The 121,896-nt window shown below is 44.0% G+C and overlaps 1 protein-coding gene across 1 annotated transcript; it reads left to right on the forward strand.

The window, feature by feature from the left end:
* Positions 1 to 55,810: 55,810 nt before the first annotated feature.
* On the forward strand, positions 55,811 to 121,215 carry F13A1 (coagulation factor XIII A chain). Its single transcript, XM_009897154.2, has 15 exons — positions 55,811 to 55,835; positions 56,727 to 56,869; positions 65,113 to 65,301; positions 77,805 to 78,056; positions 87,323 to 87,441; positions 93,225 to 93,332; positions 96,587 to 96,761; positions 101,150 to 101,288; positions 108,634 to 108,737; positions 109,442 to 109,530; positions 111,496 to 111,649; positions 112,200 to 112,487; positions 114,508 to 114,668; positions 117,306 to 117,442; positions 121,032 to 121,215. Exons 2-15 carry the CDS (start codon positions 56,728 to 56,730, stop codon positions 121,174 to 121,176), a joined length of 2,202 nt encoding a protein of 733 aa, XP_009895456.2. The 5' UTR covers positions 55,811 to 55,835; position 56,727; the 3' UTR covers positions 121,177 to 121,215.
* Positions 121,216 to 121,896: the final 681 nt, after the last annotated feature.

The raw sequence follows: 121,896 nt of genomic DNA on the forward strand, positions 1-121,896 counted from the left end.
TTGACCCCCACCTCATCACAATCTCCTTTCAGGTATTCAAGGAGAGCAACAAGGTCTCCCCTGAGCCTTCTTTTCTTCAGGCTAAACACCCCCAATTCCCTCAGCTATTCAGTTTGGGTACACTGAGACCTTATTTTCTTATTGAAAGGCAGGGAGGAGAGATGATGCTGTCAAAGGAGTTTATATTTGAGTTTAGTTGGAGCAAAGAGCAGCCTGAAGACCATAGAAGAGTTATACAAGAAACTAGTGAACCATTGGAGATGTGGAGAACATTATGCAGTGCCCTGCTCTGGGAGAGATCAGAAGAAACTTGTGCTGACGGAAGAAGTGGGAGCACTGCTGTCCTGTGAGGAGCAAAGAGAGTAAGAACAGTATTAGGCAGACAGGTGACTGCATTTGTGTTTTCTAGAGATGCTAAGCAGTTTGCTACAGGACCGCCTGACTTGATTTTATCCAGGTAAAGAAGCTGGTATCTTGGTGGTATCAGGGCTGAGCCTCTTTATGTTGTAGCCTTGCTATTACTATGCAACAGGGTTCATGGCATTTTCTTACATCTGGATACATAGCAAAACAAGTGTGAAACCTGTGTGTGGAAGATCTAGGGCTTTTTAGAAGCCCTGCCATACATCTGCAGTTTCAGTCCCTTCATCATCTTCACAGCCTGCTGCTAGACTCTCTCCAGTAGCTCCTTGTCTCTCTTGAAGTGGGGAGTGCAGAGCTGGGTGCAGTACTACAGGTGTACTCCACATTCCTGATTTTCATTCAGTTTATCTCAGTGTGCAGCCACTATAATTTGGCTCATGATCCCTGCCTGAAGTCCTTTGCAATCCAGTATTGACTCAATGGTTGCCTACTGTGACTAATAATTCAAGGAAAACACCCTGGGCCTTAATCCATCCTCTGTCCCACACTCTTATGGGTTTGCTCTAAGTTTAGGTTGTCCTGAATGTAAATGGTAGTTGATCATGAGGATTCTGAACAATCCTCCGTAATGGGAGGGAGTGAGAGTTGGTTGCTTCATGCTTCTCCTGATTCATATAGGGAAGTCCTGGAATTGAAATTCTGTCTTCCTGCAAATGAATAGCACAGCCTCTGGCATCACAGGTTTCTCAGTGGCTTATAGATCAGTTGGATGAAGAGTTCCCTCATTTCCTGTGGTCCTTGCAGAAGCAGTTTGCAAAAAGTCACAGTAATCTGGGGCTCTTTAGCCTGGAAAAGAGAATACCCAGAGGAGATCTTGTCAATACTGATCAATACCTAAAGGGTGGAGGCCATGAAGATGGGGCTGGGGTCTCTTAATGGTAGCCAGCGATAGGACAAGGGGCAACAGGTACAATCTAGAACACAGGAGGTTTCACTTGAACCTAAGTAGAAACTTCTTTATTTTGAGGGTGCTGGAACACACGACCAGGCAGCCCAGAGATGTTGTGCAGTCTCCTCCTCTGGAGAGATTCCTAACCTGCCTGGGCATTGTTATCCTGGGCAAGCCGCTCTAGGTAAACCTGCATTATGAGGGGGTTGGACTAGATGGTCTCCAGAGATCCCTCCCAACCCCTACTGTTCTGTGATTCTGACTGTAATGGACTGAATGTCTGCTGTGGAAAGGGCTGACTGAAACTGGCTTTTAAAGGTCTAACTTGCTCTGATCTGACCTTCCTAGGTATTTGCAAGCACAGTTTGACATTTGGATAATTAAGCATATAATTTATGGATGAAAAGGGAGTGCAAGGGTTTTTTTCCTGGGATCTGACCTAAGACGTGGATAGGTCACGCTAATGAAAGTCCTTATATTTCTTCCCTGACTTCACTAAACTCAGCCTGAAAAGGGCTAATATTGGTAAGTCTTGGCTCAGAGAGAACAGATAGATACTGAAGTGAGCTGGTGTTTGTAGTCAGTGTACTTCAGGATAGTCTCAAAGTGGTCCCGGCTATCCTTTCTTCTACATGAAAATAATGCTTCTATCAAATATTTATATGGGCAGAAATATTTCCTATGTGGTTGGCACTGTGGTTCTGCTACAGCAAGATAACCCAGGCAGTTCCTGTGAAACCACTGCTCTATCAAACCAACACAACATCCCCTGTGGTGGAAAATAAGGATGGTCTGAATCCCAAATGGCTTGACAGGCCCTATCAGTCATGCACAAACACCCAGCTGGGGTGGTCATCTGAGCATGTAATGTGAGCACAAGTGCAAATAGGGACCTTTGTTGTAATGAGAAGTCAGGTTTCTAGTCAGAGCTTTCCTCTGACAGAAAGCTACCTTTTTGGAATCCTGGAATCATTTTGGTTGGAAAAGTCCTTTAAGATTGTCCAACCATGTGAAGTATGATGCTAACCTGTGTCCCTCAGTACGACATCCCTGTGGCTTTGAAACACCTCTGGGGAGGGGAATCCTTCCTGGGGATCCTGTTTCAGTGTTTGAGAACTCTTCCAGCGAAGAAGTTACTTCTAATACACAATCTTTTGTTCTATGATTTCTACATTTCCTGAAATGTAGAACATTCCAACAAATATATGCATGAAAGACAAAAATCAGTCCCTGCTGTAGCTTTATGGGTGCAGAGGAAGCTTTCATAAACGATGATCTCCTTGTACACAGCCCCAGAATCTTTCACCACTCATTCCAAGGCCCTGTAGTCTCTTTTAATTGCTATTGGACTAACAGTCATTACTTCCTCTCCACCTTCATTGAAGTTCAGTAATGGGTGATAGTCTGAGGACCTCACCATGCTAAGAAGTTTCCTAGTGATGTCCCTAACCTGGGATCCAGAGAGCATACCTCTCTATGAGAAGAGTCTGCCTAATATACTGGACCCTCTGTTCCCGTAAGACAGGACTCACCTGTGATTAAAACCTTTATGCTTTTCCTTCTCTTGTGGGGGATATTGTGATAGGGGTGGTAGGCTTTTCTGAGTGTGGACAAACATCTGGTGTAGGTTGCCCACCATACATGCCTTTATTTGGCTGGTCTTTCCCTACCAGAGCCTCATACCTGTTTTTTAGCTGCACCTGGCAGGGTTAGATAGGCAAGGAAGTGGGTCATCTGCTGCCTTGACCATGAACTGGCCTCCATTTGTTCCCCTCATCCAGGCTACTGCCTCTGGTCTGACAGATGCAGGATACAGGGGCCCTTTGATTCTGAGTACGACCAGATGACTGCCCCCATGGATTTAGGAAGGACCAACCTGATCTCCTTCTATGGCCAGGTGACTTGCCTGCTGGGTGTGGGGAAGGCTGTGGATGTAGTCTACCTGGACTTCAGCCAGGCATTTGATACTGTCCCCCACAGCCAGTCACTAGTGGTGTCCCCCAGGGATCAGTGCTGGGCCCCATCCTGTTCAATATCTTTATTGATGACCTGGATGAGGAGATTGAGTGCATCATCCCTGTGTTCCTGGGGCATTTAAGTAGCCCACTGCAGCTGCGGCTCTGCCCACGCTTCATCTGCCACTCTCACGAGATCAGCCGGCTCGGTGAGGCGGGGTTGCTCCGCTCACCTCCTGTAACCCTGCTGCAGGGAAAAAAAAGCCCCCATCCACTGATCTCTGGTGCTCTGCTGAACTGCCATAGGGATGGGCCATCTCTGGAGGCTGATCCCAGAGACTGGTCTCTGCAATCTGACATTATAATCATAGAATCTGACCATATCATCATAGAATCATTTTGGTCGGAAGAGACCTTTAGGACCATTGAGCCAGACCATTAAGCCAGCACTGCCAGATCACCACTAAACCATGTCCCTCTGCACCACAGCTCTTCCTTTTTGTAAAAGTATTTTTCATTTCTTGGATTTTTTTGTCACCCAAGAACGTGCAACGAGCTGAATGCCATTGCATGTGTTTTAGCCTCTGGAACTGAAAACGCTCTCTGTAATTGATGGTTTGTTTTAAGACCACAGGAAACAACTTGTCACTATCCAGTAATGAGCAGCTTGCCACCTTAAAAAAAAAGATGATGAAGCAGAAAACTCCATCATTCACAGCCTCCTGTTTCTTCCTTCAGTCAAACTAATACTGAACTAACTCTCTGCACAAACCACCATTTTCATTACCTGTGCTTGCTATTTTTTCCTCAGCCTCATTAAAACCTGCCAGGATAAGAAAAAATGAGCTAAATGCAGAGCGAGCTCATTCTGTCTTGAGAGCAAGGAGGGTGTTACTCCTCTTGATGATGTCCAAGTCCAGGTTGGACCCTATTCAGGGAATTCTGGATGGGGAATAATTGCCCTGGCATCTGTTGTGCAGGATGGGCAGTTCATCCTAGCTTGTATGGGGAAAAAGTGGTGGAGGAGACAGCGGGATCAAGACCCACGTTCACAACATGAGTGCATAGGCAGTGTTGGCACCAATCCCACCCCACCCAACAGGCACATTTAGCTGCTGCAGGGATGTAAATAATTTAACAGTGAGATTCATGGGCTTCTTCCACTCTGGTGTCTTCGATTGTATTTAGTCCCACCAAGATAATTGCCCTGAACTCATGCCCTAATGGCACGTGATTGTCTAAAAGTGGAGCTGGCACCTTCAGCTCACTGATTAGGTAGGAAAACCTTCAATCTCTTATTGGAAAAGAGTATGAAAGAATTCTTATCTTTTTTTTCTTCTTATTTTTTTGGGCAAGTTTTCAAAGGCACAGTATGTCTCCACAGGTTGAATTGGCATCTGCTCATATTCAAGGGTCTTTGTAAGACCTCATTGTTTTTCTTATTCTCACAGTAATCAAACCAGTTCTTCAGGCTTGATGTGTATAATCCATACAGAGGAGGATATGGCATTTGCTTTGCCAGGGAGGGATAAATGGAGCCATTGCTTTCAGACAACTGATTTCCTCTTAAAACTTGGAAAAAAATCCCTTTTTGTTTATTTGCTGCTCTGAATAATTGATGTTTCTCTGTTTTCCACAGCTATTTTCTGACACGTGTGCTTCCCACTCTGTGACATGGGGGTTGGAAAGAAATAAACCTTTTTTTTTCTCCATGAAAATACTAATGACTGAATTAAAGCATGACTCAAGTGGGCACTGTTCTAGGCAATAATATCAAAGTTGTCACAATTGTGTGGGAGCTTTAATGTTCCTGGATAGTGAGTGCAATTAGTCTGCAGATCCATGAGTCAAGGTGACTGTTAAATATCTCTCCAAACCTTAGGTGGGGCCCAAATGGCTGATTTCAAGATGCTGAAATAGAACCATTTGAAGACATAACAGAGGGATGACTTCAGAACAGGGTCAGCTGGGACCATAGGTGATGTAGGCTGTTGCCTTGGGCAGCAGCAACCCACCAAGGGCACGGCGAAGTGGTTATGTCTTCATTGCCTCTGCCAGCACCCCAGGAAATCAGTTCTGCTGCTGCTGCCAGAGAAGGGAACTGGATGTGTGAAACTGGGGCCAGCTGCTTTCAGTGGTCACTGCTCCTGCCTGACAATTTACCTTCTGACAGCAGGAGCTGCCTGAGAGGAGATGCATGGCGTTATGATTTAAGTGGATGCTTTTTCCCAGTGAAAAAGCACAAGGGGCAGGGGGTTCTGTGCCAGGGAAGGTTTAGGTTGGATATTAGGAAAAAAAATTATTCCCTGAAAGGGTTGTCAAGCCCTGGAACAGGCTGTCCAGGGAAGTGTTGGAGACCTCATGCCTGCAGGGTTTTAAAAGCTGTGTAGATGTGATGCTGAGGGACAGGATTTAGTGGTGCCTTGGGTTAATGTTTGGACTTGAAAGTCTGCAAGGTCTCTTCAACCAAAACGATTATGTGAATGTATACATAATCCTTACCAACGCTGGTGGCTTGTTCAAAACTTGCATGATTTGTAGCCTGTGTGAGCATGGGCAGAATGATCTCTCACCAGCTTGGTTGCCCTTCTCTGGACATACTCCAGCACCTTGATGGCCTTCTTGGAGTGAGGGACCCAAAACAGAACCCAATAGGCTGGATGTTAGGAAGAAGTTCTTCATAGAAAGAGAGATTGGCCATTAGAATGTGTTGCCCAGGGAGGTGGTGGAGTCACCATCACTGGAGGCGTTTAGGAAGAGACTGGATGGGGCGCTTGGTGCCATGGTTTAGTTGATTAGATAGCGATGGATGATAGGTTGGACTTGATGATATCAAAGGTATTTTCCAACCTGGTTAATTCTATTTTATTCTAGTCTAGTCTAGTCTAGTCTATTTAATATTCAAGGTGCAGCCTTACCAGAATTGAGGACATGGGAGAAATCTCTGACCTAGTCCTGCTGGCAACATTATTTCTGATTCAAGCCAGGATGCTGTTGCCCTTCTTGTCCACCTGAACACACTGCTGGCTTATGTTCTGCAGGCTGTTAACCAACACCCCCAGGTCCTTTTCTGCTGGAACCTTTAATGTACTACTGTTTTATGGTATGTGGGGAATATCTAGTTCAAGGTGGTTCCTCCAGAAAGGGGATGCCTCCTTTGAAGAAATCTCTACAGCTCTGATGGACCTACCCAGTGAGAGCAAACCCTTTGGAGTGCTACAGACAGATGCTTGACCCATCCTAGCAGTAAACTACTTGCCTGTATGATTAAAGAGGCTTCAGTACTTGATTGTGAAATTTAGGTCAAAGCACTACTTAATCCAAAAATCGAGGGATTTAAAAAGTATATATACTCCTGGAAAATTATTTGCAATTTATGGCTTTACTGCAGAGAAAAGGACTGTCAGTAATTCTAAGGCAGTTGTCGCTGTTATCTAAGCACTGGCACTGCCACTGCATCGCCTTATGGCAGCAGGAGCAAACCTCTGAATGATGAATATTTAATGAAAAGGTTGACGTATATCTACAGTGAATCATTTGCTACAGCATTGTAAATAAACCACTATTTTTAATCCAGTGCCTGGGGCTATTTAAGTATACCATGTATGAGTTATGTTCACAGGGGAGAAAAGCTAAGGTTAGAGTAGCCTGGGCTGCAAATTTTGTAGCATGTATTTTTATCTGGTGGCAGTAGGAGTTGTCTGGCTTGATTTTCAGTGTAAGTATGGGTGTGTTTGTGCACCAAAAGATAAATGTTTAGATGTGCCTGATTTAAATTCATCCCGGCAATCCCCTGGTTTGTTCCCCTACCCTTTCCTCTGCTATGTGTGTTTGCATTAAGACAGTCTTCAAGCAGGTGGTTGCAGTGTATTTTCTCACTTTGGTCTTCTCACCTCAGTCAAGACAAACAGTGTTTTTCCATTTCCTTTCATTCTCCTTTACATTACTTCACACACACCCTCTGAACCCCACACTGAATACAGACATTCCCCAGGGACTACAGGCACTCTGATCATGGTTCCTAAGCTAGTCATGAACACAAATGGATTTCTTCCTGCTGCTAGCACTCTGCTGAGGTGAGGTGGTGGTAGCCCCAACTCACATGTGAAGCCTCTGAGGTGCCAATAGAATCACGGAATAATTTTGTTTGGAAGAGACCTTTAAGATCTTCAAGTCCAGCCACGAACACTGTACTGCCAGGTTACTACAATGTTAAAGTTATTACTGCTTGATGTGCTTCACTCATTTTGGGTTATCTGTCTGGTATATGTGGGACCAGGGTACTTAACCTTTTGTTCTTCTGTGTTTGCATTCAGAACACAGCTCCCATTAACCTTCAGGGGGACTTAGGACTTCTTACGCAGTATCCATTTACCAAATGTCCCAAAGTGGACACTTGGAAAAAGACATGTGTGTACATTTAGGTGCCTTAGGGAACTCTGTGATATAGGAAAGCTGTGCCTAGAGAAGGGTAAGTACCTTGTTTTCCAGAGTGGCACAGAATTGGCAGTACTCCAAACTCACCCTTTCAAGACAACTTTGGAAACAGCTCAATCTTTCTGTCAAACCTGCTGTTGGAATTACAGCTCATCTCTGTTTTGGCTGTGCCACTCTCCAGTGTCGACCATGTGGGCACTTCTTACTGCCTGCCCCTCTTTCTGCTGCTCAGTTTGAGGGTGAGGACTTCTGGACCTGAACAAGAGAAGCTTCTCTGAAAAGCAAAAGCATTTCTGTATCTTCCTTGTGGACTTCCCTCACTCACAGCTTCAGAGGTTCTCATTCATGGGACTTAGCACACAGGTGCTTTTCCCTTCCTTCTCTGTCACACTCTCCTAATGACTTGGGAAAAGGGATTTAGGGCAAGAAGAGGAACTTTCACTCTATAATATGAAGGCTCTGTCTCCTCTATTAGTATGTAGGAAAGCAATCTCTGATATCTTTCATTTGTAAAACCACATTGTCTCCAGGTTTGTCATCAAAGGGAAGCAGCACACATCTCCCAACTTGTGCAATTGTGAGACTATCAGACCAGAGTCCACTTTATTATGTCCTCTTTGTCCTGTACTCTGAAGGAGGCTGCAAACTGTGAGAAAATACTGTATAAACAATTAATGAGAAAGAATTAGGGTTTGCACAGGCATCTTCTGACTTTTGGAGACTAAACTTTTCAACATTTTATTTCTTTGAACTGAAGGATGTGGGCTGTGTTCCTGGTCTTTTTGAAAGGGATATGATAAGATTCTGCAGACTACTTGAAAATGGGACTTTGGTTCAGGTTTCTTGCTCTCTGTGGTTGTGTGATGCCTTAAGACTGAACTTGAGCACCTTCATTGGCAAGTAGTCTCACAAGTTCAAAGGAATGTGCTACAAAACAGCACTGGTATGGAGATCAGTATCTGGCAAGACTGCCAGGAGAATGTCCAGAAAAGAAGCATATGTGAGACCAGAAGGGCATTTATCCTACTAGCAAGTCTCGTATGTGCTCACTTGAGCTCACTGTGACTTACCATGGGGACTCAGCCTAATGGCTAAAACATTAAACCTTGGCATGAAGGGAATGGACTGTGTTGGTTGGAACGACACCCAAGAGGTTTTGTTATTTTTGCCAATGGTATTTATGGTGGAGCAGCTTCTAGAAATGTGCCTAATTTCGTTTTCTTCTGATACTTCTCTGTTATGAGAAGTGTTGATTTAAAGTGAGCAAACAGTGAATGTCTCAAAAATAGTTCCATTCTGTTTTCCCAAATGTTGTAGGCATCTAAAAATCTCACATTGTTCTGTGAGACAGGATGAAAACAGTTGAAGAAGAGTGTGGGATTTTGGAAGACAATATATATTCATGGAGGGGACTGCTTTAAGTATGAGAAGAGGAAGCAGAAAAGGTTCGAAAGCCAGAACTTCAGAATGGCTTAGCAGATGGGAAATTCTCCTGAGGAGATCAAATCCATCTTCTCTTTCATTAAAAAGGAGAACACTTGGTCATCAGTGTTCCAAATGAATACTTTGATCACTGGAACTAGTACAAAACACTTTCAAACACCTTCCCCACCAACAACTTGATGTGAAGCATGCATGTGAAAAGTTCCCCTTCTTCATTCCCTTTCTGCTTGTATTCAAACATGAAATCAGATCCCAGATTGTGATTCTACTTTCCTTTCTCCTGAATTCCAAGTCTTTCTGAGGGAGTCCCTTCCCAAAGTAATTGTCTGTCACTTCTTCAAGATGCTGACACAAACCATTGCAGAGTGTATCATTCAGGGCATGCTGAACTCAGGGGAGGTGGCACTGAGGGAGTCATCCAGAGCTGCCTTGGACAATGCTGCCTTTAGGCTATCACTGCTTCAGCACTCAGCCTGACAGAGAAACAAAATAGAAATTCATTGAGAGCATGAACCAAGGTGGAGGTGCTCTGAGTACTGGTGAAAGAGGCAACCAAGAGGCCTTTGGCAGAGGATTATAGATGTCAGCTCATGTGTTTCCCTGTGTGTCACTGTGGCTTTGTGCCTTCCCTTTCTGAGCATTCATAACAGCAGTTTTTACCTGTTCATCTGACTACTTCCAAATACTAACTTCAGACACATCTATGTGAGCTTTTGCAAAGCTGGATGAACATTCTCTGCTTTGCTGGAGGGAAGCCAACTTTGACCCAGAAGCATTTTGCCTTGTTAACATGGTTCTGACCTTGGTCTGAGCTCTCTGGCAGGGTTTACAAGCACAAGCTCAAATTTTTCTGTCCAGCTTTCCATTATAAGTTTGGTTTCCTGTGCAGATGAACCAAAATAAATTAAGCTTTCAGATGCTTGCAAAGTAAGGGTGGCTTTATCCTTTGAATTTCTAGTATGAAAACCTAGATAACATGTCAGCTTCTGACTCCATTTTTCATTGCTTCTCCTGTTTTGGGGGAGCTGCTACCTTGCCAAAATAGAGTATGTACAGGAGAAAATACCAAAAAGCTAATCAAGCCATGTATGGAACATCCCCTCACCATGCTGAATTTTGTGGTGGAAGATGGGACTGTTCCCTGCAATGCCATGGACTAGAGATCACACTGTGGTGGTATTAATTTTAGCTTGATCTTTGCCACTGACCATTTTGTTGTGTCTATGTTTGAGTACTCTGCTGAGTTGGCATCGCCGGATGCAGGTTGTTCCTTGTCAAGTGCTGGCAGGAAATGTTGCACCAGCAGGGTGGATGCAGAGACCCTGGCTGCTGGGCACTTGCAACAGGAGATAATTTCCCAAGTGGCATGAGACAGCATAGTTTGTTCATCATGTACAAAGCCAGCTCTCGTGACAATTTCTTCTGATTGCTAAGACCACTACAGAAGAGTAAAAACATATGACACTTAAAAATAGGATATATCCTGAACCATTGCAAGCACCATCTGTTCTCAAAGAAACAACTGGGAGGAAAAAAAAACAGCAACTTGGGTTGAAAGTTTGCATGGTGTTGCCATTTAAGATAAGCAGGGTTGGGTTGGGAAGAAAAGAATAACGTGGAACTGCAGTGTATGTGCCATAGACATGTGGAGAATTCATAGCATAAAGACCTGTTCAGTATCAAACTCTGGGATCTGAAATCATAGTGGTCCTGCAAGGGACCTATAGACCAAAGCCCAGCTAGAACTCAATGTAGCCACTGCAGTAGAAGATAATAAAAAATGCTTCTATAAATCCAATGCCAATAAAAGGAGGGCTAGGGAGACTTCTCATCCTATATTGGATGCAGGGGGAAACATTGTGACTAGGGATGTGGAAAAGGCTGGGGTTCATGTCTTGTAAGGAGTGGCTGAAAGAACTGAGATCGTTTAGTCTGGAGGAGAGAAGGCTAAGGGGAGCTCTTCCTACTCTCTACAGCTACCTGAAAGGAGGCTGTAGTGAGGCCAATATTTGTCTCTTCTCCCTAGTAACTAGAGATAGGACAAGAGGAAACGGGCTTAAGTTGTGCCAGAGGAGGTTTACATTGGGTATTAGGAAAAACTTCTATATGAAAAGAGTGGTGAGGTGTTGGAACAGGCTGCCCAGGGAGGTGGTGGAGTCATCAACCCTGGAGATGTTGAAGAAGCATGTAGATGTGGTGCTTCAGAACACAGTTTAGTGGTCATGGTAGTTGGGTTATGGTTGGACTCAATGGTATTAAAGGTCTTTTCCAACCTTAATGATGCTATGATTCTACAGGGGTGCTTTTCTCACTTATTCCCAGTTATGCTTACTTCAGCCTCCAATACAGTCAGTTCTTGAGATCTTCCCCTACCAAATTTGGATCTGATGCCCATGTACTAGGACCAGAGAACTGCTCATGGTAGACTAGTGCTGCTCTCCTCCTGGAAGAACTCTCTTTTCTCTTCTCTTTTCTCTTTACTTTTCCGTGTAACTCATGCACTTGTGCCTGTAGAATGAAGGGTCACCATCTTGTATTCACATTGTCTCCATACTCACACAGGAGAGACCACAGTGTTCATTGTGGCATGTACTGTTTGTGTTTAGCTGTATGAGAGTTCAATTCTGGTAGCTAAACCCATTCTCTCATCTTCAGCATAGCAGTGTCCTGGCTTCACACAGCCTGCTCTCAGAAGAAAACCCTCTCCCACACACACAGATGGGTGGGAAAACAACCCCCCAAAAACCCCCTCCGGGTTGAGATAAAGAGTTTACTGATAAGCTATACAATTACCTTAGCAGAAGGTGTGTAGGGTTTTTTGTTTATTGAAATTAATATTGGCCTATGAAAATCATGTTTGGGTTTGTCAATAAATTATCAAATACCCAAGGGTAGTGGAATATCCTGAAACTAGCCATATTAAGCATCTAGCAATCACTGAAAGTCAGGAATTTGTATTTGAATACTATTTTACTCTCCATTCTTTCTCAATAACAGTGGTTTCACAGTCTGCTCCTTCTCCCCCTTCCCCCCTCCTCCTTTATCCCCTCAAATCCCAGAGCACCTGGGCTCTATTGGAGTCTCCTCCCACCCCAGGTGTAGTCACTTTTGTCCTCCCCACCCACTCCCCTATTTAATCCCCTCCAGGAAAGGCAGAAGCCCCAAGCTGAGCCCATCTGGGCTGAGGGATCCTCCTCTCATCGCTGGTGAGTGCCCCCATGGTGCACACTGGGTGATGGTGGTGGTGACAACAAAGGCCGGGGGGCCTGGTGGCCCCCCGGTTGTTAGGAACATTATTGACATCTACTTCAATATCATCCACGGGTGCTGAGCTCCTCTGGGTGGTATCTTGGCTGGTTGAGGGTCTTGCCCCTGGCTCTGGGATGGGTGTCAAAATGGTGGTGGTGGAGCAGAAGCTGTTGAGGCAGGGTGGAGAATGGTGTAGAGGGAGCAGGGACTTCTTTGGGAAGATGAAGAGGGTCAGGGGGAAGCAGGACCTGCTTTGGGAAGGTGAAGCCTGGTGGTGAGGGAGGCAGCGGGGTTGAACTAGATAATCTTTAGAGGCCCCTTCCAACTCTGGTGATTCTGTGATTCTCTGATCTAGTACCTGCCCCCTTACTGTGGTCAGGGACACCTTCCACTAGAGCAAGTCAGCATCTTTAAGGGCATATTTTTTTTGGTTTTAGTGTACATAGAAATCAAACCCTAATATGGTAGCTATGGAGAGCTGATGGACTTTGGATTTGAAGCTACCTTATTTAGAAAATAAGGTCTTCTATATATTGACATAAGAAATGAAATGAATGCATGAAATTCAAGTGTGAATAAAAATCATTGGCATAAGAACCATTTAAAATCCCACTGAATTAATGAAAAGGGTTTGGCCATTTCAATGCTATTGCTCAGCAAAAGTTAGTCTTTGTCTGAAGTGTAGGTAGTGGCAGCACTGAAGTAAATTCATAACTCCAAGACAAATTGTCTTACCAATACATTAAATTATGTCATTCCAGAAAGAAGTTTCAACTATCCATGCCTCATTTTGCAGCCTGACTCAATCTATTGATTCAGAAAAAGGGCAGGAAGGATACTTAGGAGAGTTAGGATAGATGACCTTCAGAGGTCCTGTCCAACCCCTACCACTCCCTGATTCTGTGACAGGTATTTGTTAGTAGCTAGCTTTGCTTCCCGACACACTGAAATACATGGAAACAAATACTCTTCTGTCTACTGATTTAATTTTTTTTCCCAGAAATACGTCAATTTAAAGGTGATTATTTCAGCAACTAACCTTAGAATTTTCTGAGTCTTATATTTAAACAGATTTTCTTTACAAGCCTTCATAGTACCTCAGAAATCAAGTTTGGCTTCTGAGCTACAAAATAGTAACTGCCTTAGTAAATGAACAACTTGTTGGAATTCTGCTGTGCCTCTGTACAAAATAAAGGTAAATATGTAAAAAACAGGACAAGTACTTAATTTAGTTGCTTTTTAGCAGCTCTTCTCAGTGAGGTCAAAACATGCATTGTGATATAATCAGAAACATTTTATCACTACAAATTTGTTCCAAGCCTCTCTGCAGCTGCAGTTGAGAGTTTGTACCCATGTGGAAGGGTTGGGGGTTGCATTCTAGCATCTCTTTAAAGTGACAGCTGAAGTTTTCAGTCACAAGTCTCCTTGTAGAGCCCAAGCTGCTCTCTTTATTTCAAACATTTTTTCCACACTTCCTGCACAGCTTGGAAACTGAGTTATGGATATGAACTACGGCACAGGAAGTTCTGTCTCAATATGAGGAGGAACTTCTTTGCTGTAAGGATTATGGAGTGCTAGAATGGGCTCCCCAGAGACCTTGTGGAGTCTCCTTCTCTGGAGACTTTCAAGACTCCCCTGGATGCATTCCTGTGCCTTCCACACCCTAGCATCCTATGATGAGACAAGAAATAGTTGGGACTTGTTATTATAGAATCATATAATTGTTTCAGCTGGAAATTTGGCACCTAACTACCAAGACAGGGGTTGGAGTAGCTGGACATGGAGTCACTGGAAATTCCATACCACAAGCAAAAAATAATCATTTTTTCTATTGTAAACCTACTGGTTGTATGTCAGTATTTTTCTTTCTGTTTCCAAATAAAAATTTACTTGAAATATTACAGAATTATTGAGGCTACAGAGGACCTCTGAGATCATCAAGTCCAGCCTGTGACCTAACACTGCAACAACAGCTAAACCATGCCAACAAGTGCCACATGCAATCTTTTCTTAAAAAGACCTCCAGGGACACTGGCTCCACCACCTCCCTGGGCAGTCCATTCCAGTGCCTAATCAGTCCTTCTGTGAGGAAGTGCTTCCTAATCTAACCTTCAGCAGATTAATGCCTGGCTGCAGGATTTTGGGTTCTTTGATCATGGGCTCCTCTACAAGACCCCAGGCCTGCTGACTATAGATAGGAAATGATTGTCTCTAAGAGGAAAAAGAATCCTGGGGCAAGAACTGGCAGGGCTGATTGATAGTGTGGTACTTCTAGGCTATGTCTTTAAAAGTTTTCACAGATGTTGAACAGAAATGTAGTAAAATGTAAATAAATCACTATTGTGTGTAAAATGGAAAATGAAGGTAATTCTAAACTATTCCATTGGAGAGATAAGGAACTCAAACTGGTTGTACCAAAATAGTTCTTCTCTTCTCACTTCTTTGCTCTAGAGAGATACTAACTTGCTTCTGCTTGACCTTGGATTCGTTGTTTTAGGATGAGAGGAATATTAATACCTTCTCCTTTCTTTTGTATAGGGGATGGGGGCAGAAAAGGAGAAGCTAGTAGCTTCCCCTGGTCTTTGACCAGGGGGCTTCTTGTGCTGTTTATTAATTGTAAATATCTGGCTGCGCCAGGGGAGGTTCAGGCTGGATGTTAGAAAAAAGTTCTATACAGAAAGAGTGATTGCACATTGGAATGGGCTGCCTGGGGAGGTGGTGGAGTCGCCATCACTGGAGGTTTTTAGGAGAAGACTTGATAGGGTGCTTGGTGCTGTGGGTTAGTTGCTTGGGCGGTGTTGGATTGGTGATGGGTTGGACGCGATGATCTTGAAGGTCTCTTCCAACCTGGTTTATTCTATGTATGTGTATTCTATGTATTCTAAATGATGTATATTTTGTACATATTTGTTGCATTCCATTGTAGTTTTACCTGTAAATAAAGCTTTAATTTGCTTCCAACTGAGCTGGTCTGGCAAAGTTAATGTGGGGGGGAAATTTCAACCCACCACAGACAGACCTTTAATTTTGAAAGGGGAAGAGGGGAAAACCAGGCTCACTGAGGACATTCCTGGGACAATTGTGAGTCAGGGTATCAGCTCCACTGCTATCCCGAGGGCTGTAGGGGATGGTGGACTATGTGACATCCACAATGGTAACAGGTACTCCTTTGTGAGTGTCTGTATACCAACACAAGGAGCATGGGCAATAAACAGGAGGAACTGGAGATCTGGGTGCAGTCACACAGCTATGGTCTAGTCACAACTACAGACATGGTGGGAGAGGTCCCATGACTGCAGTGTGGTTATGGATGGCTATGTACTTTTCAGGAAGGACAGGCTGACAAGGCAGGGTGGTGGAGTTGCTCTCTAGGTGGATAAGCAACTGGGATGTGTTGCGCTTAATCCAGGGGGAGATGATAAAAGTATTAAAAGCTTACAGGTAAGAGTGAAGGGACATACAAACATGGGTGGTACGATTGTGGGTGTTTACTACAGACTACTGAACCAGGAAGAAGCTACTGATGAAGCCTTCTACAGGAAGCAGGAACTAGCCTCAAGATCAAGTGCCCTGTTGTTCATGGGTGACTTCAGCCACTTTGATATTAGCTGGAAAGGCCACACAGCCAAGCACAAACAGTCCAAAAGGTTCCTGCAGTGCACTGGTAACAACTTTCTCCTACACATAGTTGAAGAACCAACAAGGAGAAGTGCAGTGCTGGATCTGGTATTAACAAACAAAGGAGACTGGTTGTAGATGTTAAGGTTGGGGGTAATCTTGGCTGTAGTGACCATAACATGTTAGAGTTTAATAGCAACAGACAAAGAAGCAGGGTGCTAAGTAAAATTTCAACCCTGAACTTTAAGAGGGCTAAGTCTGCCCTCTTCAAGCCTCTACTTGGAAATATCCAGTGGGCTAGGGCTCTGGAAGGAAGGGGGGCCCAAGAGAGTTGGTTAATATTCAAACCTCACCTCCTGCAAGCTCAAGAAAAATGTACTCCCTTGAAAAAGAAAATCAAGGGAGTTAGAAGACCTGCATGGATAAGCAAGGAACACTTTGTAAAACTTAAAGAAAAGGAGGGATTATAGAGATGTAACCAGACAATGTAGAGATGCACATAGGAAGGCCAAGACTCTCTTAGAACTGACTCTTGCCAGAGGGTGAAAGAACAAGAAGAGTTTTTTTCAAATACATCAATGATAAAAGGAAGAGCAGGCAAAAGGTGGGCCCACTATTGAATGATAGAAGAGATGTGGTAAATGCTGATGCAGAGATGTCAGAGTTGCTGAATCAGTCTTTACTCCTAAGAGGAGCTGTCAAGAACCTCAGTCTCTAGAAGCAAGGGAGCAGAACTGGAGAGATGTGGAAATTCTGCTGGTCAGTCAGCACTGGTTTAGAGATCTCTTATACTAGTTAAAGACAAACAAGTCCATGGACCCTGATGGGGTGCATCCACAAGTGCTGAGAGAGCTGGCAGACACCGTTGCTGAACATCTCTCTGTCATTTTGGACTTGATGATCTTGAAGGTCTTTTACGTCTGCAGTGATTCTGTGAAATTCCATCTCTTTTGGTAGTGAAGATCTGTGGGCTACGTGCAGGTGTGGTAGCATATGACAATGAAGGAACTGAGGTTGTATAGACTGGAGAAAAGGAGGCTGAGGGGAGACCTTCTTGCTTCCTACAAATACCTGAAAAAAAGATTGTGACAAGGTGGGGGTCAGATTATTCTCCCAAGTAACAAGCCATAGGACAAGAAGAAATGACCTCAAGCTGTGCCAGAGGAAGTTTAGGTTGCACATCATAAAATACTTATTCCTTACAAAGGTTGTCAAATCCTGGAAAAGGCTGCCCAGGGCAGTGGTGGATTCCACATCCCTGGAGGGATTTAAAAGCCATGGAGATGTGGTGCTGAGAGACACAGTTAAGTGGTGACCTGGTAGTGCTGGGTTAATGGTTGGACTTGGTGATCTTAACAGCTGCTTACAACCAAAGCAAATCTATGATCCTATGAAATAAACATGCCACAGCAGTGACATAAAGGCTGTGCCCTGGGAGTCTTACACAGATTAGAGATCTGAAAACAGGATACCTGCACATTGATGAATTTACTCCTGTTCCACAGTAATGTGAAGAGCAGCAGACTTGTACCTAAGATGTGCCAAGAGAAACTGTGCGAGGCAAAGGGATTGAACATGGTTTGTTGTTTTCTCAAAGAGGATAGTTGTATTCCAAGGGAGCGTCCTAATCTTGTCAGCCTCACTGTTTCTTCTAATTCCAAGTGGGACAACACAGTGAGGTAAGAAAGGAAGATTTCAATGAATAGGTTTGTTAGTGATATTTCTGACTCTTTTCCTTTTTTACACCTTGCAGCCCAGAAATAGCTGCAGTGATGTAATGTTGCTGTTTAGAGTGTTTTCAAAGGGTGGTTTGAGTTGGATGCCTGTGGGATCAGTAATTTTGCTTTGGAAATGAGTGCACCTAAGGTAAAGGGCTGTGTGCACTCATCTCCAGGCTCTGTTTGAATTTGTTCTGTCATACTTCCCATCCTCTTATCTCTAGTCTGAACCTCAGAAGATTTGAGCAGTACTAGTGTGTGCTCGGCTTCTGTGACAAGCATCTGAGGGATGGGATGGGATGTGTCTACTAAACACTTTCCCTGCTGTGTGGGAGAATAAAGCAATAACCTGCTTGCCAGTTTTCGGTCCTAGTAGACCTAACTCTTGAAATTAAGACCTTTTGGTACTTGCCCCAGGGAATGAGTAATTCTTTTGTGAAATATCATTTTTGCATGAACAGTGTTTTCAGTTGTCAGAGGTAGTTTCATGTACTTGCACAGAGAGAGGTAACACCAAGGCCTATTTGAACCAAAATACACCCTTCTTGCCACACAGCTGGTATTCCTAGATTCAAGCCTTACACATGGGTCAACTCTAATTAGTATTTTCATAATCTCACAATATTTCAAACACTCTGCTTTCCTATTTCTTGGCAATGATGGTCTTGATCTCCTGTGGCAGAAGTTCAATAGCTCTCTAAAGCTGCAGTCAAATCTCTGCTCTGAAACATTAGATCAGCCTCATTTTAATTCTTTATTCAGCTTAATGCATTTTTAAAGCATCCTCCTACTTCAAGGTAAAGTTGTGAAAAGTGAATATGCAGTGATGGAGAGATATATATATATATTTACTCTGTATGTATCTGCTCAGGAGAGACCTAGACTGAAAACTAGGTTTTGCCACTCCCTAAATTGGGTGTTAATTCAGCCCTGCTCTCAGATTTAGGTTAGCTGGGAACTGTGTGGCTCTTTGCAATGGGTTCAATGAAAATTCTGGGTTTAGGCAATACTCAGTCTTGGCACAAAGTGTATCTGTTGGCTCATTCCCACTGTGGACTTCCATTGTCTGTGTCCTACCATGATGTCCTCTGTGACTTCTACCTCATGTTTGTAGTGCTGCCTAATGTTTAATGGGTTCATTAGATACTTCTGTGTTTTAAAACTATAAGCTGCATTTTCCAGGCTTATGTACCAACATGTTAAAAACCATCTGTGATATCAATTGCTCAACTTCTGCTCTCCAAAGAGCCTGCTTTACTTAAGGTGAGTGCTCTGCACTTGCAAAAAATCCAGATGGTCATTAAGTACCACAACTCACTTTTGAATATTTCAGTTGAGACAACAGTTACAGCTTTTATTCTGATACTTGTGGCCTTTCTGAAGAAGTAGCAGGGTTAACTGCTCTGTCACTCCTCCCAGTTATTTGTGAGCCCAAACATGGTGTTACGTAACTGATTGCAAACACAAAACCTTGAAAATAGGTGAGAAAAGTGGTGAGTAAAGACTAGCTAAAATTGCAAAGGCTGAGGCTGAAGCAAAATGTCCCTTTGGCTGTTCAGGTTAATGTAATTACCAGGGGAGGCTTCTTTTTCCTGAGGCATTTATTACAGATATGATTATTTATGCCATCTGCTCTGCCTGGCTGTTTGCAGCCCATCCTTAGAATCATAGAATCATTTTGGTTGGAAAAGACTTTTCAGATAATCAAGCCCAACCATTACCCCAGCACTGCCTTGCTTGGTTCTTCTGTGCCTAAAAAAAATTGAATGGTTAAGCTAATAATCCTCTTCTGCTATCAGAATAGTCTCTAGAAAGGATAAAGCTACTTCCAAGAAAAGAAAAGAAAAGAAAAACCACACACAAAACCCCAACCAAACAAAACCAAAACCAAGCAAACCAACCCACAAAAACCCCCAAACTACTTATAGGTTGGCTTTTGCAAGCCAAGTTGGTAAGGCCATGCAGTGGTTATCTAAAATCACAGCCCTGCGAAATGCAGCGAAGCTGGCATCAAAGTTAAGAGAGAAATGCAACTTGCACAAAACTTCCTTGTTACAAAGTGGCCTTCTGCACTGCAGGGATGCTTTAAAGAGGAATATTAAGGGTGATAACTCTTAGTTGTAATGCTCTTCTGAATTTTAGTTCTTTTAAACACATTTGGTGCTTTATGTCATGTGGGAACTCCTCAAAACAGCAAATGCTTCCAACTTGAGGTAAAATAATTAATGCTTTTTCATGTCTTTCTCAGTATGTGTTCTTCCCTCAGTCACTGAGGGAAGATTTAATCAGGGAAGTAGATGGATTTTCTGCAAGTAACAGGGGTTTCCTACTCTGCTGTTCAGTTCAGAGAGGAAAAAACCCTTTTCCCCATCCTTTTTAGACTAAAACTCAGATAAGATCCTCAGATAAGATAACCCTACACTCAGGTTCTTCACTCATGTCTCTTATTTTCTGCCTGGAATTTGAGAACTTCTTAAAAGATTCCAAGTGGGTTTGTATCTTGGCTGGAGCAAGAACAATTGCAGCTGCAAAAAGGGCTATAATAGTTCTAACAAGACTGTGAACTGCATAGAAATCCAGTGTGTGTTTCCTGTGGATGTGCAGACCCACTGCATGACACCAGTGCTCTTGCTTGCAGCCCTACCTGGCTGCATTTCTTCATCTTGGATGTTTTCAGCTCAAATTGCATGTCTTGTGTTGTGTATATGCATCTACTTCTGCCTGAGGAAGCTTTACTCTGCCCGAGCTTCTGAGCATGTGGCCATTAAAAATTTGTCTACAGTCACAGAATAGTGGGAGTTAAGAGATCTCTGGAGATCATCTAGTTCAACCCCCTTGCTAAAGCAGGGTCACCCACAGTGGGTTGCCCAGGACTGAAATGTCCAGGAGGGTTTGGAATCTTTCCAGAAACCACAACCTCTCTGGGCAGTCTGGTCCAGGACTCTGCCACCCTCACAGCAAAGTTTCTTATTATGTTTAGGTGGAACCTCCTGGGTTCTAATTTTCATCCATGTCCTGAATCACCCATTATAAATTTGGGGGTTTGTATTACAACTGCTACAGTGAAAAATAGTAATTCAGCATGGGTCAGGATCTAATGAACATACATTTATTAAAAGGACAGATGATCACAATGTTTACCATTTCTCTAATGGATTTTATTTCTTCATTCATAGAGTAAAATGTTGAATGAAGTGGGATGTCTGAAGGCATACTTACATAAATAAGGGCTGACAGCTTACCTGAGCAGCTATTTCTGTTACAAAGGTGGAGGTGGGAAGGGACCTCCGGAGATCATCACAGAGATCAGCCTCCAGGATCAGCTGAGATCAGATTCTGGAGCTGAAAATCCTCTGCAGCAGTTCAGCAGAGTGGCAAGAGGTTGGCAGGCAGGGTCTTTTTTCCCCCCTCATCTGGGTTACACATGGTGAGTGGAACCTCACCAAGCCAGCCACTTTCACAAAAGATGTGGACAAAGCATGTACAAAGCCACAGCCTCAGCAGGCTATTTAAACACCTCAAGAGAGCAGGGATCTTTGATCAAGGTTGAACTGAGGGGGTGTGGAGGGAGACATCTGGGAGTGCTGTGGCAGTCACATGGGCAGGAACAGGTATGGTTGCAAACCACACAAAAGCTGTTGGCAGAAGAAATGTGGCAATCTAGACAGTGGACCCACATAAACAGGTAGGTGTCCAGGCCCCTTACTGCAGGGAGTGCCAGAACCTTTTGCTTGTAGTGGCAGGCTGCAGAGACAACACCTGTGTTCACTATTAGCAGGTAAAATAATCAGCATGGTGGCTGAGCTGAAAGAGGAGGTTGAAAGGCTGAGAACTATGAGGGAGTGTTAGAGGCACATAGACTGGTAAAGACAGACTCTACCTTTCTTTAAAAAGCCCTAGCTGCTGAAGAGAGCTAAGGATGCAGAGGGCTCTCTATCCCCTCTACAGCTTGCTGCAAGGGCTGATTAGAGGAAAGGGAACAGTGGCAACAAGTTCCTACCCTGTGCTGTAGATGTGGACAGTTTAACATAGAGCCTTTGTCCTATCAATAGCCTATATTTAACTTGTGCTTTGAGAATCTTGTTGTGTCAGTTAACAGTGTTGTGGAAGCTGTAGCACATCTCTTCCAGGGTGGAGGGCTGTTAGGAGTGCCTGTGTGTGTAGGTAAGATCTGTTCTTCATGCTCAGATCTGGCACATGAACTCATTTAAAATGACACATTCATCCTGAAGGAAAAGAGAAATATTTCAGTAGCTGCTACTCCCACTTTTCCTGCTGTAGAGTAGCTGTACATCAACACTTTCTGATTCGTCTGTGTCTTTTGAAATGCCTCTGTTCAGAATATCCTGCAGGTGGAAAATCACAGACGTGCCTGCAACCCTCTGAAGGAGACAGAGTGATTCAAAGGCCCTTCTTAGACTGTGATGGAAACAGAGAATTGGGCTTCAGGTGTAAACTGGAGAGGACTTCGCTGCCAGCAAGGTGTCCTTTGAGTTATTTGCAGCTCAAAGGATTGCTGAAATGAGCAGAGCCAGAGTTTGACTAGAATCCAAGAAAAAGAGTGGCTCAGGTCAGTTTACCTACCATGCACATGCTGGGATCCATGATAAGACATTGTCCTTTCCTGCTCTGAACTAGTATAATTGAAGGGACGGAGTCTTCAGATGTACCCTTGCCTGAATGATAGCTGTGAGGGCTTATTAGACACCACTGATGTAGAACTCTGGAAATCACCCCAGACAAACCATAGAACTAGTGAAAGAAATGCTTGTGTAGGAGCTTGCAGAGCTCACAGGAAGAGTCTTTGGGGATAGGTAGGACAAGAATGGAGAGCTGTTCAAAGGTATGAGATAGATAGCTTCTGTACAAGCAGCTGCTAGAAAGAGACTGACTCTTCATCTTCTCATGGATGGAGTGCCAAGTCCTGGACTGATAACATTGTAACCCTGAGCTGTTTGGTGACTTCAACGTGACTTCTGATTTTGTTGTTATGCTATGTCAACATTTAGGCACCCCAAAACTTGAGTGAACCTCCTGTGCTTTAGACACAGCTTTCTTCACGTGTCTCCGGACAGCTGAGGATGCTTATTTTGAAGAATCTTTTTAAATGCTGTTAGGAGGGGATGCAGGAAGCACCTCACTGAGGTACTGGGGCATGTCTGAAGAAAGGCAACAAAGCTGGTCTAGAGAATAAGTCTTGGAATGAGCAGCTGAGGGAACTGGGATTGTTTAGTCTGGAGAAGAGGAGGCTGAAGGGAGAACTTCTGGGTTGCAGTTAGAGCCTGTTGCCCCTTGTCCTGCCACTGGGCACCACTGAAAAGAGTCTGGCCCCATCCTGCATCCTGTCCTTTAGCTATTGATCAACATTGAAAAGATCCCCTACAGGCTAAACAGCTCCAGGTGTCTCAGCCTTTCCTCCTCAGAGAGGTGCTCCAGGCCTCTCAACATCTTGGTAACCTCTTCTAGACTCTCTCTAATAGTTCTTTGTCTCTTGAACTGGAGAACACAGAAATGGGCACAGAACTCTGTGGCCTCAGTAGGGACACATGGTAAAAGTAATCAAGAACATTTTGGGGCAGATTTGGAAAATGTGTTGAATAGTTTTTGTCTGTTTATAAAGACAAATGCTTTAGTGAAGGTCTGGGTTTTAAAAAGTGATCATCAAATCCCAGAAAAACTTAAGTAACCTCATACCAGTAAATGGAAGCCTCAGGACTTTCCAGGGTTTCAAATAAGTCTTTTCTACTCAGTGAAAACATCTGAAATTTCCCCATATCCTTTTTCATAGATCTTTTATCTAGATGTTGGTAGGATGGGAAAAGAGGAAACTATGAGAAATGCCTGAATCTTGGGCTGTAGGATAGGCAGCTCATTTACCAGGTTGATTTATAAACTACTGCTCTTTGGAGTTACCCATAGAACCGGAATGTGTTACCCTATATGTCACAGAGAGATGGGTGACTAGCCAAAGAACAGGGGTAACCAAGGGAGAGATTCACTTATTAAAAATCTCTTCTACTTATAGTGTTGTGATCCCAGCTAACCTGGTGGACATCACCTTCACACGTGAGCAACTGTCATGTACAAACAGCTAAAAGGTACCTGCAGATCTGCCACAGATTGCTTCTGGATGTTTTCTTCTCTGCTTTACTATCGTTTGCCCAAGGAAAGGAAGGTAAAGCTCTGTTAAGAGAAGGCCTTCTGTCTGTGGCAAAATATTTTAAGGAAATACATTTGGGGCAAGTGGTGTTCTAAATCAGGAATGACTGGAGAAGGTCCAGCCAAGGTTACAAAGGTGCTGAGGGGACCAGAGCACTTCTCTGAGAAGGAAAGGCTGAGAGATCTGGGGCTGGAGAAGAGCAGACTTAGAAGGGATCTTCTCAATGTTGATCAATGGCTGAAGGATGGTAAGCAAGGGAATGAGGCCAGGCTCTTTTCAGTGGTGCCCAGTGACAAGACAATGGGCAACAGGTACAAACTGGAGCCCAGGAGATTCTATCTGAACAGTAAGAGAAAATTCCACCTAAGCTTTCCTATGAGGGTGCTGGAGCACTGGAGCAGGTTGCCCAAAGAAGTTGTGAAGTCTCCTCTGGAGAGGTTCCAAACCTGCCTGGGCATTGTGATCCTGGGCAACTTGCTCTGTGTGACCCTGCTTTAGCAGAGAGTTTGGACTAGATGATCCCTTCCAACCCCCACCATGCTGGGATTCTGTGATATTTTGTTGAATCTTTTTGAGGAGTGTTTTGGACAAGGACTGCTTAACAAACAGTAGAGATTGGCATGGGAGAGGGGGAGACCTGGAAACAATTTTCAACTCTGTCATCAGAATATATCTGAAACTGAAGGAATATCCTTTAGATAGAAATGTGAAATACAGAGAGGAGATTTGATTCTTCCCTAGACTCACTACCATTAAAGATATGCAGCCTCCAATTACTGTGTGTTCCTTAGTTTGGACTCAGAAGGAAGGGCACAAAGGAAAAATGAGTCTAGAGATGTGTGCTTCAGTAAAGTTTTCATGATTCACATTTTACATACCTGGTAAGAATAGAGGAAAACCGAGGTGAGGAGGAAAGCATATATGAGACTATTAAAGATGAATCTGTTGATTTTCAAAAGAGTCCATCTTTTCACTGAATGAAGAGAACACATATAATTTCTTTGTGCTTGCCTTGAATACTGGGATGGAGAGAATTTAGGATCAATCTAGATTTATTTATTTCTATTAATGCTGTGTTTTTGTAAGGATATCTAGAGATTTGTTTCTTTTAACAGACATTCTGCATTACCTGGGAAATGATCAAGGAAGAATTCCCTGCAGAGAAAACACTTAACTTTCCAAACTCAAGGTTCACTTGGGAAGAGGAGAGAATCAACTGGTGCTGTAATGACTTCCTGACTCTGAAAAATACTTGGAAGTGCATGGTGAATAAAGAACAAACTGTTCATAAATCCAAGGTGTCCTTGAGGAAAACAGGGCTTCTAAGGCTTAGAAGATAAAGCAGCAAACTCTGAGACTCACAGGGGCAGAAATTAATGACAAACAGGAAAAAAATCAAAAGGCTTAAATCATTAGTAGCTTCAAAGGAACCTTTTCCTTTGTTTTCCTTACCTTAAATGGAGCTGATGTGGATCCTGTAGAACTTATTTTAACCTTGATGCAGAGTCTGAAAAGAAGTTTGAAAGAAACATTTGTGGCTGTTGACCCAAATGATAACCTAGCACTCAGCATGCTGTTGCCCGGAACTGATGTCAGATGAGTGCCAAATATTTCCTTATGGTCTTCAAAACATCACCATCCTCTACCCTCACCTTAAAAGTGCTAATGGAAAGAGCAGGACATCTGGGCTACTAGAGTGAAGCTCTCGAGCAGTTCATCAGTTTTTGTCTTTCAGACCTTTATACTTTGTGCTCTATGGGTGACACTGCTGAACTGTAGCTGCCTGAAAGTTCGGTCACATCTCAGAGCTTACTGCCTGATCTTCTGCCCTTTAAAAAGTGATTAATTCTTCTTCTCTCTGATGATGATACAGTAGGATGAACAACCTTTTGTAGCTGTCTCTCTCCATTTACCATGGAGAAATGATAGTCAACTGATTTAATTTAGGCAATGCCAAGCTCCTTGTTGGCTGTGGTGAGAGAAGTATCCAATTCTAGCTCACTGGGGCTAGATGTGAGTATGGCAAAGATGAAAAGGAGTGAGGGGTATGGTGAAAGTGGGTTAGAAGAAGCTAAGTGGAAATGCAAGTGACAAATTCTTACTGCAAATTCTGTCAGGTAACATGATGTCTGGATGTGACCAGGTAGAGAGGAGATAGAGGTCTGTGCTAACAAGGAGAGTGGACAAATTGAGAGATGGCAGTGTTTAACGAAGGAAAGGAGTCCAGCCTTCCTGAAGAGGCCTACTGGGGATGTTTAGGTATGTCCAGTTAAAAAACTCTAACTTCATGAAAGAGACACATGATATCAAAGATGTTTTCAGAATGATGTGGGTCCTTGGGCTGAAGCCCAAAGGGTTGAGCAGTCCCAGGAGAAATCAAGATGTCTCTGGCTTCAAGTTATTGTTCTCTTCTTCACAAGGGTTGCAATACAAAGGGAGAATGGTACTTAAAATAATAGAATCATTTGGGTTTGAAAAAGACCTCTGTAATAATTGAATCCAACCATTAATTGAATCCAATCCATCCAACTCTACCAAGTATGCTGTTAAACCATGTCCCTCAGCACCACGCCTCCACATCTTTTAAAGACCATTAGGGGTGGGGATTCAACCAGTTCCTTGAGGAGCCTGTTCCAGGGTTTGAGAACCCTTTCAGTGAAGAAGTTTCTTCTGATATACAAACCAAACCTCTCCTAGCACAACTTTAGGCATTCCCTCTTGTCCTATCACTTGGGAGAAGAGACCAAACCCCACCTCACTCTAACCTCCTTTCAGGGAGTGGTAGACACCAGGAAGGTCTCCCCTCATCCTCCTTTTTACCAGGCTAAACAACCACAGTTCCCTCAGTCACTCCTCACAAAAACCCGTTCTCCAGACCCTTCACTAGCTTCATTGTCCTTCTACTTGCTGCTTCTCCCTGGAAGAAACAAAATTTGGCTAAGTATTTTGCTATTCTGTTGGGGTTTTTTATTTCTGCCCTGTCATGTTGGTATTTTTTCGTTGTTGGTTGGTTGGTTTTGGGGAGTGGTGGTGGTGGTTGTTGTTGTTTTTTCCTTGACCTCTTCAGACAGTTGCCACCTGGAACATGCAAAGACATTTCATTCACATTCTTTCTGTGTGGGTGGAATGGAATATGTGCAAAGACTGTTGAAGAATACACTGATTCCAAAGGCTGAGGTAACACTTTTGAGTTCCTTGATCATTTTTTAAATGTCTGGATATATCTACTTCTGAAACCATTCTACAAGCTGGGAAAAGTGTCTCTAATTCTCAAACAAGGAGGTGGGGTAGCCACAAGATTTTCACTGAGCTCACACCAGATTGAAATAGGCCGGTGGGAGGCTATGTTGGGGATGTCTAGCACTTTCCATGCTAATTTGGAAGCACCCTCTCAGTATATCTGATTGCTCTGGTCCTAGGCTATTACCTTGGATCAGAATTGAAATGGCTGATGATCCAACATCAACTCTATCTATGTGAGTGGAAAAAGTAGATGAGGCTGGTCTGAGCATAGCGATCTCTGAATGCTAATGAAAAGAGAAACATATTTGGCATTGTCAGGCACTCTGAGGATTTTGAAACTGTGTCCTGTTTTTACAACAGTAACAAATTTGTCAGTTCTGTGGAGAAACATAGTGAAAAATGTCTCTCTATTCTGCATTCAGAGCCATTGCTCCAAACCCAGCAAGGCGAAGGCTGATTAAACTTGGAGCTGAGAAAGCCGAGTTCTTCACTGCTAAAACCTTCGCTATGTGTGGGTTCAGAAAATGTCCACATGTGCCAGAGCACCTCATTGCTCTTTTGAGGGTTTATGTATTCTGTCAGTATGAATCAGGCTTGATGCCAGCTATGAAACACCATTTTAGCTCATATTGATCCTACTTGTCCACGTGTAGGTCCTTATCATCTTTGCAGGATGTCAGGTTTTATTTGTAGCCAAAACATTCTGTGCTGCATTCCCTATCAAAACTAAATTCACTTGTTTGGTTTTTTGTTTGTTTGTTTGTTTGTTTTGGTAATTGACATCTTCCAATTTTTGGGAGTGCTTAGAGGGAGTCAAGAGACAACCTACTTGGGCATCCCAAGGTAGGGAATGTGTCTTGGGTCTGATTGGTTTTTTTTATTTTATTTTTTTCCTTTCCAAAAATCAAGCTCTTTTATGAAGCTGATTTGGCTAAAGATACATGAACATCTTAATAACTTTTGGTAGTGGAGAAGGAGGGAGGGATTCCGTCAGAATTAAAGGCATTCAGTCTGGTTTTAAGCACAAGTTCCTTTTGCCTTCATGTGAAGTGGAGATGAGAGGGTGATGTCAGCAGGTCAAGGGAGGTGATTCTCCCCCTCTACTCAGCTCTGGTGAGACCCCACCTGGAGTGCTGCATCCAGTTCTGGAGCCCCTATTACAAGAGGGATATGGACATGCTGGAAGGTGTCCAGAGAAGGGCCACGAGGATGATCAGAGGGCTGGAGCACCTCTTCTATGAGGACAGACTGAAAGAGTTGGGGCTGTTCAGTCTGGAGAAGAGAAGGCTCCAAGGTGACCTTCCAGTATCTAAAGGGAACACGATGATCTTGAAGGTCTCTTCCAACCTGGTCTGGTCTGGTCTGTTCTTTTCTGTTCTATTCTGTTCTGTTCTGTTCTGTTCTGTTCTATTCTACAAGAAGGCTGGGGATGGACTTCTCAGGATATCAGGTAGTGATAGGACTAGGGGGAATGGAATGAAGCTGGAGGTGGGGAGATTCAGGGTGGACGTGAGGAGCAAGTTCTTCACCATGAGAGTGGGGAAGCCCTGGAATGGGTTGTCCACGGAGGTGGCTGGGGCGCCGTCCCTGGAGGTGTTTAAGACTAGGCTGGATGAGGCTCTGGCCAGCCTGATCTAGTGTGGGGTGTCCCTGCCCATGGCAGGGAGGTTGGAACTAGATGATCCTTGTGGTCCCTTCCAACCCTGACTGATACTATGATACCATGTGTGACTGTTTAAAGACTATCCAACTTACCTGCCTTGACTGAGGAGCTCCTAAATTCCTCTCTATGGGACTGCAAAAACTGCTGCCAAAACCCTGTTTGTCTGAGTTTGTTTACTATTAACCTGAGTTTTACCTAGTTCAGCTATCTAGCCAACTGGTTTTGTCTTTTTTTTTTTTTTTATGCTTACTATGCTCTTTTAGCATCCTTTTCTCTCCAAAATTGCTATGGGGAAAATTATCTGTGAACTGTAATCTTGACTTCATAACTGGGTCACGAGTTACTGGCTGAGAATTTGGACCTGAAAACTACACTGTCAGCAGGAATCATTGGAAATACACTGTTAAATAACTCAGCTTGTTTTTTCACCTGCACAGCTTCTTATGGGATTTGATTCCAAGTCCAGTACAGCCAAAGCAGACCACTGTTTGTACTTCAACAAGGCTGGGATTTGGACATAAGTTAGGCTTGCTTTCTAGTACAGGCTCAATTCTGTCACATACCTTCATCTCTCTATTTCACTCCAGAGTCAATGTAGCTAAGCCTACAGGGTTGTGAATGGAGGGCATCTTTCACAGATATAAATCCATTTTCTCAAATGGGGGAAAAAAAGAGAAGTGTATTGTGACTGACAGCTCAGTCTGAGCTTTGCATTGAAGTGAAACCCTGGTCTGCATGCAAGGCAGGAAACAAATCACAGAGCTTCAGAAATAGCACAGAAAACCACATTCTGCTGCCCAGTGCACCATCCACAGCTCCCACAGGGGCTGTATCTCAGTCCCCTGCAACAAAGGCAGCGACCCGACTGTGAGTGAACATGCAAAAAGCAATGTTGTGATATATACTCACAATAATATTGCCTTACAGCAGGTAAGGCAATATTGTCTTCTAATTGCCTGGAGAATGTTTTGGGAAGTTGTCTTGATGCTGAGAGTTTGCATGGAAATCATGAAATCATAGAAATTTTTTTAGTTGGAAAAGACCTTTAAGATTATAGAGCCCAGCTCTATCAAGTCTGGTGCTAAACATGTTCCTCAGCACCACATCTCTGCATCTTTGAAACACCTACAGGGATGGGGATTCAGCTAGCTTCCTGAGGAGCCTATTCCAGTGTTTGATAAGCCTGGAAATGGAGCTGCATACAACAGAGTGGGACTTTGAAGGTTCATTCTGGTCCTGTGGAGCTGTGGTTATGTCAAGTTTGGTGCATGCCAATGGGGAGTGAGCCAAAATCCATCACCTCTGTCTGAGCATGTGAAGTGAAACCTGGCATTTATGGCTAATGAGAGGCATCAAAGTAGCTCTGGGAAGGCAGCACTCCAGCCAACATAGCCTGCTATTTCTTTGGCTTTGTTTCTCTTATAACATTATAGGTTTAAATTAGAGTGAAATTTCCACAGACCCTTTGGAACTATTTGAAAATGACACAGAAAAGAAGTTCAGCTAATGTTTCATGCTTTTTCCCAGCTCCCAGGACTGCCACTTCCTTGCTTTGCAGAATTCTGTCATTTCAAAGGCATAGTATGAGCAAGAGTACCCATGTATATGGCATGTGTGAATTCATGCCCACGTATTACCCTGGTAGTTTGTTGTAGCATCACCTTATCGGACATGGCATGGAAAGGGTCAAGACAAAAGCAAGCCAGCTGCTGAATCCTGGCCTCTCCACTTTTGTGCATGTTTAAGATTGTGAGCTGGATTGTGCCATCCCCTCATTAGGCTGTTGACTATAGGAAAGAGTTGGAAGGCTAGGAGGCAGTGGTTGGTTGCTCCTCTGATGTTGCAGCTCGGTTTCTTGCACCTCTGATGTTACGTGCTGCATCAACAGGGTGCTAAATCAGCCATCATCTACCCAGGGAATGTTAAGACCATGGAGGATTTAATTGCTTTTTTGGAAGGAATGAGTTTCCAGCACTTAATGAGAGTTTGCAGATGAAATAATAAAAATTCTGAGGTTTCTAGAGAAGCAGGGAGAAACAAAGCACATGGGCACAGTCATCCTGTGGTATTCTATTGTCACACTTAATGCAGTTCATAGTAAATGTGTATAGTTATGTGAGGGGTTTGGAGCACAAGCCCTGTGAGGAGAGGCTGAGGGAGATGGGGTTGCATAGCCTGGAGAAGAGGAGGCTCAGGGCAGACCTTATTGCTGTCTACAACTATCTGAAGGGAGGTTGAAGCCAGGTGGGGGCTGGTCTCTTCTCTGAGGCAACCAGCACCAGAACAAGAGGACATCGTCTCAAGCCACACCAGGGGAGGTTTAGGCTGGATGTTAGGAAGAATTTCTTCATAGATAGAAAGATTGCCCATTGGAATGGGCTGCCCAGGGAGGTGATGGAGTCACCATCACTGGAGGTGTTTAGGAAGAGACTGGATGGGGCACTTGGTGCCATGGTTAAGTTAATTAGATAGTGTTGGATGATAGGCTGGACTCAATGATCTTCACAGTATCACAGTATCACAGTATAACCAAGGTTGGAAGAGACCCCAAGGATCATCAAGTCCAACCTGTCCCAACAGACCTCACGACTAGACCATGGCACCAAGCGCCACGTCCAATCTCCCCTTGAACACCTCCAGGGACAGTGACTCCACCACCTCCCTGGGCAGCCCATTCCAATGACGAATGACTCGCTCAGTGAAGAACTTTTTCCTCACCTCAAGTCTAAACCTCCCTTGGCACAGCTTGAGACTGTGTCCCCTGATCTTGAGGGTCTCTTCCAACCTGGTTTATTCTATTCTATTCTATTCTATTCTATTCTATTCTATTCTATTCTATTCTATTCTATTCTATTCTACTCTACTCTACTCTACTCTACTCTACTCTACTCTACTTTACTCTACTCTCTTCTAATAATGTAAACAAATATATGCACATTAAGTAGTTTACTTATGATTCTAGGAGTTTTTCATATTAAAATGAAGAAGATATATGGTTTCATTTCACCTATATTTGCAATCTGATTATAAAAGAGAAGTTTTGTGGTAGCTTCTGTCAGTGCACCTCGAAACAAGAGCTGGTTTATTCAGATGCATCAAGCACGCTCAGTTGCCTGAATAGAAAATGAACAGGCCCCCAGTTCATTCCCACCTCAAAACAAAGAATCTGGAAATTGTCCTAATTGCTGGGAAACACCCATTTCCCATAGAACATGAAGAAACAGAATTGTCAACTTTCCTGAATGATTAATCCTGAGTTCTAACAAAGTTGGTGAGGGGTTTGGAACATAAGCCCTACGAGGAGAGGCTGAGGGAGCTGGGGTTGCTTAGCCTGGAGAAGAGGAGACTCAGGGGTGACCTTATTACTCTTTACAACTACCTGAAGGGAGGTTGTAGACAGACGGATGTTGGTCTCTTCTCCCAGGCAAGCAGTACCAGAACAAGAGGACACAGTCTCAGGCTGCGCCAGGGGAGGTTCAGGCTGGATGTTAGAAAAAAGTTCTATACAGAAAGAGTGATTGCACATTGGAATGGGCTGCCTGGGGAGGTGGTGGAGTCGCCATCACTGGAGGTTTTTAGGAGAAGACTTGACGGGGTGCTTGGTGCCGTGGGTTAGTTGCTTGGGCGGTGTTGGATTGGTTGATGGGTTGGACGCGATGATCTTGAAGGTCTCTTCCAACCTGGTTTATTCTATGTATTCTAAAACAGACAAACAAAATTTTGAACAATAATGTTCAGAAAATCACAACTAAATCAGAGGACATCTTTCTGCTGGGCTAGTTGAGCTTATTTCCATCTACCCTTCATGTGTTTCTTTTCTGTGATTAATCCTATGGGAGAGCTCCTTTTGAAGGAGGTTACAGGAAAGCAATCTAAGCAAAGTAGTTTTGCAGCTTTAAAACTCAGCCACTGCCAGAATGTTTGAGTTGCTCTTCAAAGTGAAAGGAAGGAGACAAGTGTGGGAGGCTTGAGAGCTGGATCTCCAGCATCAGCACCTCCCTGTGGGCTGTGCATTGCTGCCATAGATTTGAGGCTGGGAGCAGTGCTACCACTTTTACTTTGGTAGGATCACAGAATCATAGAATTATTTTGGTTGGGAAAGATCTTTAAGATCATCAGGTCCACCTGTTAACCCAGCACTGCCAGGTCACCACTAAACCGTGTCACTCTACCACATCTAGACAGCTTTAAAAACCCTCCAGGGTTCTGGATTCCACCACTGCCCTGAGCAGCCTGTTCCAGGGCTTGATGACCCTCCTGGGGAAGAAATATTTCCTAATGTCCCACCTAAATCTTCACTGGTGCAATTTGAGGCTGTTTCCTCTTGTCCTATTTCTGTGGAAGGATAGATCTACAGCCCAGGCTACAAATGGAAACAATTTGCCATCAGCCACTTCTTCCCTTGGTAGACGTTTTGTACTTATTTTTGTACTGTACATAACAGTTTTCCCTGCCAAACATCTTCATTGATCAAGGTACAAATGAATGTAAAGAGTTGACATTTGCTGTCCTTCCCACAGACAGAGGAGTGCTGGCTCTGCAACCTCAGGAATGAAGGAGAAAAAAATGAAATGGCCTTGCTCCCCTTCTGCAGAGCAGTCATTAACCTTGCTAACAAGGAAGGAAGAAGCTTTTTTAAACCCTCTGCCTGGGGGATTGCACGTGGAGCTATTCTTAATGTCAGCATTGCTGTTTCTGAGTAAGTCTGCACCCTCCTGAAGATATAACCCAGCCAGGTGCAGGTTTCTACTGGGCAGCTTTATCCCAGAGGGGGGGATGAGAAGGGAGCTGACAAAACAAAAGCCTCAACCAGGCTTGTTTATGATAAAGGAATGCATGTTTTCATTCATCAACCTGCATATTGATAAATAATACTTAGTGTGAAAAATGAAAGGCTCTTCACTAATGTTTTAATACTGTGCTGTAATAAAATGATACTTTTCAGAGCCAGCCATGACTTTAAGCCAGATGACTGCTAAAAATATTAAGGGACGATCACCACAGCAACAATCACATTGCTCCCTTTCTGCAGGAGAAATGGAAAAACAACTTTGACAACCAGAATAAATTACACAGTTTATCAGAACTGTAAGGAAAGCTGTACATGATCATCTCTGTGTGTGTGCACATGTTAACTGGATGGCAGCCTAGTAAATACATATATCAAAGGAATAGCCTTGAAAACATGCTTAAGAGGAAAAAAAAACCATTACCATACTTCTGACTTCATTGGCCACTGATCCTTGCAGTGCTCACTGCAGTGCTGGAGAGCTCCAGTCCAGTTGCTAGGCTAGGGTCTCCTGGCTGTGGTGTCCTGGAGATGGGATGGAGGACATTGATGCTCTCTTGGTCTTGCTGCAGTGAGCAGCTGGGCCACAGCTAGTTTGTGCACACCAACTTGGGAGCACAGACTGGCTCTTATTCCAGTCTAGCACATGTTTTTATGTGCCGGGTGCCAAAGGAAGTTCTTTGCCAAAGAAACTCATTAGCCAGGGAGGGAAGAATAGGAATGGAAGGATAGGAGGCAGAAGTGATATTGCCAATGCCTGACTTTAAGCACCTTGTGCAGGAGTCTGTACTGGAAATCTTCTCTTACCAGGCCACTTGTATGGTCAGTGGAGAGAGGCTGACATTTTTAGAGGCAGCCCAAGGAAAGAACACAGCTCAGGATTGTGCTGATATTGTCAAGCCCTTTGGCCAAGTCAGGATACATCAAAGACTGCAAAATCACATTAGGGAAGCCCAAAAGCATGTTGCTTTTCGTGAGAGGAAGACAAGATTAGACTTGGAGTGTGAAGGCTGCATGTTCCCATTCCTGCTTCTCTTGCCATTAGTCTTACCATGTGTTAGTACAGTACCAAATCCTGGCCTGTTGGCTGGCCAGTGGGCTGCCATCACATTCTGACTTGAAATTCTGGCTAGAAGTATCCCTCAGCTTTACTGGGATCACACGTTTTAAATAAATGGTGTGCTAGTCTGTATCTTCAGCTTTCTATACTTTTCAGCCTCATGAATGTTTTGCAAGGGAGATGTGTAGTCCTGATGAACAAATCTAAGCCTTTTGCTATCAGACTTGCTTTTCTTTCCTGTGTTGTTTTGATTTTTTTTTTTTTTCTCTTTTATGCAGGCCTGTGCAGCCTTCCACTCAGCTGGATGAGCTAAGTAATGCCAGTGGTATCCCAGCCCCATATGGAGTATTTGCCCCTCACTACAAGAAGGACATTGAGGTGCTTGATCAGATCCAGATAAGGGCAATGAAGCTGATGAAAAGTCTGGAGGACAAGTCTCATGATGGGTGGCTGAGGGTATTGGAGATATTTATCTGGAGAAGAAGATGCTCAGGGGAGACCAGAGACCACCTCAACTCTCCTCAACTACCTGAAAGGAGGTTGGAGACAGACGGGGGTCAATCTCTTCTCCCAAACGCAAGCCATAGAAGAAAAGGCCAAGTTGTGCCAATGGAGGTTGAGACTAGACATTAGGAATAATTTCTGTCTCAAAAGGGCTGCCAAACCCTAAAACAGGCAGTCCCAGGAAGTGGTGGAGTCCCCATCCCTGGAAGGATTAAAGAGCCATGTAGATATGGTTCTGAGGGACATAATTTAAGGGTGACCTGACAGCATTGGCTTAACAGCTAGTCTTGATGACCTTAAAGGTATTTTCCAACCAAAATTACTTTATGATCTACCAAATAATGGGTCCAGTATATCCTGTAATGTTGGTGCAGATTGAATTGCAGTAATCACCCATACCTGATGTTAACATGGCTGGGAAATGGTCGGTCTGGCTGCTGTTAGAAGCATCAGGGGCTTTCTTTGTGCAGCACATGCTGTTCCAGGCTTTCAGGGGACAGCAGCAGAGGGATACATGACAAACAGGAGGTTTCAGTTTGATCACAGTGGCACAGCCTCTCTGGCATTTGCTGTTGTTACCTCCAGCTTATTGTGAAGAACAGTTCATGGCAAGAGTGGCTGTCCTGTCATATTCTGCCTTTGACTTTTTAAAGTGCAAATTTCAAAATGTGTTTGCCAATTCATTTGAAGAAACCTGTGGAGCCATCCACTCTTCACTCTGTTTTCTGTCCTTTGATATTTGCCACCTTCCTGTGCCCACTGTGGCTCCAAGGCTTGAAGCTTGCTGAGCTGCAGAGCCTTGCCACATGGCATGGTGCTTTAGAGCAGGGTTTTGTGCTGGCTGGCAGTGGCCACAAGCCGTGGCAGTAGTGGAAATCCAAATGCAACAAGTGGAGTTAAAGAATCACCCTGGAACAGGGGTAGGACGCCCAGAGCTCAGGGGGCTTCATGGAATCTGCAATATTGATGTGTGAGTGACTGGGGAGATAAAAGCACATATGGATGGGCTGAGTTGTTGCTTTATTCATCTGCCAAGGGTTAGGGCTGAGGTGGACAACAGATGAGTGACAGAGGCTCTCTATGAACTCCTTTCTCTTCCCAAACAGAAGAGAAAGGGAAAAAGGGAGCGACACTGATGGGTTGGGAAAGAAAACTAAACCAGATTGAATGGAAATAATAACAATAAAATTGAATGGATACAAAGAGATACAAACCAATATCCAACCCAATCCCTGATACAATGATGTCACAGTCACCACTGATGCTGGGAGAAGTCCCAGACTAGACTCAGCTGCAGGTGGGAACTGGACTCAGGATTCTGGAACTGGATTCAGGAACACATATATCAGGATTGAATGAAGAATGGACAGAGTCCTCCTTGGATATTGTCCATTGAAGAAGTGGCTTGACCATGGTGATTCCCTCAGCTTTATCCTGAAGATGATGTCTATGGGATGGAAACCCTTGTTGGTCAGCTTACATTCACCTGTCATAGAATCATAGAATCAACAAGGTTGGAAAAGACCTCAAAGATCATCAAGTCCAACCTGTCACCCAACATCTCATGATGGCACCTGTCCTATCTGCTCCTTTCCACAGGTGTCACATCGGACATCCTGAACTCCAATGTGGGACACAAGATTTAGCAGTGCCCTTGGTCTGCACAGGAGCAAGTCTAAGCAAGAGCCTTTCTTCAGCCTGGCCCTTGGCAGTAGCTCTAACCATCAGTATTATCACTGCTAGAATCAGTCACTGTCTGTGAAAACATGCTGTGAGCTTCAGAAAGTGCTGTCACTGAGCAGAGAAGTCAAATCACTGAACAGAATTAGTTCAGGTCTAGCTCAAACCAGGACAACTTATCTCTGTGTGAGCTTCATTTGGGGTTTTGGGTAAGGAAAGACATGAGTGGTGCCTATGGTTAGATGAATGTTATTGAGTGCTGGACCTTAGAAAATGAAGTGTTCCCCAGGCTGCAGCCTAGGAGGGATTGCTATGCATCAGCGCAAGATTGCTTTCACAGAGTTACATGCTTGTTTTATTCTCGTGCAGTTGTTATTTCTCTCCTTGCTTGTTTGATTTAATTTGAAACAAAAGCTATTCTGGTTGTAAGCAATTTTGATTTAGGGATTCTGGAAATTGGAACATGATTAGGTTTGTGGAACACATAATTGAGAAAATTCTACATGGGCAATATGTTGCTTCTCCCACCATCCTGTCAAAGTCAAGTCTGGTAAGGATGTCTTCTCTGTACCACCCCAAGCTACCTGTTAGAAGAACAGATTCTGACCTAGACGATAACCCATGCTGATTTTCTTTTGGTTTCTAACTCCCTTCCTCCAAACTAAGTTCCATATGTTATAACCAACACCTCAGTCTAGAAAGCTGAATGAATTTCTAGCCGCAAAACTCATATCTGAGTCCCTGACAAAGATATATCATCTGAGCAGCAATGTATTTCATCCTTATCTACTGGATGAAAGCCTCAAATACCAGGGTTGTGTCTAGACCAGCTGTGGGTCAGATGCTTCTATGGTGTATATATTTTTGTCACAGAGTCAGCTTGCTAGCAATATATAGTTAAGGAATAGGAGTTTCATCAGCCTCCAAGCTCAACTCAGACTCACAGAGGGCCTTCCTGGGGGCTACTTTAGTCTCTTTGTTGTAGCTTCTCATCAAATGTGATAGGAAATCAGTGATGAATAGGAGATCTCTAATCTGCATGGATACTTGTCCCCGCATGGTGTCAAAATCTGGGTTGGCTGTTTGTTTTCTCATGGTTACATACAACTCCCTTACTTCGGAAGAGGAGAGGAAACAAGGATGTTATTTGGGATGGAAGAGAAAAATGAGAGAAAGGAAATTTGGCAGCAGTTCTCAACTGGTGCTTCTGGGAGGCCTCCAGAAACCTGTCTGATACTTGCATCTCTTGAACTTGTTGTTAGCGCACACACTTTGTTCCCTCCTTGCAGCAGGATCTCGAGGGAATGCAGCTGCTTGTAGACCAAAAGGTGACCTTTTGACTAGCAGAGGAATGATGCATTATTTAGTGCATTCCTGGCTGATATGGAAATGATTTTATGAGCAGAATGATTTGTTGTCCTTTCACTTGGATGCATCCTCTTGGCACCACACAATGGTGTGGAATGCATGTTGTTCCTCATGGGTGGTTCTGGGTAAAGCTTTTGATAAGACAGGAACTGCACTTTAAAAAGCACCAAGACAAATGCAAGAAACCTCAGTTTAGAAGTACTACACTTGCAAAAAACAACTTCTATTTAAATAATGTGTAGGAATGGAAGCTTCCTGGTGAAGTGTGTGTCTCTAGACTACCAGCTAATGCTGGTGAGTATCATAAGCAGCTATTGGTACAACATGAAGTATTTACTTCTTTCAATTACTCAAGAGTCTCTTGGAAGGTACCACAGCAGAACTTTCATTACAGGAATGTTTGACAAACAGAATATTTGTATTCACATAGACAGAGACTCTGGCAACTGCCTCCTGGTGGTCCATGATAGCCAGATACTTAGGCACTCCACTTATCCATTAGATTAGACAAAGAAGAGGAGGCAGAAGGGAACCATTTTTCACCATGTCTAACTTGAAATTTCCAGTGTGGTCTTCCAGGCAGAGATTCAAAGAACCTGGGTCTGGAGTCTACCCCTCCTGCTGACTGTGAATGAGGATTGCACTGTCCTTTGCTGCGAGGCCATCTGCTTTTGAACTTTATATAAATACCTTTAAAAGTATCTATCCAGTAGTGGTTTTACTTTCAGGTTTACAACACAATTTATGAAGGCTTGAAAATGGTATTATTCACGTATTTCAGATTAAAAGAGCTGAAGTTTCAAGGTCACTACTGATCTGAGGATGGCCACTTTCCCCTGAGAGGGTACATGGAGGGACCTGGGAAAAGGTCCAGTGATTATCAAGGATTTCATGGAGCTCAACAAGCCTTTAAATGTAGGAAGGAGAGGTACTCTGCACAAAACATGTTTAAAGGACACAGAGATGTGGTACTGAAGGACATGGTGTGGGAAAACAGCCTATCTTACTGCAGAACAGGGAGCCAGGTTGATTTAGTTCTCTTCAGGACCAAGGTCATTTACAATCAGCAGGTGTTTGTGTTAAATGAAGATCTTTGAAGCTGGCATAGTAATGGCCAGAGAAGGGAGTCTTGTGAAGATAGGATGGCCCTATTTTGGCTAAAAAATGATGAAGCAGGGCTCAAATAACATAAACATCCAACTTCAAAGCAGATTTTGAGGGCGAGGGTGAGAATGAATGAAAACCTTTACCTAATTAACTGCAAGTTTAATATTAAACCTGCAAAGCTTCTTTATGGTGAGGGTGGTGGAGCACTGGAACAGGCTGCCCAGAGAGATTGTGGAGTCTCCTTCTCTGGAGACTTTCAAGAGCTGTCTGGGTATGTTCCTGTGCACTCCTGTGCAGCCTGCCCTAGGTGATCCTGCTTTGGCAGGGGCATTGGACTAGATGATCTCTAGAGGTCCCATCCAACTGTTAACATCCTCTGATTCTGTGAAAGCTGAAACCTCTCAATATGCTAATGAGCAAAATTAAGTGCACACTAAACATACATGACTATGTGACTTAACTTTTCTTCCAAATAATGCTAACATCACCTAGAAGGCAGAGACAGCCTGGACTAGGTATAAAACCCGCTAGAGGGACATCTCTCAGCACATGTGCACAGCAGGGCCCTGCACCAGCAGGAGTGCAGGGGCACTGGTGCCAGCAGTAGCAAGGAAAGGAAGACAGATATGAGGATGGTCAATGGGCTGTGCTCCTTTTCCTCCACCCAAGACAGAGACACTTTTCTGGGGGAGAATTGTGAGTTCAATATAAGGCTTAACTTTTCTGCATTTCTATTTTATATTAGAGCTATTTCAAAGATTCACATCTCCAACTGTACCAGATGTTACCCAGGATTTGTTAGCCTGAGATCAGCTTGCATTGAATGCCTTTACCACCCTCAGTCCCAACCCTGGTGTATCTGTTGCTTTGAACAATTGAGTGTTTGATTGTTTTAACTTTCTGAAGCTGTGTCAGTTTAAGTCCTTACTGCAACTCTGGAAAAGAGAGACATTAATTTTGCCAAATCGTTTCAGACACTGAGACCTTACTTGTAATGGGATACATGGTTTAGTACTAGACTTGCTCAAATTGCATAATGGACTCAATGGTCTTAAAGGTCTTTTCCAACTGAAAGGATTCTACTGAGGTGGTCCACTACAAGGCCACCTGACCAGGAAGACTAAGTGGATGAGGGCCTCTATACACAGATAAGAGCAGCTTTGAATTGACAAGCCTTGGTATTCATGAAAGATTTCAACCACCCTGATATTTGTTGGAAGGATAACACAGCAGGGCACTGGCAATCTAAGGGGTTTCTGAAGTGCATCAATGACACTCCTCCAAGTGGTAAAGGAACCCACAAGAAAAGATGCTACGATGGACTTTGTCCTCACTCACAAGGGCAGGCTGGTGAGTGACATAAAACTTAAGGGTAGCCTTGGCTGCAGCAACCATGAAATGGTAGAGTTAAAAATCCTTAGACATCAGAGGGTGCAAAGCAAGATCACTACTCTGGACTTCAAGAGAGCAGACTTCATACTCTCCAGGGATCTTCTTGGTCTGGAAGGGAAGGCTGCCTCAGAAAGCTAGTTAGTAGTAAAGGACCATCTCCTCAAAGCCCAGAAACAGTGAATCCCAAGAAAGAAGCAGACAGGCAAGAGTGCCAGGAGGCTGGCTTGCATGAAAAAGGTGCTCCTGGACTTTCTTAGGCTGAATGAAGCTGGAGGTGGGGAGATTCAGGGTGGACGTGAGGAGGAAGTTCTTCACCATGAGAGTGGTGAAGCCCTGCAATGGGCTGTCCAGGGAGGTGGTTGGGGCGCCGTCCCTGGAGGTGTTTAAGACCAGGCTGGATGAGGCTCTGGCCAGCCTGATCTAGTGTGGGGTGTCCCTGCACATGGCAGGGGGGTTGGAACTAGATGATCCTTGTGGTCCCTTCCAACCCTGACTGATTCTATGATTCTAAAAAAAATGAGGAGTCTGTAAGAAATGGAAGTGAGAATAGGCCACATGGGAGGACTACAAAGAAGTCATCTGAGCCACCAGGGATCAGGCTAGGAAAGTAAAAGCTCTTGAGAAGAAGAATTCCATCTCTTAAGATTACCTGCTCCATGACCTTCCCTGGTACTGAGGTCAGACTGACAGGTCTGTAGTTTCCTGGATTCTCCTTTCTTCCTTTCTTGTAGATGGGTGTTACATTTGCTACCCTCCAGTCCATTGGGACCTCCTCAGTTAGCCAGGACTTCAGGCAAATAATCTAAAGTGGCTTGGTGAGCACATCTGCCAACTCCCTTAGAACCCTTGGGTGTAGCCCATCCGGCCCCACAGACTTGTGTGTGTCTAAGCAGCATAGCAGATCACTGACCACTTCCTCATTTGCTGTGATGACTTCATCCTGATTCTCCTCCTGCCTCCTAGTTCATGAGGCTGGGGTTCCAGGGAACTGCTGGTTCCAGTGCTAAAGACCGAGGCAAAGTACGTATTGAGCACCTCAGCCTTCTCCTCATCCTTAGTCACAGTTTCCCTCTGCATCCAGGAAAGGAGACTCCACAACCTCCCTGGGCAGTCTGCTCCAGTGCTTCTACACCCTCACAGGAAAGAAAATTTTTCTTCTAAAGATAATCTGCTTTTAAAAAGCAAGGGATGAATCCAAGTTGCATAATTTCTAGAATCCAAATTAATTAAAATGGACATGAATGGACGGACAACAACGGAGCAGCTTTCAATGTGTTTCTCTGGCATGTTCTTCCTGCCTCTGAGATCTTATTTATAAAGCATGGTGTCTGCCCATCCTCTTGCAGCACCCTTCAAAACAGCCTCCCCTGAAGGAGGTCTGAGAAAAGAGCTGGTAAGCATTTGCTGCAGGGAGCTCCTAGTGCTGTGGGATTTAGTCAAACAGCAAAGTACAAGCTTCTACTATGACTCATCTGGTGTAAAACTAGTGCTAAGTATTGTACATAATTAAGATATTATTACAGTGAGATAGCACTTCTTTCTTTTGTGTGCCTGTGGTTAAAGCCTTCAAGAGAGGTAATGTTTTCTGCCTTTGGAGCTGTGAAGGAGATGAAGAGTTCTGGCAGGAGTTCCTTCTAAATTGTATCATGGCTACAGTGAGTTTAGGTCGTGATTTGCGTTACTCCTGCAGCTCTCCATGTGTATTTCAGACACCTTCATGAAAGGCTGTGGGGTCCCTGGGGTTTTTTTGGTGAGATTTAACACAGGCTTAAAGTAGTATTGATTAGCTAAGACTTTCCAAGACTTTGCTGATTTTTATACCCACAAATGGCATATTTTATCCTGTGCCACAACTCTTAAAGAGACACTGTAGGTATTTCTCATAACAGATACCATAAAATTTGTATTTACCACTGAATGCAATGGAAAACATTGGCAGCAGTGATGTCTGAGAGCTGGAGCCTCAACATCTGAACACTGTCAGCAGGTACAAAACAGAAGTACTAGCATTAGTCAGCCAACAGTCTTACCTGTAGGAAAAGCTAATCAAGTGGGCCATTACAATTTGCCTAATTACCCCAACCTTTTCCTTCATAAAAAGCTTTGTTTTTTATGGATGCATGTTCTTGATTACAATTTATGGTGGAGTAATGCAAATAAATTCCACTCACTGGTTGTCAAAGAGCCATTTTATTTAGGATACTTTCTTTTCATTATCCTTAACTAGTCACTGCCTTTAACTAGTCACTCTTCTTTATGGTGTCAGAGTATTGCTTCTGATCATTAATTAGCTGTTTCACAGGCAAGAAGTGGAAGATAGGCTGCAAGACAGTGACATAAAATATTTTAAGGCACAAGACTTTGCATGAACTCATTTCCATCTATGTATTCCAGTGGATGCCTTTGAATCACAGAATCACAGAATAGATCTGGTTGGAAGAGACCTCAAAGATCATCCAGTCCAACCCTTGATCCAGCACTGAAGGGTCAACACTAAACCATGTCCCTAAGCGCCAGGTCCTCACGCTGCTTAAACACCTCCAGGGATGGTGACTGCACCACTGCCCTGAGCAAACCACTCCAAAGTTTGAGAACCCTTTCAGTGAAGAAGTATTTCCTGACATCCAGCCTGAACCTCTCCTGGCACAGCTTGAAACCATTTCCTATAGTCGCTTGTCATCAAGAAGAGGCTGGGTCCCCCCTCGCTCCAACCTCCCTTCACATAGCTGTAGAGAGCCATGGGGTCTTCCCTGAGCCTCCCCTTCTCCAGACCGAACAACCTCAGCTCCCTCAGATGCTCCTCTTAGGCCATGGTCTCCAGGCCCTTCATGAGCCTCATTGCCCTTCTCTGGACACACTCAGTACCTCAACATCCTTCCTCTAGTGAGGGGCCCAGAACTGAACTAAGACCCAAGATGTGGCCTCACCAGTGCTGAATACAGAGGAAGAATCATGTTTATGGTCTCACTTGAAAATACTCTGTCTGCTTCTTCAACCTAACATTACCAGCACTTTTCTGACATGCCACTTGTACCCCATTTTCATATGCATCTCCAAGGAATTATCCAAGCTACAGGGACTAGGTTTTCAGGAGGGATCTCAGCAAACAAGGCATTTGGGTCAAGACATCTGAGCCACAGCCAGTGAGCCTTTTCTTTTTGTATGAGTTGAACAAACCATAATTTTTTGCAAGTCTGAAGATTAAGAATTCCAAGGACCTTCCTGAGAAAATGATCATTTAATATAAAAGATAGATCAATACCTGTTTTGTTTGCATTGCTGCTTTCTGGATGAGTTTCTAATCTATCATCGAAGTCATAAATGCTCCCCTAGCAGCCAGTCACTGATGTTTTGAAAGGAAATCTAGGCACTCTAAGGCACTCTAAGGTTGTGAAAGAAAATGGTTTGAAAGGAAAAAGTGAAAGATCGTATCATTCCTATGATAGCTGCAAATGTTTGTGGAGATTACAGCTGAGAAGAGAGATCTGATAGAGATCAAGAAGTCAAGGAGAAAATGCATGCCTGCAGAAGTTCATCCTTCTTGTAGTCTAAGAGCCCAAAATTTTGTAAGGGTTGATCTGTTAGGGGCACCCAGCCAGCAGGAGAGGATGGATAAGCCTCAAATGGAGAGGGCAGATGTTGACCATGGTTATTACCTTGTATTTTATACAGCTTTCTGAGGATTTACCCAGTTTCTGGACATATGAAAGCAATACTGTGCATGTCCACTCTTCATAATGCAGGATTTAACATTAGCTAAGCAGACAGGGACCTTGCTGTGGGCGCATGCTGGAGTTGCCCTCCTGACACAGTGTATCTCAGCCGATCTGACTTTTGTCTTTACTCCAAGCACAAGCTCACTATGAGCACAATGGGAAAAGTATTTGTATTCCACTGTTGCTCATGAACAGTGATTTTGTGGATGCAGCACAGCACGCAAGAAAGAGTCAGGTATATGGAGCATTTAGAAGGCATTAATTTCTTCTTACACTCTCCTTTTTTTTTTTGAACCATACTGCAAAAGGTTATAGTGGGAATAGCAAGGAAGGAACTTGCAGACTCACAAAAAAGCAAAGCCTACAGTTTGTGCCAGACAGGCGTATTTGGCACACATTTGTGATTATGAAATGGTTTTTAAATTGTGTTTGAACTTCATCTGGATAATGATTCATCCTTTCAATTTCCCTTCTCCCTCCAGAACATCCACTGTTAACAAACTAGCTAGTCATGATGTTTTACAAGCCAGATTTGAATCTACTTCTTAAAACATCACACACTTCCTTAAACAAGCATTTGTTCAGCTCATTTGCACCAAGATAAGGTCAGTCTTGGGACTGAAAGCTGGATCAACAACCCACTTTGGCAAACACCTTTGAAATGAATCAAGAAGTGGTTGCACTAGAGACTTGTTAAACTGCAACATCATGTTGCAGAGATGCAGCATCCACACACAACTGAAGTGTTTCTGTATGATTGGATATTGTAGAGCCTTGATTTGCTTGAGCTGAGCCTATCACAGGATTTAGGCATATGTCTAAAGATGGAATTACATGACTGAAGATAAGATGTGCTTGTCTTTTGTTGTGTATGAGCCTACACACTACATCTGTGTTTGTATTAAGAGGAAAGGCTGCTCCATGAGACATTCAGGCATTTTAAAATGTATTTTTGTTCTGGACTGGAACAGGAAGTTTTACTCTGAAATGAAATTTAGGAAATCTTTAGTTCCAGAAATCTTGTAATTGAGTATGTGAAATGTGATATGTTGGTAATGTTGAAATGCTTTGTGACATTAAGATTGAAACATTGCATGTCCACATATGGTACTAAATTAATTAGAACCAACTGTCAACTAAGCATGCTGGGATTGCCTGGGTTGTGTATTACCCGCTCCCTGGGTGCAGGGAGAGCTGTGCTCTGGCATCTTGGCTGAAGTGCAATGATCCATGAATACTGTTGTTCAGTGGAGCACAAAAAAAGGATGTTCTTCCTTGCGCAATGTAGAGCTGGACCTACTAAAGCCCACATATCCCAAAATGCTTTATGTAGGGACAGCTCAAGTGTCTTGTGCCAGGTCTTTGATGCAACGGATGCAGGGCACACTGTGTTTGCAGGTGGTTTGGGTCTTTCTTGCCTCTGATCTTGATGTACCCAACACCGTCTAGGAGCCATGGTAGTTTGGTACAACACAAATGGTTGACCCTCATTTGCATCTGATGTTGCATGTGACAAGCAAAGCCCTTTGGAGCAGATGGCTTCTACTTCTTAAATTCAAGCTGAGTTTCTGAAGAAACTTTAAAGTTCCCTTCCCTGAATTTCTCAAGCTTGTCCTGCTATAGAATCATAGAACTGTTTTGGTTGGAAAAGTTCTTTTATGGTCACCAACCCCAACCATTAACTCAGCACTGCCCAGTCATCACTAAATCATGTTCCTCAGCACCACATCCCTCCAGGGATGCGGAATCCACTACTTCCCTGGGCAGCCTGCTTCAGGCCTCGACAACCCTTGTTGGGGAAGAAACCTGCCCTGTTGCAACTTGAGTCCATTTCTTCCTGTCCTATCACTTGTTACTTGAAAGAAGAAACTGACCCCCACCTTGCTCCAGCCTCATTCCAGAGAGTTGCAGAGAGCAAGAAGGTCTTGCCTGAGCCTATATACATAGACACCTAAGTACCTGGGGACTGCAGTCTGGCTGCAAACTTAAAAGCTAAAATGACCAAATCAGAGCTTAGCATGTTTTGGTAACTACTTACTGGTTTGCCATAACCAGTTGTCATTTTCTTGGTGATGTTTCAGTGCTGTGGAATCAACATTCACTATAAGGAGGTTGATGCACTGGAAGAAATTCGAGCAGCTCTGTGAGTACATAGCAAGAATGATAGACAAAGTCTTACCAGACTGAGTGTCTGGTTTGTTTTTCCTATCTCTAGCTACAATGGCTGTGCAAAAGGAAGCAGATATCTGTTAGTAATCTCTGAAAGAGGATCACACAAACCATTTCTTTCCCCCACTTTCCAAGTTCCAGTCCCTCTTCTCAGTTTCATTGACTGAAGGACCAAGTAGGGTTGATCCTTAGGCCAAGAGCTCCTCTTTGGGTATGTAGGGTTAAAAAGATAAAATTGTGCTGAAGTGGTTGCTTTAGAAAAATCTCCTTCTTTGGCCTAAACCTGTGGCATGTGTAGTGAAATTTATTCAGGCAAATGTTTTCTCTAAAATGGCTTTTCTTGCTTAAGTCTCTGGGTAGTTCAAGCTCTGCTTTGATGTCCTGTCCTTTTCTTTTGGGGTTGAGATAAAAATCTGATATCCACAGCCTTTATGTCTCTACCAGTTTCTGGGTCAGCTGGCCACAACAGAGATATTTTCCAACCCCATTTGTGAGAAATGTTCTTTCATCCTTTAAGGCCTCAACTCCACCAAAACATCGATCAGTAAATGTAGATGGAGCCTGGGAATATCCTTTCATATGAAAGACCTCCTTGGCCACCTTGACTTTTCTCTTACTCTTCCTGTAAGAAACCATGGCAGCCCCTGGTACTCAACCAACTGATTGTCTTGGATTCACATGCTGGGAAGAATAGGATTAGGAATGTGGATCATATGTTTGCAACAGACAGGATGATCTATTTTTCTCTTATTTTGCTGCAATTACTTCTTGCATGAGGAAGCAACACACCTTCACAGAGTACAAAAAGATGCACATGTCCTCCTAAGCCAGCCTGAATACATGAGCCTGTATGTGCTGTGATGTGATAGTTATTACCAGAAATATATTTGACATAATTGGCAGTGGCAGCCACACACTCCGAGAGAAAAAGAAGCATACCAAGCTGTGTATCACTGATCACGATTCCCACCAGCATCTTTCAGAACAGTAAAGGATAATTTAGCACTTGAAAGCCAATCCTCAACACCAAAATAATCCCCTTTGATTTTTTTCTGTGCCTGGGCTAGTATTCATCTCTCCTCACTGCAACTATCGGCAGCGTAGATACATATGATGGGACCCATCACCCCAAGCTCCTTTTGCAGTCAATACAAGGAACAGGCACTTTTAGGCCATGATTCATCTGACCTATTTACATGTCTGCTGTAGGAGGGGATGAATCACTGCCTAGACGAGATCCGTGCGGAGGATAACAGAGCCTGAGATAGCCAGCTCAGATGTAGGTGCTTAAACAGATCTGCAGCTTGAATCCAAACTTGCAGTTTGCAACAATTTTTCAGAGAAGAGTTAAATTCCCTAAGCCACATTTTCCTAGCAGAATGTGTGTATGAATATATATCTCTATGGGTTTTTTTCCTCCTGCAACAGGAACATTTGCAACAATATAATTTGAAAACTGGCCCTATATCCCCTTCTCCAAATGTTCCACCATTTGAAGAGCTGCCATTTTCTCTCCCCTCTCCTCTGCCCCTCTTTCACACATCCAGACATGTGTACAGATGCCATGTTTCAGAGCTGGGCCTTCCGAATTTTTAGCATTAAAGGGAAATATACTCCTCTGTGGGGTATCCAGAACTGTTACACAGACAGAGATATTAACTGGGCTTGTTTTTTAAAAAGCCCAAACCAAAACCTGCAAACAAAACGACCAAATGAACATTTCTGAAATATGTTTCTGTTTCAGAATAACATTTCTTTATTCCTATTTTCTGTTAATATCTGCTCTACACTGCCTGCAGCCTTATAGAACAGAAACATCAGTTTCTGGGAACCAGTTATGGTTGCAAGGGAAGGGAAGAGAAAAGCTTGATCATTGAAGTTCTGAGAAGACAAGGGAGTGGTAATCATTTTTACAGAAGATCAGATTTGAAAGAGTCTACTTTTTGGGGACTGAGGATGAAGTCCTCACAGGGCACTCTCAGAGCATAAAAGGTTTTCCTCATGTTTAGATGGAACCTCCTGGGTTCCAGTTTGTGCCTTTTGCCCCTTGTCCTAGGCACTACTGAGAAGAGTCTGGCCCCATCCTCTTGACCCTCACCCTTTAGCTATTGATCAACATTGAGAAGAGCCCCTCTCAGCCTGCTTTTCTCCAGGCTAAACAGTCCCAGTTCTCTGTGCCTTTCCTCCTCAGTGAGATGCTCTGGTCCCTCAGCATCATTGTAGACTCTTTCCAGTGGTTCCTTGTCCCTCTTCTTTGCCCGAGGAGGTGGTGGGGTCGCCGTCGCTGGGGGTGTTCAGGGCGAGGCTTGACAGGATGCTTGGTTCCATGGTTTAGTTGATTAGGTGGTGTTGGATGATAGGTTGGACACGATGATCTTGAAGGTCTCTTCCAACCTGGTTTATTCTATTCTATTCTATTCTATTCTATTCTATTCTATTCTATTCTATTCTATTCTATTCTATTCTATTCTATTCTATTCAACTGAGGAACCCAGAGTAAGGAGCTCAGTAATCCAGATGTGGCCTAGCCAGGGCAGGGTAGAGGGGCAGGAGAACGTTGACCTGCTGGCCACACACTTCTTAATGCACCCCAGGAGCGGCACGAGGGTAATATTAAAAATATTTAAACCTCTAAAGTATCTTTTTAAATATTTAAATGTACAAAATGAAACTTTTTTTTTAAAGGAATAAAGGGAGTCACCCTGTTGCAGAACTTTATGATACTCAGCTGCTGCTGAAGACTGCTTTATGTATCTACAGCAGCAGTAGGCAAAATATATCTCTCACCCAGACATTGGCATGCAGCACAGCAACCCATTTATGTGAGCACCTGGTTGATCAGTTTGCTTGAGACAGCTCTTGGCACGCCCTCTCCTCTGGCTGTAAAGCATGACTGACTCTTGTGTTTTGTATGATTGGTTTTTTTCTTCCCATAAACTCGTCTGGCACGGGAAGACTTGGAATAGAACTCTGGTGACAACAGGAAACTGCATTTTTGATAACCCTGTACAGTGAAGGCTTTGCAGCCATTTAAGGGCTTTTCTCTGGGGTTTTGGAAGAAGGGCTGTCCATCAGTAAGAAATGTTTTATACTGAAGCTGGTGAAATGTTGGCAGAGGTTGCCTAGGAAGGTAGTAGATCTCCCATCCCTGGAAACATGCCAGGTTAGGTTGTTAGGGCTTCTGAGCAACCTGCTATAGTTGAAGATGTCCCTGCTGACTGGAGGGGGGCTGGACTAGATGACCTTTAAAGGTCCCTTCCAACCCAAACCATTCTATAATTCCATGATTCAATGATCATCCAAAATCTATTGCAGTGGGAAGTTTGCCAGTAACTACAAAGACCTATGGCAAAGGCCACAAGCATATGAAGGCTACATCTGAAAAATGAGCATGAGCTCATGGTTCCCCACAGGAAGTACCATGCAGGAGCAGCTTCCGGAAGAGAGTGCTCTTCCCTGGTCATCCCAGTGCATCATTCATTAAATATAAGGCCCTACAGGAAAATCAGGGCTTTGTGTTTTCCATGCCCACTCCTGCATCAGCCCTGACGTCAGTAGTTTGAAACCATGAAAGTTAAATTAAGGCCAGCACAGCCTAACAGGCAAGGGAGAGCAAATGCTATGAAGTCAAGGTAATGAGAAAATACCTGCCATCTGGAGCTGTCATAAGCACGAATTTACATCTCTCACCACAAAATAAATAAATTACATCCTGTGGAACATTACTCTCCCTGGATGCAACACACTACAACACAAAATTTTGGCCTCCTCACATGATGGTCAGCTTCTGCTCAAAGCCCCAGCAAGATGCTCCTGGGTGTGGGGAGACATCTGGAACCGCTGGTTGTTTAATCACAGTGACCATGGTGGGACCTGCTCGGCTGCATCCGCCCACTCCCTTCCTCACTGTGATGGAAAGTTTTCCTCCCAGCTCTGACAGCACAGCAGCCACTTGGGGAAGCACATGAGTTCCTCGAGAGACAGCAGTTCTTGTTTGTGTTGAAGGCCTCCAGTTGGCATGGCACCAAGGCAGGATTTATATCAGCTTTTTGAAATTGCAGCTGCAAATTTGGCAACTGGAGTGCTGGCTAGAGGTGGGGAGAGAAAGGCACAAAACTCACCATGCCAAGTTAAAGTCAGGGTGGAAAGACAAGAAAAAGAAAAACACATGCACACACAGACTCCCTAAAAAAAAAAAAAAAGGAAGGAAAAAGAAGAAAGAAAATCGTGCACCATCCTACTCCTCCCCCAGCAAGCTCGTGCTGTTCCTGAGTGCCAGGCGTGGTGCGAGCCCTCCGCATGATTACCGAAGGGTCCATCTGTGTGCAAGGCAGTTCCAGTTGCAGGCAATGACATGAGATGGAATAGAAAGATCCAGTCCCTAAATACCTGACCCTGAGATTGGTGCTTTAGGCAAGGCTTTGTGTTCTTTAATCATGGCTGGTTGTATAAGACACCAAGTGTGGCAGTAATGAGTAGGAAAGCTTGTATTGTAGGGTGAAAAGGGTCCTAGGACGAGAATTAGCAGGGCTCACTCAAAAAGCTTTGAATTAGATTCAAAGGGGGATGGGTTTGTAGCTGAGTTTGTGCCAGTGGGGCAGTATTCTAGCATTAATGCACCAGGGGAAGTTTAGACTCAAGGTGAGGAGGAAGTTCTTCACAGAGAGAGTTGTTAGCTGTTGGAATGTGCTGCCCAGGGAGGTCGTGGAGTCACCATCCCTGGAGGTGTTCAAGAGGGGATTGGACATGGCACTTGGTGCCATGTTTTTTTAGTAGTCATGAGGTCTTGGGTGACAGGTTGGACTTGATGATCTTTTAGGTCTTTTCCAACCTTATTGATTCTATGATTCTATGAAAACCAGGCGGCCTCCCACCCGCCTAGGGTGGAATGAGCATGCTCACCTTGCTCCCTGAAATGCCTCTACACCAATGCGTGTAGCATGAGGAATAAACAGGAATTAGAAATCTGTGTGTGGTCAAGAGATTGTGGTCTGGTGGCAGCTACAGAGACATGGTGGGACAGCTCACATGACTGGAATGTGGTTGTGGATGGTCGAGGAGCACTGCTGGATCTTAAACTCAATAAGAAGGAGGGTGTGGTTGAAGCAGTGAAAGTTAAGGGCTGCCTTGGCTGCAGCAATCATGAGATGTTGCAGTTCAGGATCTTATGTGATCGGAACAGAATGCCAAATAGGATCAAAACCCTGGGCTTCAGCAGGGCCAACTTTAGCCTTTTCAAGCAATTTCCAGGGGAAATCCCATGGGACAGGGAACTAGAAATTAAAGGGGGTCAAGATAGTTGGTAAATATTCAAGGTCCACTTCTTCCAAGCTCAAGATCAGAGCATCCCAATGGATAGGAAATCAAAAAAGTGGGCCAGGAGACCTGCTGGTCAAGTAGGGAACTGCCGAGCAAACTCAGGTGGAAGAAGAGAGTCTACAGATCGTGGAAGGAGGGGCAGGCTACTTGGGAGGAATATAAGATCATTGTCAAAGGATGTAGCGAGGCAACTAGGAAGGCTAAGGCCTCCTCAGAATTAAACCTTTCAAGAGACAACAGAAAGGGCTTCTTCAAATAGATTGCAGACAAAAATAACGCCAGAGGCAATGTAGGCCCACAGCTAAATGGGGTGGGTGCTGTGGTTGCAAAAGTTGAAAAGAAGACAGAGTTACTGAATGCCTTTTTTTGTCTCTGTCTTTACTGTCTCGCACAGCATCCTTGTGGCTAAACTGAGGCACTGTGGTCTGGATGATTGGGTGGTGAGGTGGATCATGAACTGGTTGAAAGGAAGAAGTCAGAGAGTTTTGGTCAATGGGACAGAGTCTAGTTGGAGGCCTGTATCTACTGGAGTCCCTCAGGGGTCAGTACGGGGATCAGTGCTGTTCAATATATTCATCAATGACCTGGATGAGGGCACAGAGTGCACTGTCAGGAAGTTTGTTGAAGACACCAAACTGGGTGGAGTGGCTGACACGCCAGAGGGTTGTGCTGCCATTCAGCATGTAGACTGGAGAGTTGGGCAGGGAGAAATTTAATGAAATTCAACAAGGGCAAGGGTAGAGTCTTGCACCTGGGAAAGAACATCATAGACCAGTATAGGCTGGGGGCTGATGTGTTGGACAGCAGGTCTGGGGAAAATGACCTGGGAGTCCTGGTGGACAACAGAATGATCAAGAAGGATTGGCCAAGAAGGCCAATGGCATCCTGGGATGTATTAGAAAGGGTGTGGCTAGTAGGTGGAGAGAGGTTCTCCTCCCCCTCTACTTTGCCCTGATGAGGCCACATCTGGAATATAATGTCCAGTGCAAGAAGGACAGAAAACTGCTTGGAGGAGTCCAGAGCAGAGCCACAAAGATGATTAAGGGAGTGGAACATCTTCCTTATGAGGAGAGACTAAGGGAACTGGGGCTCTTTAGCTTGGAGTGGAGGAGACTGAGGGGTGACCTCACTGATGTTTGTAAGTATGTGAAGGGTGAGCACCAGGAAGATGGAGCCAGGCTCTTCTCAGTGATGTTCAATGACAGAACAAGGGGCAACAGATGCAAGCTGGAGCATAGGAGGTTCTACATAAACATAAGGAAAAGCTTTTTCACTGTGAGGGTCACAGAACACTGGAACAGGCTGCCCCCAGAGGTTGTGGCATCTCCTTCACTGGAGATATTCAAAGCCCGCCTGGATGCATTCCTGTATGACCTACTCTAGGTCCCACTCTGTCAAGGGAGTTGGACTAGATGATCTTTCAAGGTCCCTTCCAAACCCTAATGTTCTGTGATTTCTGTGTGATTCTGTGAGTGGATGGAAATCGCATCTCAGGATGCCATCAACAGGAGTAGGTCTCTCCCTGCAGGGTGTTTGTGCTTCTGAAGGAGCAGGGCAGGAGAAGGGAGAGTCCACCATTTAGGTGACTGGTTTCCACGCTCCAGAGAAAGGTTCAAATCTGCTGCAGCCTGGTGCAGCAATCATCTCTAGCACATTCTTTAGCCCAGCTACAATGGTATACTGGTACAGCTGTGCTGTTCCCAGTTCCCCAGCTGGCATCTCTGCCCCATATTTTGCAGGTGTCCTGGCCTGTATAGAGCTACCTCACTGTAGTTGGGAAATCCCATGGGCAGTGGTTTGAGCCTTAACTCTAGTTTAAGAGCTCAGATGGTAGCAAAAAAACCCGAGAAATCCTCCCCCCACCCCCAAAGAGACTGGATGTAAATCTACCAAAAAATAATCTGGAGTCGGTCTGGAAGTAGGAGAAGTAAATTTTTGTAACAAAATATATATATAGCAGTAGCAGGGAGGATTTACAAGGGTAAGGAATAAGGATGAATAGGAAAATACACAAAACCAAATTTGGATGGCCTTGTATCTCCCTTGATGTATGTGGATTTCAGTCCTTTAGAGAAGTATGGATGTGGCAGGGAGAAGGTCAGGCCCCCCGACCATGTGGCAGAACCAGGAGGCTGGCAGCGGCTGTTGGTCCTTTTGAACAGGTGAGGCAGGAGCAAAGAGACAGATGGCTGCAATGCTCTCACCTTTGTAGTCTTGCTGGACAGGAAGGGAGAGAGGAACAGACCAACTTAGAACAGGGGGACCCCTTGTCCTGTGAGGGAGAAACCACATCCACCTGGATCAGGTTTCTTTTCTCCCCTGGGGGAAGCAGGGCTCTTGCCACCCTCTGCCCCCAGGATGTGTGTAACCCAGCACACCATGGGAGCAAGGATGGATGTCTTGTCTTCCAGATGATTTACTTGCTGCTATCCATTACAGAAATGTGAACTGATTCCCTCCTCTTCTGCCTTCTGGCTTGGTTTCAATGGTATTAAGCAAGCAGAGGTTTGAGGCATCATGGATACTATGGGCCTAGAAGTTGTAGCTGGCTAAAAGAGAGTGGAGACACAGAATTCCAGAACCACAGAGTGATAGGGATTGGAAGGGACCATTGGAGATGATTGAGTTCAACCCCGCTGCCAGAGCAGATTTACCCAGAGTAGGTTGCACAGGATGGCACCCAGGCAGGTTTTGAATGATTCCAGAGAAGGGACCATCTCCAGTTTGGATTCTTTTTTTTTTAAAGTTTCTCTTTCCTCTTCACTGTGTGTTCTGAGGTGGTGGTCAGTCTCTTCTCCCAGGTAACAAGCAGCAGGACAAAAGGAAATAGCCTCAAATTATAGCAGGGGAGGTTTAGGTTGAACATTAGGAAAAACTTCTTCCACGAAAGCGAGCCCTGGAGCAGACTGCTCGGGGGAGTAGTGGAGTCCTCATCCTTTGAGGGGCTTAAAAGGTGTATAGATGTGGTGCTGAGGGACATGGTTTAGTGGTCACTTTGCAGTGCTGAGTTAATGGCTGGACTTGATAATCTTAAATGTCTTTTTCAAGTAAAACAATTCCTTCATCTGCTCTGCAACTGAGGCAAACCACCGCAGGTCCTCTGTGTGTCCACGCGTGCCCTTTGTAGGTGACTTGTACCTCTGCTGCCAAAGAGCAGCAGATGGAAAGACAATGTGCAATACATTCTTACTGTACACTACTTTTTCTCCATGTAACTTAACTGCTCTGTAGATTTCTGTTCAACAGAGGTGTCACACAGTCCCCAGTAATCTTAGAGCTTAGCAGAACTGAACAAAGATGACATGGAACTAGAATGCTTCTATGAGGTTCTTCCCTAGACCCTGGTTGTTAGGTGATGCACTTTTTATCATGAGTAAATGTGGTTGGTACAAAATACCTTCACTTTCCTGAACTGCACAAGGACTCAAGAGAGCACTGGACCACCACCAATTTCTCCAGCTGAAAAGACTGCGGTGAGGAACCAGGCAGGAGAAACTTTGCTGTGTCTGCATGGAACTACACTGAAAACCAGCACTTGAACTTGCATTGTAGGCATCCTGAGGTAAAGACACCATTAAAGATTGGCAACACAGTGAGCAGTTCTACTCCAGCTCACTAAGAACTGAAGCTTCAGTGCCCAAGCTGTTTCCTCAGCCCAAGCACCCTGAAATGCTCCTGTTGAGCAGGGTTGGGGTAAGACAAGGAAGGAGAGGGAGGCAGGAAGCCGACATGCCAGCAGTGGTGGCAGATCCTCCGAGGTGGTGTGGGAAGGGCTTGGCAACCCTTTCAGCACTGTCCTATTGCAACAGGAGGGAGGAGGATACCAAGAGGTTACTTAAAACCCCCCAACTTTTTCTAAGCTTCTGTTGAACTTCTGAAATCCTTCAAGAGAGAAGAAAAAAAAACAAAAACCAAAGACTATCTGAAAAGAAGGTACCCTTGTAACTGAAAATCTTCCTTTAAGAGTTTGCTGCTATTAAATAATTGCTACATTCTGAATTGCTGTTTTCAGGAGCTTTGGGAAGAAGTTGTATTCTCAGCCATGAATATTTTCTGAGGAGGATGGCATGGCTTTTTTCATTGCTACATGCTAGCGCTGAAATAGATGTGAAAGCGGTTTTTACTAGTTCAGAAAGAAGTCTCTGATCAGCCTACATCTGAGATTTCCCTTAAGGTCGCTGGTGGGAGAGAAATAAGTGGATAAATGCTTTTTTCTTTCCTTTTTCTTTTTTTTTTTTTTTCCTTCTCAGAAATGGATTATCTGTGTGCAGGAGTTTAGCCCTTTACCTACTGGGTGTCTGTGTGCATAGGGACAAAAATACAATTCTCCGGTATCCATTCACAGACCACTGTAGGGCAGACTATTTGGGATGACTGAAGTATAACTTAGAATGTGATTTTTATTAGGAGGAGGTAGTGTGTGATGCACTTTCTAGAAATATAATGTGCTATCTTGGGTTCAGTAATGCTGTTTTGGAGGCTGGGAGTGCGAATGATTTTCCAGCTCTTTTACCTGAAGCTCCCCAGTGTTTTTAATGCCCTGCTTCTAGGCAAATACTTCTGTGCTAGGCTTCCCTCTCCTTCTCCCCTTCTCTTATTCATGTGTTTTGACAAACATAAAATGCCTTCCAATCCTTAGAGAGCCCAAACTCCATCATTAGAGCGTTTTCTTGCCTCTCAGTTTTTATTTATGTGAGTCTAAAAATGCATAGCTCACTGGCACCCCACACTGGTTTTGGTGTCTCCCATCTTTCATGCGGCTCACATTTGCTTTATCGTTGCACTCTTCCTTTATTTCATGTTATTACAACATTTTTAATGTAGGATGTCTGAAAGAACAAGCAGCAACCGGGAGAGGAAACCTCCTCTGATTGGGAGAAGAATATCAAGCAACTCCAATGATGAAGAAAATGAAGTGCCTGAGATGGAGGCTTTTGGTCTGATACCTAGAGGATTTAACCCAACAGGTACAGTGTACAATTAAGCCATGAGTGTATTTTTATGTCTTCCCTACTTACTTCTGCCCAGGTCTGTGAATTAAAACCAAGCCACCTTCTTCCTTACATATTTTATCTCAGAGAGCTTTTATTGATGCTTACCAAAAAACCCCATTTGCTCAAAACACCCAGGTTTTGGGCAGGGAAAGTATGGAGTGAAGAAGCCGAGTGAGCAGTTTTCAGTTTGAACTGTGGTAGTGGTTAATAAAAGGCAAGAATGGGTTTTCCCAGTTTGATCACACTCACAGTATCACTTTAGGACCTGCTGGATCAGGCATGGCTGTGGCAGCACGGAAGTGAAGCCTCCACTATTTATTGACCTTCTGGTTTGTTCGGCCTTAAACTGACTGTGAAACTGCTGCAAAGTGCTGATGGCAGGAAAAACAAACAAACAAACCAACCAACCTTTGGCTTGATGTTCACCCCGCTCAGGAAAATGAATGCAAAGCTAAAAGGAATTGCCTTATTTTTAATTATTCTCCCATGAGAAGTATTTGGAATCTTTTGACTGGGGAGACAGGAAAACATTGGGGTAGGAGCTGTGCAGATCAACCCAAACCCTTAGTGCTAACCCTTTGGAGTGAACTTGGGAAAATAAATTAAAGAAGATTTTATTTAAAAGAAATCAGGATTGGCTCTGGAAGGAGTCACCAACCAAATTATATTCATTTCTTTGACTAATTTGAAATGAACAGCAGAACTTGTTGAATGTGGCAACTCAAGGTAGCCAGGTGTAATAATACTTCATGCTCATAGAGGACTTCTCATCCAGGGTTGAAATGGTGATTAATTACTGTGGACAATCATTAATTAGTGTGTTTTATGTGCTGGGAAACAGGCAAAGGGATTTTTAGGCTGCGAGTTCAAATTTTTCTTGCAGAGCTGGAGTTCTGTAATCCTCATCAGGTGCTTTAACCCCATGTCCCTCTCATTTTGAACACATATTTCTTTTAAAAACATTTCTGCTTAAAAATGCCTGAGTAAACCAGCAGACATGTTAAGACTGTGGAAGTTTTACTTCAACCTTTTCAAATAACCTTTTAGCTCTGGGGCAAGCATGTGTGTTTAAACTGTCAAGTGCTAACGCTGTACAGGCCCTGACTAGACACCGTTTCAAACACTCGGAGAAGCTGGGGGTATGTGAGAGTGTGGGAAACTTGAGAAGGAATTCAGCCTGTAGCTAAAGCCCACCAGTACCAGGAGAAAGATTCCTGTTGCTTTTTGATGTGCTTATCAGGCTCTGAATGAAGCACTGTGCTGGTGGGAGGCTCTTGATTTTTAGAAACACAAGGGAAACTCAGGAATGTTAGGTCAAGTGAGGTGAGGCAGGAACCAAACATATCATTAAGGGGATGCTGTTGGTGAGAAAAACTGCTCTTGGCCAAAGCAAGAGTTTGTGTGGCCATTGGGTAAACTTGGGACTGGTATGGCTGAAAAATAAATTTGTGAGTGACAGAATCACAGAATCACTGACTGGTAGGGATTGGAAGGCCCCTCTGGAGATCACCTAGTCCAACCTCAATGCTAAAGCAGGCTGATCCAGAGCAGGAAGCCCAGGATCACATACAAACAGATTTGGAATCACTCCAGAGAAGTAGACTCCACAAGCTCTCTGGGCAGCCCAGTCCAGTGCTCTGTCACCCTCAAATCAAAACAGCAAAGCTCTTTTTGTACAGCTCCATCAGCTCTGCTGTGCAGTTCAGCTCTGCAGTGCTTATAGTGATAACATACAAAGGATGACCTGAAGGGAAGGAACTGCAGTAGCATTCCTGTTTCAGACCCATCAGCTATGGTCTAATACTATGATACCAGCTGATGTAAGAGTAGTCCCTGGATATGTGTTTTGGAGTAGTATGTGTACTGCTTTCCTGTGAGGGTACCAGAGCACTGGACCAGGTTGTGTAGAGAAGATGTGGACTCTCCTTCTCTGGAGAGATTTAAACCTGCCTGGACACTGGGATCCTGGGCACCTATGGATGACCCCACTTTATCAGCAGGGCTGAAATAGATGATCCACAAAGGTTCCTTCCAACCTACCAGTCTGTGGTTCTGTAAAATACTGAAATAAGAAGTCATCTGTCAGATGATGATGGAGGTTTATAGCCCAGTGAAGCTCAGACTGAGATGTATATTCAGGAACGTGCACTCACAGTTTTGTGCTTGGGGGATGAATTGAGCGTCTGCAGGCAGAGCAGGAGTGACAGGGCACATCCTTGCAGAGAACTGCTTCTGTCACTTCCTTCTCCTGCACATCTCTCAGCTCTGAGGTTATCCAAATTTTGTAGTGGTTCCCACACTTCCTTGCCATAATGCACCAAAAATAGCATGCGAATGCTTTTGTCCCTGCTGTTACAGCTAGAGGTGCCTTTTAGCCCTTGGGGTAGGGTTGCACACCTGATATAAACATCTAAACTTTCGTGTCTTCACCTGTGTCAGGTGAAAATCATAGTCAACACAGAGCCATTCAGTGAGTGGAGGTGAGGACACAGGCTGGCTCAAGAGACAGTGGGCAGCACTTTCAGGGTGACTTGTACCCTTCTTTGCGCTCCAGAGGCTGCAGGAACGGGCCAGCAGATTACTGTGACGAGGGGTTACATATGAGGCTCCCATCATTTAGATGCCTTGATTTAACCGAATCTTGCTCTTGATCTGTGCAGTGTAGGTGTCTACAGCTGGGCTACTCACCCTCCTTTCTCTTGACAGCCAACAGAGAGAAACAGGCATTTTTAGGGTGTGATTCATTTGACCTATTTTAGCTGCTACTCTAGTATGAGGTAAAACCCTGTGCCTGACTAGCTCTCTGCTGACACCCACTTCTACTCTGCTGAATCGCAGTTGAAGCCGGTGATGTAGACTGGCAGGGAAAACTGCTGTCTCCCCAGCCTGGTCAGTGGGCTACCTGCTGTTTGTGGGAGATGCTCGGTGAGGAGGACATGGATGCCCCAAGTGCTTCTTCATCAAGAAGCTTGTGTCTCCATGAACACGCCTGTGCCAAGTCCTCCCCCCTCAGTTCTTCCCAGGCAGCTCATGTTGCTGCAGCATGTTACGAGTGGGCTTGGCTGCTCAGTGGGAGGACACAGCCCTGCGGTCCCACTGTCTGCAAGCTCCTCACGCACTCTCCTTTGGAAAGTTGGGCTACTTGCCGGGGAATCGTGCTTCCCCTCTCAGCAGAACAATGGGCAGCACCTCCTTTGGAATCTCACACTGTTTGGTTTGTAATCCAGAGCCTCTGGTCCAAGAGAATGTGATGTTTGAAGCTGCTTTTGCTTGTCAAAAAACAGCTCAGTTTTGTGCTTATTTATTACCATGAAATCTTCAGAAAAAAAGCATCAAACTGCTGCCCCTCCTGCAGCAAACCTGCTTGCACTAAACAACAGACCAGGTTATGGGCTGACCATGAGATAGACCTGGTTTCAAAGGATGCCTTGATGGCCACCTGTCCCTCACAAAGAGATGAGTGGTAACTTGAGCATGGCCTGCAGCTTTCCTTTTGATTGCACACTGGTGATGGTGTTAGCACATCTCACTACCTTGCTCATGGTTTACCTTCTGTAATTACCATTACTGTAATTAGCAGAGGCTTGGTCACAGGTTATCTTCACCTGGCAAATCTAACATACATTTTAATGCTAAGAGTGAAAACAAAATGTGTTTTCTGCAGATGTATATGGCTGTGTTCTGACAGGAGCCATGTAATGGGGCAATATGGCAAGGACAAGGGGCAATGAGCACAAACTAGAACACAGAAAGTTCCTCCCAAACATAAGGAAAATCTTCTTTCCTGTGATGGTGCCAGAGCCCTGGACCAGGCTAGCCAGAGAGGTTGTGGAGTCCTCTTTGGAGGGATTCCAAACCTGCCTGGACATTGTGATCCTGGACAACCTGCTTTGGGTAATCCTGCTTTAGCAGGAGGGTTGGACTAAATGATCTCTAGATCAAAACCCACTATGCTGGGATTCTGAAAAGTCCTCAGAAAAAAATGATGCAAATGTTGAACTGATGGCCCAGAATGGTTTCATTGTGCAACTCCTTGAAGAGGCTAACATACAAAGGGCAGGGTCCCTGTTGACTTCTCTTTCAGAACATGAGATAAAAACACAACAAATCTTTGGCTCCATTGTTATGCCTCCCTGGAAGGACAATGAGTATGAGCCCAACTCAGTGCTGGCTTCACCCCGCTCTGAACCCCAAAACAAGAAGCTTATACATGCAGTGCTTTCAGCCTGGGAGGGGCTGAGAGAGATAACAGGAGACATACTCCCTTGGTTTATGTCCCTTCAGGAAATTTCCACATCTTGTAATTTAATTTTGGATTTTTTCAGCATTATTGTGAGGGAACATTGGTAAGGTTTACAGGGAGAGAGGCAAAGACAGTAGGTGGAAAGAGGTACTCCTCCCCCTCTAGTCTCCCCTTGTGAGGCTGCATCTGGAATATCTCTTCCAGTTCTGGGCCCCTCAGTTCAAGAATGGCAGGGAACTGCTTGAAAGAGTCCATTGCAGAACCACAAAGATGATTAAGGGAGTTGAACATCTTCCTTTGAGGAAAGGCTGAAGGAGCTGAGTCTCTATAGCTTGGAAAAGACTAAAGGGTGACCTCATGAATGTTTATAAATATGTGAAGGGTGAGTGTCAGGAGGACAGAGACATGCTCTTCTCAGTGATGTCCAGTGATAGTACAAGGGGCAGCAGATGCAAGCTGGAGCATAGGAGGTTCCACATAAATATAAGGAAAAACTTTTTCACTACTCTCATTCTGACTGCATGACAGGAAGGGGTTGCCCAGGGCTTATAGGACTTGAGGTATATTCTATAGCTAGTAAAGTTTCCTGGTCTGGGTTTTCTATGGTATTCTCCCCACCTTCTAGACAGTGGTGCATCCATTTTCCTACTCCTTCAGTTTCACAGGTGTGTGTGGTTTGCATTTTGCCTGTTCCCCTGTTGCTGCATATCCAGGTATTTCTGTTTTCTTTTGTGTAATATGATATTCCTACACTAGAATAGTAAATTGTCCTTATCTCAACTAACAACTCTCTTCCTCAGAGGTTCCTTTCTTCCTTGCCCACCCTGGGGGGGGGGCGGGGGGAGTGGGGCAGTGGAGAAATGATAAACCCCTCTGTCATGAGCAGACTGACAGGGCTCAGCTGCCAGCGGAGTTGAAACCTGGACAGTCCATGTTCAGCACCAAGTGTGGGGCCCAAGCCTGACTGCTGAGTTGAGATAAAAAGAGAATTCAGTTCTGCTAGAATGAATTTGTTCAACCTTTATTTGCTTTAGTATGCTTCTCTTCATGTTAAAGCATTCCCTTTTTCCCTTTTCTGATTGTGTTGCCTTCTCTGGTTAGGCTACATAAGATCTCATGCATTTCATGCATTTGTATTCCCCACGCTATCCCCTGTGGTGCTGTTTGTCACCTTGCAGAAATGGCTTCAGGCTATGGTGGTACTGCACTGCTTAATGGCATGTCTGGTGTGTTAAGATTGGATTATTTCACTGTTGTTCAGTTAAACTGATTTTCATATCTGGTGTCATTCATCAGTCACCTCACCCAGCTGAACAGAAGAGAGGAGAGCACTTATCCAATTTTGAGGGTTTTGAATATCCTTGGGACACCAACACTTGACTGCTTCTGTTGTGATATCTCTTACATGTGTGCCTGATCATGACCATAGTAATGTGAATCTTTCCCAAGAATACCATTTGGAGACCTGCCCCAAGGCTGGTTAATGAGTGGCAGGGTAGGTGGGATAGTATGGGCAAGTGCCTAGGCTGGTCATCACCTCTGGTGTTTGGAATTTCACTCCTGAACAAGTGCAAAATCCTGACAAGGTGATAAAATGTTTGGAAAAAGGATGTTGTCAGCCCTGAAATTCCTGAGAGACAGAAATCACTGTGATGTGTTGGGACCTGGCCCATGTCTGTCAAGCCCTTCTTAGTGCTGGTCAGTACACAGAAGAAGAGGAGGTCTCTGGGCCTAAAGACCAACAAGCATGACAGCTGCACTGCAGACCCAGCATGTGCCAGTATCAGTCTCCCCTGTACAGAAAAAGAAGTACACAAGGAAAACAGCTCACCCTGCAAAGGATAAGGATAAACCAGGGCCATGACAGGAACAAGAGGAAGAGCCAGAGATAATCATTTGATCTTTATCACTGGGTGAGCTGTAGGACATATGAAAGGACTCTGGCTGCTACCCAGGTGAGCACACCTGGCTGGTCCAGTGGTGGGATAATGAAGCTAGTAGTTTAGAATTAAAAGGCAGGGAAGCTGAGCAGTTTGGATACCTGTCTAAGGAAGGGGACTTTGTGCCTTCAAGGAATAGCAACGTGCAAAGCCGTTATCTGATCTTCTGTGAAATGGGCTTCATTCAGCTCTCTGTGACTTGAACACCCAGCTCATTCACTAAGCATGTCATTCCTGCTCACAATGTGCTCAGCAGCAGGCCAAATGAGCCACTATCACCAGTACACACAGCTCCACCAGCTACTGTACATGTGCACTTCTTTTTGCCAGGCATGAGTTTGGCTCTGTCATTATCAGTAAAAAAAATGCAGAAATTAGTTCATTTCTAACTGTCACCACCTGGAAAGACAGGCTGAGAGCTGCAAACCAAGTTTTTCTCTTCTGTCTCCTGGTGGTGAGTACTAATGGTCCTCCTGGCAGAAGTTCCTAATGCTCCGTCCAAGTGTGCAGACAAAAGAATGATATCCATTTGGTTTTCATGTGGTTGCTTGTTGTGCAAGAAGATCCCCATTATGAAGGTTCCTAGTACAGCACACAGTGACTGCAAGCGCATTTTGCTATCCCAGTGCCACCCCACACTGGTCATTAGCTGAGCAAATTACTTTCTAGAAGTGATAGGCTCCAACCCTTTAGACAGCCCTAATTTGAAGGCAGTGAAGATCTGCATGTGCATGCTCAAGATACCTACTGCTGTTTGCCTGTAATTCTGTGCTGTAATTATGTACTGTAATGTTATATTTAGTTTTAATAAGAAGACACTAATAGCAGTGGAGGTGTATTAAGAAGCTGAGTCTAGACACATACAGCACACCAAACCTTTATTTAATACAGACAATCCAAGCTCTTCACTGAATGTAGGATCATTAACTGCTTCTCTGGCTCTCAATAGCAGCAGGACTTCACAAATATTCATGATAGAATCATTTTGGTTGGAAAAGACCTTGAAGGTCATCATATCTGACCACTGACTTAACACCGTGTCCTGAAGTGTCACATCTACACATTTTTTGAACACCTCCAGGGATGGTGACTCCACCACCTCCCTGGGCAGCACATTCCAATGCCTGACCACTCTGTCAGTAAATAAATATTTCCTAATATCCAAACTAAACCTCCCCTGGCACATTTGGAGGCCATTTCCTCTTATTTTATTGCTTGATCCTAGGGAGAAGAGAACAATCCCAACCTCATTACAACCTCCTTTCATGGAATTGTAGAAAGCAATGAGGTCTCCCCTCAGCTTCCTCTTCTCCAGACTAAACAACCCCAGTTCCCTCAACCACTCCTCACAGGACTTGTCCTCCAGGCCCTTCACAAGCTTAGTAACCCTTCTCTATACCCGATCCAGCGCCTCAATGTCCTTGTAGTGAGGGGCATGAAACTGAACCCAGTATTCAAGGTGTGGCCTCACCAGCGCTGAATACAGGGGCACAATCTCCTTCCTACTTCTGCTGGCCACAATATTCCTGATCCACGCCAGAATGACATTGACCTTCTCAGCTACATGAACATACACTCACTTGAGTTCAGCCAGCTGTCAACCAGCACCCCCAAGTCCTTTTCTGCCAGGCACACAGAATCACAGAATGTTAGGGTTTGGAAGAGACACGGATTGTGCTGGTACACCTGGGACAGCAAAGCCCAGACTTGCAGAAAGCTGGTGCCCAGCTGTACTTGGGGATGTTCAGCTTTCCACTTGCAGCACCCGAGACATTCTGTGATAATTTTGCCATTTACTAGGAGGCTTGCAACCTCTGTGAAAATGTTAGGTGGACAGAGAAGTGCAGTCCATGACTCCCTGTTCAGCTAGGAGGATACAAGCCCCAAACTTCTGGCATTCTCCATTGGATGGTGTTCCTCAACGAGGCAACAAGGTGGAAGTGCACAACAGGGTTTCTAGTGATGTCAATATCTACATTGACCTTCAAATACACTGATCCCATCCTTCTCTGTTCATCTACATGTCTCTGCAGATTACCTGCATGTTTTGGATATTCACATGTTCAAGGAGCCCCACGAGATCAACAAGCAGCAGCACCACACCGACAAGTTCTACAACCCTAGGCTGATTGTGCGTCGGGGACAGCCTTTCCAAATCCAGATTGACTTCAACCGACCCTACAAGCCAGAGACAGACCAGTTCTGGCTGGAGTACTTGATAGGTAAGTGCTTGGCAAAGACTGCTGTGTCAGCAAAGTAGGGTTGAAGAGTCTCATAAACAGGAACACAGTGGTATGTAATGGCTGGATCTTTTCCTGTCACAATTGATAAACCATAAAAATAGGCTTAATCATAGGCAAGGAAGCAATTTTCTAAACAGGGTCTGAATCCTCGTTCAAGGATGTTAGCAGAATTATTTGTGAGAGAAGGAAGAGCAGTATTTGGGGCTTTCTGTTTAGCAAGAAGTTGTACTTTACTGAACTTTCCAAGATAACTCTGATTGAGTACCTCTGGAGAGTACTGTGTTCAGTTCTGGACTCCCCACATAAGAAGGATATAGACCTGTTGGAGTGGGTCCAGAGAAGGTCTTAAAAATAACCCAAGGGCTGGAAGCCCTCTGCTGTGTGGACAGGCTGGAAGAGTTGGGGTCGTTCATCCTGGAGAAGGGAGTGCTCCTGAGAGACCTTGTTGTGGCCTTTCACTACTTAAAGGGGCCAATCAGAAAGAAGGGGACAGACTTTTTAGCAGGGCCTTTGGTGACAGGATGAGGGGTGATGGTTTTCAACTAAAAGAGGAGAGATTTAGATTAGATGTAAGGAAGAAGCGTTTTTACTGTGAGGGCAGTGAGACACAGGAACAGGTTGCCCAGAGAGGCTGTGGATGCCCCATCACTGGAAGTGTTCAAAGCCAGGTTGGATGGGGCTTTGAGCAACTTGGTCTAGCAGAAGGTGTCCCTGCCTGTGGCAGGGGTTTGGACTGATGACCTTTAAGGTCCCTTCCAAACCAAACCATTGTAAGATTCTGGCATTAATGCTGCATGGTGGACAGAACAGGAAACATCTTTTATTGGTGTTCAGGAGATGCAGGGAGAAGTCTGTTGTTTGAAGTGGGAGACATGAGTACGTATAGCAACAAAATGTTTGGTACACAATGTGGGAAAATTGCACAGGGTGGAAGAATAGGAGATCTTGCAACTTTGCAACCTAGTAACAAAGGAGAAGGTTCAGAGATTATAGGCTTGCTTGGGGCTACATTATAGCCTTTCTTGATGTACTGCAAAAAGAGCAGGAAGCATTTTTCCACTCAATGAGAGATCTTCAACAGAGACACACATCATGATGAGTTACTGAAGGTGCAGTAGGTTGAAGGCTGAGTTACTGAAGGTACAGGAAGGACACAATCACTCTAGAGAAGAGGAAAAGGAAGCAACAGAGTGGGGCTTCCTGCTGTGCTCCAAAGATAGGCCCACTGAGGACTGCTCCCTACAAAGAATCAGAGAGATCTTTCAGGTCATTGAATCCAACCATTAACCCAGCACTGCCAGGGCACCACTAAACCATGTCCCTCAGCACCAGATGTAAATGGCTTTTCAGTCCTTCCAGGGATGGGGAGTCCATGGGGAGCCCTGGGCAGCCTGTTTCAGGGCTTGACAACCCTTTTGTGGAAGAATTTTTTCCTACTATTCAACCTAAACCTCCTCTGGCACAGCAGCTCTGGGGAAGTCCTATCTTTACCTAGAGTGCTGTGGGATTTTCTGTGTTAATATGTCAGCGTTTCCCTTATAAACTCTTCTAAGTAGGTTTGAATTGATGTTTTAATTTACCTTCCTGTGAGACACAGTGCTGAAATTTGTAACATTGATTTCTCCCCCCTCCCCCCATTGAATTATGATGATGTGGCCATTTATTAGATTTGTTGCTTTTTAAAGCTAGATGGGTGTTTATCTCTTTAACATATGTGCAGAGAAAAGGTTACTGTCTGCATATCTTTTTTTTTTCCATGGGTCACTTCTTTCTAATTTAAATTAGGGTTGGGAGGCATGTTATGACATCCCAGTGAATGATTGGCTGCACAGCCACAAGTGCCTTTAAAAATTTAATATGCATAAATATCATTAGTTCTTTGGGGATTTAATTAAATTCAAGACTGTTCCCTCAATCTTTATATGTTTAAAACAAACAGCTGTAGTAAGAAATGGAAAATGGAACATTTGGGTTTTATTGCATCGTGTGCAGTTTGCATTTGTTTTAATCAGATATTCTGTATTAGAAAATGAAAATTAACACTTCTTTTGATGTTGCACAATCCACATATTAACTTATTTCCCTGCTGCTCTTTCTCCATACATCCATCCCTGTTTTGTACCTTGACTCTCTAAGCATAGACATAAATCCATGGTAGAAATGGGATTACATGCAGCCCATGCCAGGGAAGAATTTGGAATGACCTCAGCGCTGAAGGATGACTTTGAAGTCACTCCTGAGTCTGTAGTTGACTTCCCCTCCCCATTGCTGGCTTTTCTGTGAAATGGGAATGGCAATGATGATGTCCTATGCGTGGTGGCTGGCAATCAGCTAAAGGAACGTGAAGTAACGTGTTATTGCCCACCCTTGCTTTTTAAGTGTCGTCCTCTGTGAGTACCAGTGCCCTTTTCTTGCTACAAGGAATTTAGCTTGCAGAAATTCAACCGGGAGAGGAGCTGTTCAAGCTTCTCTTTTAGGAACTGGTTAATACTCAGTGCTCCACAAATGTTTCTGTTTATGCATATGTGGGGAAAAACAAGTATGTTTGTTCTCAGAGGCTAGCAACAGAAATCAAAACAAAAACAGTCCACAAAGGGGAAGGAAGTTATTCAAAATTATCTGCTTGATTCTTGCTACTTCTCCTTTTAGTGGCAAGTCCAATCTTTAATACTCTGAAGAAAAGAAAAAGATTTCTTGTACATAGGAATGGAAACAGAGCCCATGATTTTGGTCCAGTGCTCTCAAACCTTTTGTCACAGGGAGATGTAGCCATTTTCTAAGCCACCAGTCCTGGGCTCCCTAGATCAGGAGAGACAAGAAATTACTGGAGAGAGTCTAGCAGAGGCTACAAACATGCTGAGAGGACTGGAGCATCTCTCTGAGAAGGGAAAGATGAGAGACCTGGGGCTGTTTAGCCTGGAGAAAAGCAAACTGAGAGAGGACCTTATCAGTGATGATCAATGGCTAAAGAGCATGGGACAAGAGGATAAGTCCAGGCTCCTTTCAGTGGTGCCCAGTGAGAGGACAAGGGGCAACAGGCACAAACTGGAACCCAGGAGGTACCATCTGAACATGAGGGAAAACTTCTTTGCCATGAGGGTGTCAGAGCAGTGGCACCCTCTGGTCTAGTGCTCTGACACCCTCACAGGAAAGAAATAAGTATGTCCATGTGTCCAGGGACCACTCTTACATCACCTGGTATCACAGGTTTAGATCATAGCTGATGTGCTCTGAAACAGGAATGCTACTGCAGTTCCTTCCTTCAAGTCATCCTTTGAATATTGACACTACAAGCCAAACTGCACAGCAGAGCTGAGGGAGATGTACAAAAAAAGCTTTGCTGTTTTGCTGTGAAGGTGACAGAGCACTGGACTGGGCTGCCCAGGCAGGTTGTGGAGTGTCCTTCTCTGGGGATATTCCAAACCTACCTGGACATAGTGATCTCAGGCAACCTGCTCTGCTTTTGCAAGAGTATTGGACTAGATGATACCTAGAATTTTCTTCCAACCCCTACTGTGCTGATTTTCATCCTGGTTTTTTCCTATCTATCTGTCTGAAGAGAGGTATTCACCTCTTTCTCATAATGCCAACTGCCTGAAAACCAGAAGATGTTGCTTCAACTATCTCTGTGAGCAGTGGAGGGAGGCAGGCACCCCCAGGTGCCATTGCAACCCTCTGTGTTAAAATGGATTAAACTCTCTTTTATATTTTCTTTCTCTCTTGACTCTTCTCCATAGAGCTTTAAGATCACTAAAGACAGAAGGAGATGACTCCTACTCTTGGGTATGATAAGACAGAAACTTAACCTAGGAACTGTATGTGATAATAGATGGAAAGCAGAGGCAGCTTGAGCTCAGAGAATGGTTTGTTGGATTTTTTTTCACACTGAAACAGGGGATATACCTCCTAGGAAACTGCTGAGGTTGAGGGATTAGAGTGATAGACACACAAATATTGGCATGTTGTTGTAATATGACTTTTCTGAGGAGGTGTCTGTGTGCCCAAGCAGTAGATTTCAGATGGTGCATCATAACTGGACAATAAATGAAGGGAATTCTGGAGGTGTCATATCCAGGCCCTTGCTTAAAGCAGGTCTGGCTTGTTCGGGGCCTTGCCCCTGGGACAGGCTTTGAGTATTTAAAAGGATGAGGAGATTGTCTCAAGCAATGTGGATCAGGCTGTCTATAAGCTATAGAAACTTGTGGGTGTTTCAAGGTACTATTCACATTTGCTCCCAGGGAATTCAGCTGGAGCTGGGAAAACTCACTATCTCTTTTGGCAGAGCTATGCCTACAGTGAGGGCTGTTTATACAGCAGCATCTTTCCAAGCTATCCAGAAATTATTAGTTCCCAGCACTGGAAATTTCTCATCACTGATATTAATCCATCACAGAATTTTTATCTTTTGAAGAGTAGTTTTGCTCCTGGAAAATGTGACAACGGTAATGACTTGATCATCTGCATGTGTGCAGAGCTGTTTTATTTCCTTTTTTCCTCTAAAATTTTGTTCTACATATATTTTTAAATTTATTCCTATTTTTGCTTCTTGTGCATCATTAAAAAGATGATTAATGAAGCAAGTACAGCAAGTAGAGACTGCTTAATCCTTCTAAGTGATAATGAATCAAGGATATCTGGGACAAATGTTTCTTCCAACACGTGAAACTAGGTCTGAAACAATTGTGGAGAAATCTTTAGTTACAATCTTTTTTTAATCCACTATCAATGTAAGCAACACTCAGGGAGAGCATAGAATTCGTGAGCTAAATAGTATAAGCAAATGCATATATGCAAATATATCAATAATCATAGATTCATTTTGGTTGGAAAAGACCTTTACAATCATTGAGTCCAATCATTATCTAACTCTACCAAGCCTGGGGCTCAACCATGTCTCTCAGCAGCATGTATCTGCATCTTTTAGACACCTCCAGGGATGGGCATCCAGCCACCTCCCTGGGCAGTCTGTTGTAGTGTTTGAGAACCTTTCCATTGAATAAGTTTCTTCTAATATCCAACCTAAACCTCCCTTGGTGCAACTTGAGGCCATTTCCTCTCACGTTATCACTTGTTACTAGGGAGAAGAGACCAACACCCACCTGACTCCAACCTCTTTCCAGGTAGTTTCAGAGAGCAAGGAAGTCTCCCCTCAGCCTTCTTTTCTTCAGGCTAAGCAATCCCAGTTCCCTCAGCTGCTTCTCACCCAACCTGTTCTCCAGACCTTTCACCGGCTTTGTTGCCCTTCTCTGGATCTGTTCCAGCACCTCTTTCTTGCAGCGAGGGCTCTGAAAACTGAACACAATTCACCCTAGTCTCATCCAAGTCAATTTTGATTGTATTTTTCTGCAGTGGTTCCTTATGACTAAAGTCCTTTTTGCTTCAGCAGACTGCTTTCTCTTTTGTCATCGACAGAGAAACTGGCTGAAGTGCTAACACGTGAATTCTTGTAACGCAGTTTTGCACATAATGCTTCATTAAATTAGGCACACATTTGCAATGAATGTGCCAAAAAATCCACATGGAAAAATACCCACTTGTAAAGAGTAACAGAATGGCATTCCAGTTCTCATGCTGGACTGCAGCCCTGCCTCAGTACCTGTGGATTGGGAGCTGCTGTTTCCTTTCTTGCAGCCCACTTGGTGAGGGAAGGTGAGCATCACCCCTTGGGAAGTATTTTATTGGTCTAGGGTTGAGATGAAAGAGCCACAGGAGAATTGCTATGCTTACAGCCAGCTCCCCACAGCAGGAACAATTTCAGTTTGGTTGGGGCTTCAGGAAGCCCAGATGAGCCAATGAATCCTTCACCCATCTTGATCTCTCCTGGCTATCACCTTCATGGCCAATGGGAATACTTTGTGCTGAACACAATACCGGCTCCTGCAGCAACTGGGTTGGCATGACTCCAGCGAAGCTTCAATAGTCACTGCTGCACTGGTAATGATTTTTCTGAAAAGCAGATGTATGATTAGATGGGCTTCTACAGCTTTCAGTCTTGCTTTTAGTAGTAGTTTCATGTGCATGGCTGTAAATGCTAGAGTGGTTGATGAGTTTAAAATGTGCATCTTTAACTCTAATAATAAATTGCCCCACATCCTCATAAATTTTGTTTCTATTTGTATTTTCTTTAAATGACTTCATAAATCCATATATATTGGTCTAGCCCTAAATTTTATTATGAACATTTTATTCATTGGCATACTTCTGGAATGATCATAAATCCCAGTCCTCCAGGCTACTATCACCTTTCCACATGTGTGCATACGTAGACAGCTCTGCACCCACCCATATGACCTTCTTGGGCTTCTCTAAATCATTGGCTTTTGGCCTGAGATGAGTGAGAGAGGGAGAATTACTGCTCCTTTTTGTACAGTCTTTCCAAGCCTGCTCCAGAGTAACAGTTACGACACACCAATCAGATAATCATAGAATTGTTTTGGTTGCATGAGGCTTTTAAGACCATCAAGTCCAGATATCAACCCAGCACTGCCAAGTCACCAGTAAGCCATGTCCCTCTGCACCGGTAAACCATGTCCCTCTGCACACACCTTTTAAGTGCTTCCAGGGACAGGGACTTCACCACTTCCCCATGGTGTTCCAGGGCTTCCAAACCCTTTCTGGGAAGGCATTTTTTCCTCAAGTCTAACCTTAACAGCTAAGAATCTAAGAACATAAAGATGCCATAGTTTATCCCACATGGCTTACTTACATGACACTAAAATCCTGCTTCAGTCAGAGAGGTATCTGAGTAGAACCAGGAGTCAAATTTAGGACACCCATGTTAGAACCAATGGAGCTCTTTATACTGTCCTGCATTGTCCACAGCTTTTCCCTAATTTCTCAGCAGTGTTGGACCATGGGTTGGTGCAGGAAGGTTGAGGTTTTGCTCCTTTTGTCAGGCATTAAATCTATCTTAGTAAGAAATACTTCCCCTGCTGTCACCTGTCGTCCTCAGCAGCTCTGGGGCATCTCTAATGGAGTGGCTGGGACATGAAGTGTCCCTTGGCATCTCAGATGGGATGTCAAGCTGAGTTCTACTTCTGGGTGAAAAAATTACTACTTGGAAAATGCTGAATCTTGATTTATTTTGTTTTTGATAGGAGCCTTCCTGGCATTATACAAGTGCAACTAAGCCTGGTGCTGGGGAAAAACTCTGTTGGTATTGGTGTGTAACCCAACATTGTTCATTAAACCACTGTAGTTTAACATAATAAAAGAAAGAACTACAAAAATTGCACAAAGATATAGAAATATCTGATGGTCCAAACATGGAGTCCCACTTTGGGGACTTTTTTCTCTTATCCTCTTCTTCCTTCTTATTATCTTTCTTTCCTTTTCTATTTCCTCTGCTCCTCTCCCTTTCCCCATTCCTCTCCCTTCTCCCTTCCTTCTCTCTCCCTTCTCCCTCCCTTCTCCCTGTTTCTCCTTTTTCCCTTTTTGACATTTTATTGTAGCTATTCATAGTGATTAATAAGGCATGGTCCCAGTGTATCAACTGCCCTCCCCATGATGGTCGTTGCACTAAGGCTTACCTCTGCTACACAGCTACTCTACATGTGGCTTCCAGCTCAAATTTATTTATCAACCTGTCACAATTATTTCTGCTTCCAGGGCTGGCACTGCAATAGATCATTTACCCTTTGTATGAAAGAGTGGATATAGGTAAAACAAATGAACCTAACAGGAACATTGTTATCCTGTCTATAATTATGTCTCAAAGTGAGACAGATTCCTCAACTCCTTAAAAAATGACTTTCTAAGGAGGGTTCCTAAAAAGACTATTGAGAAATAGCTTTCACCTCCTTCTCTTCCGAGGTTTCCAGCGTCCATCAGGGAGAAAATGTCCTCTGAAGCTCATGATATCTCTGATCTCTCTGCTACCAAACAATCTGATGTCATGCAACAAGTTTGTCTTCCACAGACAAATTGGCTGTGAAATATCCTTGTGTAAGGGACAGGCCTCCTACACCCAAAACACATATGAGCATCTGGGAGTGAGGCAATCACAAAGAACTGGCTGTGGAGCATGGTTCAGGCTGCCAACTCCTGGAGCAAATCAGAGCAGGAGAGATCCTGAGCCAGCTGATGCTGTTGGCAGAAGAACCCTCCTGTCAGCATAGAGTTTATCGTGTCTACATGGCTCCTGATCCTGGAATGCACCCAAACATCCTCCTGCCTCTGTGTGGGTTGGGTTAGCAGCAGAGCACCTGCAGAGTGTGCAGGCCTTTGGTAATGACACTTTGGATAACACTGAATTCTCTTCCTTAGTAACTAACCCAGAGAATGAAGTCATACCTTGAGTACTGTGTCCAGTTCTGGGCTCAGTTTAGGAAAGATACTGAGTTGCTGGAACATGTCCAGAGAGGGCCAACAAAGTTGGTGAGGGGTTTGGAGCACAAGCCCTGTGAGGAGAGGCTGAGGGAGCTGGGGTTGCTTAGCCTGGAGAAAAGGAGGCTCAGGGGGAGACCTTATTGCTGTCTACAACTACCTGAAGGGAGCTTGTAGCCAGGAGGGGGTTAGTCTCTGCTCCTAGGCAACCAGCACCAGAACAAGAGAATGAAGTCTCAAGCTGCACCAGGGGAGGGTTAGGCTGGATGTTAGGAAGAAGTTCTTCACAGAAAGAGTGATTGCCCATTGGAATGGGCTGCCCAGGGAGGTGGTGGAGTCACCATCACTGGAAGTGTTTAGGAAGAGACTGGATGGGGTGCTCGGTGCCATGGTTGAGTTGATTAGATGGTGTTGGATGATAGGTTGGACTCGATCTCAAAGGTCTCTTCCAACCTAGTTTATTCTATTCTATTCTATTCTATTCTATTCTATTCTATTCTATTCTATTCTATTCTATTCTATTCTATGTCACAACGGCATGTTATCCCTTCTGAGAAAGAGCTGACATTAGAGATATCTCAATTAGGACCCGAAGTCAGCCAGAAGTGTGTGCTTAGGCTCTGGACCATAGTCAAATAGCCCAAGACACCCTAAGACTTCCCTACAATGTGGAAGAACACAGTACCAAGCCTACGTAAGGATTATTTTTCCAACATGTAGTGCCAAAGTTACTCAGCTTTGCAGCACTCTGGTATCAGGAGAACAGATGTGTGGAGATGAGATTAATGTGGCTTGTGCTGTCAGGTGTCTAGATGTGTAATTACAATTCAGCTCCACATGCTCCTGTCAGAAGGAACAATTCCCTTGCTCTTCTATTTACATTTCAGGTTTTGTTTCAGAAAATTAGAGAACTTGTCCTGTCTTAAAACAAAAAACATTGGAAATTGCTCACTGTGCTCACTCTGTCCATCTTACCAGGCTTAGTATTCATGCAACCATTAGTGAGCACCAAACCCTGCTCATCTGTCAGAAGTAAATGATGCTTTCTCATATTTGCTGTTTACAACATCTGCTAATTATCATGATTTCTAGGATCTCCCCTCCCCTGCATCTTTGCTATGCCTGAAAGGATGCAGGCAATACCCCAGAGCACCTTATCCTCATGCATGAGCAAGACAGTGCAGTGGCTTCTCTCTTTTACTGCATTGGAGCAGCTCTGTGGGGCCCCCTGAGCTGAAAGGACCTTGCATACACCTCAGGAATACCTACAGGGGCATCCTTGTCAAGCAATAGGCATATCAAGGTGTCTTGTGACTGTGCAAGAGGAATCTTTGTTTGGAAAGCAGAAGGGAGTTTTCCATGTTAGGGCTTCAGAAAAGTGAGAATAACAGAGGCTTGGTACTTTACTGAACCTGCTACTAGGTGACAGTGATGGGGTTTCCATCAGAATTCTTTGTAAGGGCCTCATCTTCAAGATCTTATCTGTTTCCTATAGGCAGACAGTGAAGCACTGGCCCACGTCGCCCAGAGAGGTGGTAGATGCTCCATCCCTGGAAACTTTCAAAGTCAGGTTGGACAGGGATCTTGGATACCTGCTCTAGTTGAAGATGATGCTGCTCACTGCAGGGAGGTTGGACTAGATGACCTTGAAAGTCCTTTTCCAACCCAAACCATCCTGTGATTTACTGAGAGGCATGAGTCCGCAGCCTCCTTGCATGTGTGGTGCACACAGGCATAGTGGTGCAAAGTCCCCATGAAACCACAGCTCCTCCTCTCTCTGATAGGCTCCTACACTGACAAGGAGCTTTCAGGGAAGCTAACAACACTGGTTCCTAACCATATTAAAATAGTTCTCTCTGCCCTCTCCCACTTTTCTGAAGGAGGTAGGGGAGGTATTTTTTGAAGTAGCACTTGTCAGTTCAATTCCTTGGCTTGCTCTGCTGCTTTTTTGCATGGATGGCTCTTCGAAAAACACAGTCAAGTCAGAACTAAAAGCAAAGCATTAACTGTAGAGGCAAGCTGGGTCATACCCAGTTGCACTACAAAGAGCAAGAAGACGTTCATCTCTCAGATTTCACTTGTTAGAAAGTACAAGCTTCTCATTTCTTTTACCTCTATGGGCTTTTCTCCCTAGACTGACTTTCTTTGATGGCTTGTATTTGAAGTGTCCAGTTCTTAATCTGCTAGTGTTTTCTATTGATTTTGCTCTTTTGCTCTGGTTCTTTTTCCTTCTTTCTAGGTCTTTCTCTTCTGTTGCATTCCTCACTGACTTGAATGTGGTCTCTTGGGCCTTTTGTTGCATTCCTCACCGATCTGGATGTGTTCCTTGGGTCTTCTGTTATGTCTCACTGGTCTGAATGGATTTCATGGATTACAGCATCCCTAGCCAACAGAGCAGAGTGGACTATTGATGTGCACTGAACATCTATAAAATGGATGTTCACATGCACTGAATAATCCTTGGATAAAACACAATAGCCCTGGATTTCTTAGAAACTGATGTTGTGGCAGCTCACAAACTTCAGCTTCAAAGCTGGAGTCATCCTTTCCCAGAATGTAGCAATGTTCAGATCTGGGATTATCTCAGTATCAGCTGTATGAAAATAAGCAAGCAGGAAAATCCACACCCATCTGAGTCTGATTTGGAAATTCTTAAATAGCTGGAATGAAAAATATAGAAGTCTGTCTTTCTGTCTGCCATCTCTGCTTGTAACTGCCATGTTTTCAAATGAGAGAGCCTGACTTTCAGCCTAAAATATGGAACAAAGAATAGATTTGAGAATGAGAGGAGGAATTCAGTCTTTTTATGAGTGTCTTTTCTGTCTATGCTGCTGGTTGGCTTCCAGATATAGTTTGGCTCTACCTCAGGCTCAAAGGGTAGATCCTCACACAAATTTGCATCCTGGCAGTGTATGTGTTTACATGTAGTCTATCCATGTAGATGCTTTTTATAGTTGGCAGAGTGAAAGAGACTCCACTGGGTGTGATTTGTCTTGCTATGCGGTAGACTACCATGTGTGGTACTCTGGAGGTGTGTCATACTTTGGGACCCATTGCTTGCAGAGAACATTCCATTATAAGTGGGAACATTCCACCCATAAGTGCTCATCAGATTTGATAGAGCTAGATAATGGTTGAACTTGGTGACCTTAAAGGTCTTTTCCATCCAGAATGATTCTATGATTCTATCTGTAGTTCTATCTGTCCAGAGCTGGCTCACACTCTATGCATGAGGAATCTATGCTAGGGAGCAACTGAGCAATGAGTATCTGCTGGTGGACTGACTTGTGTTTCTGCTGTGTGGGCTTGTGTGCTTGTCAGCACAGTAATGCAGTGAGAAGAATGAGGTTCTGCTCTGTTAAAGAGCCCCCGAGCTGATATCTGTGCTCCAGAGGATGCTTGCACACTAGAAACAAGAGTGGTGGGTACATCTGAATATTCACCAGGGCAAGGAGCAAGCTGGATTGCAGCTTGATGCACTAAGATAAATAGTGGTGAGAAAGGAATTCCTGGGACAGCCCCTGTTTGTCCTGTCAGGGCTATACTCCAGCAGCACCCAAAGGTTGCTGGGGCAAGATGGGTGGGAGTGTCTCCACCAGCTGCTTCCTGGGAGGTGTATTTCTTTGTGTGGCTGTACTGCAAAGTAACCAAGCACTGCATGAAGTGATGAAAGAGGTATTGTGGTGGTTATTGTGAGGGTTGGTCTCTTCTCCCAAGGAACAAATGATAGGAGGAAACAGCCTCAAGTTGTGCCAGGGGAAGTTTAGTTGGATATTAGGAAAAAATTCTTCCACAAAAGGGTTTTCAAGCCCCAGAACAGGCTGGTCAGGGAAGTGATGGAGTCCCCATCCCTGGAGAGATTGAAAAGTCATGTAGATGTGGTGCTGAGAGACATGGTTTAGTAGTGACCTGGCAGTGTAGAGTGTATTTTTGACTTATTGATCTTCAAAGATCTTTTGCAACCCAAATCACAGTAACTAAGGTTGGAAGAGACCCCAAGGATCATCAAGTCCAAATGATTCTACAATTCTAGGTAGGTGGTTTCCATCTCCTAAAACTTGCCACCTCACTTAAAAATAAGACAAAGGAATGAAGGATTGACGAAAAAAATTAAGAAACCATCAAACTAAAGTGAACCTTTTCACCTCTCTCTCTAGGTCGCTACCCACAGCACAACAAAGGCACCTACATCCCGGTCATAGTAGGTAACGTGCTGAAACCTGGTGAGTGGGGAGCCAAGATCGTCCACAAGGAGAACAATTCCATCCGCCTGTCCATCATGTCCTCTTCCAGTTGCATCATTGGGAAGTTTCGCCTGTATGTTGCTGTCTGGACTCCCTTTGGCATTCTCCGGACAAGCAGAAACTCAGCAACTGATACTTACATCCTCTTCAACCCCTGGTGCCAGCGTAAGTACCTTGTAAGAATACTTTCTGATGCCAGGCGCATGGGGTTTTGAGAGGTGGTGGCCCAGGAAGGAGAGCTTGGTACCAAAGAGATTGGAGGCATGAGAAGGCTCTAGGGAGACCTTATTATGGCCTTTCAGTACTTAAAGGGACCTATAAGAAAGATGGGGGACAGAGATTTTAGCAGGATCTGTTGTGACAGGACAAGGAGTGGCAGTTTTGAACAACAAGAGGGAGATTCAGGCTAGATAGAAGAAAGAAATTTGTTATGCTGAGGGTAGTAAGGCACTGGCCCAGGCTGCCCAGAAAGGTGGTAGGTGCCTCATCTCTGGAAACTTTCCAAGAGAGGTTGTTTGGGGTTCTGAGCAACCTGATCTTGTTGAAGATGTCCCTGCTCAATGCAAGTGGGTCAGATTAAATAATCTTGAAAGGTCCCTTCCAACCCAAACCATGCTGTAATTCTATGATTCCATGCCCATTTGAGTTTGGAAATTACTCTGCCAACTGGCAACTCTTTCAGGCTGGGGAATAGCCTAGTGTAAGCAAGGCTCCAGGCTGCAGACCTGTGCCTGTGTTGTATCTGGACTCTGCAGTTTTATGAGACCAGGCATGATGATGCTCCATATAGAATAGAATAGAATTAACCAAGTTTGAAAAGACCTTTGAGATCATCAAGTCCAACCTATCATCCAACACTAGCTAATCAAATAAACCATGGTACCAAGCACCCCATCCAGTCCCTTCCTAAACACCTCCAGTGATGGTGACTCCACCACCTCCCTGGGCAGCCCATTCCAATGGGCAATCACTCTTTCTGTGAAGAATTTCTTCCTAACATCCAGCCTAAACCTCCCCTGGTGCAGCTTGAGACTGTGTCCTCTTGTTCTGGTGCTGGTTGCCTGGGAGAAGAGACCAACCCCCAGCTGGCTACAAGCTCCCTTCAGGTAGTTGTAGACAGCAATAAGGTTTCCTCTGTAAACATTCATCATAGTTTTGCTTTAGCTTTCAGGAACTTCAGCATGAGCATCCTGCCTGCCCATGTGTGCCTTAAACTGACGAGCCAATACAGGCTTGGGTTTGTCAGGGATTTGGGGTGGGGTCGAATGCAACAGCATTCCATACTCCATTGAGTTACATTGCTGCTTGCCACATTTAGGGTTGACTATCTGCAGCCAAAAGCCTGCAAGGATTTGTTGGGAGTTGCTACTCCTGAATAGGCTGGGTGGAGTCAACCAGGTGTTGTATCACTGGTGGTGCCTTTCCACTTCTACACCACCTTTGCCCTTATAACTTCCCCTTTCATGGTACCTAATTACTTGTAACCCCATCCTTTGTGAGGAACAGAATATTTGCAAATGATTCTTTGTTTTATGATCCAGTGAGTGTCTTTAAATTTCCCTGGATCCCAGGTGAAGACAGCCCTTATGCTGACAGAATTGTATTCCACCCAGTGAACATCATGTATAGCTTTAAGGAGAGGTCAAGGAGGGCCAGAGAGGTTTGACTCAGACTTCTGACGGGCTGTAGCACCGTGTCTCAGTTTCCAACACTTGTAAAGCTCAAAGTCATAGAATCACAAAATCTAACCCTATCAAGTCTTGTGCTAAACCATGTTCCTCAGCACCACATCTCTGAATCCTTTACATATTTCCATATATTTAGATTACCAAATAACTTTATTATTCTCCCACCACCCTTCCTTCACCCCTCAATTGCTTTATCAGAGTATTTGCATCAAATAATCCCATACCAAACAAGGGCCATCCCAGAGTGACAAGAAGATTTACTGTTATTAATAGAGTCTGTTTTTCAACCTTGCTGCTGTCAGAGCATTGAATGGTTTCTGCTGAAATCATTACTTGCCCCTGGTCCAAAGGAATACAAGCAATGATTAGCTTATGCATTATTTAGGAAGATGTATGTTAATGCTGAGTAAAGCAGTTAGTTAAGTGGGAGCAGGATGGAAGGGCAGGGACCAAGGTTCCCCAACAGCATGGAGGTAAGAACCTTGGAGTACCATGCTGAGAGTTTGGGAGAGGAGGAATAGTGTATAAGAGAGAGGAATCAGTGCCAAAGGTATGACCTGCTGGTAAGCAAACAAAACTGCTCCAAAGTTGTGAAGGCATCATCAGCCTGTCACAGATCCAGCTAGGCAGGTGCAATTTTCCACCCCAAAGTAGAGCATCCCTTGGCTTTAGCTCTGGATACTGTAACAGCCCATTTGCTAGACACCACAGTGACTCTGCAGTGGCTCAACACCTCTTTGGAAAAGGATAAACCCTAAAGAAGAAGCTTCCTAAGTCACCTTAGGTTGCCTCAGGACTTGCAGACAACCAGCTGGAGCTGCATGCAACCCTAATGTGAAGAAAATATGGGGGGTGGGGGGGTGGGGGGGGGGGTGGTGTAAGCCAAACAGCAGTGGTATGACTGGGACCTCACAGGCTGATGCAAAGTGCTAGTCAGGTGAGAAGGGAAAAATTAATCCCTTCTCCATACCTCCTTCCCCACCATCCCTGTGTGCCAACTGATCCACATGCCATTTGATCCACCTCTGTTAGTAGCATACAGACACGTTGATCTCCTGTGCCCTCCCTCCCTTACACCTGAGCTGACCAGGGCCAAAAGCCAGTGAGATGGAAACCACAGGGAGCATGACACACAGCAGTCACCTCCAGCCTCAGCTGTCAACAAGGCCAACAGAGAAGTCCTGCTTCAGGAAAGGAAAAGAGATTCTGTGGGCCACAAGGATGTGATGCACATCCCAAAGCTCTGGAGTCATCCCCAGAACTCCACATTTTCATCTCTTGTTTATGCATTCAGGCATGTCTCAGTGACTTCACTTTCTGTCCCTTGCCGACTATTGTACTTTTTATTTACTGCAGGTTTCATTTAGATTTGCATTTGGATTTATCAATCTCTTCCCTCTGCTTTTACTCCTAGGTAGTTTGGGCTAATTGGCTCCTATATCTGCCTCTTCTCCACCTTTCCCTATGTAAGGAAATCAAGAACTGTTTCTCCATGCTTTATCCCCTGCCTAGAAAAATTGTTCAGTGGAATGACAAAAGGGTATAAAAACTCAGGCACTTAAAGTGCAGAGAAAACAACAGTTTGAAAATCTCCTAGATTTGTTTGCTGGGTTACTAGTGAAGCAAAGAAGTTAGTGAAAAGCCTCATAAAAATAGAGAAGGCTGATGCCAGAACTGATTAAGGGATGTCATAGCAAGGAGCAGAGTACAGACTCTGCCAGTGCCTAGCAATGCTTTCCACCTCATCATTTTGTAGGAACATCAATGTATGAGCTTTTCTTCAGCACAGAGGCACTTGTGCCCTTTCTTACTACTCCTTTCTTCACTGTAGTTCAGTTTTGACATATCTTCCTAGCCAGAGATGGGAGGACTTTTTCTGCTGTTTCAGAACAAGTTTGAATACTTCACCAGGCAAACATGAACAGCAATGTGCCCTGGTGGCCAAGGGGCTAAGGACATTCTGGGGTGCATTAAGAAAAGTGTGTCCAGCAGGTCTAGGGAGGTTCTCAGTCCTCCTCTAATCTGCCCTGATGAGACCACATGTGGAATACTGTGTCCAGTTTGGGGCTCACCAATTCAAGAGAGACAGGGATCTGCTGTAAAGAGTCCAATGGAGAGTTTCAAGGATGATTGCATGACTTGGTTATCTTTCCTTTGAATAAAGACTGAGAGAACTGGAGCTGTTTAACCTGGAGAAGAGATGGCTGAAAGGGGATCTTATCAATGTCTATAAACATCTGGGGGTGGGTGTCAAGATGAGGGTGACAGTCTCTTTTCAGTGGTGCCCAGTGACTGGACAAGGGAAAACTGGTACAAGCTAGAACACACGAGGTGCCACCTCAACATGAGGAAATACTTCTTTAGAGTGAGGGTGACAGAGCACTGAAACAGGTTACCTAGAGAGTTTGTGGAGTCTCCTTCTCTGCAGGCTTTCAAAACCCACCTGGACACATTCTTGTGTGACCTGCCATAGGTGATGCTGCTTTGTCAGGGTGGTTGGACTTGATGATTTCTGGAGGTCCTTTACAATGCCTAGCATTCTGTGATTCTGTGAAATTAAATGTTCCAGGCTGGGAAAGTGCCCAGCAGAAAAGGACACGAGGGTGTGGTAAGCAGCAGGTGAACATGAGGCAGCAGTGTGTTCAAGCAGCCAAGAAGACCAACAGCATCTTGCCTTGGATCAGGAATAGTGTGGCCAGAAGGACCAGGGCAGTGATTTTCCCCCTTCACTCCACACTGGTGAGGCTGCACCTAGAATACCATGTTCACTTTTGATCTCCTCACTATGAGGACATTAAGTGCCGTAACTTGTCCAGAGAAGGGCAACAAAGCTGGTGAAGGGTCTGGAGAACAAGACTTATGAGGATCATCTGAAGGAACTGGGGGTGTTTAGCCTGGAGAAAAGGAGGCTCAGGGGAGACCTCAGTCTACAATTCCCTGAAAGGAGGCTGGAGCAAGGTGGAGGTTGGTCTCTTCTCCCAAGAAATAAATGAACAGGACAAGAGAAAACAGCCTCAAATTATGCCAGGGGAGGTTTAGTTTAGATAATAGGAAAAATGTCTTCCCTGCCTCTTTTACCAGGAGCCTGTGTTCAGTGGGATTTGTGGATGGCAGCACTGTCTTCACATGTAGTGTGTTTTAACCTTATCCATCTTCAAACAGAGAAGCTAATTTGCTTCTTTGTAGCATTGCTGGCACCTTAGTAATTTCCCAGGATAAAAGAAGTGAGTAAAAAACCAAAACCAAACCCCCCAAAAAACAACCCAACAAAACCCACAAAGCAAACAAAACAAAACAAAACGAGCCCTAAACTGAGAGAGACAAAGAACAAACTGAGCACATTTCCATGGAATTCTTCTGTTTGTCAGATGTGAGATTCCACTTGCACAAAATAATTAGGAGCTGTACTATGTAGAGCAAGCTTAGCATCAAAGTAGTCACAAATGCCCTGTATTTTCTTCTAAGTAGTCTCAAGGGTAGTGAGAGCTGTCAAAAAATCAAAGCAGCCAGGCTCTCTGGGAAACACAGAAGTCGTTTTTACTTTATCAAAACCCCACAAATATTTTATAACAATTGACGGATAAGTTAATCAATTTTCATCGGATTTCGCCCAAATCGTGCAAGCATCTTAATTGGTACCAACCAGATCAATATTGATATTTTTTAAACCCTTGAAAGGAAACAACAGCTGTCAAGACAGCATATGCATGCTGAATATGTAACCATATAGAAGGCAATGCGAGTTCTCCTTCTTTAAATGCCTTCTCTGGAGCATTTGTGTATAGACATATAAAACCCAAAGCTCAGGGAGAGAACGTGTGTAATTCAATCAGCAAATCACACAGATACAGCCTAATGTAACAGAGCCTCAGTGATCTGCAATATTTTTGGAGGGATGTTATGCAGAACTTGTTTAGAGCTAGGAGCTTGACCACCAAACAGTCACAGAATAGGCAGCTTTGTAAGTATGAGAGTTTCTGATGGCATAAGTGACTTCAGCTTTCTGCTTTCCTGGCAAGCTTTAATGCTCTCCTTTACCTGGTGGCCTCAGAACATAATAAATTCACCATTGTGCCTGGGTGCAGGTTGACTAGGTCATGGGTGGTAACAGCTCAATACAAAAGACATCTTGATGACCCAGGCCTTGGAAGCCAGGTGACTACCATCAGCCTGCCACATGCAAGAGCAGGTTTCAGACCTGCCCACCTTAGGGAAAACCCAGTACAAACTACTTCTTCTCTATTTTCTTGGTTTCAGGTGTTGCAGAGCAACCTGTCAAAAGCATAATGGCAAACACTGATCTCTTCAAAGACAGTGAAGACTTCTTGCATCTAATACCTAAAGAATCAGAGAAGCATTTTGATTAGAAGAGACCTTAAAGATTATCAAGTCCAACTATTAACTTAATACTGCTAGGTCACCACTAAATCACATAATCACAGAATGGTAGGAGTTGGAAGGGGTATTTGGAGATAATCTAACCCAACCCCACCTACTAAAGCAGGGTCACCCAGAGCAGGTTGCCCAGGATCATGTCCAGATTTGGTATCTGTCCAGAGAAGGAGATTCCACACCTCTCAGGGCAGTCTGCTCCAGGGGTCCAGCACCCTCACAGAAAAGAATTTTTAACTCATGTTCACATGGAAACTCCTAGGTTCCAGAGTGTGATCCTTGCCCCTTGTCCTGTTGCTGGACACAGCTGGAAAGATCTTGGCCCCATCCTTTTGACAACTGTCTTAGCTGTTGATGAGCATTGATAAGATCCCTTCTCAATCTGCTCTTCTCCAGGCTAAACAGCCCCAGGTATCTCAACCTCTCCTTGTCAGAGAGATGCTCCTGTCCCCTCATCATCTTTGAGCATCTCCTGGACTCTCCCCAGTAGTTCCCTATCTCTCTTGAACTGGGGAGCCCAGAACTGGACACTACTCCAGATGTGGCCTCACTAGGGCAGAGTAGGGGGTTGGAGAATCTCCCTTGACCTGCTGGTCATAGTCTTCTTAGTGCACTCCAGGAGATCACTGGCCTTCTTGCCCACAAGGGCACATTGCTGGCTCATGGTGAACTTGTTGTCCATCAGGACTCATGGGTCCACTTAGCTGCTTTCCAGCAGGTGAAACCCCTAACGTGTCCTGTGCAGAGACTTATTCCTTCCCTAGTGCAGGACTCTATTGTGTTTGTGTTTCTTGCACAGAAACATGGATGGAAGTCATTATGTTATATATTTGTGCTTAATCCCTTCTGTATGTACAGACATGGAGATGTAGATATCTTCAGAGGAAACTAGCGAAGTCAGGTGTATAGAGTGGGACAAGTCTTCAACTAGCTGAAGCCAGGTTACTTTTTTTTTTCCAGAGGGTTCAAATTTTATCATATTTTCAGACAAACTGCTGTTTCATGGACAAGTATATAGCTTCTGGGGATAAGGTTTACAAAGAGGTACAAATCTGATTTACATTTCAACAAAATACAACAAATCAATAGGCTTTGAAAAGTGAAATGATCCTCTGGTTATTTGTAGTGGGATGCTGAAGACATCCACAATGACAGTGATGAGTGATAGTCTTGTACTTGCCAGTATCAAACCATCAGAGACTATTGCTTCCCTTTAATTTGCTCTGTTACCACATTACTGATTTCCTCCAATTAATTAATTCCCAGACTACTAGTTGTTAAGTTTAGCCTCAAAACACACATTGGCACAGGAAAGAAATCCTCAGAGGGCATCACTGCATGATGACCTCCTTTTGCTTCCCTGGGAGTGACTGGACATTTTTGTGTCCTGCAGGGACATATGTGAACCACATTTGCTGGGTCAGGATCCACACACAGGCTCTTAAGAGCAATCTATGATACACACTTTGTATATGTTTGGACAAAGATCTTTTCCAGGTACTTGTAGTAATTTGAATTTCAAAATATTTTTTAAATGTTGATCGTTTAGAGGGCAGAAGGGCTCTGCAGAGGGACCTCAACCACCTGGACAGATGGGCAGAGTCCAACGGGATGGCATTCAACAAATCCAAGTGCTGGGTGCTGCACTTTGGCCGCAGCAACCCCATGCAGAGCTACAGGCTGGGGTCAGAGTGGCTGGAGAGCTGCCAAACAGAAAGGGACCTGGGGGTGATGATTGACAGGCAACTGAACAGGAGCCAGCAGTGTGCCCAGGTAGCCAAGAAGGCCAATGGCATCCTGGCCTGCATCAAGAATAGTGTGGCCAGCAGGAGAAGGGAGGTCATTGTGCCCCTGTACTCTGCATTGGTTAGACCACACCTTGAGTACTGTGTCCAGTTCTGGACCCCTCAGTTTAGGAAGGACATCGAGACACTTGAACGTGTCCAGAGAAGGGCAACAAGGCTGGGGAGAGGCCTTGAGCACAAGCCCTATGAGGAGAGGCTGAGGGAGCTGGGATTGTTTAGCCTGGAGAAGAGGAGACTCAGGAGAGATCTTAATGCTCTCTACAACTACCTGAAGGGTGGTTGTAGCCAGGAGGGAGTTGGTATCTTCTCTCAAGCAACCAGCACCAGAACAAGAGGACACAGTCTCAGGCTGCACCAGGGGAAGTTTAGGCTGGAGGTGAGGAGAAAGTTCTTCACTGAGAGAGTCATTCACCATTGGAATGTGCTGCCCAGGGAGGTGGTGGAGTCACCATCCCTGGAGGTGTTCAAGAGGGGATTGGACGTGGCACTTGGTTTAGTCATGGGGTCTGTGGTGACAGGTTGGACTTGGACACGTGAATTTCTCAGCTGGTCAGTTAAGCTACACTGGACAATGACATATCAGTCAATAATTTAGATACAGAAAACCCAATCAAATTCTTCTGCTAATATACTATAAAAATTGTTTGTTTGTTTTAAATGCACTTCAGATTTTTTTTCTTTTTAGATCTCTTGACTTGAGCTGCTTCCTATTAACATCAGTAGGTTGGAAATTCTTCTTTGATCTGTCTGTATGGCTGCAGAATTGCATCATTGTGCTCCAGCTGTCACATTAGCAGTGCACAGCAGTCATGAAATATTTGATAAGATGTAACATTTTAATCATAATTTACAGATCCTGAGGAAATGGATAGGAGCTGTCAGAAGTTTTGCATTTTGTGTTATGTTTTGTATCTTGTTCCTGCTGGGGTCACTGCCTCCCTACTTTTATGCTCTGCTGAGGCAACTAATGCTTAGTTTGATGGAAGAGGGGTACTTTTCATCAAAGACTGAGTCCAGGGGATAGTCACAAATACGATCAGAGGTCTGGAGCACCTCTCCTATGAAGACAGGCTGAGAGAGTTGGGGCTGTTCAACCTGGAGAAGAGAAGGCTCCAGGGAGACCTTACTGTGGCCTTCTAGTACTTAGAGGGGGCCTACAAGAAATCTGGGGAGGAACTTTTCACAGAGTCATGCAATAACAGGACAAGGAGTTATGGCTTTAACCTGAAAGAGAGTAGATTTAGACTAGACATTAGGAAGAAATTCTTCCCAACAAGGGTGGTGAGGCACTGGAGCAGGTTGTCCAGAGGATCCCTCCCTGGAACACTCAAAGTTGGATGAGGCTCCAAGCAACCTAGACTAGTGGAAGGTGAACCTGCCCATGGTAGGGGGGTTGGAACTAGATGATTATTAAGGTCCCTTCCAGCCCAAATCATTCTATGATTCTGTGATCTTTCACTAGCTCAGATATCACACACAAAGGCTTTATTATCCGTTCTAAATGAAAACTAAGCTGTTAACATTTCTTTTCTGTTAACCAATGCAGAGGATGCTGTGTACTTGGATGACGAGAAGGAAAGGGAAGAATACGTCCTAAATGATGTGGGTATTGTTTTCCATGGAGACATCAACAACATAAAAACAAGAAGCTGGAGTTATGGTCAGGTGAGATCTTTAGACCTTCTCTGGCTGCTCCCAGCAAGACAGTGAGTGAATTTAATTGACACCAGACTGTGGTTGAGACTGTGGGCTCCTCAAGTGCAGCACTGGTCTCTCCTTCAGAAAGCCAAGGGGCATCATTTTAAATTTGTATGAAGTGGGTATATGCCTTAAGCCAAAAGAGCAATGTTATAATAGCTAATATTTAAAGACCTTGGTTTTGAGGCATATTTCAGATACTAAGAGGCTGCGTGTTAAAAGTTAGAACCATTAGCTGAGGTTTCCACAGTGCAGAGTATTTCTGCTTCTATGTTATTGCTGCCTCAGGATCAAAACCATTTATGTAAGAGTAGAGAGATTCTTTTTCTTCATTTTTCAGCAGTAGGTTGTCTTGGGTTTTGACTCCTCCTTTTAGTTCTAGTAACTTGATGGAAACTCTTCTCATCTGCTTGGGGCTGTGAAAGTCACCTTGTCGCAGGATTACTATAGCAAACTGGGATTTAATCCCAGAGTTATGCATTTCGTTGCCACAGTCACAAAGGGGAGAACCTCTCCCTTTGCTGCCTGCACTTGACAACATCAGTCTCCAGAGGCCTCTTACTTGATGTACAGTATTGATGTGCCTTCAGTAATTTTTACCTCAATCTGTTTTACCTCAATCTGTAAGCATAAACTAGCTTGAAAATCCCCAGGCAATGAAAGGGCAAATTCATGTTTTGAAAATATGCATTAGTGTGCAGAATCCAAGCAAGAAAAACTAACCCTAGCTGTCACTTAGAGTGGTTCCAAAGGGCAAGTATTGCACATGATGAACTCTGCTTATTTCACATCCTGGATTTTCACAACCATAGAATAATACAATGATTTGGGTTGGAAGGGGCCTTTCAATGTCATCTAGTTGGACCCAGCTGCAACTAGGTCAGGTTGCTCAGAGCCCCAAACAACCTGACCTGAAATGTTTCCAAGGATGAAGCATTTACTGCCTCTCTGGGCAACCTGGGCCAGTGTCTCACCACTCTTAGTGTAAAAAATATCTTTCTTGTACCTAGTGTAAATTTCTCCTCTTTTAGTTAAAAACCATCACCCCTTTGTCTGTCACAACAGACCCTACTAAAAAGTCTGTCCCCATCTTTCTGATCAGCTCCTTTAAGTACTGAAAGGCCACAAATAGATCTCCCTGGAGTTTTTTCTTCTCCAGGCTGAGCAATCCCAGATGTCTCAGACTGTCCTCACAGCAGAAGGATTCCAGCACTTGGATTATTGTTATGGCCTCCTCTGACCCCACTTCAACAGATCCATGTCTCTTCTGTACTTGAGGACTCCGGAATGCTTATCAGAGCAGAAGGACAGAATCCCCTCCCTTGACCTACTGGCCACTCTACTTTGGGAACAGCCCAAGATACAGCTGGCTTCTGGGATGTCAGCACACATTGTTGGCATAATTAAGAAAGTACTGAAGTGTTTCCTTAATGCTATGGGGATGGATCCATTTAGATTTCATGGCACCTCCCCAGAACAGCCTTGCAGAAGGGACCTTTTTGCTTTACTTTCTTTCCCACAGCTAAAGAAAGTCTCAAAGCTTGAGCTGGATGAACTGCCAGAGTTCTTTGAACTCACATCTCTCTTGTTTTCTTATTTAAAGGTAACATTTTTTTCCCTGTAGCAGCACTGCCTTAGGTTGTGCCAGAACCATTGTTTGCAGGGTCTGATTCTGAACCTGGCTGAGATTAAACTAAGCCTTAAATAAGGTGTGGCCAGCGATTCCACAGTGCTTCTGATATAAGAAATACGCGCCAGCAGATCCTGAGGCCAGTGCTGGGTGTGCATTTAAGTTGACCAAAAATGCCCCCTCCTGGCCCTTCCTTCCCCTTGCAAGTCCTTGTGCAGTGGATCAGACTGAATGAGCTGAATAAGCATCTCCTTGATTTTGTCACTTTTTCCCCCCTTGGGTTATTATTGGGGTTTGGTGTGTTCCTAGATTTGGGATTCACTTTCTGACAAATGTAAGATGGATGGAGAGAGGAGAAAGAGTGGCTGGAGGTGGACAGTGCTGCTTAAAGCACCTTCTGGATTTATGTCCTGAGGTGCTGAATTTATGGCCCATGGTGTCTTGGCCTGAGGTGTTTGTATTCTGCAGACCTCATACCTGCCTGACATAAACAGCTGCCTCCCTGGAGAACCTGCATTATTTATAGGGCTTTGCTAGGAGATAGTTCTGCTTGGGAGGTTAAAGGCTCTTCCATATCCCTTTGTCACGTACTTTCATTCCTGAGTTGTCTGAAATTGGAGACCTGATTTCCACCATGTGCTGCACCTTTTTCTCTCACTTGCCTGTGTGAAAGCTGTAGTACATGCATCTAAGGAGCCCCAAGCCAAGAGTTTGAATGGAATAGATCATTTTGTAGGCATGTGAGAGGCAGTGCAGAAATATTCTGCTGGTTCTCTCTCTTTCAGTGAGATGGATGACGTGATGTTCCTGATCTTACCCTGACAATTTCTAACCATTAAAAATATGCATCTCCCTCATTTTCAACAGCCCTGGATGTTAAGAGTAAGATCACTGCTAAGAGTAAAAGTACTAGCAGCAATGCCTATATTATGAGTGTATCATACAAGTGTGCATGTTGTATTTATGATTTATAGCCTTGTCCAACACTGTAAGTTAAAAGCACAAGGCCATCTACAGTCAGAGAGGTGAAAAGTAAATGGTCATACACAGTAATTCAGACAGACTTGTGCATGGTGATATTTTTAGGCTAAAAAATTGCTTTGGACAATGACAGCTGGAAGCTTTAAAGCTTTAACTCAGATTGTAAATTAAAAAGGAACATACAGTTCAAAATTGGGTTACTAGTGGGAGAGGATTCTCACTGCTGCTGTCTTTAATGAGCAGTGTCAACGTAAGAAGAGGGAATGAATGACAAATGGACAGAGAAACAAAAAACAATGGACTGGTTAAAAGATGGCTGTAATGAATGAAGATGGAGGTGTTCCTTGTAACATGACTGTGATTTCTTTCTTCTAAAACAGTGTAAATTGACAGTCACTCAGAAAAGCCCACAGGGGATTCAGAGGAAATTTGGCTTTAAAAGAAATCTAGGAACCTAAAAATTCTTTAGCAGAGAAATATCAGAAATTGGATGCTATACTGATCATTTAACACCAGGGATTATTTTAGAGAGAAAAATAAAATAAAGCAGGTGGGCACAGAGTTCTTGTTGTCATCATGAGCTGCCTCATGTCCACATGTTGAGCTGCATTAACTTTGCCCACTGCGCAAATGTTATTTTACAGCACGTGTGTTTGGTCAGGTCAGACCATGGGCAACATAAGATCACATCTGCCTGCCACCAACTCTGAGAAATACAGCCCTAACTCCACCAGTGCAGAAGGTGCCTCTCTTACTTGGGATTTAAATGGAAGGTCAACTGTTAGAAACAGTTTAACATTATAGAGGATGTCCACTGAAGGCCAGCACAACAAAATGCGTTGCTCTGAAACACAGCATGTGTCTCTCTGTGTTTTCTTATGCCTGTTTTCCACCTGCAGTTTTTCCCAGCTGGCTCTGACAAAGTTCCTTGGTCTTGAATTTGGTTTACTTCCATTTCAGCATGTGTTGAGCAGGCAGTGCTTGGCCCGAGTTCACTCACCTACCTACTGCTGGTGTGTTTCTGCTGATGTTTCAGGGATGTTCAGCTTTACAAGGTCTTTGTTTCTATTCTACTTCCCTCCTTCATGCCAAGAGTGGGAGCAGAAAGCTGATTTAGTATGATTTAATGCTTTTAAATCCCTGGATAATGAAGAAGGGCAAAACTGGCTTTAAAGCTAAGGCTACTGCAACAGTGTCAGGCAGCTAGACTTTACAGCTTGTCCTACATCTTCTCCTGTTAATTCTGTTATTTCACAAGCTTTCATGTCATTTTATAAATGCTAAAGTGGAAGGCAACAACCCCAGTTGCAGTTTCTTTTCTCTTTATCCTTTTTGTATATGCTGGCAAGGTGGACAGAGTCTCACAAACTGTAGATGAGAAAGATTTAATTTACAGGGTAAACTTCATATTGATTTAATTCAGGTGTCCAGCACTGCTGAGGATTTGAGAAGCAGAAAGCTAGATTTTGATCCTGGTGGAAGTGATAAATCATTGGGCCAGAGCAGATGAACTTGAAGCAGGAAGGATGGCTGTGGGGGTCTAGAGTGTACATTACCTGTCATGAGGGTTCTCCTTGCAAAGGAAGGTGTCCACAACATGGCCATTCACCAGAGATTATTTACATCACATATCAGTGGAATGGGGGAGTCCATGCAATTATTCAGCTTCCCATGGATGATACATTATTAGGATTATGTCCCTGGAAACACTAATCCCTCTTTCTCTGTTTGCCTGGATATCATGAATTCAGTTCTGCTCAGAATATAAAGTGTAACTAATGAACAGAGAAAGAAATTCAAAGTAAATGTGGGTGATAAGTGTACTACCTTGGAGGATGTCACCCAAGAAGGATCCATATAGTGGTGGTACCCAGAGCAATAAGGCAGAGGCAAAGAAAAGAACTCTCCCTGGCCAGGAAATGGCTGGAGGTGGTGAAACATGATGGTGGCTTCACTTTCTTGGTTTATGCCAGAGCTTGGCTCTTTTCTGGGATGTCACCCCCAGCCTTCCCACCTTCCCTTGTCTTGACATTATGAAGCTTCTGTTAAAGCACTCTGGACCCACTTTTCCTTCTCTGCCTCTCCCCATGCTGCCAAAGCAGCTGCTTGGTCTGGGCTTTTTCTTGCTTTCTTCAGGAGGCAAAACTTAGATCATCCTTATTGGTGTAAACTCAATCCATGGGACCAAATATCTTGTTAGTGTGAAAGGTACCTTAAGGATGAGAGCACAGAATATAAAAATCTAAGATGGCCAGGGGACAAGCTCCATGGAGTTGCTGTCACAGCCTTGAATGATAAGACTGTGTGTCTAGAAGATATTTATTAGTATGTGTTTCCCTGTCTCCTACCACTTTCCAGGAGACATAGGGGACATTTTCCTTTGTTATGCGGTTTCTCCTAAGAAAATGAAATACATTGCAGGGCGAGTTCTGTGACAAATGGTTTCTGGTCTATTTAGGCACCTCTGCCCTCAATTCATTCTTGTTCTTGTTCATGCTGGATCAAAGAAACTTTACCCTTTCACTCTTTTTTTGAAGAGGACTACTTTAGGTCACTTGGTGCCTTTGATGTCTAAGTTTATATTAATCTATAGAATCAGATTTTGTTGATTATAAACTAAGTCTCTTCAAATTAACATTGGTAAACTACTTCTTGTTCAGCTTCCAGGTATCCCACTGGCTGCATGTCAGAAAAGTCCTGAAATTAACAGGTCTGGGATCCTTGAAGGACATAAAGTCCTTCACAAGCAGACTAGCTTCTTGTAGTTATTATTATAATATCTTCCTATTATATACTTGTTAGCACTTAAGATTTTATGTTGTGCCAGAAAGGCTGTGTTGTCATTTCAACCTTCTGGAAACCAGACTGAGATTGAATTGGAAATTACATTCTTTTCCCTCACAGCTTCTCAAATGTTTTTTGTTGTGTTGGTTTGGTTTGGTTTGGTTTTGCCATATATGAACAATTATTCCAGAAGAAAACTTCGATTTTTAAATGCAGAACTTTAACTTTACTTTGACTTCATTTTGAAGCTGATCAGCTATTACAACAACAAGGAAAACTAACATTACCTTCTCTTTACAGAATAAGACATTACTTCATTTTCCCACTGTTTCCCTCTTTATTTTCTTTTATCTAGTTTGAAGAAAGCATTCTGGATGCTTGCCTGTTCCTGATGGACAAAGCAGAACTGGAGCTCTCTGGGCGTGGAAACCCAATCAAAATCTGCCGTGTTGCCTCTGCAGTGGTATGCAATGGATAGTTAATATGTGTCAGAAGTGGATCATAAATCAAAGCCAGGCTGATTTAGCTGGCCCTCATGCCCTGATATGCCACTCTAACAGGTGCCAAATCAATTGTCCCAGTGACAGGACAAGGGTCAACAGGCACAAACTAGAATCCAGGAGGTGTCATCTGCACACAAGATAAAACTTTGCTGTAAGGGTGCCAGAGCACTGGACCAGCCTGCCCAGAGAGGTTGTGGAGTCTCCTTCTCTGGAGAGATTCCAAACCCATCTGGACATTGTGATACTGGGCAACCTGCTGTGGGTTACTCTGTTTTAGCAGGGTGGCTGGACTAGATAATCTCCAGAGGTCCTTTCCAACCTCTACTATGCTGGGATTCTGTAATTATCCATTTTGACCTCTGAGGTCTGGCATTTTACTTTGCTCCACTAAGGATAAAACCCTTATTTCAGCTCATTGCCTTTTCCTGAGGATGGTACCTCACAAGTAGGAAAGACACTTGTAGACATCATACTCCAGGCACAATACTGTGACACTGTGCTCACTTCCAGGTAGCTGAGATAACTGAGAAAGCTAGGTCCACCATGGACAGCAAGGTGACATGATGGGTAAAATATAGGATGTGCAACAGAGAGACTTTATCTGGAATCCCGCACTAACTTCAGTCTCATCTTAATACACTGCAATAGTGGGTGTTACTGTGCCTGATTTCTAAGTCTCAAATGGCCTAGCCAGCCTCAAAACATTTCTGTGAGCTACCATGGCCCCAGAAGAAACCACTGTGAAAGCTGCCCTCTTAAACACAGGGTCCACAAAACTTTCCACATTCTGAATGGAAGTACCTAAAATAACCACAAGCAAAAAGGTGAAGACTTTCCCCATCTCCATTCTTTCCAGCTGCTATGTATCAGGTTCATGCTGTGGATGCAAGATCAATCCCTAACATTCAAAAGGGAAAACTCTTCCAAGAGGTGGATGGCCTCTGCCTCAGGAGGCTGAGTCCTCTCTTCTGCCTCAAGGAGGTCCAGATACCTTCTCCTTCCTAGAATAACACTCTAGTCATTGAGCTAACATAATTAGATATTTTCCCAAGTCAGCTACTAAAGCAGACTGTCCAAAAAACAAGGCTGCTGGAGACAGATGATTCTTTAACTCATGTTACACCATTTATCCAGGCTTTAAGTGAATGAGCTCTTTATCTTTGTTTACATTGAAAAGGGATTTCCAGCCTCTCAGTCTCACATGCTGAATCTTGCATAGCATCATGTTAAGTAGAATATCTTCAGCAAGCAGTACTGAGAACACCTCTACTTCTCTTCCTCTCTAAACATTTTAGTTAATTCTTTTACCCCAGACATTAGAAATGTGGCTTTAGACAGAAGTAAGAATTGAATGTGGTTCCCTCATCACTGGGATGTAAAGGAGCAACGGAAGCCCTAAGAGCTGAAGAGCAAAAAGTTTATAGACCAAATAAGAGCTTGGATTTTACTTACACTTTGAGCCACTTGATGATTTTAAAGAGGTGAAGTTCACCATTAGAATTCCAGGGGTCATTGGACTTTAGATCTAATCTTCAGGATTAGGCCATAACTGGGTAGGAATCCTGGCCTTCTGAATCTGGACCTCAGTAAGAAGTGGCCAAGAGGTGCTGAAGCACCACCTGTGTTCTTTACCCTCATCCTTGCTCAAGATGAAATGTGGTAGCGCTGAAATCATCTGAAGAAATGACCCTATGCTGGGATTCTTCTGAGGCTTCCTGAAGTTGCAGAGCAGGTAGAGTCATGCCCTTCTTCTCTTTACAGCCAGAGGAGAACCTGAAGATCAACACCCTGCCCTGTCCTTGAGGTGCCTCTTTCCTTGGCATGTCTCCCACAGTAGCGAGATGGGCACAACCCCTTAACCCTTTGGTTATGACTCTGAAGACTTATCTTTATTCAGTCATTGGTTTGCAGGAAGTCGATTTTCTAATTACAAACCAGTAGTTAATCCAGCCAAGAGCTTTTAAATGAGAATTGTGATTTATTTAGCTGGTGTGTCGCTGTTCCTCATTAGCATAATTAAAAGGTACAGAGCAAACGAGCTTTTTTGCACAGCCTCAACTGGTTTGTCTCAAATTGCAGCCAGGAGATGTATTGCTCATTAATGCCCATCAGTATAGCCATTAGTCAGCAAAACTCCTTGCTTTGTAGAATCTTACCAGGGGAAAACCTACACAGCAAATTCCTCCCTGTTTTCATGTGCACTTGACCAAATAAATTAGTTTTTACTTTAAAAATAGCAGTGGGCTGGTTCCTCTCTCAACACACTGTAAATCAGGAGTGGTTTTATTAGAACCCCTGGGCTGATAGAGACAGAAAAAGCAGACAATGTTAGGAAAGAATCCAGCTTAATATTTTGCTTGTTCACGTAGAACTGACCATGTTTGTGAAGAATACATACCAATAAGGAAATGTAATGCTGATAAAACTCACTAAACTGGCAACATGGATACTCAGTGTGATGACATAATGTCACCATTATTTTTGTTTGACCTTCCTTCAAAATGATTTAGTGATGGAGAATCCATGGCCCTTAATATGATTGTTCTGTGCATCATCTGTCTTCATAATTCATAGAATCGTTGAGGCTGGACAAGGCGTCCAAGATCATCAGGTCCAACTCTTAACATAATACTGCCAATTACACCACTAAACTATGTCCCTAAACTTGGCTGTATTCAGTCTCTCCCACCCTACTTCTGTCTGCTGGGTTAAAGAGCCCTTCGTTACCTGGTCTCTGACAATGAGGCTGGTGAGAGGCCTTGAGCACAAGCCCTATGAGGAGAGGCTGAGGGAGCTGGGATTCTTTAGCCTGGAGAAGAGGAGGCTCAGGGGAGACCTTATTGCTGTCTACACCTACCTGAAGGGAGGCTGTAGCCAGGAGGGGGTTGGTCTCTTCTCCCAGACAACCAGCACCAGAACAAGAGGACACAGTCTCAAACTGTGCCAGGGGAAGTTTAGGCTCGAGGTGAGGAAAAAGTTCTTCACAGAGAGAGTTGTTAGCCATTAGAATGGGGCTGCCCAGGGACATGGTGGAATCACCATCCCTGGAGGTGTTCAAGAGGGGATTGGACATGGCACTTGGTGCCATGGTTTAGTAGTCATGAGGTCTTGGGTGACAGGTTGGACTTGATGATCTTTGAGGTCTTTTCCAGCCTTATTGATTCTATGATTCTATGGTTCTATGATCCTTGATGCTCATTTCCTTTCTTTTTAGATCAACTCCAGGGATGATAATGGTGTGATTGCTGGATCCTGGGACAATACATACACTTACGGTGTTGCACCTTCAGCCTGGACAGGAAGTGTGGACATTCTCTTGGAGTATTACAGCTCTAAGCAGCCCGTGAGATATGGCCAGTGCTGGGTCTTTGCTGGTGTCTTCAACACATGTAGGTACCAGCAGGAAATGTTCCACTTTGCTCTGCATTTCTTACAGAACAGAAAGAGCTTTTAGGATAAACCAACTAAAATACTCCTTAGTTGTGTGGTGTTCAGGAGTAAATAGTAGTGACACTTAAAAACACATGGCTAAAATAGATGGTCTTTAAATAAACCTTTGGCATCTCCTGCAGTTTGGGTCCTTTTCCACACAAAAGTGTTAACTATTTATGTACTCTGACTCACAAGGGTAAATTTGGGAGCAGGAACATTAAACTTTTGGCACAGTTCATATTTCTGTTAGGAAATCTGAGCTGAACAGGGGTCTTGGAATCTAGACATGGAATATGAAATTATTACCCCATATGGGAGATGTAGAATCATAGAATCATAGAATTGTTTGGGTTAGAAGAGACCTGTAAGATCAACTCCGACACTTAACACTACCAGGTCACTGCTAAACCATGTCCCTCAGAACCACATCTACACAGCTTTTAAAGCCCTCCACAGATAGGCACTCCACCACTGCCCTGGGCTTGACATCTCTTTCGGTGAAGTTTTTCTTTATGTCCATCCTAATCCTCTCCTGGAGCAACTTAAGGCTGTTTTGTCTTGTCCTGTTGGTCAGGGGAGACCTCATTGCTCTCTACAGGGAGAGAAGGGAGGTTGTAGATGGTGGGGGGGGTTGGTCTGTTCTCCCAGGCAACTAGCACCACAACAAGAGGACACAGTCTCAAACTGTGCAGGGGAAGTTTAGGCTTGAGGTGAGGAGAAAGTTCTTCAGAGAAAGAGTGATTGGCCATTGGAATGTGCTGCCCAGGGAGGTGGTGGAGTCTCCATCCCTGGAGGTGTTCAAGAGGGGACTGGATGTGGCACTTGAAGCCACGGTTTAGTTAGTCATGAGGTGTTGGGTGACAGGTTGGCCTTGATGACATATGAGGTCTTTTCCAACCTTATTGATTCTATGATTCTGTGATTCTTACTTAGCAGTTCAAACAGACTCCATCCCTGGAAACATTCCAGGTCAGGTTGGAAGGGTCTTTGAGTAACCTGATCTAGTTGAATATGTCCCTGATCACTGCAACGGATTGGACTGGATGACTTTTAAAGGTGCCTTCCAACTCAAACTTTTGGTAATCCAAAGAATCTGAGAGATATTTACTTTGTATGGTCTGTACTTGATGCTCCTCTACCTCTGCACAACACACTGTGTTTGAAAATGATCTTCCAAATGTTTCCCATGGATACAATTCCTCACAGTGGCTTCCACTGTCTTCCCTACCCGTTGCCTCATCTAGATTTCTTTAGATCACAGACACATGCAGCAATTCTCCTACCTTCCCCTCACACTGCCCCTGAATCACCACTATGCAGTATTTTGCCTGCAGGCCACTGTGAAATTGGAGCAATACAGCAGAGGAGTATATATCTGGGGCAAAACTAGGCTTGGTTTGCTGACTCAGTCACATCAGAGACCTGGCACTTCTTTCTGCTGCAAAGATTGATGAAATATAAAGTTGCTGAGCATTTTGGAATTACAATGTTGTCCAGTGGCTCAAATGATAACAGAATCACTGAATGGTAGAGATTGGAAGACACCTCTGAAGATCAAGTCCAAACCTCTGCTAAAGCAGGGTCACTCAGGGCAGGTTGCCCAGGACCACAATGTACAGATGAGTTTGAAACCTCTCCATACAAGGAGACTCCACAACCTCTCTGGGCTGCTTGCTTCATGGCTCCAGTACCCTCACAGGAAAGAAGTTTTTTCTTATGTTTTGGTGGAACCTCCTACATTCCAGTTTGTGCCCTTTGCCCTTTGTCCTGTCACTGGGCACCACTGAAAAGATCCTGGCCCCTCCTCTTGCCTCCTGATTTTTAGGTATTGATAAGCATTGCTAAGATCCCCTCAGTATGCGCTTCTCCAGGCTAAACAGCCCCAGCTATCTCAGCCTCTCCTCCTCAGAGAGATGCTCCACTTCCTTCAGCACCTTGGTAGCCTCCATCAGACTCTTTTCAGTAGTTCCCTGTCTCTCTTGAACTGGGGAGCCCAGAACTGGACACAATAATCCAGACGTGGCCTCACTAAGGCAGAGTAGAGGGGGAGGAGAACCTCCTTCAACCTGCTGGCCACACTGTTCTTTGCACCCAAGGGACCACTGGCACTTCTTGGTCACAAGAGTGTACTGCTGTCTCTCCATAGGACACAGTCAGTCACTGACTGCTGCATGGAGAGGACAACAAAGGTCTGAATTGCCATGTGCACCTAAAAGGCTGGTTTTGAGTCTTCCTTCGGTGCCAATGTTTTATCATTGTGACTAGTCCAGCTTTCCAAGGTTACTCTATTGTATGCTCAGGATAGTTATCCCTTAAAAATGCTAAAACATTCTGGAAAATGGTCATTAATCTTGAAATTGTCAGACAAATTATTTTCAATGAGCCCTGATGGCTCATGTGCTGGAAGCCTGGGAGGGCACTTGAATTAAGTTTAATCAATAGATACATATGGTATTGGATGCATCCAAGTAATTTGTCATCCAGGAACTTGAGATGAATGTGCAGCGTTACACTTTATTGGAAGTCACAGCAGTGACACTAATGAATATACAAACCCCAACAGTGGTAGCAAGTGCTGCTCGACATTGCAGCATCAGAACTATTTTTACATAAGATTTTCAACAGATATAATTTCCCTGTCCATAAAAAAACCCACAACAACCCAAACTCTGTTTTTTTCTGCAGAACCAACATGGCTCATAAATTTTAAAACCAGAATTTCCTTTTCCTTTTCTTTCCTTTTCTTTTTCTTTTCTTTTCTTTTCTTTTCTTTTCTTTTCTTTTCTTTTCTTTTCTTTTCTTTTCTTTTCTTTTCTTTTCTTTTCTTTTCTTTTCTCTTTTCTTTTTTCTTTTCTTTTCTTTTCTTTTCTTTTCTTTTCTTTTCTTTTCTTTTCTTTTCTTTTCTTTTCTTTTCTTTTCTTTTCTATTCTTTTCTTTTCTTTTTTCTTTTCTTTTCTTTTTTCTTTTCTTTTTTCTTTTCTTTTCTTTTCTTTTCTTTTCTTTTCTTTTCTTTTTTCTTTTCTTTTCTTTTCTCTTTTATCTTCTTTTTCCTTTCTTTTTCCTTTCCTTTCTTTTTCCTTTCCTTTCCCTTTCCTTTCCTTTCCTTTCCTTTCCTTTCCTTTCCTTTCCTTTCCTTTCCTTTCCTTTCCTTTCCTTTCCTTTCCTTTCCTTTCCTTTCCTTTCCTTTCCTTTCCTTTCCTTTCCTTTCCTTCCTTCCCTTCCCTTCCCTTCCCTTCCCTTCCCTTCCCTTCCCTTCCCTTCCCTTCCCTTCCCTTCCCTTCCCTTCCCTTCCCTTCCCTTCCCTTCCCTTCCCTTCCCTTCCCTTCCCTTCCCTTCCCTTCCCTTCCCTTCCTTTTTCTTTTCTTCTTCTTTCCTTTTTCTTTTCTTTTTTTCTTTTTCTCTCTTACTGTTTTTTCTGAGAGTCACAATATTTCATCTGGAGAAGCTGAGATGATGTCTCAGCAACCTGAATCCTCCCCTTGCAGAATGTGTTCCATGTCTATTTATCAGCCAAGATGCACTACAAACACAGAAACCTAATGATGTTCTACTAAGCTTCAGACAGAGCTGTGGCATTTCCACAGCCCAAATTTACCACTCGCCAAATGGGGATAGGAGTCATCAACACCTCATTGTGATGGTCTGAGGTTTAGCATTTTTGTTATCCTTTTTAGACTCTTTGTGGAGAGGGAGTATTGACTCCCAAATTCTATTACTTAGCAATCAATGCAAATGATGTCAGGAGTTCTGCTCAGAATGTCTAACTCTTGACAATTCACTTGCAAATTACACAGTTTTCCCCCTTCATTAGCACTAATTTTCTGCTTTATTCTCCGCGTTCTCCAGATGCCTTCTGACAACAGATGTCCAACAGGAGAACTCTAAATGGACCAAAAGGAGATATTTTCTATTAATTCCCTTTTCAGCAGAGTCTTGCAATGCTGCTGGGCTCCTGATAGTAGGAGGCCTAATGTGTTTTGCATTTCCTGCCAGCCCAAACTTAATTTTCTTTGTACTGCATTTGATCACGCAGTTGAGCCCACTGCACTCAGATTTGCTCTGAAAAGCTACAGCATGATCATTCTTCAAGACTATTCTAAAACTACTGATAATCTGCTGCTTAGGTTACAATCTTTGCACAGTTAGAGGTCTTGAATGCTTGCAATTTTGTGACCAAATATTTAACACAGTCTATATAAAGACAGAAGGAGGAATTATTTGGGTTGGTTTGACTGAGTTTTCTCATTTTCTTCTAGTTATTAATAGCTTCTCTCCTCTCATCCTATCACCCATGAACACACTTTTTCTATTTGTCCTTCTCACCCCACTCTTCTCTTTGCCACAGTTCTGAGGTGCCTGGGGATTCCTGCAAGGCTTGTGACCACCTATTCTTCTGCTCATGATAACAATGCCAATTTACAATTGGACTTCTTTCTGGATGATGAAGGGAAAGTGGATACCAAACTTACAAAGGACTCAGTCTGGTGAGTCTGGCAAGTGCCTTTAATGTGTTAACTATATAAGCAGTAAAGAAGTGACAGTAATGCCTGTGGTTTATTTATTTCACTATACACTAAAGAATACTGCCAGCTTCTGTAAAACAGGATGAATGGATTGTTAGCAGACTGAATAATATGAAGTGTTGTATCAGGTCTTGCTGAGATGGAGTTAGTTCTCCCCTCTTTTGTAGTGCTGTTTTGTAGTGGTAGTTGGAAGGGTGTTGATAACACACCAGCGTTTTGGCTACCGCTGTGCTTTTCCACTATTGCCCCACAACTGTAGGCTGAGGGGAAGGAAGGATCAAAGCAGGGCACATGCCAGGCCAGCTGACCCAAACTGACCAAAGGAGTGTTCCATACCATCTGACATCAGCTCAGATGTAAAAGCCAAGGGGAAGAAGGAAGTGTGGGCATTTGCTGATGGCACCTGTCTTCCAGAGCAGCCACTATGCACGTTGAACCCCTGCTTCCCGAGAAGCAGCTGGGCATTGTTTGCTAATGGAAAACAGAGAATAATATTTTTGTTTGCCTTTGCTTCCATGAGTGGCCTTTGGTTTTGCTTTATTAAACTACTCTTACCTTGACCCATGGGCCTTTTGTTATATTTTCCCTCTCCCCTGTCTATCTGAGAAGAGTGGCATGATAGAGTGGCATGTGGCCTTCAGCCAGGGCCAAGCCAGCACAAGTGCTTGTCATGTAAAGAAGCAAACCCTGGGGGATCCTGTGATAGGAGCAAAGGAAACGGCCTCAAGTTGCACCAAGGGAGGTTTAGGCTGGATATTAGGGGGGAAAAAATACCCAAAGGGTTGTCAAACACTCAAACAGGCTGCCTAGGAAAGTGGTGAGGGAGGGATTGGAAAAGTGTGTAGATCATAGAATCAGTAAGGTTGGAACAGATCTCTAAGATCATCAAGTTCAACTGTCAGCCCAACACCACCATGGCAACTAAACCATGTCCTGAAGTCTGCAAGTTTTCTGAACATTTCCAAGGATGGTGACTCTACCATCTCCCTTGGCAGCCTGTTACCACACCTGAACACTCTTTCAGTAAAGAAATTTTTCCTTATGTCCAATCTAAACCTCCCTGGGCGCAACTTGAAGCCATTTCCTATTGTCCTATAGCTAGTTTCTTGGGAAAACAAAGCAACACCCACCTCACTACAACCTCATTTCAGAGAGTTCAGCAATAAGACTTGTGCTCTAGACCTTTCACCAGCTTTGTTGCCCTTCTCTGAAGATGCTCCAGCACCTCAATGTCCTTCTTGTAGTGAGGAGCCCAACACTGAACACAGTACTCCAAGTGTAGCCTCACCAGTGCTGAGTACAGGGGCATGACCACTTCTCAACTTCTGCTGGTCACACTATTGCTGATCCAGTCCAGGATGCTGTTGGCCACCTGGGCACATTGGTGCCTCAGATGTGGTGCTGAGGGACACAGTTCGGTGGTGACCTGGCAGTGCTGGGTAAACAGTTGGATTTCATGATCTGAAAGGTCTCTTCCAAACAAAATAATTTTATCATTATTTAATTCTACTACTAATGTTACAGTACAATATGAAGATACTGTATTGTAGAGAGTACAGTACAAGGGAGGCTGTAGACAGGTGGGGGTCAGTCTGTTCTCCCAGGCAACCAGCAACAGAACAAGGGGACACAGTCTCAAGTTGTGCCAGGAGAGGTTCAGGCTGGATATTAGGAAGAAGTTCTTCACAGAGAGAGTGATTTGCCATTGGAATGGGCTGTCCATGGAGGTGATGAAGTCGCTGTCCTTCAAGAAAAGACTGGATGAGGCACTTAGTGCCACGGTCTAGTTGATTGAATAGGGCTGGGTGATAGATTGGACTGGATGATCTTGGAGGTCTCTTCCAACCTGATGATTCTATGATTCTATATCATATAGGTTACTGAAATGCTATCACCAGATATATAAAAAGAAAATTCCCTAAGAAGAAGAAATGGAGTCTGTCTAACCTTGAGAAGACAGTCATAGAATCATAGAATGTATAGGGTTGGAAGGGACCTCTCAAGATCATCTAGTCCAACCCCCCTGTAGTCAGCAAGAACATCTTTAACTAAATAGATCAGGTTGCTCAGAACCCCTCAGAATCAAGGCTGACCTTGAATGTCTCCAGGGATGGGACCTCCAACACTGGGCAACCTGTTCCAGTGATTCACCATCCTCATAGCAAAGAACTTCTTCCTAATATCCAATACAAATCTACACTTCTCTAGTTTATAAGCATTGCCCCTCATTCTGTTGCAACATGCCCTTGTAAACAGTCCCTACCCAGATTTCCTGTAGTCCCTTTTCAGGTACTGGAAAGCCACTATAGGTCTCCCCCAGAGCCTTCTTTTCTCCAAGCTGAACAACCCCAACTCTCTCAGTCTGGCTTCATAGGAGAGGTGCTCCCCCCAGATCATCTACATCTGAAGTGTGTATCACAGCATCATTGGGACTGAAATGTACCCCTATAAATCATCCAACACCTCCCCGCTCAAGGTGGCATCAGCTAGAGCACGTTGCTCAGGGCTGAGTCCAGCTGGCTACACTTGGAGTACTGGGTTCAGTGTTGGGCTCCTCACTACAAGAAGGACATTGAGGTGCTGGAGCATGTCCAGATCATTTTTGTGGCCCTTCTCTGGACCCTCTCCATCAGGTCCATGTCCTTCTTGTGTTGAGGGCCGCAGTCAAACTCTCACTATCCAAAGTGAAGTGTAGCATGTGTTGATTATATGCTCTGCTCCATGGGAATTATGAGTGGGTTGTTGAGCCTCAAGCCTCTCCTCCTCAGACTGAAGCAGGGAATGTGACCTCTATAGTGGTTTTTTCCAGGAGATATTTGTCCTGTTCGGTATTTAAATCTGTCTCAATGATGCCTTTAACTAATCATCATGTTTCATTAATAACTTCATCTCTGGAAGTCTTCATATTAAAACTGTCATTCTGTGGTGGAGGAAATGGCTGAACCTGTTGCTGCAACCTCTTTTATTGTCTCCATAATTTCTTACCAAGAGGGAACAATTAGGTTCATCTACATCTGAAGTTTGTATCACAGCATCATTGGAACTGAAATGTACCCCTGTAAATCATCCAACACCTCCCTGCTCAAGGCAGCGTCAGCTAGAGCAGGTTGCTCAGGGCTGAGTATAGCTGGATTTTGAGTATGTCCAAGGATGGAGACTCCACAACATGTCTGAGAAACTTGTGCCAGTGCTCAACCATTCTCACAAGTGAAAAAAGGGTTTTCTAGTGCTCAGACAGAATTTCCTGTGTTTTAGTTGGTATCCTTTGCTTCTTTTCCACTGGGGGCCACCGAAAAGAGTCTGGCTCTGGTTTTGGTCTCCTGACTCCCTATGTAGGCATAGATAAGATCCTTTTAACCCTTCCCATCTGCAGGCTGAATAGTCCCAGCGTTCTTACCCTCTCCTCATTTACAGCCGCTGGTGTATCAGAAATTCCTCCCAGTTTTTCTACATCAGCAAACTTCTCCTTTTCTCCTAACCTCATCTACAAAACAGCTCTCACCCATTTCAGACATTTCCTTCTACTTCCCTACTTCTCCTTTTCCCAGTTGTTTCCCAAGACTTTTTGATTCAGTCCTGGATTTTCCCATTCTTTTGGACATGGCCATATCAGGTTTGCCCCAGCTGACTTCACTCTAGCATTACATCCTCCCATCCTACATTCACTTTTCTTTGCTATGATTACTTTTTGAACTGCCTTGTCCAACCTTTAACCCTTGTGGTGCATTTATTAGTACATGGTGAACTTAACTCTTTGGGCATGACTTAATATATTACACATCTCTTTTCATTTCTCCTCTGTGTCCTTTCTTTTCATTACTCTGTGACACTTCATGGTAGCCCACAGGACAACTTTAAATTGCTTGTGTCTTAACCTTGATTTTTTTTTAATGTCCCCTTTATTTCTCTGTGTGTGTGTGCATGTTTTTAGAGGATATGATCAAAGCATTTATGATTTTTTAAATGTATTTCTCACTTTTATTTATAATCTCCTGAAAACTGGAAGCCAGGCTATTTTTCTTTATTAATATATCATTTCTATTGCCTTGTACTGCTGGAACTGATCTGTCGTCAGGTTTTAAATACTCTCAGACTTCAGGGATACTTGGAGACAGGATTTTTAGTCCAATCAATCTCTGAGTGTTGAGCTCTCTCTGAATGTTATCTGACATTTATTTATTTTTATTAAAGATCATCTTCTCCCTCAGGATAGGAAAGAACAACAGCAACAGAACACATACAAAATTACACAGACTTTGCAAAAAGTTATTTTTATCAAGCTGGCCGGATTTGGGCCCATCACTGATGCCTCTGTCCCTTTACTTTGTTCTCTTTGTCTTTCTTAATGATGATATAAAGACACTTAAAAGAATCTTTCTCTTGGATGGAAATCAAGAGTCATTCCTACTGCGAGGTCCAAGCAGACCAACATCAGCACCTCAGCAGAAACTTGCCTGAAGCCACTCAACCCTGTGGGGGTTCATCCTTGTCCAGGCTTGTGAAGAAAGCCCTTCTGAGACCTCTCTCAATCTCCATGCCTGAGCTTACCAGCTCATGAAAGGGCAGCAGCTGTTTCCAGCGTGTCTGCCTCATAAGCAATATGAAGTAGCCTTCTTAAATTGTCTTCCAGGCATGCACCCCAACTGGTCATCTTTTATTAATTTCCCCTTCACTTTGTTTAGACTATTTGTAATTATCTCTGTAAATATTTAATGGTCACCACATTGATCTGTGTAGCCATTCTTGCTTTCTTTAATGTCTTGGGATTGCTGTAGAATACAAGAACTACACAATTAATTTAACCAATCATGGCTGTGGAGCCAGCTCCATTTCTATCAGAGAGAAGGCTTTGTTACATTTCAGAAAGGCAAATGCCTCCTTCATAATCATTTTCTTAGCGCTCATGAGCTTTACAAGAAATGTCTTTCTGTCCATACGTATGTCATATCCTTGAGTGTATTTGGTTTGCACGGCAGCAGACCTAAAGAAATTGCCATCCTGTTGCATCCAGCTATACCAATAGAAACCAGTAAGAAAGGTCTTGTCTCCTTGGAAGAATATAGACAAAAACCCCACCAAAACTCTGCATTACATAATCATACAATTGAAGCAGAGCTGCCATTTTCCACACTGTTATCCCCACCTTAATTTATCATCCTTCCCTCCTGCCTGCTCTCAGGTTCTCAGGTTCCTGTGTCACAGAACACAAAGCCGGTGACACATTTGAGCTTGATTCAAAGTGAACCAGCAAAAGTTTCACTGCAAGTTTCTCTCTCACACATGTTAGCGTAACAGTTTCCAAAACCCCACCTACCACAAGGCTTTTTGCCATTCTCTGGTAGCCCTCAGCAAAGTTTTGCCAGCGTGATTCAGCATCATCTACTTTTAGCAGCACCCAAAATTCCCTGAGTGTGCAGCATTTTCCTTGAAAATTCTTTTTTTTTTTTCTGTAGTGCTGCTTCATTAATTCTCCTAACTGACAAGTTTTACCCTGATCCAAGCTTTCACTTCCACTGTGAAATGTCTTATTAGACAAGCCTCAGATCCTTCTGACTCTGGTCCATGACTGCATTTCACGGTCAGAGTTTAAGCATCCCCATTTTGGCGGCTAATATCATCACATGTACTCGAGGGCTGTGTCAGCAGCTACACAGATGTCATTTGATTCCTCTCTGCTGTAGGATGTCTATCATTTGCAAGCAAAACTACCACTTTCTCTACTTGCTCCTTCTTTTATTTTTTGCAGCAGTGAGACTCAAAAACATTGCTGGCTTTACTGCAAGACCCCAAGACCCTCTTCCTAGATTGCTTATTTGTTTGTTACAAAATCTTTCTTTTCTGCTCATCTTTGAAACATTTTGGGCAGAACATGATGGTGCTGTGGTGTTTTGGGTTTGGGTTTTTTGTTTGTCTGTTTGTTTTCATTTTTTGGTGGGGTTTTCTGTTTGTTTGAATGTTTTTTCTTCCTGAGCCTCCAGCCCAGTGAGGGCATTTCAGCCCTGTGCTCCTAGATGAAACACTTTCAGAGACCAACCTTTCTGTATACTGTCCTGGGCCCTACAGGCAAGACTTGGCCCACAGTGGTTGTAGGTGGGTTTTATGGGAAGCTCTACATCTAGGAGATCTGGCCTCCCTTCCCCTATGCTCGGCCCTAGTAAGGCCACATCTGCAGTGTTTTGTCCAGTTCTGGGCTCCCCAGTTCAAAAGACACTAGTGGAGAGAGTCCAACAAAGGTCTACAAAGATGCTGAGGGTACTGGAGCATCTCTTCAAGAAGAGGAGGCTGAGAGACCTGGAGCTGTTTAGCTGGGTGAAGAATAAACTTAGAGATCTCCTCAATGCTCATAAATATCTAAAGAGTAGGGTGTAAGAAGATGGGGCCAGACTCCTTTCAGTGACAGGACAAAGGGCAATGAACACAAACTGGACACACGAGGTTCCATCTGACCTTGAGGAAGAACTTCTTTACTTTGGGAGTGCCAGAACGCTGGACCGGGCCGTCCAGAGAGGTTGTGGAGTCTCCTTTGGACAGATTTCAAAGCCATCTGGACATTGCAATTCTAGGCAACCTGCTGTGGGTGACCCTGCAATTCTAGGCAACCTGCTGTGGGTGACCCTGTTTTGATGGGGGTTGGACAAGGTGAGCCCCAGAGGTCTCTTCCAACCCTCACCATGCTGGGATTCTGAGATTCTGGGATTGGCATGACACACTGGGAAGATCTTATAAGGAATTCACAATGAAGATAGTCCTATAAAGTCCAAGGGTCTGGTGTTGTACCAACATGAAAAGCAGCTAAACATGTTTATTTTGAGCCAGGAAAATAAAGCTACACAATGTATATCATGGAGTTGATTTTGAAGTCTCTTCAGAAGAGCTTCAGTCTTACTGGTTGTAAAACATACTACGGTGTAATGGCTTGAAGAAGATGAAAAGCTTGCTGTAGCAGCAACCTGAAGTGGGTATGTGTGGCTGGAAAAAGATTGTTCTCTGTGTAACTCTTCATATACCACAACAGTCTCCAAGCACTGGAAAGTTGTCTGAGCTATTTGCTTTCAGAACACACTAGAAGAATCAGCAAGCTTCTTCAGCTTGCAATCAAGAAACTACGATGAAGGATTGTGGCCTTCAAGTTTTAACAGATAGGTACCAAGCTTTCAGACCTAAAAATCCATCACCTGAAAAGAGGCAACTTTTCACCACTCAGTGCTGTCATTGAAGCAATGGTCAGGACATAGATAAGCAGATTTGGGTTGTTCTGTGTACTTCTGTCCAAGAATTAATATTCTGGTCTTATCTCTTGCCCAAGGAACTATCACTGCTGGAATGAAGCTTGGATGACCAGACCTGACCTTCCTGTTGGTTTTGGAGGATGGCAAGTTGTTGATGGAACACCCCAAGAAACCAGTGATGGTAATAGTGCTGGAAGTCCTCCTTAGCTCTTTCCAGTGTTTGGGCTTTATAGCAAACAATGGGCTGATGAGAGTTGAGCCAGCAAGACCACATGGATGGTGGCAATTTCTTGCACTAGTTAACCATGTTCACGAGTGCTCAGGACCTTCTTCTGATCTATTCTGAGCTCTAAAACATATCTGTCCTTATTATAACCCTGCTTAGAATGCACATGCACAACATTCTGCATGAGAAGGGCCCTGCTCAGTACAGAAGAGATGTACTCCTCTTGTCAGAAGATGGGTCTAAGATTTCAGCAAGCCTACCGGGAGCCTGATCAAATTCATTCTCTATTTTATGACTGCAGCCCTTACTGAACTTCCTGTGCAGAATGTAGGCAGGGTGAAAAAACACTGCTATTCCTTCCAGTCCTTAGTTTTCCAGTTCTTTAAAAACATTCTTAGCAAATTTGCAGTGAGGTCTTTCTCAGTCTATGATTTACCTGAGCCCTCCCAAAATTATCTGCTTTAACCAAAACCAGGTCTCCCTGCATTTCAGGCACTTGAGACTTAAGAGGGAACTTGGCAGCGCCATAAAGGAACCAGACCATTAGGTTGTTTCAGATGAGTCTGTATTGTTTAAAGGGCTAGTAATAAGAAAAGGTAACATTCTGATGGATTTTGTAACTACTTTAATCCCTCACTTTATGTCTCTTCCCCACATAGGTATGTACAGATGTGGCCCAGCCTCAGTTCAAGCCATTAAACATGGTCATGTCTGCTTCCAGTTTGATGCTCCTTTTGTCTACGCTGAGGTACGTACCTGAAAATATTTAGTGCCTTGAGTGCTATCAGTAGGACCATAGGTGAGACAGGAGATAGGGTTCCACTGCAATTCATGGATTGGGAAGTGTCTTTATATGTCCTCTATGTCAAACGAAGATCTCATAATGATTTTGACATGAAAGCCAGTAGGTGTGATATGACTCTAATGAATGACAGACTTCTCTGCTCGCCAAAGTAATAAGCAGAAAAAGCTACTCTGGCTCTGATGGAACTTTAGGCTGCCATCATTTATTCTTCTCAGCTTCCAGCTATGTTAGCAAATGAATCACTGACTCTAGCTGCCCATCTCCAACCCTTGTTAGCTGTTACCCCCATCTCAGGACTGCCAGCAAAGCTGCTTATGTTAAGTCTCCCTTGCTTATTTCAGTCAAAATGCATGTGGTGATTTTTGAAGAGCTCTTTGCTTACCACATTCCTTTTGGCCTGCAACAGGTCAAGGAAAGATCACATGGGTGGTTTGACAGGAAGAACTGAGAGGGAACTCTCTCCATGAGGAGCAAGTGGGCTTCGTCTTGTGATTACAACAGAGCTGACATGCTCAGAATTGCAGCAGCTGTAGAGCACATCTCTTATTGAATTGTACATAGCTTAGGATAGAAGAGAAAAAAATAGTGTGCCCAGGTGGCCAAGAAGACCAACAGCATCCTGGATTGGATCAGGAGTAGTGTAGCCAGCAGGACTAGGGCAGTGATCCTGCTTCTGTACTCAGCACTGATGGGGCTGCACCTCAAATACTGGGTTCAGCTATGGACCCTTCACTACAAGACATCAAGGTGCTGTAATGGGTCCACAGAAGGGCAACAAAGCCAGTAAAGGGTCTGGAGCACATGTCCTGTGAGGAGCAGCTGAGGGAACTGGAGAAAAGGAGGCTTAGGCTTCTCACTCTCTACCAGCTCCGTGAAAGGAGTCTGTAACAAGATGGAAGTTGGTCTCTTCTCCCAAGGAAAAAGTGATCGGGCAAGAGAATATGGCCTCACATTCCACCAGGGGAGGTTTTGGTTGGGAATTAGAAAAAAAAGTCTTCATGGAAAGGGTTGTCAAGCCCTGGAACAGGCTGCCTAGGCAAATGATGCAGTCCTCATCCCTGGAGGAATTGAAAAGCCAGGCAGAAGTAGTGCTGAGGGACATGGCTTGGTGGTGACCTGGCAGAGCTGTGTTAAGGGTCACCATCTTCCCCAAGTCTGGATAGTCTATTCCAAGTTAAACCTGTCTGTCATTCTGGAGCTGTGAACAGAAACACACATCTAGCCATTTCTGTAGCATATGGCCTATTTTAAACACAGTACTGAAGTCCCATTGAAATGCAAGTAATTGCTGGGTCTTCAAGTCAACATGTCATTGTTTTGAGGGTAGATAAGAAGGCCAACAGCTTCCTGGCCTATATAAGGAGTAGTGTGGCCAGCAGGGCTAGAGGAGTGATTGTCCCACTGTACTGTGCACTGGTGAGGCCACACCTTGAGTACTGCCATCAGTTTTGGGCACCGCAGTGTAGGACAGATATTGAGGTGCGGGAGCAGGTTCAGAGAAGGGCAACAAAGTTGAGCCTCATAAGGAGTGGCTGAGGCAGCTGAAGTTGTTTAGTCTGAAGAAAAGGGAGCTGAGGGGAGACCTTATTGCTTTCTATAACTACCTGAAGGAAGGTTTTAGTGAGGTGAGTGTTGGACATAAAGAAATGGCATCAAGTTCTGCCAGGGGAGGTTTAGGTTAGACATTAGGAAAAACATCTATATAAAAATGGTTATCAAAGACTGGAATAGGCTGCCCAAGGAAGTGGTTGAATCACCATCCTTGAACATATTTAAAAGCCATCTAAATACTCAAGGATATGGTGTGGTAGAGTTAGATAATGGTTGGACTTGATGATCTTGAAGGTCTTTTTCAAACATTGTGATTCAGTTATTCTGTGGTTCAATCCTTTCTCATTTCATTTTTAGGTGAATGGTGATATTATTTACTTAAGAAGGGAAAAAAATGGAACCCAAGTGATAGAAAATATTGACACAACCCATGTTGGGCAGTTGATTGTGACCAAGGAAGTTGGAGGGGATGGAATGATGGAGATTACTGAGGACTACAAGTTCCAAGAAGGTAACCTGAAATAGGGTGGGCCCATACCAATGTATATTTGCCTTAGTAAGATCTTGGATGTGGATTTACAAACCCCTGGCACTGAGAGAGCTTCATGAAAAGCTGCCAAGGTACCCTCTGGAACATTTTATTTGTAACTCCACCACAGAAACACGGCAGATGCCTTGATGAGAGCACAGATTTTGCTGCTCAGAAATGCTTTGGACTGAGTTAGCTGTAGTAAAAATAAAAGGTAGATCTGGAGTAACTCAAACCAATCACAACAATGTAAGGCTTTTTGCACAGCTGTTTAGATGTGTCTTACTCAGGCCAAATGTTTGCACAGGGTAAATCAGTGTTGCTCCATTAATATCAATTAAGCTTGAGGTGGCTTGAATCTTTAGCACCCTTGGAATCTGTGAAGCTCTCTAGGTATCTTTATCACAGTTCACTGTCCTCATGCATTCATTTCAGCTACCACAAGCTATGGAAGATGCACCCTTTTGATTGATGAATGGGCTAATGCAGGACCCTTGTTTCTTTCCTAAAGTTTATTAGCTTTTATTTCTAGGCTCAGAGGAGGAGAGATTGGCTCTTGAGACTGCTGTGATGTACGGTGTTAAAAAGCAAACCACCCAAGATATCACCTATCAGCCACAAAAGGATGTGGACATGGACTTCCAAGTGCAAAAGGCAGTCCTTGGCAGTGACTTTAAAGTCACCATAACTTTCAGGAACAGAAGTCACAACTATTACACTGCTACTACCTTCCTTTCAGGCAACATAGTGTTTTATACAGGAGTGACAAAAAATGAATTCAAGAAACACTCCTTCGTTGCAAAACTGGATCCCTCTTCATGTAAGTTGTTTTCAAACCTGTGAGCTTTTCCTTTCTGTCATTAACTGCCATCAATGTCTCTACCCCATGCAATGCTACAGGCTTGGGGAAGAGTAGCTGGAAAGATGCCTGGTGGAAAAGGACCTGTGAGTGTTGGTCAGAAATCAGTTGAGTATGAGCCAGCATGTGGCCAAGTGGCCAAGAAAGCCAACAGCATCCTGGCCTGTATCCACAAAAGTGTGGCCAGCAGGATCAGGGAAGTGATTGTTCCTCTCTACTCAGCATTAGTGAGGCCACACCTTGAGTACTGGATTCAGTTTTGGGCCCCTCACTGGAGAATATCCAGAGAAGGGTGAAGGGTCTAGAGCACAAACCTTCTGAGGGGTAGCTGAGCAAACTGAGGTTGTTTAGCCTGGAGGAAAGGAGTCTGAGAGGAGGCCTCATTGGTCTCTACAACTCTCTCAAAGGAAGCTGGAGTGAGGTGGGGGTTGTTGTCTTCTCCCAGGTAACAAGAAACAGGACAGGAGGAAATAGCATAAAGTTGCACTAAGAGAGGTTTAGGTTGGAGATTAGATAAAGTCTTTCCTGAAAGACTTCTCAAGCCCTGGAATAGACTGCTCAAGGACATGGTGCAGTCATCATCCCTGCAGGGATTGAAAAGACATGTAGTTGTGGTGCTGAGGGATGTAGTTTGCCAGTGTCTTGGCAGTGTTGGGTTAATGGTTGAACTCCATGATCTAAACAGACTCTTCAAACCTACATGGTTCTGTGATTCTGTTCATTTGCAACTGTGTGAGAGTACTCTGTCAGAGATGTGAAGGGAAGCTACCTTCTGAGGCACTTAACAGAATTTATGGGCTTCATTCATGGCAAGGAGTGTGAGTATATATATAACAAAAAATTACAATACAGTAAAGAAGTGTCACAGGCATTCTTCCAGCACCTGCAGGAAGTGAATGCCTGATGATTTTCAGAATAATGATTAAAGGAATTGTGTGGGTTGAAAACAACTTTGAGGATTTGAATAGCTTAAACCTTCCAATGCCTTCAAAGGTGCTCTTTTCTACTCAGTTATATTTAGTTTGATCTATTTTTTTGGAAAGGCAACTCAGTGTTGTGTCTCCCTTGGCTTTCCCAGGTACGCTAAGGGGTACAGGGAACTTAACAGAACAGTCAGTGGTAAGGAAATGGAAGCCTATTATTCTTATTTTCCTTCCTATTGTAAATATATTTTAACAAGGAAGTTCCTCTTTCCTTCTACTGGAAAGCACACTTCTCACAAAATCTCAGCATGGTAGGGGTTGGAAGGGATCTTCAGAGAGTAAGTTGCCCAGGATCACAATGTTCAGAGAGGTTTGGAATCTCTCCAGAGTAGGAGACTCCATAACATCTTTGGGAAGCCTGGTCCAGTGCTCCAGCACCCTCACAGCAAAGAATTTTCTCCTCTTGTTCAGATGGAACCTTCTGGGTTCCAGTTTGTAGCTGCTGCCCCTTGTCCTATCACTGGCTACCATTAAAAAGAGTCTGTCCCCATCCTCTTGCTCTCCACCCTTTAGCTATTGATCAACACTGAGAAGTTTGTGCACAAACCCAGCCCATGCCCCAGGGGGCTCACAGTCTAGATGGAAAAAGGACAAGATAAGAGGGGAAACATGAGGGAAAATTCTCTCACTGTGAGGGTGACAGAACACTGGAACAGGCTGCCCAGGGGGGTTGTGGAGTTGTCTTCTCTGAAGATACAAAAAACATGCCTGAATGCATACCTGTGTGAGCCGGTATAGGGGATCCTGCTCTGGCACAGGGGTTGGGCTAGATGATCTTTTGAGGTCTGTTCCAGCCCTTAGCATTCTGTGATTCTTTGATTCTGTGAATGGTGAGGTAAAGAAATGAAGACAGTTCAGGCAGTCAAAGTCATTCTTTGGCAGTGGGCTAACATCTTTTCCAAGGCACTCATATAACTGGCACTGGCCACACTGGGAGGTCCAATTAGCCATTAGATTGCTTCAGATTATTTTTTTTTCTTTCCTATTTCTTCTCTCAGCCAGTGCTTTTGATGTTGCCATCAAATCAAGTGAGTACTTGAGTGATCTGCTGGACCAAGCCTCCTTTCATTTCTTTGTGACTGCACGGATCAATGAAACAGGGAAGATACTGGCCATGCAGAAGGCAACAGCCCTGGAAATCCCAAGCCTGAGGATCAAGGTAGCTTGATAACCACTATGATGTACATGGGCTGTTCTTTACAATACTGTTACACTGACTTCGGAAACTGGGAGGTGTATGTGTGTGTGCACATTAGACTTTTAGTTTAACATGGACCTTATAAAGTAGAAACTGGATGGAGTGTACAGGTGTGTGTAGGTATGTTATATATTGTACTGAGTATCTCTACATTAAAGGCTGAGAATGAGTATCATGAGTAGTAGAGAACTGAAGTGATCTTGAAGAAAGGAGAGGAACAGGTCTGAGAAAGCTGGAGAAACTCAAAGGATAAGAGTGGTTACTCAAGTGACTCCAGTCTAACTTCTCCAGTATTCTGTTCTATTTGAAGCAACATAGCACAGAAGCCTCTTGCTGGAGAATGAAGGACACTGCCATTGAGGTGACTCTGTTTGGAAAATTCCTGCAGGCATTGTGGAAAACTCCTCCAAACTCAGACAGGCAACATCCATTTGGGACCATGGTTTCAGAATTGTTGGACAGGGCCCTGAGCAACCTGCTCTAGTTGAAGACATTCCTGCTAGGCGGGTCATACTAAATGACCTTTAGAGGTCCCTTCCAAGCCAACCCAGTCTGTGATTCTGTGATTTCAGGGCCTTACTGTCACACTGTGACACTGCTGTTAGTGGAGTTCTCTGTAAGTCAAACATTTCTGCAGATGGTGGCATGATACCTATGAAAAAGAAGAATTGTAACATTCATGATAAGGGCCTTATGTCATGTGTCAGAGACAGGGCAGAGATTCAGAGTTCTCAACTCATAATGAGGCATCCAAATAAATAGCTTCATTTTCAGAAGTGCTCAGCCTTCATCTGCTTTGAATGATGTCATTTGGGTTTGATTTTGTCCTAACATTGAAAAGGAATGCAGTCCCTTAAAACTCAGGACCTTGAAAGAAATGTGTTAATAGACATTTTTTGCCCTGTATATGTTTTTGAACCCATGCTCAAGTTCCTATATGATAATTTCTGTAGCAATCACAGCCTCTAGGTTTTTTTTTTAAAGTAGACCAAAAGTGGCATGAAGTTTGGCCAAAAAAATCCACTCTGATTCACGGTTGTGGTGGTTTGAGCCTGAACTGGGACTTAGGAGCTCAGATGGGGGCAAGGCTGAGAATCCCTCCCCCACTCCCCCCTCCTCTTTCCCAATAGAGAGGAAAAGGAAAGGGAAGGAGCAAATCCACCAAGAAATAATTTGGAGTCAGCTTGGAAATAGAGAAGTAAAGAATTTTCTTTAAACAATATATATATATGTAACAATAACAGGTAGGCTTCACAAGGGTAAGGGACAAGGATGGATGGGAGAAGAAACAAGAATACAAAACCAGTCTCTTTGAAGAGGTGTAGAGGTTGCAGGGAGAAGGATCAGGCCTGACCACGTGGCAGAGAAGCAGGGAGCCACCAGCAGTCCTCCTCCAAGCAAAGGCAGGGACCAAGAGATCTAATGGCTGCAGTATCCTGCTTTTTATAGCCTTGCTGGGCAGGGAGGGGGAGTGGAACAGACTAATGTAGTTTCCCAGGGGGGAAATACCCTCCAGGGAGGACAATGCTCTCGCAAGCCTTCCCCCTTCCTCCCCCCCCACTCCTCCCCCTCCTCGCTCCCCCAGCCCCCCCTGCCCTGCTTCCAGGATGGGCGTTAACCCATCACAACGGTCTATAGAAATGTGGTGATGATCTGATCAGATGACTGGTACTTTCAAACAAAAGTTTTTTGGTTTACTGAGCATTCTAGAGAGGAGGTAAAAAAAGACAAACTCTACTCCAATAATGAAATTTTAGAAGCTGAGAGTCCTTCCAGTTCAATACTTAAAAAGAACATTTTATACGGCATCCCCAATTTCAGCTTCAAAACAGTTTATTCTCCCTGCTGTTATGAAGAAAGGATGTTGAGAATCTTGCAGAGGTTGTTCTCCCATAACCATTTTTTTCTACTACAAGTGAGCTTGTGTCTTCTTTTCTTCTTTGTGATACATAAAAACATGCAGAAATTTTGATACCTGGGGTTTTAAAGAGCGTGTGTGTGCATGTATCTACACCTATGTATAGGAAACTTCAATTTATTGCTTTTTAAGAATTCTGAGGAAGCTTCTCTCATGGAATCATACAATCATAGAATGCTTTCTCTTGGAACACACCTTTAAAGGCCGTCTTGCTCAATCCCTCTGCAGTGAGCAGAGAATCTGCAACTAGTAGATCAGGTTGCTCAGAGCCCCGTCCAAACCTACCTGTGATGTTTCTAGACATCTACCATTTCTCTGGGCAACCTGGGCCAGGGTTTCACCACCCTCAGTGTAAAAATTTTCCTCATCATATCTAGTCTGAATCTCCTCTCTTTTTGGTCACTCTTTGTCCTGTCACAACAGGCGCTGCCATAAAGTCTGCTCCCATCTTTCTCATCTGCCTCTTTAAGTACTGAAAGGCTACAATAAGGTCTCCCTGGAGCCTTCCCTTCTCCAGGCTGAAACCCAAACTTTCTCAGCCTGTCCACAAGCAGAGATCCACCCTTGGATCATTTTTGTGGCATCCTCTAGATCCACTCCAACAGGTCCAAAAGTTGTACACCATGGGGGAATTTTATTATTACCATATTGAGGAGTTTTTCCCTTTCCTTGTCTTGCAGACCCAAGGTGAGAAGGTAGCTGGCAAACAAATGTCTGTGATAGTGGAATTCACCAATCCTCTGGCACAAACCCTGGAGAATGTCACGCTTCGCCTTGAGGGACCTGGTGTGCTGAGAACAATGAAGGAGGAGTTCAGGTAGGGAAGAAAGCACAACCAGCTGGGAGTTCATCCCCTGCTTGTTCATAAGGAAGAAGCTCAGGAGAGACACTTAACTAATGCTGTGCTGTGTAATGCAATTCAAACACTCTCACCTCACGTTAATGTTCAATACACAGGGGAGCTGTAGGTCTCAATAGTCAGAAGTCAAGCTGTCCAGAGAGCCTGTGAGAGCATTTCATCTGCTCAGTACTAGTACTGAAGGAAGAGGTAGTGGTAGTGGGTAGTTGCTAATGTAGCCTGAGTTTGCTTTTTCACTGTATTACATTATTTTTAGTGCTTGACAATAGCACCTGCAAGTCGCTATCACAGAAAGATTTATCCTGCTCGTGAAGTGTTTACTGCCACTCACACAGTATGTGGAGCTCACATCCTCCACTGCTTTTTAAACAGGGATTTTCTCCACTTGTGTTAATTGTGATTGCACAAGATGTTCAGGTACTTCAGATGATCTCTGCAAGCTTATGTCAAGGCATAAAGTGTGTATTAGATGCAGCATAGCTGTCAAGGGTTAGTGCTGAGCTGGCCGCTAGGTAAGAGACAGAGGCTCACCATGAACCCCACTCCCTTCCCAAAGGGAAGAGAAATGGAAAAAGGGAGAGAGACTGATGGGAAAGAAAATAAATGAAAATTAAAGAAAATGAAAACAGCTTGAAGGGACATAGTAACAATAAAATTAAATAGATACAAACCAATATCCAACCCAACCCCTGATGGCAATGTCATCACTGTCATCAATGATGCTGGGGGGCAGGCCCACAGAGGACTCATCTGTGGATAAGAACTGGATTCAGGAGCTGGACTTTGGAAGCTGGATCCAGGAATGCACTGGTTGGCATAGAAGGCAGAATAGACAGAGTTCTTCTCAGACCCTGGCCATTGAAGAAGAGTCTTGAACCTGGGGATCCCTCAGCTTTATCCTGAAGATGATGTTGTTCATGCACTGGAATCCCTTATTGGTCAGTTTAGGGTCACCTGTTCTGTCTGCTGCTCCCTGCAGATACAACCTCTGACTTCTTTCACCCCAGGGTGGGACTTAATAGATTTAATAGTGCCCTTGGTTTGCACAGGAGCAAGTCTAAGTAAGAGCCCTTCTGCATGCCAGCCCTTGGCAGTAACTCTAACCATCAGCATTATTAGTGCTGGAAGCATCCATTATTGGTGAAAACATTCAAAAAGCATCACCCCTGAGCAGAGACTGAGCTGAAAAGTCAAATCACTGGACAGAATTGATTATGCTCAGATCAAGGCGCACCTTCATGTTCCTCATGTCTGCTCCTCATCCTGACTCTGTGGTAGCCATATGCAAAGGAAGTTTTTCTCCTAAACCCTCTTTCCATTTGAGTTCAGTTTTACAAGCTCAACATTAGTCAGTTCCAAGATAGATAACTGAGATCCTTGGAAAATTTCTGCAGCTGTCTTGGGCAGCCAAAGCAGTGCCATCTATCAGTACCTGTGCTGATGGTCCCCAGGAGTGTGCGGAAGGAGTTTGAAAAATTGCCTGAGTTTCAGCAGCTGCATAAACTGTCAGCATTATCTGCAGCTTGGAGAGCAGGTCTGAACCCAGCTGCACCTGGGCCAGGGATAAAAAGACCAAACCCAGCCTCCAGAGTGCAGCTGGATAGAAAAATGACGGTGAAAGGACATCATACTATGCTTGATTTTGCACGTGTTATGTCACAGGTGCTGCTGAACGTGACTCAGCATGCTCCACATGAGTTACACAAGCTGCTTGCAGCACTAAGCCTTCATTGCTGCCCAGCCCTGCCAGCATTACCCATTATTCTGCATGCTTCTTGAGCCAAAAGCTGCTCTCACCTTCAAGGATGCAGGAGCTGTCAGGTGCATCAAAGGCACAGGAGTGAGGGAGAAAAATGACTCATGGAACACTCATGGTCATTTTCCTTCAAGTCACTATGCTTTCAGGAGTGCCCTTGGAATTGTTTAAAATGGAAATGGATCAGCTTAGTCATGTTAAGCTTTTACTCCTCTGAGATGGAGGAAGGCTGCAGGTTACACACACAGAGGGCAGAGCAGGGGGCAGTTGTAGTTTATTTAAATAATAATTGCATTTGCCCCCATGCATTCAAAGTGATAAATAGCTCTGGCATGGTGATGGCTCAGCATGTTACACAGAACCATTCATCACTGAATTCTCTCCAAGGAAAATAAGATTAAGGTGGCTTTACTCCATTTACAAAGAGAATCAAACCCATTCTAGCTTTTCTTCACCCTTCCACTGCTTCCCTGCCCATCAGGGACTATTACATATAGGATGTGGCTTTTGCAGTTCATGGTGGGGATGAGACTTTTGACCTCTGTATTTTGAAGGAGATTTTTCTGTATCATTCACACAACAGGTATGGGTGAGCCAACTTCATTCTGGAAATGAAGTGGGGCTTCATGCTCACCATTCATAAAGACTATGTCTCTATCCAAAAGGAGATTTGAGTGAGGTGGGGCTCAGCCTTTTATTCCAGGTAACAAGTGAAAGGATGAGAAGAAACAGTCTCAGCTTTTGTCAGGGGAAGCTTAAGTTGGACATTAAGATGTCAGAGGATGTTTAAGTTGGACATTAGGAAAGACACTGAAAGAGTGGTTAAGCCCTGTAAGGGGCTGCCTAGTAAATCTCCAAAAGCATGTAGATGTGGTGCTGAGGGACATGGTTTAGCAGTGGACTTGGCACTGTTAGATTAACAGCTAGACTTGATGATTTTTATGGTTTTTTTTCCAGTCTTAAATTCTATGATTATATGATCACAGATGTATGGGTGTTTATATAGAGAGATATTAGCCTTAGATGGATGAGGAGCATGACTCATGAAGAAAACCTTGGGCAGCAGCAGTTCCTACATGGGACATAATCTTTGCATGATAAATAGGAATTCACCAGGGAGTGATGGAATGTGGTAAAAGGATTTTAGCCAAGCATGCATTCATACTAGCAGGTAAGTCATGTCAGATGTTTCTACATGTCAAAGCTCACCTGGTGTTAGTATTTGCAGAGAGAAGGAAGTTGATTTAGAAGTAGGACAGTGGAGAAACAGGAAAAGATGAGTTTGGTTTCCCAGCACAGATGTTGCCTTCCTGCACACACATTTATATCCTATAAATCAGAGATGGTAGCATGTGAAGATGTGATCTGGAAATCTTCATCCTTAGAGAATTTGGCCCCCAGGTGCTCAAGAAATTAAACCAAACCTTGCTGCACAGCAAACTTCTGTAATATCTTCTTCACTTTTCACATGGATAATCCCATAAACTCTCCATTTCAAATGGCATTTAAACATGTGAAGCAATCAGTCATTGCTAATGGAATCTCGCCTGGAGAGATTCCAAACCTGTCTGCACGTTGTGATCCTGGGCACTCTGCTGTGGATGACCCTGCTTTAGTAGGGTCTGGATGATCTCCAGAGGTCCCTTCCAATCATTCTGTGATACTGTGAAAAAATTTATAGGACACTTACGGGAGCGAGTGAAACACAAAAACTTGGAGAGGTCCACCCGCAGTTTCTCCAGCTGTGGGCCAATTTGAAGGCACTGACTAACCTTTCCTTTTTCCTTACAGGCAAATCCCAGCCAACTCTACCTTGATCTGGGAAATAAAATGCACCCCCAAACAACCAGGGTTACGGAAGCTGATTGCAAGCTTGAATTGTGATGCTTTGAGGCATGTGTATGGTGAACTCAATGTCCAGATTCAAAAACCATGAAGCAAGACGGTGCCTTCATCTCTCGCTTAGCTCTGTTTCAAAGTATCACGGGACAGAGGGGAGGGAGAATGTAGTAGATGTCTGCTTATTTTTAGTTTGGTCAGTCTTGTGCTGAACACAATTTGATTAGCTAATTGGTAAGACTGGGGAGAGAATGAAGAAGCACCTGCATACTGAAGGATTTAAAATGTTATACATGTAATTAAAGGCAATTCTAGGTCGTGTTATTCCTACAATTCACTTGTATTTCTGATACACCACTTTAGTGCTGCAAGTGAATCTGAAAAGCTCCATTCACCAAAGTAGTCTGAACTTTAATTTTAATTAAGGACTGATATTTCACTGAAAAAAACCATAAATAATCCACCACCAAAAACTCTCTTATAAATCACTACTCTGTGACTCCACAATATAAACCTGCTTTCCACTCCAGGCTTTTTATAACTCCAGTATAATAAGAACTTAAAATAATGTTCTTGCATCTTGTCTTTTGTATTTGGATCAATCTATTCCATGTAGCAGCACTATAGACACAACTTGCTGCTCAGGGGAGACCTCACTCTCTACAACTCCCTGAAAGGGGAGCTGAGCACCAGTAATGCTGATGAGGCAAACAGAGCCACAATGTCCTTCTTGTGGGCCCAAAAGTGGACACAGTATTTGAGGTGTGGCCTCACTAGTGCTGAGTCCAGGGAGACAATCACTTCCCTGGTCCTGCTG

This window comes from Dryobates pubescens, chromosome 9 (genome assembly GCF_014839835.1).
Source record: "Dryobates pubescens isolate bDryPub1 chromosome 9, bDryPub1.pri, whole genome shotgun sequence".
Classification (NCBI taxonomy): domain Eukaryota; kingdom Metazoa; phylum Chordata; class Aves; order Piciformes; family Picidae; genus Dryobates; species Dryobates pubescens.

What these genes read in the sequence shown, in the direction of transcription:
- F13A1 (XM_009897154.2), top strand. Translation starts at nt 56,728, where the DNA reads ATGTCTGAAAGAACAAGCAGCAACCGGGAGAGGAAACCTCCTCTGATT. An exon ending in CTGGCTGGAGTACTTGATAG is followed by an intron (nt 65,302 to 77,804) that starts GTAAGTGCTTGG and finishes CTCTCTCTCTAG; the next exon opens with GTCGCTACCCACAGCACAAC. An exon ending in ACAATGAAGGAGGAGTTCAG is followed by an intron (nt 117,443 to 121,031) that starts GTAGGGAAGAAA and finishes TTTTCCTTACAG; the next exon opens with GCAAATCCCAGCCAACTCTA.